Genomic DNA, 144179 nt, shown 5'->3' with positions numbered 1-144179 from the left:
TTTTTCTTTTTTGTATCTGTGCTTATGCTTTTCCTTTTGTACTTAAAACCAATAAAAATTATATAACCCCCCCCCCAAAAAATGTTTTTTTTTCCTGTTCTGAATAGTGGGATAACGTTCCAACCCCCCCTCCGATCCTGTGTTGATCGAAGAAGCAAAAGCATCACCTCAGATTCCTGGATGATCTGACAATGCGCATGTCTGCTGGGGCTTTTTTTTTAAAAAAAAAGGTGGGAGGGGTGGTAAACATTCCAAGGGGCAGTATCGCACATGAGCTGTCCAAACAGGAAAAAAACGATCGTGTGCCGCTTCTGTGAAAAAGGGCTGGACTTTCTGCGCTATCAAATTAATGCAGCATTGATCTGGAGCAAGCCGGGATGACCCCAGATGACACTCGATTGCCAGATGTGGATCTCTGGACAAACATATTTAATCCGTCAGCAAGACGGAGCTGTGTCACCACTAATGGTACGTCTGAACGCACCCATGGTAAACCTTTTTTAAAAAACTGTTTGCCTTCAAAAGCCAAAGTGGGTTTTAAAAGCCCTTAAGAAAGGATCTTAATGTCTTTGTTGTATCGTTTTCTTACATGCACTCAAGAAGAGCCGTCTGGGAGAAGACAGTCTTCTAAAGTAGATGGCAAAAGCTGCCATATCTAGAAACAGAACTTTGGCCTACCAGCTCAGTTATGTCTACTTTGATAGGACCTCCAAGGTCTCAGGGCAGAAGTCTGGTGATCTGAGATTCTTAACTAGCCAGGAACTGAACTTGTGAATTTGTATGCAAGGCATGTACGGCCGCACAATTTTCTAATGCACAATTGCAGATCTTGTATCAGATGACCAGAGTGCTTTGCCTTCAATCAAACACAGGTCTCTCCCACTCTCTACTTCTGTTTATCTTTAAATTCAGAGTTCAAAAACTCCTTCGGGCTGCTCTGATATTATTTTATTCCAAAAATCTTCAAAGAGAATATGTTTCTTTTGTTGAACTGATAAGCCATCAGGCAACTCTTGAAAGGAAAACTATGGTGATGGGTAAATTCATGCTAATGAGGACAACAAAACTCCTCACATCTGATGTAGTGAACTCTGATTCATGAAAACTTGTGCCATAGTAAATTTATTAGACTTTTTGGCTGTATCAGTCTGACCTCTCTGAAACACAGGAATAGTATGTTTCTTTCCTAGATTTGAATTTACCAACTTTAGATAAGATTTTCTGGGCAGGGGAAAAGGACATGGTCAGGAGAACTAGGGAGAACATGGTGAGCTTAGAATCTTTATTATTCACCCATCCATTATAATTGTTTAAAGTGGTTCACAAGATTAAAGTCCAATAACACAAAGTTAAAACCATGAGCAATGATCAAAGCAGCAGCATAACAATATTTTTGAAGCAGTATAAAAGCAGGAATAAATGGAACACTGAAAAGGCATAAGATTGTAAAAGCAATAGAAGGAAACCCTGAAAACATCACCATATAACTTAAATACATGGACAAACAGAGAATGGCATGAATGCTACCACTCCACTGAGCCAAGTCTGAAACCTTCCTGCAAGTTAAGTGGCTCTTCCTCCAGCAGAAAAGCCATTTAAGTTGGAGGAAGTTTTCTTAGGCTGGAGGAAGTTCCTCCAGCCTAAGGTTAGAAACATGCCCAGGGCCTTTCTGGTAGAAACAGCCCAGCAGGACCTCATTTACATATTAGGCCACACCCCCTGATGTCACCATTGTTTCACATAGCGCTTTTTGTAGGAAAAGCCCAGCAGGAATTTATTTGCATATTATGCCACACACGCTGACACCAAGCCAGCTGGAACTGTGTTCCTGTGTGTTTCTGTTCAAAATAGCCCTGAGCATGCCAATGTTCATTTGATATCTAAATTTGACAAGCTAGGCTCCAAACAAACCTCTATGGGCAACCCATTTTATAAATGACACACTTCAATGGAGAAAGTCCAAATCATGAACTTTACAAACTCCAAATGCTGGGCAGCCCTATACATTGTATTCTAACTTTTTGAGTTGTTAGGTGATTGTTTGGGCCAGGAAATCCTTTTAGGGGGAAGGCTTGTAGCTCTAGCTAGAGTTCAACAGGGCAGCCCACTGCCTGATGATGGAGGGTATCCAAATGACATCCATGCTCAGTAGAGGACTCTCTTTCTGTTCTACTGAATCCACTTCACCCATGACCACCTTGACTGGTCACTTGTGTTCTTGCTGGGAGAAAACATTTCTAGAGATTTTGTCCTGTTGGCTGGCAAACAAAGCTCAAGGATAAGTGGGAGGCAGAATCGCTTGCTCCACAGCAGAGAGAGTTGCTTTGATGTGGGGAGGGAAGTAGAAAAGCAGCCTCTTATCACAATGTATGTGAGGAGTGTGATGGTGCCTCATCCCAGCTCCCTGCAACTATATTGCTGAATTCCAGCAGCCAGCTCCACGGTAGGCAACACAGGCAGCAGGTGGCACTGATTCCACAGCCCATGGAAAATAAGCTGTACTGCCAGCATTAATTTCCACCTGTGGGATGGAGTAGAATCCACCTTGATCAAGCAGTCTCACTCTATGGGTGTGCATATGCACACATGCATGCACCTGCATGCACACACTGGAGCAGTCAGCTGTAGTTTCCCTCATAAAAATCAGGAGCTGGGGGTGAAGGTGTCAGATCCCTAGCACGTAAAAGATACAGAACCACTAGACCTTTAGGTGCAAAATCAAAAGAAAGGGAGAATGAGGAGATGCTTAATTAATCTGAGCATAATGAAGGGTGGGGTGAGGAGATTTTTAGACACATGAATGTTGTTAGCTGCCCTGAGTCCACTTGCAGAGAGGGCGGGATAGAAATTTAAAGTAATAAATAAAGTAATAAAGTAATAAATGGAATTGCAAATGCTTGCAAGTTGTGGGACATTCATTTGAACAAAACTCTGTATAATATAGTGGGTTCAATGCACAGAAGACACGCAGTTGCAGTGATCATAGCTCTCTTCATTCGATTACAGCATGAACTAGAAGACTGCTTTACTGGGCCAATGGGGCCAACTATATACAGTCCTGGGTTCCCGCGCTGGAACGCCATTGGATCGTTTGAACCAGCAGGGGGCTTCTGATTGTGCCAGGACAGCAGGAATTTGGATCCTACTGCCCATTGTTCTAGACTCCTCAAGCTCAGTCCTCAAGACTCCAATGACCCAGAAGGGAACACTTGTGAGGAACATACATATGAGTCCACATACACAACACTCTCACACCCTTTCTGGCCAAGCTTTCCCCATTGAAACCCTCCTTTTAACAATCCTTTTTTCATGTCCATGAGAAACTTGAGAGATTTCCTGTCTGATGGGGCTGTAAATTAAACAATTGTAAATGGATGATTGTATCACCACCTCTCCTCTGGAGATCTGCCTGCACTTTGAAAGGCAATTGGTGATGCACTTTGAGGGGTAGTTTCCCATTCCCACTTCTGGAGAGGTCAACCAACTGCAAGGAATGCATTTGGGAAGAAGAAGCTAGGTAAAGATTCACACCTTCTTGAAAAGTTGTATGTTTTCAGTGATTTTGTGAAAGTACAGAAGAAATGTGCGATTTGACACTGTGGCCACAGAATTCTGCATCCCAGGTTTCAGCTTAGTTTTTAAAAAGTAAGTTTCTAGGCCCTGTGGCTGTGAAGGTAGGCATAAGATTCTGCAAGAACACTGGCTGTATGAGGTTTACAGCAATATCCTTCTAGTCCCCCAAAATTCATACCAGCTTCTTCTGCCAGCTGCCTTCCTGACCTTGCCTGCTTTCAACCAAATTCAAACCATCAGCTTGCATAGACCTGTTCTTCCTTTGTGGAAGAGGTTCCTCCTGACTCAAGTATTCTTAGCATTCAACCTTCATTGAAATAGACATAGGAAAAGAGACAGACAAGCAAACAGTTAAGGAGCTTGCAAGTCTAGACGAATGGCTTAGGTAGACCAGGATTTATTAGCAGAGTGACATTCTAATCAAACTGAGTTGTAAAATGGAGTTCTAGATGATCCAATATTTATATCCAGGCAGAGAGCCATTACTCCCCTGCTGTTACAGCTTTGCTGTCGGCAGCATAAGTCAGAAAGAAGTAACGTCATTGGCATGTCATCTTTTTTTACTTTCACAATTAAACCTGCTGCTTTCTTAGGGGAACAGAGCTCATTAAAAGAACCACCTCTCCAAGAGGCTAAAGAGTTTATGTGTGTAACTTTTGATTAACTGAAAAAAAATTTTTTTTGCATATTTTTCATGACAGCAGCTGAAGGACTGCAGCTCTGAAACATACTCAGAGCTGCCTTCCTGTAACAGCCAATTTTACTAAATCACTGGTTCCATTTTGCTGAAACTCATGACCTGCAGTTTTGTTGAGACGTTTCAGTCACACCTTCTTTGGAATTTAATTAATATTGCAAAACAATAGCCAGCTGTTCTGGAACCTGTCCCCCCACCCCCTTGGCAAGACTGGAAGGCAGTCTGAATCACATTCTTTGTGCAGCTCTTCTTGCTGCTGCAAATGCAGAGGAGCATCCACAGAGAATTTTTCACTGTACTTTCCTTGCTGGTGCTGTCGTTTCCCTCCCTGCCACTGGAGGGCTTGATTCAGGTTTAAAAAAAAAAACCAGCAACAGCTGGATCACTTTAGCATTCTAACGATTTGTTGCAATAATATATTGTTTCCCTACTTTTAACAAACGTAGGCCTCCAGTCCTTTGGTGTAGTGGTTAAATGTGCGGACTCTTATCTGGGAGAACCAGGTTTGATACCCCACTCCTCCACCTGCACCTGCTGGAATGGCCTTGGGTTAGCCATAGCTATCACAGGAGATGTCCTTGAAAGTGCAATTGTTGTGAGAGCCCTCTCAGCCCCACCCACCTCACAGGGTGTCTGTTGTGGGGGGAGAAGATATAGGAGATTGTGAGCCACTCTGAGTCTCTGATTCAGAGAAGGTTGGGGTATAAATCTGAGGTCTTCTTTTGTTTTGGAGTTATAAGGGTCAAGGTACTGGCTGCACATTTTTCTGTATAATTCCTCAATGAAAAGGACTTTTATTTTATATTTAAGTTGGGAAACAGCACATTGTTGTGATATATTGCTACTATATTGCCATTGATATATTGCCATTATCAGGGGTTTTTTAAATCTCCCCCAGAAACTTTCCAGGGAGGTAGCCATAAGAAGTACAGTACAAAAAATGGCATTAATGTAAGCAAGGCCTTCAAAAATGTGCATCTTCCCACAGATGGTGTTCAAAGGTACTTTGACTGCAGTCTTTCAAAAAATGGCTTGCCAAGTGACACCTTTGTTTGTTTGTTTGTTTGTTTGTTTATGTATTTATCTATCTATCTATCTATCTATCTATCTATCTATCTATCTATCTATCTATCTATCTATCTATCTATCTATCTATCTATCTATCTATCTATCTATCTGGGATTTATATCCCGCCCTTCCCACCGAGTGGCTCAGGGTGGCTTACAACATATATAAAACTAACATAAAAATATAAAATTACACTTTAAAATTAACATTTCATAATATATAAGTAAAATCAAACATTTGTTATAAATGTACATCATTAAAACAGACAGCGGTCGTGGAGCTACACTCTATTCAGATTCAGATACAAATTCAGTATACAGTATACAGTATTCAGTAGTCGGTATACAGGGCCGTTAGTTGTGGGCCAGCCGGAAGAGGACTGTCTTACAGGCCCTGCGGAATTGGGTGAGATCCCGCAGGGCCCTTACCTCCTCCGGCAGCTGGTTCCACCAAAATGGAGCCATTACAGAGAAGGCCCGGTCCCTTGTGATCTTCAAGCGGGCTTCCTTTGGCCCGGGGACAACCAAAAGATTTTGAGATCCCGATCTCAGTGCTCTCTGGGGAACATGCGGGGAGAGACGGTCCCTCAGGTAGGCAGGTCCTAGACCATATAGGGCTTTAAAGGTAATAACCAGCACCTTGTACCGAACTCGGTAGGATATTGGCAGCCAGTGCAGAGCCCGAAGTCCCGGCTGAATGTGCTCCCACCTTGGGAGCCCCAATAACAACCGGGCGGCGGCATTCTGCACCAGCTGCAATTTCCGGGTTCGACACAGGGGCAGCCCCATGTAGAGGGCATTGCAGTAGTCCAGCCTCGAGGTGACCGTAGCATGGATCACCGTTGCTAGATCGTCGCGTTTCAGGAAGGGAGCCAGCTGTCTAGCCCGCCTAAGATGGAAGAATGCGGACTTGGCAGTGGCTGCTATATGGGCCTCCATAGTTAAGGAAGGCTCCAGAAGTACCCCCAGGCTCCTGACCCTGTGCGCCGCCATCAGCGGCGCACCGTCAAAAACCGGAAGGGGTATTTCCCCCCCCCGGGCCATGACGGCCCAAGCAAAGGACCTCTGTCTTCGCTGGGTTTAGCCTCAGCCCGCTCTGTTTGAGCCACCCAGCCACAGCCTGTAACGCCCGGTCCAGATTTTGTGGGGCGGAGACCGGCCGGCCGTCCATAAGCAGATAAAGCTGGGTGTCATCAGCATACTGGTGACAACCCAGCCCGTACCTTCGGGCAATCTGGGCGAGGGGACACATATAGATGTTAAATAACATCGGGGAAAGAATCGCACCCTGAGGCACCCCGCAATCAAGCGAGTGCCTCCGGGACAGCTCATCCCCAATCCGACCCTCTGTCCCCGACCTTCAAGGAAAGAGGAAAGCCATTGCAAGGCCAACCCCTGAATCCCCGCGTCGGCGAGGCGGCGGGCAAGTAACTGATGGTCGACCGTATCGAACGCTGCCGATAGGTCCAACAACATCAGTACCGCCGAGCCGCCCCGATCCAGATGCCGTTGTTAGCCAAGATAAAAGAATATGGAGAGATAGCAGGATTATGTATAAACAAAGAGAAGTCAAAATTTCTATGTAAAAATATGCAACCAAACAGACAGAAAGAATTGCAGACTTTGACGGGATTTGAAGTTACTTCTAAAGTTAAATATCTTGGCCTAGAAATAACTATGAAAAATATTGACTTGTTCAAAAATAATTACGAAAAGCTATGGTGCAAGATGGACAAAGATTTGATGAAATGGAATAGACTTAACTTGTCCTTGCTGGACAGGATTGCCGCAATTAAGATGAATATTTTGCCAAGAATAATGTATTTGTTCCAAACTATCCCCATTGTGAAAGATAGCAAACAATTCAATAAATGGCAAAGGAAGATCTCTGATTTTGTATGGGCTGGGAAGAAACCAAGGATTAAGATGAAGATTTTAACAGATGCTAAGAGAGAGGAGGTTTTCAGCTTCCGGACTTTAGACTTTATCGTGATGCAGTTTGCTTGACATGGATTAAAGATTGGATAATGCTGTTAGATAAAAAAACTTCTACGGTTAGACGCTCATGGGAATAAATTCGGCTGGCACACTTATTTGTATTATGGGAAAAATAAGATGGATGGTCTTTTTTTTCACCACTATATTGGAAATAGCTTATTAAACACTTGGATAAAATATAAGAAATATGGCAATGAGAGAAAGCTGCTTTGGATACTGCCAGCAGAAGTAATAAAAATAACAGCTGAATCTGATGAAGAAAGAGTGATGTCATATAATCAACTGCTCAAGATTCAAGGTGATAAAGTTGAATTAAAATCTGCAGATGAGTTAAACAACAAGTATGATTGGTTTCAAATGCAACAAATAAAAAGCTTGATGGAAAATGATATTAAATCTGATGGAATTAGATGTGAGCAAACAGAATTGGAAAGGGTTCTGCTTGGAGATAATGAAAAATTAATATCGAAAGTTGTTAGCACCAGGCACTTTAAGGTAAAAACTGCTGATGCAACATTATGTAACTCCAACATACTAGCTAATGAGAGGCATGTGAAGCTAGTTAAGTGGGGTGGAACATGATAGGCCAGCTCTACCATAAGAACCAGCAACCTAGTCCTTAGACTTTGCCTTGGGTGGATGAGGAGGAAGGAGTGTTGGAGACGTGGAGAGCTATTTGATAACAGAGACCGTTACTCTGTCCGTTTGGCTGATGATGGCAATGACCCTGGTATGTGTAGACTAAGCTTTGGATTTGTGACTTTGTACTTCTGACCTGGATGGACTGACTAACTGTGCATTGACTGCTTTGGACTGCCTTTAACCACTCTTATGCTGTAACCCCAATACAACTGTTTTCAACCGGCTTACTGAAGTTGTGTCTTTGTAGACTTTTTACTCGAGGCTGCTCTTATCAGCACACTCATACTGCGGGACTTCCACGCACTACTGACATCGGTTATGGGCCCAGCGTGGTCTGCAGGAGAGTAAGCACTGTCTGCAGCAGCACTCGCCAGAAGTTCTACTCGTGAGTAAGCGCACAGTTTGGGGCGTGGCACTCTGTTTGTGTTAACAGGCAACTATGGAGTCCAGTGTGCATATCTCTGGCTTCTTGATAAAGAGGCTTAATGGAGATAATTTCGCAACATGGTCAGAGAAGGTCACTTTACTGTTGAAGTTCCAGGGGCTGTGGGAGTACGTGGCACACCCCCCGGACATAGCTACACTACATGCCGTGGATGATGCTGAGGTGATTGCAAAGCATAAGAGCAATGACGAGAAGGCGTTTGCATTGCTAGGCTTGACCTTGGAGGATTCACAGCTCATTCATATTAAAGGGGCCGACACAGCCAAGTCGTGCTGGGATGCACTGAAGGCGATATATGAGAGAGAAAGTGTTGGGTCACACATTTTCTTAATGAAAAAGCTCTTATCCACACGTCTGGAGGCAGGTGGAGACATGATGACTCATCTGGAGCACATGACTCGTATGTTACACCAGCTGCAGGACAAGAAGGTAATTTTTACTCCCCTGCAGCAAGCCTACATAATTCTATGTTCTCTGGACAGTACATATGACCAATTTGTGGCTAATCTTGACATTATTCCACAAGCTGATATTAACGTGTCCAGTATCACCCAACGCCTGTTGAATGAGGCTATGAGACGGAAGGACGCAGCTCACTTTCATTCAACAATGAATATTCCTGCCCGGGAGGTCCTTAAAGGGGCAGAGTGCAAGGCAGTAGTAGCTAAAACAAAAGCTGTGCGTAAGTGCTACTTATGTGGAAGCACACAACACCTGCAACGCCAGTGTTCTTTGTACAAGAAGAAACATTCTCCAGCAGTTACCAAAGGAGGTGGGTGCAATGTAATCATTAATAATTCCTCCAGCAGCAGCCAGCAATTCATGATTGACAGTGGTGCTACGGAGCACATTGCCAAGGACAGGAGGCTCTTTGAGACTTTTACTCCTACGCAAGGTCAGAGCGTGAAGCTTGCAAATGGGCTGACTGCCAATGTAGCTGGGAATGGGCTTGTCAACATCCCGAGCCTGGGGAGGAAATTCCTAATGCTCAATGTTCCAAGTCTGAATTATAATTTGTTATCAGTGTCTGCTTTAACTGAACAACAATATAAAGTTTGTTTTACAGCTACTAACTGCAATATATGTACAGGTGAAGTTACTGCAAAGGCTAAAAGGAAAGGCGACCTCTATTTCCTGGAAAAGGAGCAAATAGTACAACATGTGAGTACTAATGAACCCCTGCATGATAACTGCATTCATCTTTGGCACCGCAGGCTGGGGCACCTTAATTTCCAGGCAGTAAAGAAGACGCTTCAAGCAGCTGGAATTAAGACCAAGCCATGTGGGTGTTATATTGAATGTGAGGTGTGCAAGGCTGTTAAATCCAAAACGACAGCTACCATATCTCCAAGCAAGTTTCAGTCCGATGACATACTCGACCTGGTGTTCCTCGACCTGATAGGTCCCTTCCCAACAAAGAGTCTGGGCGGAGCAAAATTTGCATTATGTATCGAAGACCACTTTTCAAGGTATGGATTCTGCTACCTACTTAGGTCTAAGTCAGAAACATTCCAAGCATTTCATAATTGGCTTCGGTTTGTGCACCGCAAGACAGGGAAATACCCTAAGACTATTCTGAGTGACAACGGTATCGAATTCTGTAATGAGCGGATGATTGCTCTGTGCAGGAGGTACGGCATTGAAAGGAAATGCACAGCTCCTTACCGCCCCCAGCATAACGCTTTCTGCGAACGCAGAAATCAGACCCTGACCAATATGTGTATGTGCATGTTACAGGACAGTAATTTACCTATGAGTTACTGGGGCGAAGGCATGATGTGTGCGTCGCATGTATTAAACTTGTCTTGGTCGTCAGCTACAGGTATGAGTCCTGCAGAGGCGTGGTACGGCAAGAAACCTTCCTTAGAGCATGTCAGGATATTTGGGATTCCAGCGTACGTCCATATCCCTAAGGAGCTCAGGCAGAAAGGAAAAAATAAGGCTGTAAGATTGCTGTTTGTTGGCTATACTAACAACCATCGAGCTTTCAGGTTTTGCCGTGATGGGGAGAAGAAAATAACGACTAGCGCATCGGCTAGCTTTCTTGAAAAAACTGTTGGCTGGCAACGAACGTCCTCAACTCTAATCATTCCGGCAGGAGTGAAACAAGAGCCGCTACCCGTTTCTAGGAGGGGGAGGAGGAGCCCGTCGCCCAGCAACGGAGACATCAAGGATGAACCGTTAACTCCTACATCGCCAGGAGCCGGTGTTTCTCTGCAACCTGAGATGGCAACACAACAGACTGTGTCTGATGAAGCTGAAGAACCAATTCTTCGGCGGTCCACTCGAGAAATGAGGCCACCTGACCGCTACAGTCCAGGACAGACATGCGCAGTGATTGCTGAGCCTTCGAGTTATGAAAGCTTACAGCACCTATCAACAGACGAGCAGGCTGGATGGCGCGCTGCAATGAAGTCTGAACTAGAATCCCTGCAAAACCAGCACGTCTATGAGGAAACGACTCTACCTATCGGTCAGAGACTCATAGGGTGTAAATGGGTGTTTAAGCTGAAGGCTGGCACAGATGGTACTACTCAGTACAAGGCCAGACTTGTAGCCCAAGGGTTTTTACAGGGGGGGCAAGACTATGACGAAACCTTTGCGCCCACACTAAAGGCTACATCACTGTATTGTGCTCTCACAATTGCTGCCAAACAGAAATGTTTAGTTAGGCATCTTGATGTGAAAACAGCATACTTACATGCACCACTGAGGCACAGTATATATATGAGAAAACCACCTGGTGTCTCAGATGATGGTGATAATGCTAACACTTGTTGGTTGCTTAAGAAATCCCTGTATGGATTAAAGCAATCCGGGTTCGAATGGAACCAACATTTGGTGGATAACCTTAAAATGATGGGTTATAAACAAGGAGTTGCAGATCCCTGTGTGTTCATGAAGGGAACAGGGGAGCAACGTTCCATCATCTTAATATTTGTTGATGATCTGGCACTGATATGCAAAACTGCCAAAATAATGAGTGATACAATAGATGCTCTGAAAGCAAAATTTACTGTAAGAGATCTAGGAGAGATCAGGCAATATGTTGGATTAGAAATTGCTAAAGTACATGATGGGTACAGGGTATCACAGAGGGCAAAGATATCCCAATTACTAAAACAGTTCAAGATGGAACAGTGTAAAGGGGTACAAAATCCTATGCTACCATGTAATGAATCTGAATGTGAACAGAGCCCACTGTTTGACCAAGGAATATATCAATCCCTGATTGGAAGTCTGTCATATCTCGCAAATTGGTCCAGACCGGATATAGCCATGGCCACTAATGTTTTGGCTAGAGCTGTTAAAGATCCTAGGCAAATGCATTGGCTAGCAGCCAAACACATATTAAGATATTTAAAGCAAACCATAGACTTGAGTTTATTCTTAACACCTACTGGTGATCTTGATATGTACGCCTATGCGGATGCTAGTTTCGCTAATGATCCTAAAACTAGACAGTCCACAACTGGAATGGCTATCTTTCTGGGTGGCGCCCTAATTGGGTGGAGATCACTGAAACAAAAACACGTGTCTCTGTCCACCTGCGAGGCAGAATACGCAGCATTAAGCGCAGTGTGTACAGAAATCATTTGGTTCAAACAACTGTTGTTGGATTTTGGCATATGTCACATGAATCCCATTGTTGTAAGGGAAGACAATCAGGCAGCTATCCAGTTAGCAACCTCTCATGGAGTTAAGAATCGGTCTAAACATACAGATGTACGCTTTCATAATGTGAAGCAATGTTTAGAGGACAAACTGATAGCACTGGAGTACTGTGAAACGAATGCCAATATCGCAGACTTGTTTACCAAGCTTCAAACCCATGTAAAGCACAAAGAAAGTTGTATAGCTTTAGGTCTTAGAAAATGAGACAGTAATGTCATGCTGTATGAATGAATGAATGTTAAAGACAAATGAAAAAATGTTTTATGATGAAAATGTATAGTACATGTCGTTACATAAGGGGAGGGTGTTAGCACCAGGCACTTTAAGGTAAAAACTGCTGATGCAACATTATGTAACTCCAACATACTAGCTAATGAGAGGCATGTGAAGCTAGTTAAGTGGGGTGGAACATGATAGGCCAGCTCTACCATAAGAACCAGCAACCTAGTCCTTAGACTTTGCCTTGGGTGGATGAGGAGGAAGGAGTGTTGGAGACGTGGAGAGCTATTTGATAACAGAGACCGTTACTCTGTCCGTTTGGCTGATGATGGCAATGACCCTGGTATGTGTAGACTAAGCTTTGGATTTGTGACTTTGTACTTCTGACCTGGATGGACTGACTAACTGTGCATTGACTGCTTTGGACTGCCTTTAACCACTCTTATGCTGTAACCCCAATACAACTGTTTTCAACCGGCTTACTGAAGTTGTGTCTTTGTAGACTTTTTACTCGAGGCTGCTCTTATCAGCACACTCATACTGCGGGACTTCCACGCACTACTGACAAAAGTATATAAATTACTATTGAAATGGTCTACAGAAGAAGAAGTAGTAAAATCTCAAATGGTTAAATGGGCAATTAATGTGAATAGAGAAATACAAATGGATACATGGGAATACCTTTGGAAGAACTCGATGAAGATATCAAATGTCAGAATATTAAAGAGAATTGTTTTAAGATGATGTATAGATGGCATATGACTCCGAAAAAACTGGCAAAGATGAGTAAAAAGATGTCGGATAGATGTTGGAAATGTAAAAACCATGAGGGTTCTTTTTTCATATGTGGTGGACTTGTGAAAAAGTGAAAAAGTTTTGGCAGATGATGCAACAAGAAATCTCTAAAATTTTGGGATATGACTTTAAGAAAGTTGCAGAGACTTTTCTGCTAGGACTACAAATAGAAAAATTTCCAAAAGAAGACAGGACTTTAATTTGGTATTTGTTCTCAGCTGCTAGGACATTGCATGCGCAGTTGTGGAAGCAAGAAAAAATACCAGAGAAATGGGACTAGATTGTGAAAGTTTTATCGTGGAGTGAGATGGACAAGCTAACAAGAACTTTAAGAGACTATGATTTGGATCTGTTTAAAAAGGAGTGGAAGAAATTTAGAGAATACATAGAGCAAGAGTGGAATGTAAAAAGACATTGGACAATTTTTTAATATGAATGGGAGAAAAAAAAAGACATTGACTTTTGATTGGTTAGGGGTGCCTTTATAATTGAACTTAAGTATATAACTTTGGCGGAAGTCTAGTAATGGGGGGGGGGTTTGAAAATATCATATGAGTTAGAGATAGCAAGGATATAATTAAATATTGTAACCATATGTTATTAATAAAATTGTTTAAAACCGAAAAAATGGCTTGCCAAGCCAGGTTTGGTAAAGATCACAGCAAAGTGGAGGAATACACTGAAGTTAGATGAATTAAGGACAATGTGTGTGGATGCTACCTAAACCAGCTTTGCAGCAAGGAAGCCTCAGAACAGCAAAATGTCCCTATGGAAACAGCCGAAAACTTGCCAAGTCTAGGGAGGTTTTGCATAATCATAAGGACAGCTTAGTTCAAATAACACGTTAATTTATTTTCACTGCAGATTAATCTAAAATTTCTGCTGAGCTTTTGTGGACTTTCAGTTTTCACTGTTCCATTGAAGTATATGCTCTTTAATATGCATCTTTCATTAAAATGGAGCTCACATAAAATCTCAAAGGACTGCTAATGCATTATATCCCTTTTTTAGATAATTAAAGTTCTAAAATACAAGCACTTTTCTGAGGGCTGAAAGCACTTCACAGGCATCATCTCAGTAATCCATACAATAGCTCTGTATGGTAGACTATTGCTGTTATCTTCATATAGCATGGATAGGAGCTGAGAAAAAGCATATATCGCTTAATAATAATTGTATAGTATGGACTCAATTAAACACTATAGGACGCCATCTTGGACTTTGGTTTCAATTTGTATCATATTGTACTGCATTTTAAATGTTTTGTATGTTCTGTTTTTATGTCATCATGCCCCTGTACATCTCCCAGAGTCTGACACGAGCTGGGATGGGGAGATCTACAAATTGAATAAATAAATCGCACTCAGAGTTTCAGTAGTTGTTCCAAACTTTTGTTCGGAGTTTCATCCTCCACATTGTCCATAAATCACTTGGTTGCCAGTTGTATTGATCATTGTCCAGACTGGACGAAGTCCTTTAAACTGGATGTAAAACCTAAGCCAGTATTTCTATAAAAGTGTTAGAGGAAAAACTATTTTCTTCCTTTGTCTCAGGCTACCCTAGAGTGAATCTGGGGCACAACTGGAAAGCTGGCCCATTCCTACAGGCCTGGTGGGTCTAAGTCACCCACATCCTCTGATGAGGGTTGCCAACTGCAGCTAGCACCTGGGCAGGGACAATCTCATTGGTGTTGTGCTGTCGTGTGATGTCACTTCCAGTTTTGTGCCAAAAGTGACACCTTACACCAGCACAATGCTCAAGAGTCCCTTCCGCTCAGTTTTCCCTTACCATCCTGTGAAGTGGCAGCTGGGAATGGGGAGCAGCAATGCTTAGAAGAAACCATACCCCAGTTCTGACTACACATGGTCACACTACTTATTATAAAACTTCCTCCTCTCTTCTTCCAAGGAGCTCAGCATAGGGTACACAGATACCGTACCTGGCTATCCCTGTTAGCATGAGAGGCAGTAACTAGCCCAAGGATCCTTTCCGAGCTCTATGACTGAGTGAGGATTTGAACATGCTTCTCCCCTGTCCAACCTTGGCCCTCACTCTGCCACATTACACTGAGTTTCATCTCTCACGTAATATTTTGGCAAAACGTTTGTTTATAAGTGAGTGCAACTGAGGCTGGGAAAAGATAGCTATTATGTAGTACAAGTTGGTTCTCTTGCAGTAGCAGAGCTTTGGAAATTACATCTCGCTTCTGCAGCTTGTTTGATAAATTATGTATGCACAAAACTTTGTTAGTTTTCTCCAGATCTTTAGCTAGGGAAATGTGCTTTCTATGCATTATAGATTTGTCAACTATAGAAGCAGGGAGGCAGATATCAAAAGTGTTCTGCCGGGAGGGGCAGGACAGGAGAGAACAGCAAAAATGCATTCTTCTTCTGAACACCTAAGGGAGAACCTTTGATATTTTCCCCTGAAATGTTAGCAGCAGAACCTGGAAGTTTGAAAAGTAGTGGGTCAGACGCTATAGTGATTCCAGCATAGCTCTTTTATTAGCAAAAACTGAACTGAAAACACACACGGCCAGATGCAACTATATACGCAGAAACTCCACCCAAAACACACCTCCAGCAATAAACAACCCAATAGAAAAACAGGCACTCAGAACCCTCATTTGCATGGGCTTCATTCAAATTGATATTATCTAATTGGCTGACTCAGCAAGGGCGGCCACTCTGAGTGTAGCTGCAAGGAGCCTCTCAAACAATGGGCTTTATTCAAATGGATATTACCTGATTGGCTGGCTCAGCAAGGGTGACCAAACTGAATGCAACTGCAAGGAGCCTTTCCAACAAAGGGTCTTCATTTGAAACTCCCAGTACACTACACCCAGTACACTACAAAGTTTAAAGCTGCAATTGGACTGAGGGCCAAAACAGGCATGGTGCTGAAAAGCCAATCATGAGCAGTTCCCATGCTGTCACACAAGACCCCAGTTTGGATCAAGAGTACAGGACAGGTAAGTAAAGAAGAGATTTAATCATTCAACCTCCATACAATTTCACTATTCAAAACTATTTTCCTGCATCAGGATTTTAGTTTCGAGAAGAAGAAGAATATGATATTGGATTTATATCCCGCCCTATACTCAGTCTCAGAATCTCAGAGCAGTCACAATCTCCTTTACCTCCACACACACCCCACAACAGACACCCTGTGAGGTAGGTGGGGTTGAGATAGCTCTTACAGCAGCTGCCCTTTCAAGGACAACTCCTATGAGAACTATGGCTGACCCAAGGCCATTCCAGCAGCTGCAAGTGGAGGAGCAGGGAATCAAACCTGGTTCTCCCAGATAAGAGTCCATGCACTTAACCACTACACCAAACTGGCTCTCCTTCTTTCCAAGGGAAAAAGAGGGGCCAAAAGAGAACACTTCTTCTTTTTTCCTTTCAAAGACTAGCAGTATTGTGGAGAGTGGAGCTTGGTTAGTGAAACTGTGCAGAGGCAGAAGGGTTAAATCTCTGTTCTCTCTAGAGTCAGACAATAGCTTCAATTGGGAAAGTGCCGTATGCCATATATTAATCTTTTATAATGCTGAGGATAGGGCTCTCTTTTTTAGAAAAAGCCCAGTGGGAACTCATTTGCATATTAGGCCACACCTCTTGATCTTTCACACAGGGCTTTTTGTGGAAAGGCCCAACATGAATTTATTTGCGTATTAGGCCACACCCCTAACACAAAGTCACCCGTAACTGAGTTCCTGTGCATTCCTGCTCAAAAAAGCCCTGGCTGAGGAGATCCTGTGTGTTACCCAAACTGGACCCAGAGAAGAGAAAATTAGCCTTAGAAAGGGGTCCAGAAAGGAATAACTTTGGGAAGCTCCTAGAGATTTAAGGATGGATTCTGGGGAGGACAGGGACTTCAGTAGGTACAATGTCATATAATCCATCTTCCAAAGTAGCCATTTTGTCCAGGAGAACTGATCTTTGTAGTGTGGAGATTTGCTATAATTATGGGGGATTCCTTTGCTGTAATTATGGGGGATTCCTAGAGGCTGGCATGCTGATAATAGGAATGGAATGAGATGTAGAGCTTAGTTCTGCCATGTTGAAGGCACACACCCCTCCCCCATTGGATGCATCCATTGTGCAGTTTTTCCTTCTCTTTCAGAGAAAAGAAAGTTTAAATGATTGAAGTGGGGGAGTCAAGTGAGTCACACAGCCACATTGGGCATGGAATCACCCAAATGCTTCCCTTTATCATGAGGGCTTTTTCTTTCCGCAGTTTGGTGTAATGGTTAGGAGTTTGGTGTAGTGCTAAATTTTGTGTAGTGGTTAGAAGTGAGGACTCTAATCTGGGAGAACCAGGTCTGATTCTCCACTCCTTCACATGCACCTGCTGGTGTGATCTTGGGTCAGTCACAGCTCTCTCAGAGCTTTTCTCTCAAGAGCAACTCTCTCAAGAGCTCTCTCAGCCCCACCTACCTCACAAGGTATCTGTTGTGGAGAAAGGAAGGGAAAGGAGACTGTAAGATGCTCTAAGGCTCCAAGTGAAGGAGTATATCCAGTCTCCTCCTCCTCCCTCTTCTTCTTCATGTGGAAAGAACCCATAGCTGCCATTGTACCACACTTAAGAGAGAAAATGCAAATTACCAAAGAGTGATTGCCACCTTGCTCAAAGATGGTGCTCGAGACTCAAGTGGCAGTTGAGGGTTAGGATAAAACAGAACACTGAGAAGTCTCGGTTTGCTGTCAAGTGCTACAAGTTGATTTATGAATGGCGATGCGCTTGTCATAAGCGATGCTGGGCTTTATTGTTCTTTTGTTTATTAACAGGCACATCTGAGATGCTGGACAGACATGATGCTGTGGAAGGCAAATAATAAAATGTGTGCTTCTTGCTCTTGTGTTCCTTCCTGTGCGGCTTCTGAGAGCTCCAAAGGAAAGGAACTCTGTGTTATGATACTGAAAGCCTATTTTGTTGATCGGCAGCAGCAGCATCTTGAAGTGTGTTTTCAGATCATGGAAGTCACGCAGCTCAGCTCCCTGCTTGCCTCTTTGATCTTTTTTGGGGGGAGGGGGTTTGAGAGGTGGGACTTTGATCATACAAACACATGAAACATCATTGAAGTGCACCTTGGAGGGCTGGAGTGCAGGCGTTGGCCTTAGGATAAGAGGAGCCTGCCTGGCTCTCATGTTGGAAGTTTTTGCACCTGAGTGCCTGCTAGGCAGGTGTTCCTTTTCCTGAATAAGCTGAATCTGCGACATGGCAGACAAAATGATGGATCAATTATTAATTTAGCTCTTTCATCACCAAATGCCAATTGCCAATGCAATTTCTATTTGTTCATTGCTTTTAGAATGAAATTAGATGCTGCAGAGTGTTGGGAGCATTTTATTAAATAGTTTCATCCCTCCCCCTCCCCCCCCCCATTTAATTGCTAATAAGCTGAAAGGGCTTAAGCTAATCATAGGACAGGAAGAAGGAGCAGCATTGCATAGACTCCTTAAAAGAGGGGTATCAAACATTTATTTTATTTGATGGATTTATATTCCGCCCTTTCCCAAGTGGGCTCAGGGTGGATTACAGCATAACAAAACCAGTCAAAATACAGCAATAAATTAATAAAATACAATTAAACAACACAACTCAGTAAATATAGCAAAGGCAGGGTGGGCTTATATTGCAGAGCACAATATAGTTATTGGCCTGAATATAATAGTTCACATAAGGACCGGGGGCTGGAACCAGCCTCTCCAGGGTTCTTATCCATGTCCCAGGAGCCACTGGTGCAATGGAGGGACTAAGAGGCTGCTTGGGGAGGGGAGTGGGTAGAGCCACTTTGATTGTTGCTTAAGCACAGCAGAACAATCTCATCTTCATTGAGCAGAATCCCCCCACATTGGAGTGGAAACCCCAGTGGTAAGTTGGCAGCTGCCACAGCCACATTCAAGCCAACTCAGGGTTCCAAGGCAAGATTGCATGCCTCTCTGCTCACCCTGCAACTCCAGGGATACTGTCTTGGATGGCCATGAGAACTGGTGTTGGCACGTGGGGAGGGCACAGATGATCCTCTACTTCTGGTGACCAGTGCCACTGCTCTCGTGGGCATTCGATGAAATTGCTGAGCAGACAGGTTAAAACGGATAAAAGAAAGTACTTCTTCACCCAAAGGGTGATTAACATGTGAAATTCACTGCCACAGGAGGTGGTGGTGGCCACAAGCATAGCCACCTTCAAGAGGGGTTTAGATAAAAAATATGGAGCAGAGGTCCATCAGTGGCTATTAGCCACAGTGTGTGTGTGTGTGTGTGTGTGTGTGTATTTGGCCACTGTGTGACACAGAGTGTTGGACTGGATGGGCCATTGGCCTGATCTAACATGGCTTCTCTTATGTTCTTATGTTCTCTTTGTACTCCTAGAAAGCCAGTTTGGTATAGTAGTTAAGTGTGTGGACTCTTATCTGGAAGAACCAGGTTTGATTCCCACTCCTCCACTTGCACCTGCCGGAATGGCCTTGGGTCAGCCATAGCTCTGGCAGAGTTGTCCTTGAAAGGGTAGCTTCTGTGAGAGCTCTCTCAGACCCACCCAACTCACAGGGTGCTTGTTATGGGGGAGGGAGATAAAGGAAATTGTAAGCCGCTCTGAGACTCTGATTCAGAGAAAAGGGCGGGGTATAAATCTACAGTCTTCTCATCATCATCATCATTATGCAGCAGCTGTGCTTTGACCCAAGGGGGAGGGTGTTGTTCTTTGGCAGTTTCTTCCACACACCAGGGGCCTAGTCCTGCCCCTGCTCATGCAACTCAGCAGCTGGGCCTCCTTCCCCCATAGAACACCAGGTGGCCTTCAGCTGTAGGCAGCTGCTGCCTTGCGAGAGGGTGGTGCTGACAGTTTCCAGCTATACTGGTCACTGTGTGGCCTTGTGCACAGTCTGCACACTTCTCCATCAGACAATTCGGGAACCTTCAGTGTCAATTCAGAATTTGCTAGAAAGCACAAGCTACCAAGGGATGTGGTAGTAAAATTTACTACAAAAGACATGGTGGGAAGGACTGTAAGTCAACAATTTGAGAACCCAATGGTTGTGAAGGAAAGCAGAGTACGGATAATAAAGGAGCTGCCAAGGAAGATTATCAGTGACAAAAGACAATTCAAGAAATTGACTGACAAGTTAAGAGAGAAGGGAATAAGATACAGATGCTAAAGATTCATGGAGGCAAAGTAGAAATGAAATCGGCCGAAGAGTTGCAGGACAAGTTTAGTTGGGTTTCAATTGCAATAAATTAAAAGCTTGGTAGAGAAGGATATCAGAAGTACAGGTATAAGACATGAATAAACAGAAATAGTAAAAATGCTGTTGGGTGAAAGTGAAAAACTGATTTCAAGGAATTACAAACTGTTACTGAAATGGTCTACAGAAGAGAGGTGGTGAAACCTCAAATGATTAAATGGGCAATAAACTTTAATAAGGAAATATAAATGGAGACGTGGGAACATCTATGGAAGAACTCTGAAAATATCGACATGCTATAATATAAAAGAGAACTGTTTTAAAATGCTGTATAAGTGGTATATAACACCTAAAAATTAGCAAAAATGAACAATCAAGCTTCAGATAGGTGTTGGAAATGTAAAAACATGAAGCTTCCTTCTACCATATGTGGTGGACTTCAGAAAAGGCGAAACAATTTTGGCTTATGATTCAATAAGAGATTTCGAAAATCTTGGGATATAATATTAAGAAAACACCGGATGTCTTTCTGGTGGGATTAGAAATGGAAAGCTTTCCGAAGCGAGATAGGACATTGTTGTGGTATTTGATTTTGGCTGCGAGAACATTGTATGCGCAAATGTGGAAGCAAGACAAAATACCTGAAAACTGGGACTGGGTCTTAAAAGTACTAAACCAGAGTGAAATGGATAAACTTACTAGAATCTTAAAAGATAGTAATTTGGAGAAATTCAAAGAAGATTGGGAGAAGTTTCAAAACTATGTGGAGATACAATGGAAAGTGAAGAGACATTTAGTGGTTTTTGATAACATTAACTGAACTTTTAAAGAGAAAAGAAGAACTGTGATTATTGATATTTGATTTAATATGTAAGTTAGATGAATAAGAATTAAGTAGAGGAGAAAGCATAGTAACTATATTTGAGTTATGATAATGGTAATTATTAGTGAAGATTCTATAATTATGAATTTTACTTTTAGAATGCTTTTAATTTGTTTTAGATACCAGCGGAGGTCATCAATTAGAGGTGGGGGGGTAATGTATTGGCTGATTATCTTTGGGTTTTAATAGAATTATATTTTTCAATATATTGCAAAAATAAAAAATTTGGTTCACAAAAAAAGACAATCCGGGAACTTTCAGCCTGGGCTGGCTGCTGCCACTATAGGATGGCAAATCATTTCCCCCAAATGACATCATTTCCCCCAAATGACAGCAGCCTGTCACTAATAACACAGGTCGAGATGCAGGACAGGAACCCGGAAGTGACCGACAGGCTGCTTCAGCGGGCCGCTGCGCCGGCCCCCTGGGTCCCACAACGATGGGACCGATGCCACAGGGACAGGCTCGAAACACTCTATAACCCCTCAAAAGAACAGCAGTCTAGCTCGCTTCCCCCGAGCCCTGCCGCCATAAGCCTCAAGGGGGCTCATTTTGCGGCATCTCCCGGCGGGAGGGTGGCACCCGCACGGGACACATATCAAATGAAAGAGGGGGCGCAGGGCTATCAGAAACAGCCGGCGGAGGGAGTCGGGAGCCCACCCCACTGGGGGATCCACACCCCGAAAGTGATGAAGGTGGCGCAGATAGAGCCAACAGAGCAAACAGGACAAAATAAATAGGCTGCATTATGCAGCACAGTTGAGAAAGTGCCTTATCCCATATACTGATGAAGTAAATACAGGATTTGAGAACAAAATTGCACCAGAAGACACAAACACAAAGCTCCCTTACACTGAATCAGTGCTTGGGTCCACCAAAGTCAGTATTGTCTACTCCAGGGGTGGCCAGAGTTGCTTAACAAAAGAGCAACACAGAATAAAGGTCAGATGTTTGAGAGCCGCAAGACATGAACATCGGATATTTGAGAGCCACGGAAGGAAGGAAGGAAGGAAGGAAGGAAGGAAGGAAGGAAGGAAGGAAGGAAGGAAGGAAGGAAGGAAGGAAGGAAGGAAGGAGGAAGGAAGAAAGGGAGGAAGGAAGGAGGGAGGGAGGGAAGGAAGGAAGGGAGGAGGGAGGGAGGGAAGGAGGGAAGGAAGGAAGGAGGGAGGAAGGAAGAAAGGCAGGAAGGAAGGAAGGAGGGAGGGAAGGGAGGGAGGGAAGGGAGGAAGGAGGGAAGGAGGGAGGAAGGAAGGGAGGGAGGAAGGAAGGAGGGAGGGAGGGAAGGAAGGGAGGAGGGAAGGGAGGGAGGGAAGGAGGGAGGGAGGGAAGGAGGGAGGGAGGAAGGAAGGTAGGAAGGAAGGAGGAAGGAAGGAAGGAGGGAGGGAGGGAAGGAAGGAGGGAGGAAGGAAGGAAGGAAAAAAGGAAGGAGGGAGGGAGGGAAGGAAGAAAGGAAGGGAGGAGGGAGGGAGGGAAGGAAGGAAGGAGGGAAGGAGGGAGAAAGGAAGAAAGGGAGGAAGGAAGGAAGGAAGGAGGGAGGGAAGGGAGGGAGGGAGGGAGGGAGGGAAGGAAGGAGGGAGGAAGGAAGGAAGGGAGGAAGGAAGGAAGGAAGGAGGGAGGGAGGGAAGGGAGGAGGGAGAGAGGGAAGGGAGGGAGGGAAGGAGGGAGGGAGGAAGAAAGGAAGGAAGGAAGGAGGAAGGAGGGAGGGAAGAAGGAGGGAGGGAAGGAGGGAGGGAGGAAGAAAGGGAGGAAGAAAGGAGGGAGGGAGGGAAGGAAGGGAGGAGGGAGGGAAGGAAGGGAGGGAGGGAAGGAGGGAGGAAGGAAGGAAGGAAGGAAGGAGGAAGGAAGGAAGGAGGGAGGAAGGAAGAAAGGAAAAAAGGAGGAAGGAAAGAGGGAGGGAGGGAGGAAAGGAGGGAGGGAGGGAAGGAAGGAGGAAGGAAGGAAGGAAGAAAGAAAGGAAGGAAGGAAGGAGGGAAGAGGGAGGGAGGGAAGGGAGGAGGGAGGGAAGGAAGGAAGGCCGGCCGCCCCTCCCGCCACCCCCCCAGCTTTCGGCCCCCTCCCTCCCGCCCTGCCGGCTTACCTTCTCCCAGGACGCGGCCTCCCCTCCGGGCGGGCGGGCTGGCCAGGAGGCGCAGCGGCGGCTGGTGCTGCTGGCGGCGCTGCTGGCGGCGGCTGAGGAGGCGGCGGCCGAGCCCACCGACCCGCCTCCCACTCCGGCCACGGCCGCCGCCGCCTTCCCCTCTGCTGCCGCCAGCGAGAGGAGCCGGCGGGCCGCGGTCGGGGAAGGCGCCGAGTGAGGGACCGAGCGTCCCTGCGCGTGCGCACGGCAGTGTGGCGGGCCCTACGCCGCCCACTCTCCTGGCCCCGCGCATGCACAGAGCCCGCCATACCGCCATGCGCACGCGCAGGGATGCTCAGTCCCTCACTCGCCGCCTTCTCCGACGGCGCGCGCAGCCCGCCGGCTCCCCGCTGGCTAAACCGGGACCTCTAATGGTCCCGGTATAGCCAGCCCAGGAGGCGGGAATTGGGGGCCAGAATCGGGACTTTCCTGGGCAACCGGGACGATCTGGCCACCCTAATTGACAGCTTAGTTGAACAAGACAAATTCAGTGGGAGTCTGGGCTAGCTCTGCACCCAAAGAATAGCTTGGAATGCCAGGTTGGTCAAGCCTCTTGCACCTGTGCCACCTGGCTCGGCTTCAAAGAAGGTGGGTATCCCCATGCCTCTGCCATGGCCACTTTGCTGAGCTTCAAGGTGGGCTATGGCACTTCTTCTTCTACAGCCCTCCTTGCACTCAAAAGGGGCAGCATGGGAGGAGGGTTCTTGGGGCAGTAAAATGCCTGAGTTGCCCCTCCCAGTGATGGTACCAGGTAAATTTCCCTGGAGAAGGAGTTCCCAAAGCTGGAGTATAGGAAAAGTCCCTCTCCATCTGGTTTGCTGCTTTCCTGTCTTTATTACTGTGACGGAACCGGCCCGATTCTGCCTTCAGACCCGGTCCCGTCAGTTCCCTATTGAGTCGCCAACTCCTGGGGGGAGCTATTTCTCCTCCTGCCCCTTGGGCTCGCTGCCATCACCTGCTCAGTCTAGGGGTTCAGATTGAGAGGAACAGGACTCCCAATCCCCCTCTCCAGCTATGAGGCCAGGCCTCAAGGTCCTCTGCCACCCTGTACTTGGGTTTCACAGAGACCTCAGCACTTCTTTGGGGCACCCCTGGAGAATTGGCACCTTATCCAACTGCATGCCTTCCCCCTTGCCCGGGGCCCCCTTTATAAAACAGCGTGGTCTAAAGCGGTTGGGGATCTATGTGGTACAGAGTTTGACTGCCAGCATTTAAAACAGAAAAAAAATATTTATTTACAAGAGAAAAAGAAAGGGAAAGAAAAACAAAACAAAAACAGTTGCATTTAAAAAGTTAGCACAGCACCCGCACAGCACACAGCATAACAAAGAAAAGTTGATTATAAACACATCCTGCTGGCCCTGATCTAAACATGCCCTGCCCTTTTGGATGACTTACTTTGTCTTACTGCCTGGAGGCCTCATTCTCTTTTGAATAGGCCGCATGCACAGGCAGGAGCTCCCCCACTGGCAACCTCTTCCTTCGAGCTGCAGCTGAGAACTAGACTCTTCCTGCTTAACTCACATGCAAAGAACAAAAGCACTTCCTGCCTCTCTAGGAGACTTTCCCCCTAGAGTTGTTGGTTTGGCTCTGGAAGGGAGGGGGGGAGTGAGGGGAAGGCTAGGACGAAGCCTGCTTGGCAGTTTAGCGATCCCTCCCAATGAAGCACCAACATGGATTAAAATGGCGTTTCTCCACAATTATGATTTGTCCAGCCTCAAAGCCTGTTAGTTAAATTTAAGAACAAAATTTGAGTCCAGTGGCACCTTGAAGACCAACAAAGCTTTATTCTACGTACAAGCTTTTGTGTGCACACACACTTCTTCAGATACATTGAAAAAGAATTCACCAGCCATTACATATAGGTAGTGGGTGAGGGGGATGTTGCCAGGAAGGCCAATTGGAGCTAAAATTGGATTAAGGCAATTGGTAACACTTGTGAATAGCAGCAAATGTAGGTAAAACAGGATTAAGACAATTGATAAGACCTGTGACTAGCAGCAAATTTAGCAAAAAAACTGGATTAATAATAATAATAATAATAATAATAATAATAATAATAATAATAATAATAACTTTATTTTTATATCCCGCCCTCCCCCGCCGAGGCAATTATCATTTAGTTCTCACACCTGTTTGTAAGACCTGTGAATAGCAGCAGATCATACAGCATCAAATCATACAGCAAAATACTTTACAAACAGATGCAAGAGTTGAATGACATTCACATCTAGTCCAACCCCCTGCACAATGTTTAGATATTCGTGTTCATCATCTGGCATTTTTGTATTAGTTTAATCAATTCATTTTGGCTGGCGGGGGGAGGAGTCCTGTCCCTTTCATAAAGATTTGATGCACAGAATTGGGTAGTTGAAGGTGACATCACCTGATGACTGCTGCAAACTAAACTGATGTTAAAGGGAACAGTTGGAATGTGGGCAGCTCAAACCATGGAGCCACAGTTACCTTCTCATGCATGTTTTTAGTTTCTAAATCCAGTTTTTCTAGGGTAATGCAAAAGCTCTGCCTAAATCACATAAGACTCCAATTCCTTGCATGTGACAAAGAGAGCTTTGACTCCTGAAAGTTTGTACCCCCAAAATCTTGTTGATCTGTAAGGTGCTCCTGAACTCCAATCTAGCTCTCCATCTCCTATGCTCCTGAACTCCAATCTAGCTCTCCATCTCTTTGGTTCCAGTCAAGGATCCACTTTCCATACCAAGCAAGGGCCTTTAATTTAAAATATGTGCCCTGCATTTTAAATGCAGAAGGAGCCATTTTACTTTGAAGGATGAGGTTGTTCTTACTTTGCAGCCACAACAATTAAGTTTGCATTTCATAAGCCCCACAATTTCCAAAAGGAGACAAGAACATAACTCTTGGAAATCCACATTGCCCTCATATTTCTTTATGACGCCTCTGAAGTAATTAGCCTTAACAGTTCCACTAGTGTGAGTTTGTCTGTTTTTCAAATAAGATTCTGCTAATTAGAAGTCTTATCAGTGCTACAAGGCACATAACAGTGGCAGGCGATTTCAGCACCACACATGACTTGCTGTGCTTTACCCTCTCATATAGCAGTTAATAGGATTTAAATGTGCTTAATTTGGGCTGAAGCACACCCCATGTTCCCATTGTACAGCTTATAGATACAATTCATTTGGAAGCTGACAACTTGATTGATGCCATTCCACATTTTCATGTATTAAATGGTGCAGCTAGGTGGTTGCATACTATTGCAGATGTGCCAAGGCAAGGGATGGCCTTTTGCCTTCACTCTTGTATGGCTAATAGAGGGAAAGATTTCTTGATAGGACTTGGGTAGCTAGAAGGTGCCTTTCAACGAGCCATGATGGCTGGTGGCTCTTAGTTAATGGAACACATTAGCTGCTGGTGTGGAAAGAAACAGTTTAGGATCCAGGCGAAAAAAGAAAGAAATCTGTTTGACAAGAAACAATCTATGAGAACAGAAAAAGGTTTGCTTTTGAGAAACCAAGGTTCCTTTGAAGACTTGTTTTGCCTCTCTGGGGGCCTGTCTGCTGCCTTGTGCCCAATATATATCTATTACAAAAATGCTATATGTTTCCTATAATTTCACAAGAGAACAGGCCCTGTGGCAATTGCCCCAGTGTCTTCCTACTGTCATTTATCTCGCCATTCATTTGAAATGACACCAAAAATCATTGAACAGAGTTCCACATGTCTTATCTTATACATTTCCATAGACTTAATGGTGCAGCAATTCCGTTGCATATGTTGCTTCATGTATAAAACATCTTTTCAGTGCTACGAAGGCTGGTAGGGGAAAGAGAGCCTTCTCTGGGGAAATATTATCTGTTCCTACTTAAAGGTAGTCTTTACTAGGCCAGAGTGTTTTCTAGATGCCCTCTCCTGTTTTAAACAGTCCGTCACAGCTGAAATAGGGGGCTTTAAAGGCTGTCACTCTGCACTTGACTTCAGTACCAGCAAGTAAAGAAAACGCTGTTTTTTATTAAAAAAAACCCAACCAGACACTTTAATATACTTTTCTTTCTGCATCAGCTGTGTGGTTGCCAAGTTGTTAGGAAAAATGCCATTGCCTCCTCCTGAACTGAGACCTGAACTGGCTGAGGCTGAAATAGATCTTCGGAGCATAGTAGAAATTTGATGAAAATGTCAACTAAGTGTGTAGAAAAAGAAGGGTAGCTTCCATGCTGAAGATTATTAAGGAAGAGATTGAAAATAAAATGACCAATATTGTAATGCCCTTGTGTAGAGCTGTGGTGCTGCCTCATCTTGAATATTGTCAGGGCTTTTTTTTTTTAAGTAGGAACCCATAGGAACACAGTTCCAGCTGGCTTGGTGCCAGGGGTGTGGCCTAATATGCAAAAGAGTTCCTGCTGGGCTTGTTCTACAAAAAAGCCCCGTGTGAAACAATGGTGATATCAGGGTGTGTGTCCTAATATGCAAATAAGTTCCTGCTGGGCTTTTTTTTCCTACAAAAAAGTCCTGCATATTGTATATAGTTCTAGTCACTGTGTCTCAACAAACAGCTGGAAAATTATCAGAATATGGCCTCCAAGAAGGTCAAGGGTTTGGAGCACCATTACTATAAGAAAAGGCTTAAAGAGACTAGGACTTTTCAGCCTAGAAAGAAGGCATGATACAGATTTACAAAATTATGAATGGGTTGAAGCAAATGGATTGAAAGAGCCTTTTATCCTTCCATAATACTGGAACTCAGGGGCACCCAATAAAGTTGATGGTCAGTGGACTCAGGACAGACAAGAGGAAATACAAAAGGAGGTCCATCAATAGCTATTAGCTGTAGTGACTGAAGAGAGCCTCCATATACAGAAGGAGCATACCTCTAAATAATGGTTCCGGGTGTCAGCATCAGAGGAAGGTCTTGTCTTCTATGCTCAATTTGTTGCCCCTTCAGGGCAGCTGGTTGGCCAGTGTGTGAAACAGGATGCTGGACTAGATGGACCATGGGTCTGATCCATGGGTCTTCTTGTGTTCTGTTCTTATATGTTTTAAATAACAGCTGGAGTTGCAGCTATGAACTGCTGAACTTTTTCACAACGTTAGAGTCGCCAACAAGCCTAGGGAAAAAAAATGTTCTTTCCTAATTGAGACTTAATGGATGTTCTTTACTTGGTGATGTTATTTTCTTCCATGCCATAAAACATTTCAACTGCCCATTTCCATAGATTAAGTCTCTAAGGATCTGTCTAAGGACATTTTGCTCCTGGCTTATGGGCAACCCTACACCTCTTGTGACTGCACATCAATCTTCTGTCAAAAGACACAGAACCAGAGACTAGTAAAACACTTGACAACTTTTGCCTTTACCTGGAGCAAGAGCTGTGATTCTTTAGGTACTACAATTAAGGCTGCCATCCAAGGGGGGGGGGGGGGGGACAAATTCCAGATGGAGAGCCATACTAACAGTGCTGTAGCAGAAACAAAGAGAAACATGTGCTCTCTAGGGCAAGCTTTTGTGGATGAGCTGTGGGTTCTCAGACGTGAAAGCTGATAGAAGACAAAAATCTTCTTAGCCTTAATGTGCCACCAAACTCCTACTGAATTTTTTTTTCTTTACCTAGCCCTGTTCCTGTGCCTTGCAGATGCAGATGCAGAAATTAACTGACTGAAGCAATTCTCCTAATTTATCCCTGTTCCATTCAGTTGTGCCTGCTTATTTTCTGCCTGTCAAACTGCTGTTCAAAGCACAGGGTTTAGCTGGAGTGAGGACTAAGACCATTTCTCTTGAATAGAGACGCTATCTGGACAGAGAGAAGACATTACATTCTCCATACAGGCTACAATGGGGAGGAAGAGGCAGAGGCAATGTTGATTTTTTTTTTTAAAAGGTATTGGTACAACCCCCTTGAACTTTATAAGAACATGAGATCTCCAGTCTGATCCAGCAGGTCTATCTAAGTCAACAGGGTCCAGCTGGATTCCTCTGGGCTTGAAACCAAACACCCTGCCCTGCTGGGATTGTATGCAGAGGCATGCTCCTTCTGCACATGGCTGTTCCACTGAGTGTTCATGCCCAACAGCCACAGATAGAGCTATCCTCCATCCCTGTGCAACCTTGCAGATTGCAGGTGGAATAAACCCTGAAGAAACAATAAAGAGAGAAGCAGTTAATCAGTCATCAAGTCTGCCTCCGAGTTTCTTGTTTTCTTGCTCTTCCTTCCTGCTGGCTTCAGCTGACAGTTTCCTGGCTCAAGTTGGAAAAGGAGCAGCAGTCCTCGCTGTTGGTTATGTAGCCAACCAAGGAAGCATTGACTATATTCATTAGTGTAGGAATCTGCTTGCTGGGCCAAGAGTGTCAAACACATGGCCCACGGGCTGGAACTGACCTGTCCAGGGCTCTTATCAGGCCACACTTTCATGCCAGATGGCAGAGGCTGTGCATTATATCCCTATATACTGTCCCAGGTGGTAGAAATGGGAGGGTGGGCATCAGGAAGATGCTTTAAGGGAATACTGTAAGAGTGTTAATGTTTTAGCTTGTTTGCATTTTGAGTAAAAAAATAATATCATTAATTGGGTTTTTCTGAGTTTATATCTCCCATTCCTGGCATTACATTTTATGGCACACATGGCCCAGCTGACAAAGTGACATTTATGTCAGATCTGGCCCTCATAATAAATCAGTTTGACACCTTTGTGCTAAGCAATAAAGCTTTTGTGCTGTGTGCTGCTGGCACCAATCAGACACCTAGATAAACTTTTAGGACAAGAGAGACAGATGAACAGAATGAGAAAAAACAATCAGTACTTTAAAAGCTATAACTACCCTGCACACTGCTCATGTTTCTGCATTCCACACTAACTGCAGGGTTGGGGTGGGAGGGAGACAGAAACAGAAGTGATGGGGGGTTGTGGAATCATAGTTAAGCCCCCCACAAAGAATGACACATATTTAAAATTTTCTTCTGCAGTCGTGAGGACTAGAACATTGCAAGCAGGGGCGCACAAGACCTATTGCCCCACCTATGTTTCCTTCCCTCTCCCCTCATCTTCCCCTTTCTTTCTCTCCCCAAGAAGATCTCCCTTTCTTTTTCTTTCCAACCCTCCATCAAGCCAATCTCTATCTCTCCCCCCCTCCAAGCCAATCCCTCTTCTTTCTCTCTCCCCTCACGTCAATATCTCCATCTTTCCCTTTCTGTCTCCCCACTCAAGCCAATCCACCCTTCTTTCTCCTCCACCCTTGCTGGTAGCTAGGGCAAATTTAGACAAGATGAGAAAACATACAGGGTTCCTATCTACATAACAGTGGCATGTACCCTTCCCTCAGATACCTTAATTATGTGGATTGGGACCACACTGATGCTAAAAAGATTTTTCTGCAAACTTGGGGAGGAGCAGTAAATATATTGGGGTGGGGTTAAATCCCCTCCAAATATAATTGTGTTGTTTGTGCATGTGCAGACAATGCAGTTGGGGGGGATGTTGCTAGCTGCTGCAGACCTGCACCTGGTGGTGGAGGATGTTGGCAAATGGGCTCAGTGATAGGTGGTGGGGCCTGGAACTGTGGGATTTCTCCCCCTCCACAAGTCTTGCAGGACTCCCACTTGTCTCCTTCTAATGCTAATGCTAATGTAGTGAGTGAGGGGCTGTTTTCAAGGGACCAGAAGTAAAAAGAATCTGTGATAGAATTTTAAGCATTGTGATTGAAATCCACATAGCTGAGGTTGGGGGTATATTCAGATTTCCTCCATGTGTGTTTGTTTTTGCCAAATGGTCAGATCCAACTGGAGTATGTTGTAAGAAAAAAAGAGTACAATAAATGAGGAACTCCACCATCACTGCTGGCTGTTGAATTCTAGGATGTTTTTACACTGGCAGTTTGCGACTCTCTATCTCCACATTGTAAACTCACCTTTTACATTACATAACGTTCCCATAATTGTTTCACATCATTGCTTCCCAAGGCATTTACATTTGTTTCAGTGAGATGGGTTTCGACAACGCCACAAAAGCATTTTTCTTGAGACTAGTTTTGGTCTAGTCTTTTCTCTATGGGCGTTTCAAACTTTTATTGTAAAAGTTTTTCTGTGTTTTAAAAGACTCCTCCAAAAGCCACCACAAGGTGCAGTAATTTGCATGAGAACTGACAGCACTTGAAATTTTTACATATCATTGCTTGCCTCATCTAGTGATTTAAATTTGTGTTGTTTTTGCAGTGTTGACACAATTTCCAAGCAATCGTATACCTTTAACTAAGCACTGGTATTCTGGCTGCCCTCTGATCAGAGACACCGCCCCCCCCCCCAATTGAATGTAAAAGAAAAATAATTAAAGCGGAACAGTGGCAGGCAATTTGAAGACTCTAAAACTCTGGATCAAACTGAATGTAAAAACACCCCTAGTGAGTCCCATGTGTGGTGGCTGCTCAGCCTGTCATTAGATGAACCCCTTCAGACAATCTCCACCACCTAATGGGCTGAAAAATCAGTGTTCATCGGGGGCAGGGGGGAATCTAAATGTCTGTTTGCCATTTGTGGCAATTGTGAGGAGGGGATGTTGAGGGGCAAGTATTCCCCCACATACAACTTCACATCCCTTTTATTTTGTATCAGTTCACCTGTTTCTGAGTTTACAGCCTCTGCTTGGAATCTACATTCCACAAACATTGGGAGGGGGGGATGTTTCCTCTCTTTTACCATAGTATGAACATGCCTTTCGCAGATTGAGGCCATTGGTGAAAGCTCTCCAAAGTTCCTTAATCTTCTTCCTGAGATCCCTCATTAACTGGACATGCTAAGGATTGAACTAGAACATTTTACCTACAAAGCATGTGCTCTGCCACAGAGCTACAACCCCTCTCCATGATAATAGTATCTATGTCATGCTTTATAGTGGTTGAAGCACGTCACACACGTTAACTGATCTGCAAGTGCTGCTACATCAGCACTGCAAGCCAGGTCATTATTATTATCACAGTATACTAGAGGGGGAGGCATCAGGCTTAGAGAGAGAAGCCTGCCTACAATGCTTGTGGCTGAGATAAGATCTGAGCTTCTGGGACTTCCTTGACTCATAGCCTAGCTTCTTCACCACTATACTACACTACACTACACAAGGGGTTTTTTGTGATTTTTTTGGGGGGGGAGATGAATTAGTAGTTGATGTGTATTAAATCGTGGTCACTAGGGTTGCACCCTGACTTGGATAGCCCAGAATAGAATGATTCCTTAATATCATGGAAGCTAAGCAGGTTAGTAGTTGGAGAGGAGACCAGCAAGAAGACCAGGGTTGCCAAATGCAGGTAAGCAATGACAAATCACTTCTGAATGTCTCTTGCCTTGAAAACTGTGTCGGGCTACAATAAATTGACTGCAACTTGATGGCAAAAAATAGTAGTGCCAACAAGCTTGGAGAAAAATATGTTCTGCCCTTTTGATAGTAGTTTAATATGTGCAAATGGGCTACAGAAGCTTTTCATGGTGCAGAGGTAAATAACACCCCATTAAGGGACAAGGGCATTTTTCTCCAGTCTAGTTGACGACTCTTGTAACCCATGAGTGAGAAAACATGTTTTCCTTTTTCTATCTAGCAAAATTTTTTGCTCCTTGATATCCTAAGATCCCAGTGCTGTTTCTTCTAAAAGATCATTTAAAGCTGTGGGATGTAGTTGTTAGCTGGTTGATTAATCAATGAAACTTTGAGTTGATTAATCTGTAGGAAACTTGTAATCATAGTATGTGCCCAAATGCCACACACTGAATTTTTAAAAATAATTTTGATTTAGGTGTATTACTAAAATGCTGTTACCTAGCCCAAATGGAAATATCTTAGGCTGGAATTGTATGTTACACTCAGGGCCAGCCCTAGGGTACATGGTGCCCCAGGCAGACTTACTGCCCATGGGTCCCCAGGCTGTCCCCCTCCCCTCTTCTCTGCGGTGCCACAATGCGGCACCAGGCTCCACTCTGCCCTCCCTCCAGCGCACTCAGAGGAGCGACGCCAGCCTTGTGCTTACCTGCTTCAGCGAGCATCAGTAGAGCTCTCTCTCTTAATAAAGAGCAGAATGAGGCTTCACTCCCCCCTCCCTTCCTGTTCCAGAAGGGAGGGGTTAGCGAAGCCTCTTCCTGCTCTCTATTAAGAAAAGGGTCTATTGCAATGCCCGCCAAAGTAGGTAAGGATGAGACTAGTGTCACTCCTCTGAGTGCGCTGGAGGGAGGGCAGAAATTAGACATTTGTCTTGGGTGCTGGGGGGGGGGGGAGAGCCTAATTTGCCTAGTGGGCGGACCAGCCCAGGTTACACCAGCCCTGATAAGGGGATTTTACTCTTAGGACCAAAACTGGAAGGTGCATATTTGCAATATTATTATTTGCTGTATATGTAATTGCTGCTTACATAAGGTCAGATACATTTGTGGCTTTCCAAAAACTGTCATTCATTTCCATATTGTAACATTCCTTTTTGGGTCCTATCAGGGCTTTTTTAATAGGAAAAGCCCAGCAGGAGCTCATTTGCATATTAGGCCACACCCCCTGACATCACCATTGTTTCATACAGGACCTTTTTTGTAGAAAAAGCCCAGCAGGAACTCATTTGCATATCAAGCCGCACCCCTGACACCAAGTCAGCTGGAACAGCATTCCTGCTCAAAAAAAGCCCTGGGTCCTATATTGTGTTATAAGTGTAACTGGGATTTTGTTGTAGCTGACCTCTGATGAAGGCCTCTACAGACTGAAATGCATCAGGTTATATATGTATCTTTTATGTACATTTATCACTTCCATTATTTTATGAGGCTTTATTTGAGCCCCTACAGGGTTTTTATATGTTTTTGTAATAAACATGCACTTTTGTCTATAGCTATTGATGTTTATAACTTGGTTGATTTAGTTTCTCTTCCCTCTCTTTGTGGTAGAATTGTATGTTATCCATGACACAGCATGGAGCTAGTGTCATGAATGGCCTTATAATATTTCTGAAAGATGTTGAGGTCCTGGCTTTGATGGCCTTTTATAGGAAAGCAGTTCCACACTTGTGTAACAGCTGCCAAAAATGCCTCACTGCTACATGCTCTTGCTTGCCCAAATGAAAGTGTGCTTCATTAATCTTCCCAATCACAAGGATGCTCCAGAAGAGCACATGTGCAGCTCACAAAGTTATATCACAGTCCTTCTGTATCAGCAAGAACTGCTGATTAGGGAGGAAAAAAATGTGGAAATTTCTGAAAAATAATACCTCACTGTGCTAGAAGCAATTCCTGTTCTTAGCCAGTTATGAAGACAGCAAGTTGCAATTTGAGGGTTCACTGGGGCACTGCTGATAAGGAAATCCTGCAAGCACCTTTGGTGCACTGCGCATGGGTTCCTCTGAGTGCATATTGAGGCAGGAACTGTGGGGGGGGGGGAGTATATTGCTAAGAGGCAAATGGATTTTTCCCATTGAGGGATTCAGAAGCAATAAACACACAAGTAATGAAGGAAAACAGAAAGTTTTATTGAACTATTTCTGATAATGTACAGGAAAGAAATCAACCAGTCATTAAAAAACAGGGAATATATCCTTATGCCCCTTCTGCTGATTGAGAACCCCAGAAACAGCAGCAGGCAAACTCCCACAGATGTACCCTGTGCTGCCCCACAGTCCAGCCTGAGTAGACGCTCAATAATAGAGTGGTTACCAGGGACATATATACTATTTAGGATTGCATGATTTTCACCTGTGCACTTGTTTTTTTTTTCCCATATCAGACCTTGGAGAAGAGTAATACACCCAAGGCCAACTGATAATCAGTGTGGGGCAGTAAGTGTCCAATACAGATATTCCCTGCTTTTCAATATCAGATGCAACAGCTTAACATTAAAAAACCCATTCCAAAAAGCATAATAGCAAGAGATAAATGAACATTAGGAAATAAAAGTATATTTTAAGAGAGAACATCTCAAGTATCAGTAACCTCTTCAGGCCTAGCCCTCAGAGTATCTCGGGTACAGATGGAGGAACTGTGGTTGACCACTAATTTCTTGAATTTACAATAGTCTTCCGCAAATGCTACCACAAGAAGCAGCAGTCTCTTGGGATGTTCTAAAGCACTCTGTTCTTGTGCCTGTCTATCAAAATAGTGGGCTGGATTCACAGTTAAGATCATGCAAGGACCACAAACAGTCCCATCTTCTCCATCTCCCCATAGCAGTTCTTTCCAGTCCCAGGAAACTTCATTTCTGGGGTCACAGGACCATCACAGAGTAACAACCTTGTAGTTAGGAGGGAGGTGAGGACAAAGTGATCACTTCCTTCTTCTGACAATGCAGTTCCACTCATAGAACAGACAGGAGAGAGTGATTTCATCCCCTTCCCTCTCCCCATTGCTGCCTCCCAACCTATGTGGCTGGACCTGCAGCTCTGGAAATAAAATTTTCCCAGGGTCAGAAACACTGCAAGTGTGTGTGTGGAACAGTTGGGAAATAGGAAAATCAGCCACAATCAGCACCTTTGTTGAAGGACTGTGGAATCCATTCCAATGTTTAAAAAAGGTAAAGGTAGTCCCCTGTGCAAGCACCAGTCATTTCCGACTCTGGGGTGACATTGCTTTCACAACGTTTTCACGGCAGACTTTTTACGGGGTGGCTTGCCATTGCCTTCCCCAGTCATCTACAAATCCATTGTTACAAAGGGTCTAATAAAAGTCTCTCTGTCAAGTGAAGTGTTAATATACCATTTTTAAAAGAACCTCAAACCTAATTTTATTTCTTTAGATGCATGTCTTGTTCTGCAATAGGACTCCCTTTCAGACAGGCAGCTTAGTTAAATATTAGATGAGTGCATCTTCTTTCTTTTGCATCCATGTTTCTCCAAACAACCAAGCTAACACTATTAATTATTCTATTAGAAAAATAATTGCTTTCACCAACCCAGACCTCCTTTAATAATAAAAAAAAAAGGCCAGTGCAGCACACACAGGAAACTGAGCTTCTGTTGTGCTCATATTTGATCTCCAGTTAAAGCATGTTTAAATAATAAGATGACTGATTAAAGAGGCAAAAAGAACTGAGCGCCACATGATTAGCGAAAAATACAACCCTGTTAATTCTACATTATCTTGGGCTGTGCACCTCATTTAGCAAAACAGTCAGAAGAAACCACCAAAACATTTAATTACTCATTCCCCAAACTTGTTTATACCATCATTCCCTCTGAGATAAGCTGTCTATTGCCTTGCCAACCCAAGATTTGCCTGCATTTGAAGTAAATTAAAAGGGAAGAGAAGAACCTCCAGATAATCAGGGTCCCCTTTCACCTTGAGACAACTAAGCACACAAGCAGTTATGACTGTGAATACCTTGAAAAGTAGGAGAAGGTGGGTAGAGTTCACATTTCACAGCTGATCCCCAAACTGATCCCCAAATGACCCAGCTGGTAGACAAGGGCCTTGGCTAGCATCTCCTATTGATGGGATTGATTGTGGGGGGGGGGGGTCTGTTTCATGTTGTTTAATAACCTCCACATTTATACATGCCACTTGAAATGCCTTTCAGCGCCCTTCTCATTGTAGGTGTGCTCATGTGCAAAGCAGAAAGATAGTTTTAGAAGTGCTTGCATCAGTTTTCCGCAGCCATGCAGAGATGTTGATTTACCATCACATTTCAACATTCCTGTGCTGTATGGTGCATGGGTGGTTTTTTTTCTCCATTTTTAAGTTTGTTTTCTTGATTGTATACAAACTGAAATGTTCATTATTGTTTTGCAAAGGGCTATAGCAGGATGAGCCAGCTCTGACTAGAATGAAAATATGCTATGGAGAGCCAGTTTGGTGTAGTGGTTAAGTGTGCGGACTCTTATCTGGGAGAACCGGGTTTGATTCCCCACTCCTCCACTTGCACCTGCTGGAAGGGCCTTGGGTCAGCCATAGCCCTGGCAGAGGTTGTCCTTGAAAGAGCAGCTGCTGGGAGAGCCCTCACAGGGTGTCTGTAGTGGGGGAGGAAGGTAAAGGAGATTGTGAGCCGCTCTGAGACTCTTCGGAGTGGAGGGCGGGATATAAATCCAATATCTTCTTCTTCTTCTTCTTATACTGTGCTGGAACCTTGGACTATTGCTTAGTTAGACAAGAGAAGATTGGAAAAGAGAAGACCTACAGTTCAGTACTAAGCAGAGTTGATGCCCTTGAAGTTAATGGGCTTAGAGGGGTTTAATTCTACCTAGAATTTCCCTGTTAGTAACTGTTTGCCGTATCCCATCCCTTTTTGCATTGCCAGCTATACTTTCCCCCCACCACCTAGCTCAACTCTCACATGGCAATCAGGTCCTCCAAACTGCATTGCTTTGATTTCAATCTCTCTGCAGACATGAGGATCCTCCAGGGCTGTACTGTGCAGCAATTATATCATTATATCATGCTCAGTGAAGTAAAAAGAGGCGATTCCAGTGCTGTTCTCAGTTCTTCTTTTAAGTCATGTCTGGTGCCAGAAGCTGGCAAGGCAAGGCAGATCCATGGACTTTCCAAGGACCGCAGAGCCAAGTTCCTGATATGGAGTAGTCCCCCTTCTACTGTCTCAATATACCACAAGTCAGCAGTGGGGGTTAGAGGAGCATGTGTGTTGTATGTTCTCTCCAAGGTTATCTTTTATGGTGAGAGAGAGTTATCCAGGATCCTCAGTTATCTGAGCTTAGCTTTCACTCCACTTTTCTCTTTTATCACAGGAAGGTCTTCTTCACCATATGAGTCCATGAAAGTTCAGCATGCTTCCTGCCTCATCCTTTCATACTGTGACTTTTATTCCCTCCCCCCAACTTTTCTGCAGAACAGTTTTAATAACAGTTTTTTTATTTATTTACATCTCTATCCCACCTTCTCAAGTGGGCTCATTGTGGATAACAACAATCAGACATTAAAAATCAGTTATAGCAATTCTAAAATTTAAAACAGTTAAATAATTTAAAATGTTAGCCAATTAAACAAATTAAAACAATTAAAACAAAAGCATTTCAGATGGCAAAATTTCACAATAAAAGGCCCTGAATTGAGCAAGTAAAATGGAAACAGTATTACAATACTCCATATGAATGGGCAATCAAATGGGCTATATTTGACAGGGCCGTATTTGGCAGGGAGGCCCAGATGATCAGATGTTCGCTGCCTCAACTTAAAACCTGTCACAACAGCTCCATTTTGCAGGCCCTGCAAAATTGCAACAAGCTCCAGTGGGAGCATGTTCTAGATAGGGACCAAGACAGAAAAGGCCCTGGTCCTAGTTGAGGCTATGTGGACATCTCTTGTGCCAGGGATGACCAGAAAAATTTGCTCAGCATTGGTGCAAAAAGAACTTGAGGATAGTGGAGTGGATCCAACCATCCTCCAAGTAGCTTTCCTCTAACCTGAGCCTTCCTCCAACAAGTGTTTTTCCCTCCCACAGAAGAGTGACTTAATTTGGAGGAAGTTCCCCTTAGAATGGAGGAAGTCTTCAAAACTTGACTCAGTGAAGTGAGAAAAAAGTGGTGGGATCCATTGCATTGATATCATTTCTGAATTCTCCTTAGACAATATCTATAACAATTTTGCAGAGAAGAAATTTGGCAATTCCATATTAACCCATCATTAAGATACAATGGCAAGAGAAGCCACATAAGGCACACTTCCTCCTAGTGTACAGCTGTTCAAGCACACAAGGACCCTTCAAGGAGCTTCTGATTTTACAAAATGTACTGCCCTACTCTCCACCTCCTTGAAACATCAGACCTTTTCCAAACAGTTGCAAACTAGCAAGGGGAAGGCATGGGTTGAAAAGGAGAAGTACTGGTGAATGGGCAAGCAAGTGCTTAACCCTTCCCTTCTGCTTCTTTTCCCTTCAACTTCACTCTCACCGCTGCATTTATTCTAGCTAGGAATCCAGATATATATTTGGTAACAAAAAAGATTTGGTAACAAAAAAGATGCAGAAACCAATTGCAACATTGTACACATTAGTAAAGGCACTGTTTTGCAGATCAGGCTCATGATTAAAACCAGCTTGTTTGGAATCAATTAAGACCTTGCACATACACTGAGACTACATAGATCAACCACCTTCACACTTATTTGCCCACCTAGACATTTCCCTGAGAAAGCAAGAAAAAATAGTCAAGCATCTTGTGATTGAGATGCAATATTTTAAAGAGAGATGGAAGGAGTATGATGGAAAGGCATTAATGCCCTTGCTGGGGGTAAAGTGTAAATGACTGGGGAAGACAATGGCAAACCACCCCATAAAAAGTCTGCCATGAAAATGTTGTGAACGCGACATCACCCCAGAAAATGTGAAAGCGGCGTTACCTTTATCTTTATATACACACATATTTCTTTTGCTCCGCTATTGCCTTTCATTAAACATGTTTTAGTAAAGGTAGTCCCCTGTGCAAGCACTAATCATTTCTGACTCTGGGGTGAGGTCGCATGACGACATTTTCACGGCAGACTTTTTTTATGGGGTGATTTGCCATTGCCTTCCCCAGTCATCTACACTTTCCCCCCAGCAAGCTGGGTACTCATTTTACTGATCTCGGAAGGATGGAAGTCAACATGTTTTCAAAACTACAGAAACCTGCAAAACTTGTTTACCCCAGTAGACAGGGCATACGCTGCAGCCGAATGATGCCTTTTTCAGCTTACCAAAAATAACTACTGCCTGTCTGCAGCCCTAGCAGGAAAGTGGGTTGATGGGGGGTGATGAAGTGGGTCTTTTTATTTATTGGAGAAAATGTGATACATTGGCTTTTGTATTTGATATATTTCCCCCCTCCCAGTAAATCTATACATCTGCAAGCAAAGTCATCTGTCAAAATATGTCTGTGAGACACATAGCTATTGATTAGGTAAAATAAAGGCACTCCAAATCAACGAGACGAATTAGAACTGTCCTGGACTTTATATGCAGAGAAAGTGATGCTTTTTGTTCCCGTTTCGCACGATTGAAAACACAGTCCCTTTCCAGCGCCAAGTGTTTTGCTGCTGGTCTTCTCACTGTTGCTTCTGGAAACAATCTACCGCGGACCATCCTTCTCTTCTCGGCCCCCACCCCAGAAAACCACGGTCAGCAATAACATCGGAAGACGCCTCTCCTCTAGCACAAACAGCAACAGAACAAGAAGGGCGGGGAGGGGGAACGACACCTCCCGGTTCTTGGGCAGGGCGGGCACAACCACCATTTTCCCATTTGCTTCGGATTGGGCGCTCTGCGTGCTTTTCAGTCAACAGATCTGCCGCGAAATAAATGAGGAGGACGCGACCATTGATCCACTCGCAGCGCTGGAGCCGGAACAGCCCCGCAGCCCCCTCAGCTCAACTACAGGCGGGGACAGACGGGAGTCGCGGGCGCACGCGGAGCTGCAGTGCGCTATCCGTGGTGCTGAACAGCCGCACTCCCTTCACCAGCTACCGCCACCACCTCAACCACCACCGGCAGCCAACGCGCTCCAGAGATGAAAGAGACCCTTGACGAGAAACTGCTTCAGTAACGTCTGAGACTTAAAACTGCATCTTCCGGGGGTTCAGATGTACTTTGAGAAAGAACATGGTGTGTGTTTGCTCACGGTTAGATGCAAGGAAAGTCTGTTGTCAGAGGCTGGGAATAGGGGGTCGGAAAGGGAGCAGTGAATTGCCAAACCAGTGCTTTGGAGTAGAGGTGCAAAGAGATTTAGAAGGGAGAGCTGTGACTGAATTAAAAGAATGTACTGGGTGGGGAGAGAATACTCACTGGTAAAGTACATTTTTTCCACTTCTGTTCTTTGCTTTTGGCACTACCTGATTTGTGTAGTCTAGAGGGATTCTGTGTGCAGGGCAGTGAGTTGGCGCTGGTAAAGGGAAGGGGATGGACTGGATGACCTTCTGATTTGTTCTAGTCTGTTTTCTGCTTTAAATCTTCTCCGTGTAAAAGTCCATGGCCAGTTCATCATTTGGTTTTGTTTTGGAAGGGTATTTATTCTTCTCTCCTTGCAACTCCGCCCCCTCCCCCAGCATGATTTATGTTGGAGTGATACTTGCAGGCAAGTAAGAAGAAAGTCAATACAGAGACTTGGGGGTGTTCTTTTGTATATGCCAAACCCAGAACAAGGGTCAACATTGTGTGTATAGATCTATGTAAATACTTAGTAAAGTATGTACTAAGACCTAAATGAATTTCTATTAATATGCCAGGTTTTTCCAAGTCAAGGAGATGGCTGCAGAACCAAAGGAAATAAGAAACACAGGAGCTGGTTGGATGAACTGGTGCAACATAACTATTGGTTGGCTGTTTCTCAATAACAGTTTGACACATCTGTACTCCTACATTCTCAAAAGATTGTCTTGCATGCAACTGGCATCTGTTTTCCTACCCTTATTTCAAGTGTTTTTCCAGGAACATCTGGTGCATAAGAAGGCAACTTGCATAGTCAACCCAATGGAGGAAAAAGATGTACTTTTCCTATGCTTAACTGAAGGAGTTTGCTTTCCAACTGTATTCAGCTAAAAGGGATGGGGGAATGGCTGGGAGCTCTTTACACAGAGATGACTGAATTCACTGGAAATGTTTTAGGAGAAAAGCACAGCAGATTCTGATGGCCTTGTCTGCCATACCCCAGCACTACAGAAATAATTGATTGGACACATTTTCTGCTAGGTAGTAGGTGGCAAAAGAAACAAGATCCATATGCTTTTCATTTGGATAAAGGCGGGAATACAAGAAATATGGTTCTCTGGAGCAATCTGGGACTGGAGAGTAAAGCCATGTTTTACAAGCAAATGACCTCTGCACTCCAGAGCTCAGTGATGGGCTGGGAGGATCAAGGAACTCCCAATGTGGATTTAAACAAGTCTCTGTCCCTAGGCTGATGTGGGAGACTCCTATGGGATACAGACTAGTGGACTTCTGCAATGTCATTAAGCATTACAAACCAAGATCAATGACTCAGAGAAGAAACCTTTCTGGTGAACTTGGAACAAAGTTTTCCTCTTGGACTCTTTAACTAGACGGTAGCTCCATGCCAGTGTCTCCAATGAGGTGTTGGTTGCTGCCCGTCACCTCTGTGGTGCTGAAATTTGGATGATGTCTATCAGGAGATCAAAGGGCTGCTGCTGCGTGTCGCACTTCAATGAGGACAATGGCAGGTTCATCCTTTTAGCAGTACTCATTGTGGCATACCTGACCGCTGGAGCCACTATTTTCTCAGCCATTGAGAGCCCATCTGAAGCAGAAGCTCAGCATCGCTGGAATTGGACCCTTCAGAACTTCAGCCAGATCTTCAACATTAGCCTCCCTGAGCTAAGAGCCTTCTTACGAAATTATGAAGCAGCCATGGCAGCAGGCATCAGGGCAGATGCCCTCCGTCCAAGATGGGACTTTACAGGGGCTTTCTATTTTGTAGGCACAGTGGTGTCAACAATAGGTAAGTCATTTTCTTTTCCACACTCAAAGCCTACCCATTCTAGTACATAATGGTACATAGTGTCAGTAATGATCTTCAGGAAGTCTTTCCATCCATCTAGACAAACAGCATGTGTGTAAAGCATTTGGGGAGCCAATGAGAGTAGGACAATGGGGTTGAATGCTTTTCAAACTGATGCCCTTCAATGAACAATGTTGTATGCAATATTTAAAAGAACTATATACCTCTCTGTTTCAGCATCTGTGATTTCCTTTCCCTCTTTCTCTTGCCTTTTCCTTATCTCATCTTTCTGCCTGTCATCTCTGTTTCTTGGCTTAGCTAAGACAGCAATATTGCTAATGTGAATTTTAAAAAGAAAGAGTAAATTCAACATGCATTCATATATAAGGATGAAATTGGTTTGCGCTTAAAGCAACCTACGAGAAAATAAAACTATAAGGAATATTCCATTTCATTTCCTTAACAACACTCATGTGAGATGCAAATATTGCCTGAGATACTCAGATGCCCTTTTGGGCATCATGTGTGAAAATGCTGTTAATGAAAGCAATGCAGTACGCATGCATAGAAAAGGAGAATCCAGGAGCCAAAATGATTCCGTAGGGTGCAGTGAGATTTGGGACAATCATATATATGCTGTTCTGCTGACTTCACTTTTTTAAAAGGGGAAAAGAAAACCATGGATTGAGTAATGTGCAAGTACCTCCTCTTTAAAAAAAATCCAAACAAAAAATAAACAGCTGCTACACTTTGATGAAGTAAGTTGGGTGAGGTTCTCAAGTGTGGAATGTTGTTTTTCTTTCTAGAAAGCTTTCTTAAGTTGCTATAGCAACTGGAGTTTGGAAAGTAGTTTGAAAGTAAGGATGCCTGAGAGAGAGAGAGAGAGAGAGAGAGAGAGCAGAGATGGTGTTCCCCTACTCTGAGGAACTGACTACAGTTTAGATTCAGGGAGATTTGGGTTGGGGAAAATGCTAAAATTCCTGTATGTTTCTACTTTTATGAATCTGCCTTGTCAGTTCAATGGTCTAGTTCTCACGGAAGTGCTAAATTTGTGGCTGAGCCATACAATTTCAAATTACAAGAGGCTTACATGATGGAATTCTCTACCCACAAAAGAAGAATTTCTACCTGCAGGGAGATTATTTCAACCAATTCAACATTTTATCTAACACTGTCCCAGCATGAATCAGAATGTGAAATTTTTATTTCCAAACAAGAAATAAATAAATAGCTCACCCTGCAGAAGTGAGATTCGGTCAGATTTTGTATGTCTTTGCAATGTTAATATCAACTGGATACAACAGTTTTCCTTGTAGATATAAGATTTTCAACACCAATGGCACATAAAATAGCCACATAAAATGTGTGGTCCATTCCATAGTGCAATTTAGTGGCAAAAATTAAATTTAAGTCAGGGTCTCAGATTTTTTTCAGCCTTAACCCTGGAGAAAAATGGAATTCTGTTGGGTCAAGTGAAGAAATAATCATCTTTAGGCTTTTGTATAACTAATACAAAAAGATTATTCCTTGACCCTTTGATGGCTGGTGGCTACTGGTCATTCCTGTCTGGGGAGAAGTTGGTGAGAAATCATTTAGTAGAGCTGGAATATGTTCGCTGTAGGATATATTGTTTTGAGGGGGGCATTGCTGATGTTTGAATAACATATATGAGGAAAAAATGATACTACATTAAAGACTAACAGTATCTGTGCTAATGCCTGTCTGTATCCCAATGCATAACTTGTATACAACCTGGGCTTTTTTTGTAGCAGGAACTCCTTTGCATATTAGGCCACACACCCCTGATGTAGCCAATCCTCCAAGAGCTTACAGTAGGCCCTGTAATAAGAGCCCTGTAAGCTCTTGGAGGATTGGCTACATCAGGGGTGTGCAGTCTAATATGCAAAGGAGTTCCTGCTACAAAAAGGGCCCTATATACTACTTTTTTAAAAAGGCACTACAAGACCATCACTCCTCAGTCGTCATACTGAAGCTATTTTTTAATATAATAGCTAGGCCCTTTCTGTTCTGAAACTTCCTTTTGCCCTGAGAATCTGGTAGCATTTCAGCCTGTAAGAAATTGTTACCTAACTGCACATTGCACTAGAGTTAGGCCTGGTCACATGTGCAAGAAAATGAGAACAAGCCCAGATAGGAAGGTATAACTTTTCTCTCTACTATGCTGGTTTTCCATTTGCTGTGTTTTTTTTTAACATGGAGGAGGATGCAAAACTGGAATTTGTGCCTGCAATCTGAAGTGGCACTGTGGCCAATCTACCACCTCAGGTCTCTGTCATCTCATGCTCCTTCATGTACAAATCAGGCCTTGCTCTGTACTTCTTCCCCTCTGATTATTTAACTTTAGTGGTTGCTTGCTCAGCAGTAGTTGTATAACTGCATAGAGGTGAACATGGCATAAAATCATAAGAATTGACACACTGGGTCATCCTGATGATCTATCCAGCTGAGCATTCTGTCTGCTGGTAGCTAGCCGGCTGCCTCGGGGAGGGTCACAAGGAGGCCAAAATGGTAATATTCATCCTTCGTTATTATTTCCCAGCAGTTACCTTTTGGTAATGTTGACATGTATTTAGGGCAGGATGAGTGTGTGCCTCTATTGTCCCCAGTGGGACTAAAGGACACAATTATGAAACATTTCTTTCTAACCCTTTCTACAGCAACTGAGGGTTTGAAAGGAGTGCCTTCTAATTGCATCCTTTTATCCCACTGAAGACTGTGAGATGCATGCTGATCCTGACCCAAATAATGTATGCTGGTGTTGAATGTCACCTTAAACTTCTGCACATTAGAAGCTCACAATCTGCAAAATCTTTCATATTTCTCAACTTCACTGACATCTCTCTAAGTAACCTGGACAAAAGGCTGATTAAAAATGTAACAAATAGACTGAAAGCGTTAATCAGTCTGATCAACCATCATTCTAAAGTTTTAGTTGGCTAATCAGGCTGTGGACAATTTTAATCCAGAAGGCTGTAGGTAAAAAAATAGGATTGTTTGGTTTGGGGGTTGCTGCAGTTTTGGTGTCTATAATGGTGTGTGTGGAGGGGGGTGGGGAGAGATGGCATTTCTCTTATCAGTTGACCCCTTTTCTTTATCAGATTGCAAGCTATCTCACACTTCCCTCAGTTTCTCAGAAAGACTTCTATTCTGAAGTTGGGGTAAGCTAACAAAACTCTTTAACCAACTTCAGCCCAAATAACAAATAATTTTTCTTTGATTTTATTGGCACCTGCTGTCACATAAGTGTCATGCTGTTTACTGAGAAGCAGGCCTCAGAGCATTCAGGACAGCAGCCCTGGAATTCCAAATTAGATTTATCAATTTCAATAAATGGAGATGGATCCTCTGAAGATGCAGTGGAAGGTGCTGGCAGGGATGAATCCTTCCTGCCTCTTCCCTTTGCAGATCATCAGGGACTGGGACACCCATGTGGACTAAAATAGATGTAAAATGGGTGACTGCAATTGAGAAATTATTACAAAATTATGCATGGGATAGAGAAGGTAAAGAAAGAAGTACTTTTCTCTCTTTCTCACAATACAAGAACTCGTGGGCATACAATGAAATTAATGAGCAGTCAGTTTAGAACAGATAAAAGGAAGTACCTCTTCAGCCAAAGAGTAATTAACACAAGGAATTCACTGCCGCTAGAAGTGGTGGTGGTGGCTACAAGTATAGACAGCTTCAAGAGAGGATTGGTAAAACATATGGTGCAAAGGTCCACCAGTGGCTATTAGCCACGGTATAGATGGAAAACTATGAGGCAGTGATGCTCTATATTCGTGCTGCTTGGGGGGCAACAGTGGGAGGACTTCTGGTGTTCTAGTCTGCTGGTGGACCTCCTGAGGCATCTGGGCTTTGGTCACTGTGTTACACAAAGTATTGAATTGAATGGGCTGTTGGTCTATCCAACATGGCTTCTTTTATGTTCTTAAAAGGTAATGGTTGAATTTGCCCCTCCTGTGTCAGCAGAGCCTTTTCTTGCCAGTGAAAGGCTGGAGGCCTTGCATCCTAATCCTTTGCCTTTACTAGGTTATGGCTAACTGAAGACAGGGAAACGTTTTCTAGCACCAAAATGACCAGACAATGTTTTGGCTCACATCAAAATGATTGCTCCGGTTACTTCGCAGTGCTTAAATTGTGCCATGCACTGTGCAGAAACACAGTAACATTGTCCCTGCCTCCAAAGGCTTGGGATCTAGGGATAATATGGGAAACTGAAGGTTAGAGACTGCATTTTTACAGTGAAGAGCATGGGTGGCAACTGGCCTGGAGAAAAGTGTCCTGTCTCTTTAACAGACATTTTTATGGCAAAGGTAAATAATATCACCTGGTAAATAACAACCCATTGAGCCTCAATTAAAGGGACAGAGTGGTTTTTCTCACTAACAAACTGAGTTGTGGAGATACATCTATATTGAGGTTAAGGTGCTTTAGTTAAAGAAGTGGCTCTTGGGAAATATTTGAAGCAGATGGTGCTATTCCAGAAAAAAGCTAGAATCCACAAAAAGTATACACACAAGCAAGAAAGAATTGTGTCCACAGTTGGAGATACCTTTTGGTTTTTTTGGTGCAACACCCACAATGCACACATGAAGCTGCCTTATACTGAATCAAACCATTGGTCCATTAATGAGAGATTGTCTACTCAGACTGGCAATGGCTCTCCAAGGTCTCAGGCCAAGTTTTTCACATCACCGACTGTCTGGTCCTTTTAACTGGGAATGTCAGGAACTGAACCTGGGACCTTCTGCATGCCAAGCAGAGGCTCTTTCCTTGAGTCACGCTCCTCCCTTGAGAGTTCAGTAGCACCGTGAAGAAAAACAAGATTCCCAGGGTTTAGGTTTTCATTGGAGCTTATACCCTGGAAAACTTGCTGGTCTTTAAGGGATTACTGGGCTCAAATCTTGCCCTTTTTCTGCAGACCAACATGGCTACAGTCCTGAGACAAAAATGCTTTGAGGCAACATGAAGACATTTTTCAGTTTGCATGCCCTACCTCTTCCAAGTTGAGGAGAGTTATGGAGGCTGAGGGCCCCCATGATCAGTTAGCACTGACCATGCCAAAATCAGCCACAACAGTTCACTCATACAAATCCTTTTAAAAATGTATAGTCCACTTTTTCTCACCAATGGAGATGCAAGCAATTGACAAGGTTGTTCTCCCCTCCTCCACTTTATCCTCACAACAATAGCCCTGTGAGGTAGTTTATGCTGAAAGTAAGGTCACCCATGACACAGTAGGGATTCAGATCCAGCTGTCCCACAGTTTAGTCAGATACTTTAACCACCACCTCATGGTGGCTTTCCTCCACTTGTCTGCTCAGTAGCTGCTGATCTAGAGCTGAATGAGTGAGCTGACACCATGAAAAATACCATGCTGAGATTGATAAGAAATTGTATGAAAGTTTTATTTTTGATTTTTGACCTGGGGTTGCTCATTCACACACATACATGCACAAGGGGATACCACAGTTATGATTGTCTGAACCAGCCTACCAGTACCCATCCCATGTAGAAAAGTGGGCCTGTGAATAAGATCTGCAAGTTGTCCTCCTTTTGCTATGCATTTGTATTCCAAGCACATACACAATTTGTATGCAATTACATATGTAACTTAAGACTCTGCAGTCATTCACTTCAAGCAACTGACAGTTAGCTCCTGGGAGAACCATGGAAAATATACCTGAGAAATGTCCTATAATTCTACCATAGAGCCAATAATACTAATAGAATACAAGAAAGGATCATCTGACTAAAGAGTTCTTGCAGGCAGACAATTTGTAATGGGCCTCCTTCTTTCCACATCTGATTTTAAAATGCACAAAGAAACAAGATGGACTTAATTGAAGCTTCTCTCCAAATATTAGTGCTGTCTGTGGTTTTAAAAAGGAATGCAAAGCTCAAGATATGCTCTGATAAAATCAAAAAGCACTTCATTCCAGCAAATGCTGTGCTCACTCAATAGATCATGGATCAAAGTTAAATGAGTTTTGTTCACTTTTTCATTCAAGCAGCAATATGAACAGAACAGCAGTTCTGACTGGGGGGAGAGAGATATATTAGAAAATAGCACCACTTGAGAAAAAAGTGAGAAATAATGAAGATATATCAGTGGCTATTGTATACAGTTTCATTCCATTTTTAATATTGTTTCATGCTTCCTTCCTTTCCTGACAGTAGGTGAATAAAAATACAAAATTGCCTTGCTGAATCAGACCTAGTTTCCACCTAGTTCAGCATTTTGTTTCTAGCACTGGACTGCAAAATGTTTCTCCAAATTCACAAAAGGGGCACAATGGTGATGGCTCTCCCTTGTTCTTTGTCTCTAGTATCAGATATTCAGAGGTATACTTCTTCTAATCATGAAGAGTCCATTAAACTCTTGTGGTTATGAGTTTGTCCAATTCTTTTGAAAGCTCAGCTGAGCTAAGGAATTTCCTTTGGTCAGTCCCATATTTAATTATCCCAAATTCTACTGTTACGAGAGAGGAAGTAAATGTCCTCCCCCCCAGCTCATGTATAATTTGATAAACCTCATCACACCCTCTTCCTCCATCATCTGTATCTTCTATAAATGCTTTAGCTTTTCCTTGTAGGGAGGGTGTTCCCTACCATCTCCTCAAAGGAAATAGGAAAACATTCTAGGCTGCTGAGGATCAGGAGCTCTGTGAGAAGAGAGTACTGGAGCCAGAGGGTCATACTTGCCAGGCCCTTGGAAAATTCAGGAGTTGCTCATTCACATTGGCAAGTCATCTCTGAATGATGCAGTTAGGGAGCTCCAGATTTTGTGAATGTGTGTGTGCGTGCTGTACATAGTAACTGTGGGAAATTCCAGTTTGAATCAAGACCATGGCACAGGAGAGGGAAATTCACTTTTTCCTGCTCCCCCCCCCCCCGCACCCCATAAATACATACTGATCTTCCTGAGTCTTGTCTGTGCCATGGGGAGGGTCCATGATCAATATTTCCTGTGTAGGAGGTGGTAGAAGACAGAGATCTGGATCAGAACTGTGATACCATAGAGAGCTTTTAATTTTTTTTACTTCATTTATACTTCACGTTCCTCCTCAGTGGGGACCCAAAACAGCTGACTTCATTCTTCTCTCCTCCATCTTATCCTCAACAACCACCCTGTGGTGCAGGTTAGCCTAGAAAGAACAAATTTTGAGTCCAGTGCCACCTTTAAGACCAACAAAAGAGAAACAGTATGACTGCTCCAAGATCACCCAGCAAGCATTCATGGTAGAGTGAGGATTCAAACCTAGGTCTGACCATCTCATCATCACACTTCTGCCCAAGAAGTACAATTTGCACCATACAGAAAAATGCACAAAGACCTCTTTGGTGCTAGCTTCACAATACATTTTATTTTTCCCTGCAGAGCAATGAGCAACTTGGAAAGGGGTGGTGGTGGCTATATGGCATAGGAGGAAATCTGAAACTCTCCCCCCTCTCCACCTTTTCCATGCCACAGTCTTGATCCCTCATCCTTGACAGCTGCTTTTAGCATTTTAGAAAAAATAGGAAATTGAATTGTAGCTCTCTCCATCACTTCTAGTTTGCAGTCATATCAAATTAGATTCTTTATAATCTGTTCATTGGAAAATACATAAGCCAAGCAGAAGGGAAGCAGTCAAGCAAACATGCAAACAGTGCTAGCTCCCCAAAAGCAACAATCCCCCAAAATAAATGTATCTTCTTAGCCAGCAACAAAAAATTCACACTTCTTTTGTGGTCAAATGCTAGTTGTAAAAGGCTTTCCTTCTGCCCCATCCAGACAGATGGGGTGTGACGTCAATTCCAGTGTCATGGCTCAGCCCCCTCACCATCATGGGCCATGAACTGAGTGCTTTCAGCAATCAAGCTACACAAATGTCTAAAAAGAAGGTCATTTTAGTACCTGAACAGCACATGCTTACAGCAGTTCTTAAGGAATCTCACCAGATTTTTCAGCTAACGTTACTCTCAAATCCAGATCATGTCTCTAAGTTGCAAGATTATGTTTTGACAATTCTGTGAGAAAAATAGTAGCTATTTGCTGCACATAGGAGCTTCTGGGAGTGTTTTTTATCAGTCAAGCAGTTAATCACTGAGAAACAAAAGAAAATTATGAGTGTAGCTGTATTAATATTGTAATGTTTTTAACACTGAATTATGTATTAATGCTTTCAAATGAGACACATTTGTACATTCTGGCAGTCTGATGGCAGCAACTAGAAGGCCATCTGGGCAGGGTGCAACATCTTTGGCAAATGGATATTAAAGGTCCACATAGAGACCCATCTGCCAAGGCCACTGTCTGGCAAAAGAACCACCACCAACTGGAACCACTCTGATTATCTGCTGCTACCAGGAACAGCAGGTCACAGGGACCTCTGGACAGTTTCCTGTTTCATGAAGAGAACAGTGACTGGAGGGGTGCCAAGCATGAGTCCTGTCAAGCTCCTTTAGCTTTCCCTGGACCAAAGCCATGAAAGAGTCATGCTCCACATCCATCTTCAAGCCCATCCTTTGATCACCTCCTGGCACTGGGACTGAGAGGTTTACTGCCTCCAAATATGGAGGTTCCCTTTAGCCACTATGGCTAGCAGACACTGATAGACCTATCCTCCATGAATCTGTCTGATTCCCTTTTAGAGTCTTCTGTGCCTGTGGTCATTGCTACAACCTCCAGCAGTAAATTGCATATTTTCATCATTTGTTCAAATTTTTAAAAGTATTTCTTTTTGTCTGTCCTGCCCATTCAACTTTGTTGGATGTCCTCAAGTTGTAATATTTTGGGAGACAAAGTTCTCTCATCTCCTTTCTAAACTGAAAAGTCCCAGGCTCTTCAGGCTCTCTTCACAGGAAAGATGCTCTAACGCTAACCCCTTAATCATCTTGTATCTGATGAAGGGAGCTTTGACTATTGGCAGCTGTACCCTGGAAATCTTGTTGGTCTGTAAGGTCCTACTATTCTAGTTCTTAATCATCTTGGTTGCCTTCTTCTGTACTCTTTCCAGCTCTGTAATGTCCTTTTGAAAATATGGTGACCAGAACTGTACATAGTATTACAAATGAGGCTGCACCACAGATCTATAGAAGGGCATAATAATGTTGGCTGTTGTTTTTTTTCAATTCCTTTCCTAATAATCTAGCATAGAATTTATCTTTTTCACTGCTGTGACAAACTGGGTTGACATTTTTGTTTATCTATATACTATGTCTGCAAGATCTCTCTCCTCCTCATTCTCAGCAATTTCAGACCCCATTAGCATAGGAAGGAAGTTGGGAGTTGAGTTGGGAGTGAGCAGTGAAGTGGCCAAGTTTGCAGATGACACTAAATTGTTCAGGGTGGTGAGAACCAGAGAGGATTGTGAGGAACTCCAAAGGGATCTGTTGAGGCTGGGTGAGTGGGCGTCAACGTGGCAGATGCAGTTCAATGTGGCCAAGTGCAAAGTTATGCACATTGGGGTCAAGAATCCCAGCTACAAATACAAGTTGATGGGGTGTGAACTGGCAGAGACTGACCAAGAGAGAGATCTTGGGGTCATGGTAGATAACTCACTGAAAATGTCAAGACAGTGTGTGTTTGCAATAAAAAAGGCCAACGCCATGCTGGGAATTATTAGGAAGGGAATTGAAAACAAATCAGCCAGTATCAAAATGCCCCTGTATAAATTGATGGTGCGGTCTCATTTGGAGTACTGTGTGCAGTTCTGGTCGCCGCACCTCAAAAAGGATATTATAGCATTGGAGAAAGTCCAGAAAAGGGCAAGTAGAATGATTAAAGGGCTGGAGCACTTTCCCTATGAAGAAAGGTTGAAACGCTTGGGGCTCTTTAGCTTGGAGAAACGTCGACTGCGGGGTGACATGATAGAGGTTTACAAGATAATGCATGGGATGGAGAAAGTAGAGAAAGAAGTACTTTTCTCCCTTTCTCACAATACAAGAACTCGTGGGCATTCAATGAAATTGCTGAGCAGTCAGGTTAAAACGGATAAAAGGAAGTACTTCTTCACCCAAAGGGTGATTAACATGTGGAATTCACTGCCACAGGAGGTGGTGGCGGCCACAAGTATAGCCACCTTCAAGAGGGGTTTAGATAAAAATATGGAGCACAGGTCCATCAGTGGCTATTAGCCACAGTGTGTTTGTATATATATAATTTTTTGCCACTGTGTGACACAGAGTGTTGGACTGGATGGGCCGTTGGCCTGATCCAACATGGCTTCTCTTATGTTCTTAAGGAAGGAAGGAAGGAAGGGAAGGAAGGAAGGAAGGAAGGAAGGAAGGAAGGAAGGAAGGAAGGAAGGAAGGAAGGAAGGAAGGAAGGAAGGAAGGAAGGAAGGAAATACATGGGTGCGGGGGGGGGAGGAGAGGTGGAAAGAAAGCAAGTTTAACTTTAAATGCATTCTCCAAGCTGCCAGCCAACAGGGCAGTGGGGGCTTCAAGAGCAACACAATATGTGTGAAGGACCAGTTTGGCAACCCCTGGGATATACTTAAGGTGGGGAGGGGGTTGTTGCAATGTGCATCATCTTACACTTACCAACACAGTCCTTCGTTTGGCACATTGTTGCCCACTTACTCAATTTGTGGAGATCTTCTTGGAGATCTTAACTGTCAGCCTTTGTTTTCCCCATCCTGAATAATTCTGTAGCATCCACAAATGCAGCATTCACTATTCACCCCCAGTTCCAAATCATTATGTACAAATTAAACAGATTCAGCCCCAGTACCTATCCTTGTGGCGCTGCTTACTTCCCTCCATTGTGAGAACTGTCAATTTATTCTTATTTTCTGCTTCCTTTCATTTGTTGTTGTTCAGTCACACAGTTGAGTCTGACTCTTTGCAACCCCATGGACAAAGTCATGCCAGGCCCTCCTGTCTTCCACCATCCTCCGAAGTCTGCTCACATTCGTGTTTGTTACATCAGTAACGCTGTCCAGCCATCTCATCTTTTGCCGTCCCCTTCTTCTTTTGCCTTCTGTTTTTCCCAGCATCAGGATCTTATCCAGTGAGTGTTCCCTTCTCACTTGGTGGCCACAGTATTTGAGCTTCAGCTTCAGCATCTGACCTTCCAGGGAACAGTCTGGGTTGATTTCCTTTAGGACTGACTGATTTGATCTTCTTGCAGTCCAAGGCACTCTCAAGATTCTTCTCCGGCACCACAGCTCAAAAGCATCTATTCTTCTGCGCTCGGCCTTCCTTATGGTCCAGCTCTCACAGCCATACATTACTACTGGAAATACCACCACTTTGACTATATGGACTTTTGTTGGCAGGGTGATGTCTCTATTTTTTATTATACTGCCCAGGTTTGCCATATCTGTCCTCCCAAGGAGCAAATGTCTTTTAATGTAATGGCTACAGTCACCATCTGCAGTGATCTTGGATCCCAGAAATGTGAAGTCTGTCACTACTTCCATGTCTTCCCCTTCTATTTGCCAAGGTGTGATGGGGCTGGATGCCATGATCTTAGTTTTTCTGATTTTGAGTTCCAAGCCTACTTTTGTGATCTCCTCTTTCACCTTCAACAAGAGGTTCTTTAGGTCTTCTCACTTTCTGCCATTAGAGTGATATCATCTGCATATCTGAGGTTGTTGATGTTTTTCCCAGCAATCTTGGTTTCAGTTTGTGCTTCATCCAGGCCAGCATTCCGCATGATGTACTCTGCATATAGCTTAAATTAAATAAGCAGGGTGACAATATGCATCCTTTCATTTAGCCATTTTTTAATCCATGAAAGGCCCCATTCTCTTTTTTCCCATGATTGCTAAGTTTACTCAGGAGTCTTTGGTGAAGTACCTTGCCAAGTCCAAGTATATAATACCTATTGGGTCACCATCACCTAAATGTTTGTTCATTTCCTCAAAAAACAAAAACTTAAAGAGGTTAATTAGGCAGGACTTTCCATTGTAGAAGCTATGCTTATTTTCACGTGAGCCAGTTTGGCTGAGTGCACGGACTCTTATCTGGGCAAACCAGGTTTGATTCCCCACTCCTCCACCACAGGACTGACTTTGGGTCAGTCATAACTCTCAAAGCTGTTCTGTCAAGAGCAGTTCTCGGAGAGTTCTCTCAGCCCCACCTATCTCACAGGTTGTCTGTTGTAGGAAGGGGAAGGGGAAGAGGATTGTAAGCCGCTCTAAGACGCCAAGTGAAGGGCAGGGTATAAATCCATCCCCTCCTCCTCTTCTTTTTCCTTGTCGCTCTATGTGTCTAATAATTCTGTCTTTAATTACAGTTTCTACTAATCAGGCTGGGACAGACCTTAGGGTAACTGACCTGCAATTTCCTGGTTCCCTTCTGAACCCTTTTATAATAATCAGTGTTATGTTTGCTACAGCCCTCTGGCACAATGGTTTTAATGACAACTTACATATGCTGGTTAGCAGATCAACAGTTTCATATCTGAGCTCCTTAAGAACTCTCAGGTATATGCCATCAGGACCTGGAGACTTAATGGCTTCACTTTCGTCTGTAGGTCTAGAACTTCATTATCTTCTAACCTCAATTTAACTCCATTCTTTAGACTCTGTTTTGAAAAAAGTTGCTGCTCTGACCTGGGTACACACTTTCCACAGTGAAGGCAGATGCAAAGAATTCATTGGGCTTCTCTGCCATCTCCCTTTCTTCCCGTAGGAATCTTATTTTCTTTGGTCATCCAGAGTCCCAGCTGCCTCTCTGGCCAGTTTCCTGTCCCAAATATATTTAAAGAAATGCTTATTTTTTTATCAGTCTGCTCATGCTTATTTGGCAGACTGTTCTCCCTTCTATTTGCTTCATTCATCACTTCCACTTTTTAAAAGAAACCTTTTTACCTTTCATGGCCTCTTTAACTTGGGTCATTAACAACACAGGCATCTTTTTAAACTTGGCAGGACCTTTCCTAATCTGGGAAATGCCTTCTATCTGGGCTTCAATTAGTGTGGTTTTAAATCGCTTCTCAACATCCTCTAGGGATCTGACACTCTTGAGTTACCATTTCAGCTTCCTTCTAACTAGTCCCCTCATTTTTGTAAATTCTCTCTTTTAAAATCAAATGTTACTGTTTTGGACTTTAGGGATAACTTGCCATTGATAGGAATTCTGAGCTTAATGGCATTGTGGTCACTGTTCCCAACTAGTGCAACTACATCTATAACTTGTATTAGGTCTTGAGCTCCACTCAGAATCAAGCCAAAGATCTCTACCCCTCTAGTTGGTTCTGTGGCCAGTGCACAGTCATTTGTGATGTCTAGGAACTTCACTTCTACAGCACAATTCCAGCATGTTTACCCAGTTATTTTGAGGGTAGTTGAAATTACCAGCGAGCACCATATTATCTGCTTTAGTCACCTCCCTTATGTTCCACTTCATCTCGAGATCAGCCTCAGGGATTTGACCTGGTGGACAATAGAATTCTTCTACCTTTAAGTAAGCCTCAGGGCCTTGTATCTCCACCCATACGGCTTTTGTCATGGAGTTTGTGTGCCTAATGTTTTCTGGCTTATTTATCTAGCACTGCAGAGTACATACAGGCCGTTTTCCCACTGAGCTTACCTCAGAGCGACGTCCCTCTTCACCACTCAGTGTCTGCGTGGATTTCCCACCAACTGCTCCGAGGCTGCTCCGAGGAACCAGGAAGTTCCCGACCTTTTGCGTCGCAAATGTAAACCGCCAAAAACCAGTTTACATACAAATATCTGGGGGTTGTTTTTCATCATACAGGATCTTGCCAAGGGCACATTGACAACGTACACTGTAACGCCCAACGCACGGCGCTTGCTCTGCAGGAGTTTTACACTTCCAAGGGCGCCTATAACGCCTTAGCGGCGATTAAGGTTTACAACGCTAAGGTTATACCCCAATTAATGTACGGAGCTGAGATTTTCTTGTATAATAAAATAACTAAATTGGAGATGGTTCAATCGAAGTTTGTACGATGTATCCTTCAGGTGCCAAAATATGCCTCATCTATTGCAAATAGGCTGGAAACGGGGCTTCCAAGCCTCTCCACAGTAATGTGGAATAGAGGTTTGAGTCTCCTTCTAAGGGTGCTGGCGAATCCAGATGATATTGTACATCAAATCTTCTATGACTCATTTGTTAGCAATTGGTTGAGGAAATTAAATTCCAAACTAGAGGAATGTGATCTGAATATTGATTCCCTAGCCCTCATGTTCAAGAACGGGGCAAAAGTAATTATCAGAGGCCGATTACTGGAATTGGAGTTAAAACAATCTCTGGCCAAAGTTGGGGGGACGTATATCCCAACCTTTTTTACAAGTGATCTTAAATGTGCCAGGTATCTTGAAAAGATACAGCCAATCAAGATCAGGCGGATGCTGTCCTTGGCACGCCTGAACATTCTTGACACAGCAGTACTGAGGGGCCGTTTCCACAAGATCCCGTTAGAAGACAGGATCTGTCCGTGCGGCCTGGAGGAGGTCGATACGGTTCCCCATCTCATTCTGAACTGTCTTTTCCACACAGAGGCAAGGTACAGACTTCTGCGGAACCATCTAATGCTAGCTAAATCTTTGAATCAGGCCCAAGTCATTTACTTCCTCTTAGGGGATGGGAGTGATCAACTTTCTCTGGATCTTGCTAAGTTTCTATATGTTGCCGACCTTGACAGGAAGAAACTTAATGCTGTTTGTATTTGAAAGAAGGTGCCCTTAGTTAAGTGTTGCCTACGTCAGATAATTTTATTACTATTTTGATGGTTGTACATAGTTTTATATTGTTGTGTTATATTTTGGCTTGGTGTTGTGTTGTACTGTTATTGATGAGTTGTTGTTGTTGATTGGCCTAGAGCCGCAATAAACTGACTGACTGACTGACTGACAGTTTACATTTGCGACACAAAAGCCGCGGGACTTTGCGGCTCTTCCGGGTTCTGCAGAGCAGTTGGTGCGAAATCCGCGCAGACGCTGCGCGGTGAAGAGGGACGTCGCTCCGGAGTAAGGTCAGTGGGAAAACGCCCACAGTCTCTCTACAGAATTTTAAAGGGTTTGGGTCCCTTCACAATTCAGGAGCTTGGCTCAGGAAACCTGATGACAACCCTGTAAGGAAATTCAGTATTATTATAATCATGAAAAAGGCTACATGGGAATATTTCTCCATCTCTTTTGATACCAGAGTTCAGGATTGTCCACTGAACATAATAGTTGGTTCAAGGCAAACTTATTTCTCTTGATGATTTTATGCAATTTACTTTTCTAGGCTTGGAGCAGAGTTCAGCCAAAGCTTTGTATGTTCTTTTTCTACCTCAAAGGAAAGAGGAATAGTGGAGAGATAATTCTGAAGGCATTTTGGAATGGCTAGAGGCAGCCTTGATTCTATTTCAATAAAGCACAGGTACTTGGGAAGTCAAAGAAGTCTCATTTTAGATGTCTCCCTAAAAACCATGTCTCACTAAGACTGTTTTCACACAGGACACTTCACCATTAAGATCCTGCTGGATCAGACCAGTAGTTCAGTCTCACAGAGTGGCCAACAAGTTCCTCTGGAGGGTGAACAACAGGGCATAGAGACCAAGACCTCCCTCTAACATTGCCTTCAGAGATTCACTGCTTCTGAACTTGGAGACACACATTGTCACTAGACATGCAGAAGTATTCACAGTAGTAACACAAGGAGATACTCAGTGTTCCTCTCCTTATTGCCTCACACCTGCCCGTTTGCTCCTGGAGGGCTTTAAAAAAAAAGATAGTAGGTGTATTCACTTAATGTTTCTTACATAATAGCAATATAGCAAAGCCCTGACTTGGATAGCCCAATCTCATCAAAAGCTAAGCAGTGTCAGTCATGGTCGACAGGGCTTTTTTGAGCAGAAACACACAGGAACACAGTTCCACCTGGCTTGAAATCAAATGAGGGTGTGGCCTAATATGCAAATGAGTTTGTACTGGGCTTTTTCTACAAAAATCCCTGCTGGTCAGTATTTGGAAGGGCAACCACCAAAGACTACCAGGCTAGCAACACAGAGGTAGGCAATGGCAAATCACTTGTGGCTGTCTCTTGCCTTGAAACCCCTATTGGGTCTCCACAAGTCAGCTGTGACAACAGCATTTTCACTCTGTCTCTCTCTTACCAATTCCTCACTAGCAGTCACTCCACCCCTGGGCTTCTGCTTTCCTCAGAGCAAATGACCAGTTCCCCACTAATCACTGCACAGCTGCATTTTAATTCATGGCTCCCTCCAATTTCCCCCACGGTGACTTGGTCTTGTTTTTTGGAGATCCAGAAGCTGCGAACGAAATTAAAGGGAGCCACAAGTCAAAATGTGGCTGTGTGGCAACTAGTGCAGAATTGGTTGCTTGGTCCAAGGAAAGCAGAAGCTTGGGGGTAGAGCAGCTGCTAGTGAGGAATTGGTATCTCTGTCTGTCTGTCTGCCTCTCTGGTAAAATTAGTAAAAAGCCCACCAGTGGCAGAGAGGGGAATGGCAGACATGAGGGCATATGGATCAGAAAGGTCTGAAAATCCACACCTTCCCTTCCACATGGGGACCAAACCTGACTGGACCATGAACTTCCCAGAGAGGTCACACCAAAGAATGCTGTGAGGTAGGCGATTGCATGACAGTGTCATATGGAAGCTCAAACAAAAACCACTGCTGTTCAGGGGGAGAATTCGGAGGTAAATGTCCATGTGGATGCAGCTTAAACTGCCCACTAAAGTAGAATTACCACAGCATGTCCATCATGTCTCCATGCCTCTATTCCAGCTATGCCCATATATGTATATTTGTGTGTGTGTGAGAGAGAGAGAGAATGCATGCACAGCTATTATGTATTTCTCATTTTATAAGCTCTTCCACTTTTACTGACTGCATGTGATATACAGGATGACAATGTCTCAAAAGTGGTTTGGGTTATCTTTTTGTTCTTTCCCTGACTGACAGCTAAACCATGGAGTGTAATTGACTCTGGCAAGTAAAATCAGTTTATACTCTTTCCAAGTTCCCAGCAAGAATGTTCCTCATTTAACAATTTGTGAATATTCAGGCAGGTGCAACCCTGCTTAGAGGCACAGCTATATTCTTTATGTTATTGAGTTCAACAAACAAGTGAAATCTTCCTTCTGTCACAGGCCTTGAATCTTGAGAAAGCTCGTTTCCATTCTTAAAAAGGAGGGAAAGGGTTATCTTTCCAGTCCTCAGTTTCAGATAACAGCTTAAAAATATTAGTGAATACTACCTCAGACACTCTGACTTAGATAGCCCAGGCTAGTTTGATCTTGTCAGATTTTGGAAGCTAAGCAGGATTGGCCTTGATTAGTATTTGGATGGGCGACCTCCAGTGAATTCCAGGGTCATGACACTGAGGCAAGCAATAGCAAACCACCTCTAAAATATCTCTTGCCTTAAAAAAAAAGTCTAGCCCTCCACTCAGTGGTGCATAATATTAAAAGAGCTAGAACTTCTGGCTGCTGGACAGTCTTAGGATCCATATGACAAATGCCATATGACAATTATAATTAATTAATTATTAAATGTACCTGAGACCTTAAGAGGACTGGTATTGGCATCTAGACATCCATGAGCTAAACGGTGGACTCCCAATATCATATACACCTCTCTACTTCCTACATAAGGTTATTCCCAAGTTCTCTTGTCTATATTCAAAGACTTAGAAACTACACCCTCTAACATAGAAGCCCTTCCCTTAACTTAACTCTAGGTACATGGAAGCTGATTTTGCTTACTCCATGGAGAGAGAAGCAGTCTGCATATGTTTAGAAGTACTCTTTTCTCAATTAGCTGAAGCCTTGTCCAAATTAAGCCATATGTCTATATTGCTCTCCTGTCAGTCTTATCCTATTTTCCTTCTAGCACCTTCCCTGTACAAGTGACTAAAATGTAGGCACAGTCAATATCTGGAAGGGGTAGAAATGGGATGTGTGGGTGAGGGGAGCTAAAGCCTGCTCTTCCCACCTCCTGGCCTCTCGAGGTTTCTTTCAGTGTTTTCTCCCAGCCCATCTGATTTCTTGCTTGGTATCCTGATCAGGATAAATCAAAAAAGTTTCAGACAGTGGCATAGAGTAAAGAAAGGGTGAGGGAGTTAGCTCCCCTCACCCACACACTGCAGTTCTGGTTTAAAAGAGATCCCTTCCTTGCTTTTCACTGCCTGACTCACGTATATCAGAAGCTCCATACAGCTGCTGTAGCTTTAAATACAATAAGGATGTGTCTCAGACCCAAACCAGTAGCTTTCCTTTGCACAGAGAGATGGTCTCACTGTCATCAGTGATTTCTCTTATGTGTTCTGTGCTTGCTCTTCACTATCATGAGGAGAGAGCCTCTTTTGCTACCTCCTTCCTGTCCTGTCCTGAGGTGCTGACCATCCGCTTATTGTCCGAGGGGGCAAAGCCAAGTTCTCTGCCTCTGTTTTGCCCCTTTGTCTCTGCAACCCCGTCTGCTTACCAGCATTTACAAAGCTGTTATCTCTTTCCCAAGTTACAGGAGGAGTTTGTTCCTCTCAAAAGAATAGAAGGCAAATGTCAACCTCCCACCACCACTCCGTCCTGCTTTACAGAATGTGCAAGTGCAAGCAGGCTACAGAGAATGCACATCTTTCACAAAAACAGAACCCCTGCATATATAGAATTGGAAAACCTTACCAAAGACACTGAGATGCTAGTAAACATCATCCAAGCAGAACAGTGAGTTAATCTCTCTACTGAACAAGATGGTTCTGACTGGTATTTCTGCATATCAGGACTCCATTTTTTGCCAGTCATAGCATTGCAGAAATACCAGTCTCAGAACCATCCTGTTTGGTGGGGAAATTAACTCACTGTTCTGTCTGGATGATGTCCTTATCAGGCACATATCTGCTGAGCCAGTCTCTCCCTTTGGTGGCACAATGCTGGAAAACTGGAACCAGAAAGCCAGGCATCAAAATAGCTGTCAGATCAGAATGGTTTACAAATGTCAGAAACAATTCTGTTCAGATTCAGGCCCTATGCTTCTATATTTACAAATGGGCATTGTTCAGATTGGCTCTCAATTAGTAAATGTACAACCCTAATGAAAAAGTCACTGCAGAGTGTAGTATCACAGAAATAAATGTGATAGCTTGGATGGGGAAGGGGCAAAATTAGTGCAGTAAATCAAGAATGAGCATTGCAAAATGCTCGTATCACTTGATATTTAGGAGGAGGAAAATCATTGCAATTATCCAGTCTCATTTGATGGTATTCATCTTCTCATACTAGAGAACTTGAGTCTATTAAGAATTCTGTTTCCCTCCATAACAGAACTAAAGCTGTCTGAAATGCAGGTGTGAAAAGGGCCAGCTGCCCACTAAAAAAGCAACTGGCCCAGAAAAATCACTGGTTCATTTGTAATGAGTGTGTCTGTACCATCCTTGGACAAGTATCTGCATGCAGGTTCTCCTCCTTTAAGGAGGAATGAAGGTGTATTATGAAAAGCTAAGGGGAGGGGGGTGCTATCACACTGGGAAATTGACACAGTATTATCTCGGCTTCAAAAAAGCCACTTGAGTTTGGTCCATTTCCAGGCTATCAGATAGCAGCTGTTGAAGTGGCAAGATCCCGGCAACAGTCCGCGGTTGCCCATTCAGACAGCTAGTGTGCCTCAACCACAGACCCATTGCAGAAAGGGTTGGGTTTTTAAAGATAATCAAAAAGTCCCCCAGTGTGTGTGCTCAAGCAGAAAAGCACACAAGCACTCCTCGGAGAGAGGTTGTGGGGGGGAACCAAATGTGCCGGAAGCAGCTTGGCATGATCACACTGCTCTTCTGTTTAGGAGTCACGCTCAGCCGTTCAAACAACCAGTGAATATGTGACCTAAATGTGATTCAGGGGGAAACTCCTGGGAAGAACCAGGTGGCTTTTTAATCTGGATAGAAGGTGTCTGAAGACAGGGTGACAATGGGTGAGGCTCATGTGAATAGGAGGTGGGACTAGGTTGGGCCAAATCTCATGTGAAAGCACAGAGAGAGCACTCTATCTGTGCAAAAGCCCTCATTTGTTTTAATTGCAGCTGAACATATGACTTGCACCCCTGGATCAACTGAACAGTTCATCTGATCCAGCATTCTGTTTCCAGCCAAATGTTAGTTGTTCACAAGCAGGGTATGAAGTTGTTGATGTTTTCCACAGCATCAAGGTATACTGCCTTTTTATATAGAGGGTCCATTTAGCTATGATGGGCTAGTAGTTGCGATTGACAGTCTAATCCTAGTTTGTCTAATCCATTTCTTCAGCAACTCAACATGTGAATCTGCCATATTAATAATGCTTGCACAGTGCAAAGATCATGCAGGATAAGACAGAATGGAGAGGATGGAATCTTAACATAAATATTGTGGATCATTCTGCTGATTCTTAGGTCTGAATTACATTTGCAATGTGTTCCCTTCCCTCACAAAGAGATGTGGGTTCAATGTTCCAGGACATTGTCTGAAGGTTCACCTTGTGTCATTGAACGGGCTGCTTTTGGGGGTTTGGCATGCATTTTTGGAACAGTCTGTACAACAGCTTTATTTCAAAGAGCCTTGATCAATGGTCAGTTGGCTCTAGTGGTTTTGATGAATTGATTTTTGTATGGATTTGTTTTGGTTTCAGAATCTGGTTATTAGTTTTTGTTGTTCATCACTTTGAAATGGTAATAATGGAGTTCTAATTATCTCATACAGTTAGGAATTTGGGGAAGGGGCAGCTGTGTTAGTCTGCTTGTACCAAAACCAACAGAGTCTCTATTGGGATAGCTGGTTAATATAGCAGAATTTGCCCAGTCACAGAAGCATGTTACTGAGTGCAATAAATAAATCTCCCAAGAAGTATATTGTGAAAAAAGGTATTTACATTTATTCAAGTAGATCCATTTTGCATTCAGGTTGCAGTCAAAAGAAAAGAGAGATACCTAATCTAAAGAGTACTTTCCCTATCACAAATGGCCAGCTTGTCTGGCATCATGTGTGTGGGAGGACATTGTATCTGCAGAAGAGACCTGCAGAGACATGTGCCTCCATGGAAGGCCATATATGAAGAGGGCAAAGGCAGGGGAGGGGGGGTGTCAGAAGGCAGTTTCCAGGTTAAGGCAAAGAGAGGCATCCCATTCAAGGAGAGAAAAGAGCAAGAGTTCAGTAACACCTTAAAGACTAACAGAAATTGGTGGTAGGGTATGAGATTTCATGAGTCACTGCTCACTTCTTCAGATACCATTCAAGGAGAGAACACCTATGCACACTTAGAGTGATGTAGTGCCCATCCCCCAATGTCCTTGCATGCTGAATTGCTCATTCCGACAGTCCAGTAGCACCTTAAAGACTAACCCATATCTGGTTGCATATGCTTTCATGGATTAGAGCCCATCCACATGTGTGTAGAGAGGGCATGAGGGCAGAGGGGAAAAGAGGGGGCAGGGTTGAGGATTGTGTTGTTGATTTTTGTAAAAGGAAACCAAAGAAGTCAAACACTAGAAGAAAGGAGCTGTAATTGTGTCACAGAGTTATGCAGTAAATACAGAATCCAACCAAATCTATTCAGTAAAGGTGACTGTCCGTGACTTAGCAGCCTCTGAAGATGAATAGGTATAGCAAGTTCAGCGGTGAAAACAGAACACCCAAAGAGGAGAATGATTAAACCCTTTCCCGCTCTGTGTTCCTATAACTTTAAGCACTTTCCTTCCTGTCTGGCTTAGGTTCATACTAGGATATGGTCAGTGGCAGAAACAGGGTTTGCCCCTTACCCACACACTGAATTTTCTTTATTAATAGATTCCATCTCCTGCATTTCATGTGAACTAGGAATATACAATAATGAAAGCATATGAATCCACTTAGGCCCTAAATTAGTGTTTTGCTTCCAGAAACTCCAGATTTTGCTCCCAGAAAAATTGGATTCTGAACCTTCAATAAATTATGCAAACAGCATATTTGCATAATCGTTCCCATTGTGTATCGTTTTGTATGCATATTTCCTGCTTTGCCTCATTTATTTTTCTTAATCATTAAAAGTAGAGAGAAATCAGTTTTGTGGGACACTAAACTCCTTCTTCCAGTGCCTAATCTATCACAGCCACCTTTCTGGCTTCTGAATTTCAACACCCATCAGTCATGTACTTTCAAATGTAAGCATGAAGGCTAAAAACATGCTTTTAAAAAAAAATCGTAGATTCTCTAGAAGCTGTCAACTGAACACCATTGAGTCTCAGAAGTGACCCTCCAGCTAGCATTTTAGTCTTTCCCAACCACATGACCTCCATCTTGGATGGATTCAATTTCAGCTTCCCTCTTAACCACTGGACTACAGCATCTAGGCACTGGGATAGTACCAAGATCCTTGCCATTAGCTGCTTATTCAGCAGGAAGAAGAGCTGAGTGTCATCAGTATATTGACGGCACCCAGCTCCAAACCTCCTGACAATCTTGGCAAGAGGGTGCATATATATGTTAAATAATATCAGAGAGAAAATCAAAACTTGTGGGACCCCAGAATTCAGGTTTTGTTGGAAAGACCCAGTAACCCCCTGAGGGCATCCCTGGAAGAATGAGGAGAACTAACTAAGGGCAGTGCCCCTTGCCCACAGGCGATCAGTCGGGACCAAATGGTCAACTGTATTGAAGGCCACTGATAGATCCCAAAGGACCAACAGGGCCAGCATGCTTTTACCCAGATGTAAACAAAGATCAACAACCCACACAACCAGTGCTGTTTCAGTCCCAAAACCAGGCCTGAAGCCCAACTGAGAAGGGTCCAGGGCAGATGTCTCATCCAGGAAAACCAGGAGTTGCTCAGCCACTGCTCATTCAGTTATCTTCCCCAGAGATTGGTGGTAATTGGCCAGCTCCTTTTTTTGGGAGAGTTTCTTTAACAATTGTCTAACCATTGCCTCTTTAAGGAAGCTGGGGAAACAGCCATCTGAGAGAGACAAATTAATAATCTGTCTCAAAGGGCCACTTACCAGTTTGTGGTATGATTTCACCAGCCATGAAGGACAAGGATCCAAGGAGCAGGTCATTGGCTTCACAGCTGTCAAGATCCTGTCAACAACCATAACGGTGAGCTCCCCTGGTAGTGGCGAGGCAGGAGGAGGAGGTGGGCAGGAGCTGGCAGCCCTACAGCAGGACTAGCTGGGGTAGGGAAGTAGGCAGGCTCGTGCAATCCACAAGTCAATTGATCACTCCCACTCACCCACCCACCACTAACCCAGCAGCCCTGACCCAGCAGAGAGATGGATGGAGCCCCCTCCCACCACACCCCTCCTGAGCTGCAGGAGCCCTCATAGACCACCCTGGTCAGGTACATTGCTGCCACTATGGCCCCCAGATGTCAGGCGGGCAGGGGACCCCCCACTGAAAATTTTATCTCCTCCCCCCCCCACATAAAATTTTCTGGCTACTGTCCTGTGTGCACTATTCATTTCCCCCTTTACTTTGCAGAACATATAAACCTAATTTCCTCCAAAGTAAAGTGGATGCAGATGAAGCATCAGCCCTGTAGTCATGACAGGGGGCAGAGCTAACTTTCACATTTGCCCCTCCCCTTTCCCCACTGAGGTGTCTTGTAGTATTGCAGTGTAGTTCAATAGGGAAAGGGAAAAGAGGGAGGGTTTTCTGGATTGTGAAGGGTCCCAATAAAATATCTATTGGGTTTGCACTTTCATTTTGCAGGAACAACAGGGAAAGGGAGGAGGAGCAGGGGTCGGGGCAGCAGCAAACTGCTCAAAACTGGGGGGGGGCACCATTCCCACCTCTTCCCATGCCACTTGTTGCTGCTATTGTTGGGGGGGCACATTTCTGCAGCCCCAAGTGGATGTAGCCTAGGGATGCCATCTGGCATCGCTGGATGCTTTAGGGGTGGGTCCAGAGATGGAAATGACATTGCATAATGTTTGCCATCATCTCCTGCCCCAAACCCAGATGTAACATACTTACCATAGAGTTTTCAGCACCAGCCAGAGCATTGTCCAATACATTTATGTCACACCCAGGTCTTCAGTTGGACATGACATTATGTGTCATACAACATAATTTCCATCTCCAACCCCAATGCTGCCTCAGTTAGCTTGCCAGAGGTCCATAGCCCAGGCAGGTATTGGACTGGTGTGTTATTTGTGAATATTGCCAAGATGCACTGGGCAGCAACTGATCCTGTAACCTATGGGTGCATTGTGTCATCTGCAAGCTCTTCTGCTTCACCATCAGCACAACCTTTAAACCAGTTCACTGCATGCACGGTGAGTGAAGTTGCTGCCACACACTTAATTTGATTTCTAAGATTCTGGCAACTATCCAGAGGGAGAAAAAAATCAAACAGCTGGGCTGTTAATTGGCTGACAAATTTGCAATGGATCAGTGCTCCTTGTTTGCTTTTTGAAGTGCAATTAGATACAGTTGTTAATGTTACCTGGGCATGCATGTAGGGCCTATGTGGTTAGACTCAGACTGGGGTAACCTGGGTTCAGATTCCCACTTAAACATGAAGCTCACTGCATGACCTTGGACCAACCTTGCAGGGTTTATGTGAGGATAATAAGCAGCACTGTGTGCACTGCCTTTAGAGCAAGGGTGAGCTAATAACATCTACTGCTACCCTCACTTATGTTCTAGTCTGCCTTGACCTTCCAACCTGGTGCTACAGAACCATTATTGGGTAGTCCTTAATTAATTTGTATCGGGAATCAAACATTATGCACTTTCTTATCGAAAGAACAGTACAGCCCGTCTTACACAATTACCATTGAATAGTCTCAAAGAGTGCATGGAAAAGCCATGTTCTCAGACAACATGATCATGTGCTTTGTAGACAGCGGATCCAGACCAAAGAGCAATAGCCAATCCCAAAATTAATTCCGTTTGCTAATTATCAATACTGGTTTCTTGGCGTGCTGGCTGCGAAGCTTGGCATCACTTGACAAAAGGGCCAGTCTGCCAGATGCTATTAGTCACGGATAATTTTGAAGCTAAATCAAAACAAGAAGCAGTTCACATCTGAGGACAAATTCGGCTGCTATACTGAATGTGGCCCTGGTCCAGCTCCTGTTTGTGCTCATCTAGGTCACCCACAGCACCTCTTGACTCTAGATGAAAATATGCAGTGCCATCTGCATCAAAAGGCACCTTAAGATATTTCAGTGGGATCTAGATTAATACTTCAAATCATAGAGTTGGAAGGATCCTCCAAGGTAATCTAGTCCAACCCCCCGCACAATGCAGGAAACTCACAAATGCCACCCCCTTAATTCACAGGATCAGCATTGCTGTCAGATGGCCATCTAGCCTCTGTTTAAAATCCTCCAAGGAAGGATTGCCCACCACCTCCCAAGGAAGCCTATTCCACTGAGGAATCACTCTAATGGTCAGGAAGTTCTTCCTAATGTTGAGCCAGAAACTCTTTTGATTTAATTTCAACGCATTGGTTCTGGTCCTACCTTCTGAGGCCACAGAAAACAATTCCACACCATCCTCTGTATGACAGCCCTTCAAGTACTTGAAGATGGTGATGGTGAATACTTCCATTAGATCTCCAGAGCACATAGACTTTTCATGCACATAGAATTTTCATGCATAACATACTAGAATGACCAGTGATCATCACCATGTTTGTGGATCTTTCTATCACCAAAGAACTATTGCCCAATGTGGCTTTGGTCTCTGGATGTCGCCAACCCAATGAGCAATCCAACCAGCTGGCTCCCTTCCTGGAACGCGACGATCTAGCAACGGTAATCCATGCTACGGTCACCTCGAGGCTGGACTACTGCAATGCCCTCTACATGGGGCTGCCCCTGTGTCGAACCCGGAGATTGCAGCTGGTGCAGAACGCCGCCACCCGGTTGTTATTGGGGCTCCCAAGGTGGGAGCACATTCAGCCGGGACTTCAGGCTCTGCACTGGCTGCCAATATCCTACCGAGTTCGGTACAAGGTGCTGGTTATTACCTTTAAAGCCCTATATGGTCTAGGACCTGCCTACCTGAGGGACCGTCTCTCCCCGCATGTTCCCCAGAGAGCACTGAGATTGGGATCTCGAAATCTTTTGGTTGTCCCCGGGCCAAAGGAAGCCCGCTTGAAGATCACAAGGGACCGGGCCTTCTCTGTAATGGCTCCATTTTGGTGGAACCAGCTGCCGGAGGAGGTAAGGGCCCTGCGGGATCTCACCCAATTCCGCAGGGCCTGTAAGACAGTCCTCTTCCGGCTGGCCCACAACTAACGGCCCTGTATACCGACTACTGAATATTGCATACTGAATTTGTATCTGAATCTGAATAGAGTGTAGCTCCACGACCGCTGTCTGTTTTAATGATGTACATTTATAACAAATGTTTGATTTTACTTATATATTATGAAATGTTAATTTTAAAGTGTAATTTTATATTTTTATGTTAGTTTTATATATGTTGTAAGCTGCCCTGAGCCACTCGGTGGGAAGGGCGGGATATAAATCCCAGATAAATAAATAAAAAATAAATAACCATACTTGGTCAGAAGCTACTCTCTCTGAATTAACAGAACAAATATTAGTCAGACCCATCCCAGAATTGTCTTCTCTGACTGGAGGAAGCATTCTGGGGTCTTGGTAGCGGAAATTTTTCCCAGTATCTTTTAAGTGAAGCTGCTAGGAACTGACCCTGTACCTTGTATACTACCTCTGACCTAGGGTTACCAACCTCCAGGTAGTGGCTGGAGATCTCCTGGGATTACAACTGATATCCAGGTGATACAGATCAGTTCACCTTGAGAAAATGGCCACTCTGGAAGGTTGACTATATGGCATTATAGCCATCAAAGTCCTTCCCCTCACCAAACCCAACCCTTCCCAGGCACCACCCCCAAAATCTCCAGGTATTTCCTAACCTGGAGGTGGCAGTCCTACTCTGACCTAAGGCAACTCCCTTAGTCTAGAGGTGCCTGCTCTAGGCTTCCCAACCCTCCCGCTCTGGCGGGAGTCCCCTGGGTTTGCAGCCTCATCTCCCGGTCTTCAAGAAGTGGGAAGCGGGGGGTGGGGGTGGAGGGGGGGGAGAACATACCTGTAGGCTTCATTATAGAGCTCCTGAGCCGTTTGTAAAATGTCTGCCCCTTTAAGGCTGGGCAGGGAGCAGAAAGGGCTTGGGAGAACAGCCCCGCCCTTTCTTTTGCTTTCACTTTCACAGCAAGAGTTCTCCGGAAGAAGATCTGGTAAGAGTGTGTGTGTGTGAGAGAGAGAGGGAGGGGGCAGGGGATTCCCTGGTTTGGAGGCCCTCCCCCCTTTTAGAAAGCGTGGGGGGGAGGGAAATGTCTACTGGGCATTCTATTATTCCCTATGGAGAATGATTCCCATAGGGAATAATAGGGAATTCATCCATTGGTATTGGGGGCTCTGGGGGGGGCTATTTTTTGAGGTAGAGGCACCAAATTTTTAGTATAACATCTAGTGCCTCTCCCCAAAATACCCCCCAAGTTTCAAAACGATTGGACCAGAGGGTCCAATTCTATGAGCCCCAAAAGATGGTGCCCCTATACTTCATTATTTCCTATGGAAGAAAGGAATTTTAAAAGGTGTGCTGTCCCTTTAAATGTGATGGCCAGAACTCCCTTGGAGTTCAATTATGCTTGTCACATCCTTGTTCTTGGCTCCACCCCCAATGTCTCCTGGCTCCACCCCCAAAGTCTCCTGGCTCCACCCCCAAAGTCCCCAGATTTTTCTTTAATTGGACTTGGCAACCCTAGCCTGCTCTCAAGGGAGTATACAAGGGACTTCATCTTTCAAACCACATCTCAGCCACAAGTGTCTGCCTGATAACAACCTAAGGAAAACAGGATCTCAGTCAGTCTACATCATTCTCTGATGACTGAGCTTGAACATTGCTGTCTGCTTTATTTCAGAGAAATTAAAAAAAATACACTGCAAAAGCACAGGTAGGATGTTGAAGCTACTGGGTTAATTTCCTAGTCAGGAACTGCCATCACTCATTTTTAAAGATTTCCCATTACTGCTTTTCAGTTGCAGATGCAGAAAACAGTGATCATATAAATCCAGACAATAAACAGCTACCTCTCCGTGGCCTTAGAACGAGCCACAGTAAACTTCAGCGACACTTTGACTCACATCCTGCTGTAAGCTTTTCGACAGAAGGCTCTCCCACTGAAATTACTGCAAACATGTCTTACTTCAATACAAACGGAGCAAGAATCTTCACATTTGTCCTCACACATAATGAAAGTTGGATAGCATCTCTCCAATTATTAATTCTAGGAAGGCGTTCCAATTCGATAAGCCTTTGTATTCTAGGCCAGACACCCTTCTCCTACTCAATAGTTTAATGACAGGGCTACAAATCCCAAGGCTGTAATTGCCTTGTGCTGCAAATGCAGCGGCAGGTGGAAACACTGACAGGAGAATCAGCAGGTGGCAAGGCTGTTTCACCCACCCCCCACCCACAAATTCTTCCCAGTAGCCCCCTTCCCTCTCGCTGGTTTTACCTCCCCCCCCAAAATCCATCAATAAGCCCCATGGTTGGGAAGAGAGATGTTGTGGGCAGGTGTGGAAGTGGAGAGAAATGGCAAGCATGGAAAGGGTTAAGCATCCCATGAGGCCCACTGATTCACCTCTGCAAATGCCTTCTCCAGCCCCACAACTTTCTGAAATGTGTATTAGCTAAAAAAAATGTGCATCTTTTGCTCTCTACATTGTTAATATGCAATCCCCACTTCCATGAGCGATGAAAAGGGTTCCAAACTCTTCTCATTGGGAGAAGAGTATGATTTGCTTTCTGTTTCCAGATATAAAAACAGAGCACAGAAAGGCAAATAGGTACACCTATAAGTCAATAGATCTGCTATTCCACATCAGGCCGAGAGAGAGAGAGGAATCCTGTACCTTAAATTTAGCCAACTCATGTGACTCTTCCAAGATTAAAGCTGTGGCTGTCACAGAGCAACTCCAGCTGGGCATAAATGTTACTGTAAAATCTAGGGACACTGTGCAACAGTGGGATGCCATTTAGTGAGTGTGGTCCATTGTACTCCCCCACCTTCAGATTTCAGTGCATTTGTGATTTTTTTTCCCAGCAGCACTTATATTTCTAGACTGATCAGTGACTTTATACACACATACCTGAAAGAAACCATTACTGAACTGAGTCAAATTTATTTCTAAGATGTGCATAGAAGTGTTCTTGTTATACACAGCTAAAGAGGTTTTTTGCTCAAGGCATACAGCAAAGGCACAAAATTCTGCTTGAAAGAGATTTTTTTATCAGTGTTGGAGGATATAACATTGCTTTTAAAAGGAGAGGGGAGATAACAAATGTTCTTCAAAGCTACTGTTTTGATACAATTTAATCTGGAATATAAGAACACACCTTTAAACCTTGCTGAGCATTTTGCCTCAAAATGTAATCTTTTTATTTCTCTGCATACTTTTCTTTAATTGCCAAAGAACCAACAACCACCCCCCTCAAAGAAAAAAAAACCAGGACCTTCTCTTTTTCCTTATAATAGCAGATCCCTAGGTATGGAGGCAAATGTTTGTTTGCATGTTTGTTTATTAAAGGATTTATACCTCGCCTTTCTTTGTGGTTCAAGGCAGTTTACAACAATAGTTCAAAGCATTTCCACTTAGAACCAGAATAAAATGTTAGTACCTGCTAATGTTTACAGATTATCCTTATGTAAATTTGTGCCAGGGTCTTGGAGTTTCAAATTACCGATCTTATTTCTAAAGTGAGCCCCGTGCAGCAGGAATCTTCTGCTGTTCCGTTTTTTATTTTCCATTGCTGTACACAGTGCTCTGCATTCACAGTTTATCAAAGCTCCCAATTCATTGGTATCTCCCCTCCTTTCTACATTATGCCCATGCATATCAATAAAACACTGCAAGATACATAAATTGTATCAAGGTTATTTTCATACAGTGCTTTTCCAGCTTTTAGAGTACATCAATAAACACTACACGGAAGAATTTTTATATAATAATCAGTGCATTTGCAACAACGCATGCATGAGCGGCAGCATCGATACACATGCACACATCAGTAATGTAGCAGGGGAAAGACAAAAATGATCTGAAGGGATTGAAAGTCATGGCAGACTGGGTATGGTCCGATTACAGAATTCATTGTAGTAAATCTTCAGTTAACTGAAATAAAGTAGTGACATGCAGTACAGAGTGAAATTCCAGAATAATAAAGGATTGAAATGGAAAACCCCCACTTATCTCTAGCTTAAAGGCACAATTTAAGGGTTGACTCAAAAGTAAGCAACCTGATTTCCCTTTTCCCAGTTGATATTTTCAAAGTCCTGACAGAAGTGTGTGTGTGTGTGTTGAAGGAGACACCCTGTGTTGCACTGGAATGTCTTTGAATCCTCCCAGAAATTAAGTATGATTGTCGAGCTCAGGGGACCCATCCTCAGAATATAGCTTCAGCTTGTTCACAATGCATATCAGTAACCCAAAGAAATAGTCTGGTCTCTTCTTTTTTCATCCAGCCAGCAATCAGCTGCTGTGAGTCAGTGTCTCCCATTGGCAAGCCTCTCAGACCAATCAGTGCAAAGCATACAGCTCTGTAAAATTCCGCAAAGGTGGCTATGATTTGCCAGTCTTCGAGCTGACACAGAGCAAGTGCTGGGAAGTTATGAATTACAGGGCTATAAAACTATCATGAAGAATTATCGGAAAGGGTCTGTAACATTGCCAAAATGCTAATGTGGAATGATAGCTTCATCAGGAACTCACTTTTTCTTCTCAGGAGCATCTTCTCGGTCAGAGCCAAGCAGTAAAACCAGGTGGGTGAGGGTAGTTGGAATTGGAACACAGAAATCAAATGCATTTCTTTGGTGTATCCCTCTTCTCATGCATACTAATTTTGTAATAATGTAATAGAACTTTGTGGGTCACAAGTGTTTCCTTGCTAGACTGCCCTGTTGGAAAGTTCCTGCTTCTCCAAGGCTGGGTCCAGACTGGCAGTTTGAGGTGACAAAGGGACAACCCCCAGATGGATTAAAAAATCAAGTCCAGGCGCAAACATCTGGAGACTGTCCTGCTCTCGTATTTACCCTGTCCTCCAGCATCATAGAAGCGTCTGAAAAAGCTACCACTTCCTAAGTGGTAGCAAATTGCCAGGTGCTTCCCTGCCACCTTTCCCAGCCGTCTGCATGGCCAGGGAGTGCCTGGGAAGTGCCGCTTGAGCACTTGAATGGTCTGACAGCTCCTCCAGTGCATACATGACCCATCCCTGTCCCCACAGTGGGCCACACACAGTCTGACCATCCCCAGGGAGCTTCTCTTTATGCCAGCTTACTTTGGGATGGGAGGCTGCCACCCCAAGCTGCTGGTCTGAGCCCAGTCCAATAGTGGTACAAATGAACAACTTTTGTCAGGAGCAGTTTGCACTGGAACGTCTACATGTCCATTGTTTAGAAACACTAGCAACCTCTTCATATAGATATCTTCAACATGGGCCAGGACTGAGGGCACCTGTACCCAAATCCTTCCCTCCTGAATCTATACCCACAATGTAGATTTTTCAGCCTGGGTTCTGGCTGTATGGGGACTTGAGCTGAAGCTGGAATCCACTTATGAAGCTGCCTAGTACTGAGTTCTACCAAGGTCAGTCTTGGCAAGTCAGAGTGGCATGCTCTCACCACAGCCTCAGGCAGGGGTCTTTTACATCACCTACTGCTTGATCCTTTTAACTGGAGGTGCCAGGGATTGAACCATGGACTTTCTGCATGCAAAGCAGATGCTTTACCACTGGAGCACAGTCCCTGGAAAAGAGTTGCCAACTGATCTAGAAGCTTTATATGTGGAAATGATAGGTGAAGCTTTTCATGACATGGAGATAAATCACAAACCCTGGTAAATATCCTATCAAACTTCTGTTAGTGGCCAGGACATTTTTCTCCAGGTAACTGGCAACCCTACCCCTGAAAGGCAGGGCTGTTAATTGGGGAGAGGGGGCTGAGGGTACAAAATTCCTAAGGCCCAAGCAATCTTGAGGGTCCATCAAAGCTGGAATTACTTTTAGTGCAGTTCTACACTGCAGCCACTAGGGGCACAAGCAAGGCAAAGCAGAGCAAGCCAGCAGGCATTCTTTTTATTCAGTGCTGTTTGCAGCTTTTTCTGACCAGCGATTTTTTTTTTTTAAAGAAAGCTCTCGGAGGCTGCAAACTTTTAAACTACAAGGCTGATAAAAACATCTTCCTAACATTGTTCTTAAGTGCATCAACCAACCTTGTGTGTCTTCATTTCTCTCTCCCCCACTATCTAATTCTTCTGTGTTTGTCCCAATCCCTCCAGCCGCTTTGCTTCTCATTCCTTCCCTAGCTGCGGAGTTAAAACATACTTAATAGTAGGATAGAAAAGCTATGTGTCATGTTAATATTCCCAATAACCCATCAAAGTAGTGAAAGGATACTCCCCCACACACTTTACATGCACTGTGATCTGTATATAAACGAGGAATGGTGGAAGCCGTAGTTTCCATTTATGTCTCATGCTGCATAATTAATTCATTGAATAAACTACTACGAGGTGACATCCACTGGTTCAGAAGACTTTAAAAGGGGATTAGACATATTCATGGAGGTGGAAAGGTCCTAGAGTGGCCATTAGCTGTAATGACCAAATAGAACATCCATGTTCAGGGGCATTTATACTCTTGAATATCAGTGTTGGGGGCAACTGTTTGCGGTGGCTTGTTGCCTTTATACCCTACTGATGGGATTCCCAGAAGCATTAGACTACAGAAACCTCTAGTGTGATCCAATAAGCTTCTTATTTCATTATTATTAAAGGTACAGGGCTTGTAGTTATCCTATCCTTTTTACAAAAGGGCTCAAATATTATTCCATGATCTTACTGCTTCTTCTGCATATTTAATTATGCTACTGAATTATTAAAGTATGTAGGAAGAAAGAAGACTGCAGGGTTTTTTTAATGCTGAGGAAAAGGTATTCTGTGTATGTCCAGAAGTGTTTTTCTTCCAGAACTCAACCCATGCTGCTGAAAACAAATGCTTAAGCTAAGTCCTAATGAGATCTTTGCACAAAGCAAGTAACTGGAAAAGACAAATTTTAAAGGATAAGCCATGTTAGTCTGTTGTGGCAAATCCAGAAAGGTTAGCCCAGCCTCCCAATACTGTTGTTTTCCTTTACTAACTTTGGACAGTGATCCTAGTCCCCAGATTCTGAAATCCAACTAGTTCCCACTCTCTCTTCCTGTTCCCATTCCTTCCATCCCCTCCTTTCTTGCTTCTGTCTTCTTAAAGAGAACAAATGAACACAGGAGAGCAGGGACAGATTGGGCAACTGAAAATACCCAGGATATAATTTCCCAAGTGGTCCAATCCATGCTTCCGATCAGGTTGAAGGTGCTGAGTCTTAGTAGATAAAAGGGTACAGAATTGACTAGATCTTTGGGGGGTAACACTCACTAAACAGGTATTCTTGGGGGAAATCCCATCTGATTCATTGGGACTCTGTTACCTTTGCATATGAGCTTTTAAATTTTTTACATATAATATGAAGGTATGATAGCTCCGTATCATACATTCTTATGGGAATTACAACTGCTTTTCTTCTGTACTAACATTTGCCCATACGTGTATAGCAATTATCTGCAGACCAAGAGCATACTACATGCATCTGATTAAATAGATTCTAACCATGAAAGATGGAACTACAGTACATGTTATTTCCCCCACACTGATCATCTTGTGAATTTGCCTTTTTATTTGTCTGTTGAGAGCTAGCCAAAATATTTTTATAGTCTTTTCGTTGTTTAGTACTGTTTGAGAGATACTGATGTCACACTTAATTCAATGGGTCAAACAGAAAACAGTTATTGTTGAATTCACAGTAACAGAAAGCCAAATAATATTTTTCTTAGGATATTTATTTTGGATCAGGGTCATGAGGGGGACCCAGATGGATTTTTTTCTAAGACCCCATGGTGATTCTCAGTAGCCATACTGAAAGGTGCCAGCCTGTCATCTAAAAATATGTAATCTTTCATTAAAATCTTTCTCCATTTCTGAGGACTGGAAGGTAGCTAATGTCACCCCTGTTTTTAAAAAAGGTTCCAGAGGAGATCCAGGAAATTACAGGCCAATCAGTCAGACTTCAATACCAGGAAAGTTGGTGGAAACCATTATTAAAGAGAGAATTAGTAGGCACATTGATGAACAAAAGTTATTGAGGAAGACTCAGCATGGGTTCTGTAAGGGAAGATCTTGTCTCACTAACCTGTTAGAGTTCTTTGAGGGGGTGAACAAACATGTGGGCAAAGGGGACCCAATAGATGTTGTTTACCTTGACTTCCACAAAGCTTTTGATAGATCCCTAACGGAAGGGCACTTTCCAACGCCACTTAAAGAGGCTGTGGTCCGACCCCTCTTAAAAAAGCCATCTTTAGATCCGGCCCAATTGACACACTATCGGCCGGTTTCGAATTTGCCCTTTCTGGGTAAACTTATTGAGAGGGCAGTGGCGAAGCAGTTACAGACCTTCCTGGATGACACTTCCGTCCTCGACCCATTTCAGTCCGGCTTTCGCCCGGGACACGGGACAGAGACAGTGTTGGTTGCCTTAGTGGATGACCTTCAACGGCATCTGGATCGGGGTGGCTCGGCGGTGCTGATGTTGTTAGACCTGTCGGCGGCGTTCGACACGGTCGACCATCGGCTACTGACGTGCCGCCTCGCCGACGCAGGGATTCAGGGGTTGGCCTTACAGTGGCTTTCCTCTTTCCTAGAAGGTCGGGGACAAAGGGTCGCAATTGGGGGGGAGCTGTCTCGGAGGCGCTCACTTGATTGTGGCGTGCCCCAAGGGGCGGTTCTCTCCCCGATGTTATTTAATATCTACATGCGGCCTCTTGCCCAGATTGCCCGAAGGTATGGGTTGGGGTGTCACCAGTATGCTGATGACACCCAGCTCTATCTACTGATGGATGGCCAGCCTGTCTGCGCCCCGGAAAATCTTGACCAGGCACTACGGGCCGTGGCTGAGTGGCTCAGACTGAGTGGGCTGAAGCTAAATCCTACGAAGACAGAGGTCCTTTGCTTGGGCCGCCGCAGCCCGGGGAGGGGGATCCCCCTGCCGGCTTTTGATGGTGCGCCCCTCATGGCGGCGGACAGGGTCAGGAGCTTGGGGGTGCTGTTGGAGCCTTCTTTAAAGATGGAGGCTCAGATAGCAGCCGCTGCCAAGTCCGCATTTTTTCATCTTAGACGGGCAAGGCAGCTGGCCCCCTTTCTGGAGCGCGACGACCTAGCAACAGTGATCCATGCTACGGTCACCTCAAGGTTGGACTACTGCAACGCCCTCTACATGGGGCTGCCCTTGTCTCGGACCCGGAAACTGCAGCTGGTGCAGAATGCCGCGGCCCGGCTGTTATTGGGTCTCCCAAAGTGGGAACACATCCAGCCGGGTCTCCGGACTCTGCACTGGCTTCCAGTGATATACCGAGTCCGGTACAAGGTGCTGGTTATTACCTTTAAAGCCCTATATGGCCTGGGACCTGCCTACCTGAAGGACCGTCTCTCCCCACATGTTCCCCAGAGAGCACTGAGGTCAGGAACACAAAACCTCCTCACTATCCCCGGGCCAAAAGAAGCCCGTCTGAAAGCCACCAGGGAAAGGGCTTTCTCCGTTATGGCCCCCGTATGGTGGAATCAGCTGCCGGAAGAGGTGAGGGCCCTGCGGGACTTGGCGCAGTTCCGCAGGGCCTGTAAGACGACCCTCTTCCGGCTAGCCTATACCTAGCCTACATCTAGCTAGGATAACAACTTGAGGTAACTGGCCAGCCATCTGTTTACAGGAAACTGAATTACTCTGTTTTAATGTTTTTAACTGTTTAATTATTTAACTGTTTTATATTTGAAATTGTTTAATTTTAAGTTTGATTAATTGTTGGAAGCCGCCCTGAGCCATTCGTGGGAAGGGCGGGATATAAATCCCAAATAAATAAATAGACTTCCTCATCAAAGGCTCCTTATTAAGCTCAAGAGTCATAGAGTAAAAGGACAAATCCTCTTGTGGATCAAAAACTGGCTAATTAATAGGAAACAGAGAGTGGGTATAAATGGGCAATTTTCTCGGTGGAGGATGGTAAGCAGTGGGGTCAGTACTGGGTCCAATGCTTTTTAACTTGTTCATTAATGATTTGTAGTTGGGAGTAAGCAGTGATGTGGCTAAGTCTGCAGATGACACTAAATTGTTCAGTGTGGTGAGAACCAGAGATGATTGTGAGGCACTCCAAAGGAATCTGTCGAGGCTGGCGAGTGGGCATCAACGTGGCAAATGAGGTTCACCATGGCCAAGTGCAAAGTAATGCACATTGGGGCCAAAAATCCTAAATAAAAGTTGATGGGGTGTGAACTGGTAAAGATGGACCAAGAGAGAGATCTTGGGGTTGCAGTGGATAACTCACTGAAAATGTTGAGACAGTGTGCGACTGCAATAAAAAAAAGACAATGTTATGCTGGGAATTATTAGGAAGGGAATTGAAAACAAATCAGTCAGTATCATAATGTCCCTGTATAAATCGATGGTGCGGCCTCATTTGGAGTACTGTGTACAATTCTAGTCACCACACCTCAAAAAAGATATGGCATAGGAAAAGATGCAGAAAAGGGCAACTAGAATGGTTAAAGGGTTGGAACACTTCCCCTATGAGGAAAGGTTAAAAAGCTTGTGGCTCTTTAGCTCAGAGAAACATCAACTAAGGGGTGATATGATAGAGGTTAACAAGATTATGCAGGGGATAGAGAAGGTAGAGAAAGAAGTACTTTTCTCTCTTTCTCACAATACAAGAACTCATGGGCACTCAATGAAATTGCTGAGCAGTTGGTATAGAACGAATAAAAGGAAGCACTTCTTCACCCAAAGGCTGATTAACACATGGAATTCACAGGAGGTGGTGGCAGCTACAAGCATAGACAGCTTCAAGAGGGGATTGGATAAACATATGGAGCAAAGGTCCATCAGTGGCTATTAGCCACTGTGTATTGTTGGAACTCTGTCTGAGGCAGTGATGCTCTGTATTCTTGGTGCTTGGAAGGGGCCAACAGTGTTCTAGCCCCACTGGTGGACCTCCTGATGGCACCTGGTCTTTTTGGCCACTATGTGGCACAGAGTGTTGGACTGGATGGACCATTGGCCTGATCCAACATGGCTTCTCTTATGTTCTTAAGCAAGGGCCAGAAGCTCAGCTCCTATTTAGAGAGCCAGTTTGGTGCAGTGGTTAAGCACGTGGACTCTTATCTGAGAGAACTGGGTTTGATTCCCCACTCCTTCACATGCACCTGCTGATGTGACCTTGAGTAAGTCACAAGGTCTCTCACAGAGCTGTTCCTCTCAAGAGCACTTTCTGTTAGAGCTCTCGCAGCTCCACCTACTTCACAGAGGCCGTTTTCGCACTCACGTTTTACTGGCGCCAGGACCCTCCTGACGCCGGCGAATCTGCATGGATTTCGCACCAGAAGCGCCGGTGCACCCAGAAGCGCCGGCTACTTCCGTCGCTAAGCCAGCGCAAACGGAAATCGCAAAGATGCAGGAAAACGTTTGCGCTGGCTTAGCGACGGAAGTAGCCGGCGCTTCTGGGTGCGCCGGCGCTTCTGGTGCGAAATCCATGCAGATTCGCCGGCGTCAGGAGGGTCGTGGCGCCAGTAAAACGTGAGTGCGAAAACACCCAGAGTGTCTGTTGTGGGGAGGGGAAGGGAAAGGAAAGGAGATTGTAAACCACTCTGAGTAAAAGGCAGGGTATAAATCCAATCTCTTCTGTTCTGCTTCATGCTGCTTGCTAATTTCTGGGTCTGACGCAGTCTGAAGAGGAGGAGTCCTGAGCCAGGATGTTCCCTGCTGAAGACCCACATTACCTGATCAGAAGCATCTATCTGGAAGACATAAAAGGCCTGGACATGATTTTATTGCATTGTGCTGCATTTTTATTTCCTCTCCATGCCTCATACTGGAAGGACCTGTTTTGTTTTTTGCTTTTTTTGTTTTTTGCTTGCTGGTTTTAAATTTGTTCCACAGATCTGCTGTTTTACATGCCTAAACATTCAGAGATCCTGAGATCCACTAGAAACATTCTCCTCAGCCCCACCCCCTTGGTTGTACTCTATGAAGACATTTCATTGGCTGACCTTCAGATTTTTCAAATAACATCTTTTAGAGCCGTATGCTGGAACATTTCAGTATCACACAGGGCTGTTACTGACGTAAACCACGGTGGTTTCTTCCCCCGTCCCCACAGAAAGTGGCAGTAAAAGCAGAGTGTGATTTTGCATATGTTTAGAGACTCTTTGTTGGAGCTCCTTCCTTACCAGGGCTGAAAATGAGTCATTGAGCTAAGTAAAAGTGCAACAGACCCACAGAAAATGTTCACAGTTTGTGTACAGGCATGCATCCAAGTGAGCATCCCAGAGCTGGTATTCTATCTACACAGTGTGTTGCTTACAACTGAATGCATACTCCGATGCAAAGCAAGGCAAGACAATGCATAGAGACCATTTGGATGTGCATCCAAGTACAAATGACGTCTGTCTGCACTAGACTTTCATTGGAATGCAAGCTCAGGTGTGTATCCAAAAGTGCAGTCAGTTGACGATGCAGCACAGCTATAGAGAACATCTGTGCACACATGCAAAGTAGTGCAGACAGATGTGGCTGTGGCTGAATGTTGATGGTCAATCTGCATGGCATTGCATTAAGAGGAATGTGCACTTGAACACACATCCAGTGCATACTGACAGAATCCATACCATGATGACCATCCAAATGGTTTTTCTGCATTATATTGCATTGTGTTTAAGTGTATGTTCCACTGAAAGCCACATCATGTGCATTCATTATCCTTGCTGAGAATCACATTTGGGATTCACATAATGAGCCCAATTCTATTGGAAAAAGAAAGAGGACTCTGGGCTCTGAGAATAAATGCATGAGGGCACACACCCTCCAAGACCAATATCCTTCCTCCACCACCACCTTTTAAGGAAAGGATTGTCTTCTCTCAAGCTCAATGGAACTAGTGGGCAGGGACACCTGGGTAGTAGTCACACCTTATGAGCTCCAGACACAGTTGCTGCCTCAAAGCAACTCTCCATCCCCACCCTTGCCCTTTTTTCCCAGACAGCAGTTTGATGGATGTAAGCCCAAAGGTGTGAATCTTCCATGGCCAGTTTCTTCCTCCATTTTTCAACAACCTGAATGGAAGCAAACAAGAGGCTATTTGCCACCTTCATTCTAGTTGCTGCAGGTTTATGCCTGCAAATTTATTATGTAGAGGGGAATCTTGGGGCCCCACCCCCTTAATTTACAGCCATGCCTCACAAAATTCTCCCTTTAAAAAGTTTTAAAGTGATTATGTCAGCTGCTCCATGCTAAACTGTGCCCTGCCTCCAACCAGCCGTTCCTGTACCACCTTTTCCAGCCAGCTGCAATGTTCCTGCACCTTTGTTTTCAAGCAAACAGAATTGTTGGTTATGTAATGTGTAAGGCCCAAGGAAGAATAAAGGGGGAGCTACTTCAGTGTTCTCTGGGATGTGCAGTTTTTCCAACTAGCATGACTTTCCACAATATTCTTTCTTGAGCTGGGCTGCGTGCGCTCCTTTCTATGGGAGATCAAGTCCTTTCGAGGATCTATTTCTCCATACAGTCCATTCACAGGACTACACCTCCCAAGATACATTGCAGATGGGGGAAGAGTTACAATTCATGTTTGAAGAACTGCTGCAAATAATTAATGATTTTTTAAAAAGCAAAAAGAGATTGGTGGGGTGGGGTGGTTGAGGGGAGATGAACCACAATTCATGTTTGAAGAGCTGCTGTAAATAATTCATTATTTTTTTAAAAAAAAGCAAAAAGTCCAATTCTCATATGATGTTGGGTCAAAAAGGGGGGAGGACTTAAAATACAATCCATGTTTGAAAAGCTGCTGCAAGTAATTCATTATTTTTTAAAGCAACCCAAAAGCCCAGTTCTCTCTTGATGCTGTACTATAAGTATAGTAAAAAAGGTAGTTCCCTGTGCAAGCACCAGTCGTTTTCACATCTGGGGTGACGTTGCTTTCACAACGTTTTCATGGGGTGGTTTGCCATTGCCTTCCCCAGTCATCTACACTTTCCCCCCTGCAAGCTGGGTACTCATTTTGCCGACCTCGGAAGGATGAAAGGCTGAGTCAACCTGGAGCCGGCTACCTGAACCAGCTTCTACTTGGATCAAACTCAGGTCGTGAGCAGAGGGCTCTGACTGAAGTACTGTAGCTTTACTACTCTGCGCCACGGGACTCATTTTATAAGTATAAGCATTACAGTTTTGTATAGTTGTGTATGGACAGGCATATAATGGTTGTCCCACAAGAAAAAAAACATGCCCCACAAAACAAAAATACTGCTCTGGGAATTGCCATCGAGTTTCTGGTAATTCCTAAAGTGACAGAACATCACTTCTGTGTTTTCCCTGGAAGTGACATTGTGCTGCATCACACTAGTGATTTTTTTTTTTTACTGCCCCTCCTGCACTGAGCAAGAAATTGCCAGCAGGAGATCTCCTACCATATATGTGGGGAGAAGAACCACAAATCACTTGTACTTTTCCCCCTTTTGAATGGCAAAATAACCAAAAAGACCTACAAGAACTCCACCCTCACTTTTTAGCACTACTACATAAAGCACACAACATTTTTGTTGTGTCCTAGGCTCAAATGGGAGAACTGTTACTTTTGGAGGGAACTGTTACTTTTGGAGGGAAGCTGAACAAGCCAAAGCTTGTACTCCACACCAGGGTTCCAGAGAAGGCCTAAGCGTGCCCAATCAGGGGAAGGATTGAAACATAAGTAGCCAATCAACATCTAGGCTCATACAGTACCCTGATAGGCCCTTAGGCCCCTGTAAATAGCCAATCCATGTACATAGTTAAGGACCAATCAGAAGGGGGCAAGAATTGTATAAAGGAGCGGGAGGTTTGAATAGAGCTCAGTCTGTGTTTGTGTTCCTGAAGTAAAGCTTGCTGAAATCACTCTCCGACTCTGGTCTCTTACTGCGTTGACCCCAGTACTTTACAATTTTCATGCACATGGCATGTTCTTAATTTTCTTTCCAAACATCAACCCATTCTAGCCTGCTTCAAAAGCTACTTTTTAAATGTGTAGAAAGTTTTAAAAAGCAGCTTGCAGACCATTGTCAGGGAGACTGAAGACTGAGAAACCCAAGGCTTGCTATCCAGATCTTCTCGAATGCTTCTCTGGAATGGAGCTGTTGCTCTGTAGGAAATTACAAGTCTCCAAACAAGACAAGCGTTTCATTTTGAAAGATATTCTAACTGTTTAGTAGCAGAAAATGTTGATGTGATATTTTTTTAAAATACTCTTGACATTTTGAAGTGCTCAATTTTTTTTCACCCATATGAAATTAAACATTTTGCTTTATGGTATCCTGTCGAGAAGAGAGATTAAAGATATGGAATTTTCTGTGGATGATAAATTCTAATTGCAGGAAAGCCCTGTTTTCACAGTGGGACAGGCAGGAATACATCTGCTAACTCGATGAAGTGCCATTTGTATTGTCATTAATTCTTACTGTTTTCCATTCAGTAAAGCTTCAAAATATTAGCCCCAACAGTGTTTGCAAGAGGTAATCCTATTGTCTAATGCCTCTCTCTGGTGGCTGTTTTGTGCCTATTGGGGAAGGGTGAATGGGTATCTCCTAGATCTTTCAGTGAACCTGAACATGCACTGGAGATACTTTTCTTGGAGTTCAGTTGTTCTCCCAAGTGGTCAAACCATGCAAAAGGATGGAAGATCTATGATCAAATCTTCACAGCATTTTGAACTCAGAAATAGAAACCATGACAGGCCTCAGTTCAGCAGGGGATGGGGTGGGTTTCCTGGTCTCTCCTGGCTGCCAGCAGGGGACTCTCCTTGTGTGCACAAAGCAATGACATCACCTGGACACGTCGTGTGGCATAATTGCGTCAGGCACTTTGCATGGGGATGCTCTAGCATTTTAGTTTTGTTTTGTTTTTTTAAATACCATGTATGGTGTCACAGAGGTTTTTACCCAAATGCTTATAGCATCCCTGTGTGACATGCCTGGCACAATTACAGCACTTCCGGGTGATGACATAGCACTGGGTACATCAGATGTTAATGAAGCTTTTAGGGGGCAGGGCTACCCCTGCCAGCTAATCCTGTGCTGGTGGGCTGGAATCCCTGAAATCAGGGGAAACTCCCCTCAACTCCAGTGGGAGGCTGGGAACCCTAGGATGGGGGTAATGCCAGAACTATTTCTCCCCTCTCCCTCTCACTGTCCCCTTGGGGAGGAACTGTGGCTCAGTGATAAGAGTATTGGCTTTACATGTACAGTTCAATTCCTGAATAGTAGCTCTTCCTAGGTCAACACTCTATTTAGTGAAGCATTTTACCATACTTTTCTCTCCCAACATATCAAATACAATGTAAATAAATGAGCACACTTGACTGAACCATATCCTGGGTTATGGAAGGCCAGGGCTGAACGCCAATGGCTAAGAGTCCTTTGGCTGAGACCTCTGGTCCTGCTCTGGCTTAAATACCCACAAACACCTTTAACCACTAGGTCATATTGGCTTGATGAGGGAGGAGATTAGGATGGTACCAGGCTGGAGAAAAAAATGCCCTGTCCCTTTAGTAGAGGCTTATTGGGATGTTGTTGACCAAGCAATATTATTTACCTCCATGCCACAGGAAGCTTGTGCTGCCCATTTCCACACATTTCTATTAAGGACATTTTTCTCCAGGCACATTGGCAACCCCTAGGTAGCATAATTAATTGCATCAAAACTACATAGTGTATTGGGTGTGACTAAAACCCAATAGGGAGGGCAACAAAAAGTTGAAATGCAGTACATATCATATATCAAGCTCTCTTACCCCTTTTGAAAACATGTTCATAAATCTTCTTAGTCTGCTTCTGTCTGCTATAAACATCCCTATAAATCTTTCTTTCTGATCCCTCACTACCTCATGAAGGCCCCTATAAATCTCACAATGTCTTTGCTTCCACTTGTGAGATGACGACTCTGTGGCTTTAGCTGGGAGGATGTTCATTTCTCACACTAAGCAATAGGCATCCGTTTTACAAGGAGAACTTTATCAAATAGCAATACAAAAAGCCATTCAAAAATGGATTTTAGTACCAAGATAAATCTCCACCTTTGGGGTCTGATCAGAGTTTGCTTTCAGAGAGCCACAAAAGAATGAGCTTGACCTTATCTACTGAAGACTCAAATAGAACTCCCAACAGACGGCACAACCTGCTGCTAGAACACACTGAGGAGAGTGCAATTCAGTGTGTGGAGGTCAAAGTGAGCTGGTTTGGCCAGTGGGGCCGGTGTCATGGGTTTTTGCTCTCTGTCACAGTGTGATTTAGGTATGACACATCTAAAAAATAAAATGTGTGAAACAGTCCTCATAGGCTACTCTGCTTCCCAGAGTGGAACAAAATGGAGTAACACTGAGTTCCAAGAAAGAAGAGTGGGATGTAAATGTGATAAATAAATTAGGAAAAATAGCAATAACAATATTACTTTAATATTATTTATTTGCTTTATAAATCACCCCATCCCTGCTACTGCAGGACCCTGGGCAATGTACAGAGGCAATAAAAACAATTGCAAGATTAAAAAAGAAACAAAATTAGAAGTACATTATAAAAATAGATGGTGAATAATACATTAACTATCCAGGTTTGCAGACTGCTGGCTGCTTCACAGGCAGTGGGGGAGGGGGCAAAGCAAGCCCAAAGAACAGAAGAGGGTGCCAGCCAAGATGGAAACTATTGCTGTCCACAACCAGAAGCCTGGCAGAACAACTCTGCCTTGCAGGCTCTGTGGAATTGTATAAGGCCTTCAGGGCCCTGATGGAATTTGGCAGAGAGTTCCACCAAGTTGGGGCCAGGACCAAGAAAGCCCTAGCCCTAGCTGAGGACAGCCAGATGTTTTTGAGGCTGAGGCCCACCAACAAGTTACTGTCCGAAGAGCATAATGCACTCCCAGGGACATAAAAGAGGAGGCAGTCCCACAGTGGATGTTCAGTTTTTCTGGCCTCCCCTGTTTCAGGCCCCTTCCCCAGTGCCTGGCTGGATATGAACTGGACACTGGAGCTTTGTGGAGTATCCATCTTTGACTGACAGTTTTTTGTTACTGTTTTATTGTGCCATCTATTGCTTTATTGTTTTTACTGCTTTTATTCTTTGATAGGATTTGCTGTAAGCTGCCCTGATCCCACTTGTGGGATAGGGCGGGGTATAAATTAAATAAATCATAACAAAATACATTGGTCCCTGACTGCTCAAGGCCTTATAGGTCAATACCAAAAGCTTGAATTTGACTTGAAATTCCACTGGGAGCCAGCTTAGCTGGTGCAGCACTGGATGTATATGTGATATTCGTGACGTGCCTGTCAGGACTTGCACCGCCACGTTCTGAACCAGTTGGAGTTTCTGGATCAATCTCAAGGGCAGGCCAGCATAAAGCAAGTTACAGTAGTCTAGTCTGGAGGTGACCATTGCATGGATTACAGTGGCTAAATTCAGGCATGCCAGGAAAGGGGCCAATTGCTGGGCCTGGTGCAGATGGAAGAATGCCAGTCTGGCAATGTGTGTGATTTGGGCCTTCAGATTCAGGGAGGCATCCAAAATCACTCCCAAGCTCTTAATGTATTGCAACAGAGTCAGTGACACCCCAACAGGAGTGGGTAATCTATACTCCAGTCCTGAAACCCCACCCCCAGTCACAGAACCTCAGTCTTAGTTTGGATTCAGTTTCAGCCTGCTCTGTTTCAACCTCCCAGCCACAGCCTCCAAGCCCATGGCTAGATTATGTGGAGTGGAGTCTGCATGGTCATCCAATAACAGATGCAACTGGGTGTCATCAGTGGATAGATGACACCCCAACTTGAAACTCCATACCAGCTGGGTGAGTGGGTGCATATAGGTGTTAAACAACATCAGGGAGAGAACACCCCCTGAGGAACCCACATGTTAAGGTGTATCTAGAGGAAACATTCTCACCCAGCCCAACCCTCTATCCCCAACCATGGAGAAAAGAGGTAAGCCATTGAAGGGTCAACCCCCAAGCCCCTAAGTCAGCAAAGAAAGAGGTCAACAGGTCATAACAGACCATGTCAAACAGGTCATAACAGACCATGTCAAAATATATTTTAAAATATTTTAAAATATATTTTAAAATATTTTAAAATATATTTTAAAATATATTCACTCTTCTATGTGAATGGAACAGTTTTCAGTGAAGCGCCCTTTTTTCCATGTGGCAACATGGAAAAAATATTCTTAACCGACACTGATTAGATTTTCTGGAAAAATAAAAAGCCCATATTTATGTCAATATTTATTTTCAACATTTACTTCCTTTTTTGTTTGAAGTTTGTAATTATTAAAAAATAAAAATATGAACCTTTGTCAGTCACAGCTTGCTTTCCAAGATATGATTTTTCTGAATCATTCACAGTACTGAGACAAGAGGGTTCATTCACAGGGGGAAGGGGGGAGTTGCAGTATCTAATTTGCAAGAACCATGAAAATGTCATGATGCGACGTCACCCCAGAGTCAGAAACAACTGGTGGTTGCACAGGGGACCTTTCCTTTCCTTTTTTCTTGCCCATTGAAGTGCTCTAAGAGCAGCTATTTGAAGCAAGACAATCTTGTCTCACAGTAGGGCAAAGGGGCCATTCAGAAAGCAGGTATCACAGTTATTATTTGGCAGGTCAACTGTTATGTATGTGGACTAAAGAGAAGACTTTGGATATTCCCGCCAGGCTCATTGGAGCCAGGCAGTCTGAGCTTGGGGACTTGGGAACAAAGGGCTGCAGGATCCAAATCCTTGCAGCCCTAGACCAATCACAGGCTTCCAGCGGTTTGAATGACCCAATGATGTGCTAGCGCGGGAATCCAGAGATTTATATGTTGGGCTGGTAGGCCCCATCCTCAGTCTTGTATTGTAACCTTTTACTATGTGATTCCTATTAAAGAGCTTGTTATCACTCACTCTGAGACTCTGCCATGCATAGAACCCACTATATTATATCAACACTACTAGGGAGGGACAGCTTTGAGCTCAAAAATTATGCTTTTACAGGATCTTAGGCTGTTGCAATCAAATAACAAAACTCTTACCTTATTCCAGCTCCCCCCCTCCCGGGAGCCTTTACATAAAAGCAGCATCCAGCTGCTACCTAAAGCATACTGCTGAATCATAGTACTGCAAAAAAAAAAAAGCTGTAATGCTACTAGGAGTTAAAACTGCTGATGTTGACATGAAGAATTCTGCCATGAAGCACACTGCTGGAGGGGGGGAACAAATCAGTAAACCACAACAGTTTTCCCTGCCACATGCTTCAGGTCACATATGACAGATTATTCTTCAGGAACACTGATATCCTAGTCAACTTACTGGTTTCTACACCATGACTGACAGTAGCTATAAACACTTACATGAGTCTCATGTATGAACTATCTATGGCAGGACACAAATCTCTTTGCTTAAAAAAGCCCTCTTTGACCTATGTTGATAAAGCTGTTGTAGAAGGAAGAAAAGAAAACAGCCACAACATACATTCTTAAAATACACTGGGTTTGCAGTATAAACCTGAACATAGGTAAGAGCGAGTGAGATTTGCTCACCCTGGTTCTTAATCTGAAATGGATCCTTTAGCAAAAGTCTGTAATTGCACTTCTATGAATGGGTTATAGTAAAACTCTCATTCACACATTGTGTAGCCTAGACTCCAGTTTGCTATTTGATAGGGGGACACAGTAAGTTCTAGTTTGATACATGTTTGTATGAAATAATGTAGTAGTAGTAGTAGTAGCAGCAGCAGCAGGCTACTGCAGCCACTGTGGCCGGACCTGCCTGTCCCGCATTGGTCTTGTCAGCCACCAGCGAGCCTGCAGCAGACGTGGACTATTGCACCCTTCTTAAATCTTCGTTCGCGAAGCCGAGAGAGAGCAGCAGCAAAATGTATTGTGTAAAGCCATTAGCCATTACAATTACAGCAACTTACAGTATGAAATAACGTGTTTGCAAATACAAGTTTGTACCCCACTCATTAACATCTTTATTTTAAATTTTAGCGTACATATGTGGCACAGAGTGATAAAGCTGCAGTACTGCAGTCGGAGCCCTCTGCTCATGACCTGAGTTCGATTCCAGCAGAAGCTGGTTCAGGTAGCTGGCTCAGATTGACTCAGCCTTCCATCCTTCCGAGGTTGGTAAAATGAGTACCCAGCTTGCTGGGGGAGAAGTGTAGATGACTGGGGAAGGCAATGGCAAACCACTCCATAAGAAGTCTGCCGTGAAAACGTTGTGAAAGCAACGTCACCCCAGAGTTGAAAACGACTGGTGTTTGCACAAGGGACTACTTTTAAATATGTGAATCTTCTCACTCTGCAAGCCCTTTGAGCTGCTTTTTCAGCAAAAACAACTGAAGTATTATGCACATTCTTCCTTCTCCTTTTCCTCCCAGACTTTCAATCAACACTATGGCAGGGAGACTAGCCAGGAAAAGTCTCGAGATAAATCAGTGCCACTGCAAATTGTCTTATTCTCAAGTAAATCCAAGATCTTGTGTAACATCACTTTCCAACTTTTAAAGAATGTAAGCATGGGTCTTATGTCCTACATTTTTCATATGGGTCCAGAGAAGATGAAAAAATTCTTGAGATGCTTAGCTGAGCAGCAAAGCTATTCTATCAAAGGTGCTATAAACTAGGACTCATGCCTAACAGGCTAATAGCAGTGTAAAATAAAATTCAACCCTAAAATACCCATAATATGCACCTTAGGACTTATAAAATGTTGCATGGCCTGCCTGGTCCTCCTTTCACGCCCTAAATCTGGCTCCCAGGTAGCTCTTATAATGCTACTGATTATACTTTTCACCCTTGAGCATGGATTTAGCAGTCAGATATACAATATGGCATTTGCCAAGATCCAAGCAGTAATAAAATGGTACAATGATTTCGGCATCATAGCATTCTTAATTACAGTCATAGCCTGAAACACTGCTTACTTTATACCTGTATCATACCAGGCCAGCACTGAAGAGAAAAAGGAAAGAGTCTGAGGGGGAAAGAAACTGGTTATATGCTATTCTGAGAGCTCATTACACTTTGTCAGAAAGGCATGTAAAATATACTTAACATTGGACTCAAAGCCATTGGACTACAGTATTACTGTCTTATGTCTTGGCCCCAACTGATAACTGCATTCATTTTTCCAGGTCACAAGTTTTTCAAGCCTTGCTATCTTTATCAATTTGCTGTGTCTAGTTGTTTTTGTCACCTGCTACCATAGCTGCCTTCTTTGAGTTGGATTCCCCCTAAGCGCCATCAAATCATAGAATCATAGAGTCATAAGAGTTGGAAGAAGCCTTACAGGCCATCTAGTCCAGCCCCCTGCTCAATGCAAGATCAGCCTAGGAGCATCCCTGACAAGTGTTCATCCAGCCACTGCTTAAAAATTGCCAGTGAAGGGGAGCTCACCACCTCCTTTGGTAGCTGATTCCACTGTCAAACAATTCTTACTGCAAAAAAGTTTTTCCTAATATCCAGTCGATCCTTTCCCATCCTTAATTTCAACTCATTATTACAAGTCCTTTCCTCTGCTACCAACAGGAACAGCTCCCTGCCCTCCTCTAAGTGACAGTCCTTCAAATACTTAAAGAGAGCAATCATGTTCCCCCTCAACCTCCTCTTCTCCAGAATGAATATTCTCAAGTCCCTCAGCCTTTCCTCATAGGGCTTCATCTCCAGGCCCCTGATCATCCTTGTCGCTCTCCTCTGCACCTGCTCCATTCTGTCCACATTCTTCTTGAAGTGAGGCCTCCAGAACTTCACACAATACTCCAGGTGTGGCCTGAACAAAGCAGTGTACAGCAGAACTATGACATCTTGCAACTGGTAGTGATGCCTCTGTTGATACATTCCAAGATTGCATTTGCCTTTTTTGTCATATTTAACTTATGGTCCACTGGTACCCCAAGATCTTGTTCATAAACACTGCTACCCAGAAGTGTATCCTCCATCCAGTATGTGTGTTTCTCATTGTTACCAAAATTTAGAACTCAGCACTTATCCTTGTTAAATTGCATCTTGTTCATGTCCACCCACTTTTCTAGCATGTTCAGATCTCGTTGAATTCTAACTAAAAAGTATTATAACTCTTATCTTTTGGTGTATTTGCTGCTCCTCCCAGTTTGGTGTAATCTGAAAATTTAATGAGTAGCTCCTCCACACCCTCATCCAGATCATTGATAAAAAAATATTGAAAAGTACAGGGCAAAAACTAAGCCCTGTGGGACCCCTCTGGATGCCTCCCTGGATCCAATGATGTAATGCCATTGACAACTACTCTTTGAGAATGGTTCTCCAACCAGCTCCCTATCCACCTAACTATCCTAGAGTCCAGTCCATAGTCCTCTAGAACATAATGGAAAACCCTGTCAAAACCCTGGCCAGCTTTAGCTCACCATGAGCTTTGGCCTCTCTGATGGTCAACCTACAGTACCTAGCAACCTGCAGATATTCTTCTTTAGAGGTAAGTCCCTGCTCCATTTCTTGAACATTTCCTTTTTCTACCTTATTAGATATCAGAGTTCTCTGTTCATCCACATTGGCTTTTTGGATCCCCTTCCATGTTTCCTTCATGTTGGAATAGTGATGGCTTGAGCTTGCAAGAGCTCTGACTTTAGGAGAGCCCACCCCTCATTTGCTCCTTTCCCTTCCAGCAGTCTTTCCCATGGAATAATTCTCATCATGCCTCTGAGTTTATTAAAGTCTGCCCTGCTGAAATCTAATATACATGTGTGGCTACAAACTATCTCAGTCCTCCACAGCAAAAGAAATTCGAGCAGGACATGGTCACTTCCCCCTAAGGTCCCCACCACCTTCACCCCATCTACCATCTCTTGCCTGTTGGTCAATATTAAGTCAAGTATGGCCAAGCCCCTTGTAGCTTCCTCCACCATTTGATGAAGGAAGTTGTCAGCCAGACAGGTCAGGAATGTGTGTGATTGTGGACGCTTTGCAGAGTTTGTCTCCCAGCACACATCAGGGAAGTTGAAGTCACCTATAACCACCAGGTCATGTTGTTTGGATACTCTGTCAAGCTGTTCAAGGAGAACAGCATCCACCTCCTCATTCTGGTCAGGAGCTCTGTAGCAGATGCCAACTACAATATTTTTTGTCCTTCCTCCCTGGCCAGCTTTAGCTCAAGCAACACTTGATTCTCTTGAGAGCCAGTGCCAGCGTCTAGAAAACTTAGATATGGTGCTACCTTGTCAGCTCATCTGTCTTTTAGAGAAAATCTTTTAAATGCAATAGAAAATAGACCCTTGCAAATTAGGACAACCAGGAAGAAAGAACACGATTGGGAAATAGGTACACCTTTTAAGAAAAGAATGGTTGGTAACAATCCCCAAAGAGGTAATGTTGATGTATATGGTTGTTATGGAGATATTGTGTTTACTTTGGTGTTATTGTAGAAAGAGCATGAAAGAGAGAACAGTGTTTCTTTATAATCCGGGAACTAGACATTGGGTGAAGTTCTGCAGATGGGAACTGAAGGCAAACAGCATATTTACTGCTACGATCCATCTGTTAACTGGGGGCAGTTGTAATTTAATAGTTGGAGGAGTTTACACAACTTCAGGCCAATATTTCTTTTCACGAGATCCTGCCTGTAGCACGATGCAGTCTTCCACTGCTAGATTGAGGGGAAATTTCAATTGTAAATAACATTAACAGATATAAAACTTTTAACATACAAACTTTTTTATCCAATCCCCTCTTGAAGCTGGCTATGCTTGTAGCTGCCACCACCTCCTGTGGCAGTGAATTCCACATGTTATCACCCTTTGGGTGAAGAAGCACTTCCTTTTATTTAACCTGACTGCTCATCAATTTCATTGAATGCCCACGAGTTCTTGTATTGTGAGAAAGGGAGAAAAGTACTTCTTTCTCTACTTTCTCCATCCCATGCATAATCTTGTAAACCTCTATCATGTCACCCCGCAGTCGACGTTTCTCCAAGCTAAAGAGCCCCAAGCGCTTTAACCTTTCTTCATAGGGAAAGTGTTCCAAACCTTTAATCATTCTAGTTGCCCTTTTCTGGACTTTCTCCAATGCTATAATATCCTTTTTGAGGTGCGGTGACCAGAAATGCACACAGTACTCCAAATGAGACCGCACCATCGATTTATACAGGGGCATTATGATACTGGCTGATTTGTTTTCATTTCCCTTCCTAATAATTCCCAGCATGGCGTTGGCCTTTTTAATTGCAATCTCACACTGTCTTGACATTTTCAGTGAGTTATCTACCATGATCCCAAGATCTCTCTCTTGGTCAGTCTCTGCCAGTTCACACCCCATCAACTTGTATTTGTAGCTGGGATTCTTGGTCCCAATGTGCATTACTTTGCACTTGTCCACACTGAACCTCATCTGCCACGTTGACTCCCACTCACCCAGCCTCAACAGATCCCTTTGGAGTGCCTCACAATCCTCTCTGGTTCTGACCACACTGAACAATTTAGTGTCATCTGAAAACTTGGCCACTTGACTGCTTACTCCCAACTCCAGATCATTAATGAACAAGTTGAAGAGCATGGGACCCAGTACTGAGCCCTGCGGCACACCGCTGCTTACCGTCTTCCACTGCGAAGACTGTCATAAGAACATAACATAAGAGAAGCCATGTTGGATCAGGCCAACGGCCCATCCAGTCCAACACTCTGTGTCACACAGTGGCAAAAAAGTTTATATACACACATACACTGTGGCTAATAGCCACTGATGGACCTGTGCTCCATATATTTATCTAAACCCTTCTTGAAGGTGGCTATACTTGTGGCCGCCACCACCTCCTGTGGCAGTGAATTCCACATGTTAATCACCCTTTGGGTGAAGAAGTACTTCCTTTTATCCGTTTTAACCTGTCTGCTCAGCAATTTCATCGAATGCCCACGAGTTCTTGTATTGTGAGAAAGGGAGAAAAGTACTTCTTTCTCTACTTTCTCCATCCCATGCATTATCTTGTAAACCTCTATCATGTCACCCCGCAGTCGACGTTTCTCCAAGCTAAAGAGTCCCAAGCGTTTCAACCTTTCTTCATAGGGAAAGTGCTCCAGCCCTTTAATCATTCTAGTTGCCCTTCTCTGGACTTTCTCCAATGCTATAATATCCTTTTTGAGGTGCGGCGACCAGAACTGCACACAGTACTCCAAATGAGACCAAATGTCCATTTATACTCACTCTCTGCTTCCTATTAATTAGCCAGTTTTTGATCCACAAGAGGACCTGTCCTTTTACTCCATGATTCTCGAACTTACTAAAGAGCCTTTGATGAGGAACTTTATCAAAAGCTTTCTGGAAGTCAAGGTAAACAACATCTATTGGGTCTCCTTTGTCCACATATTTGTTCACACCCTCAAAGAACTGTAACAGGTTAGTGAGGCAAGATCTTCCCTTGCAGAACCCATGCTGAGTCTTCCTCAATAACTTGTGTTCATCAATGTGCCTACTTATTCTGTCCTTGATAATGGTTTCTACCAACTTTCCCAGTATTGAAGTCAGACTGACTGGCCTATAATTACCCGGACCTCCTCTGGAACCCTTTTTAAAGATGGGGGCAACATTTGCTACCTTCCAGTCCTCAGGAATGGAGGCAGATTTCAATGAAAGATTACATATTTTTGTTAGGAGATCCACAAGTTCAACTTTTAGTTCTTTCAGAACTCTTGGATGTATGCCATCCGGACCTGGTGACTTATTAGTTTTTAATTCGTCAATCAGTTGTAGGACCTCCTCTCGTCACCTCAATCTGACTTAGGTCTTTCAACACCCCTTCCAAAATTAGTGGTTCTAGAGCGGGCAAATACTTCTCATCTTCCACAGTGAAGACGGAGGCAAAAAATGCATTCAGCTTCTCAGCCATTTCCCTATCCTCCTTCTGTAATCCTTTGACCCCTTGGTCATCCAAGGGCCCCACTGCCTCCCTGACTGGTTTCCTGCTTCTAATATATTTGAAGAAATTTTCAGATTCATAATGGCCATCATTCCCTAGATTTGTAGTGCTTAAAAAACCTGATCTGTAAACTTCAACAGTTGGTGGTTACACTGGAACAGGTTACAGATCTATTTCTACTTGAGCCACATGATGATGATGATAATATTGGATTTCTATCCCGCCCTCCACTCCGAAGAGTCTCAGAGCGGCTCACAATCTCCTTTATCTTCCTCCCCCACAACAGACACCCTGTGAGGTGGGTGGGGCTGGAGAGGGCTCTCACAGCAGCTGCCCTTTCAAGGACAACCTCTGCCAGAGCTATGGCTGACCCAAGGCCATTCCAGCAGGTGCAAGTGGAGGAGTGGGGAATCAAACCCGGTTCTCCCAGATAAGAGTCCACACACTTAACCACTACACCAAACTGGCTTTATAAACTTCTGTAGCATCCCATGGAGGAGGTTACTACAGCTCCATAACAGCTGCCAGTTACATGAACAGTAATCTTCCAGTTGCCATGGGACTGAATAAAACTATTAGACTATCATTGTATGGGCGGAGAGCCTATTTTGGCTCGCCCCCGGGGCCTGATGGACCCGGAACGGTTCCAAACGGCCCTGGGGGATCCTTGGCCCACTAGCAATTCCCTCGATGGCCTTGTGGAAATCTGGCAAGACCGACTAACCAGGGCCATCGACGAAATAGCACCCCGGCGCCCTCTGCGCCCTCGTACGAGACTGGCGCCATGGTACACCTCAGAACTGCGCCAGCTCAAACAAGGGCTCAGACGACTAGAGAGGCAGTGGAGACATACTCGGGACGAAGCAGTGAGAACATCCTACAGAACGTTTATGAAGTCTTATGAGATGGCAGTCAAGGTTGCAAAGAAAAATTACTTTGCAACCAAGATTGCATCCGCAGATTCGCGCCCAGCACAATTGTTTAGAATAATTGGGGATCTTATAACATTGCCACAAGGCAAACCAAACATTAGGGAATTGGAGATCGGCTGTGAGGCATTTGCGAAATATTTTGCGGATAAAATCTCACTGCTCCGCCAAGACCTGCCTACCACCTTGGAAACAGTGAGTGAAATTGAGGCTCCGTGCCTGTCTTCGGGCTTGGCCCTGGATCACTTCGATCCGCTCAACCTGGAGGAAGTCGATGGGATCCTCTCCGCTGCTCGCCCAACAACATGCGATTTGGATCCTTGCCCCTCTTGGCTGATTAAATCTTGCCAGAGGGAGCTTAGATGTCCTTTACGGGACATCATAAATAGATCCCTCGTAGAGGGGCACTTCCCAACGCCTTTGAAAGAGGCGTTGGTTCGCCCTCTCCTAAAAAAAAGTACAGCAGACCCGGCCGAATTGGGAAACTACCGTCCGGTGTCTAACTTACCATTTTTAGGTAAAATTATCGAGAGGGCAGTGGCGTTGCAGCTACAGAGGTTCCTAGATGACGCTTCCGTTCTTGACCCGTGCCAGTCTGGGTTCCGACCGGGCCATGGGACGGAGACAGTGCTGGTCGCCTTGGTAGATGACCTCCAGCGGCATCTGGATCGGGGCGGCGCCGCGGTACTGATGTTATTAGACCTGTCGGCGGCATTTGATACAGTCGACCACCAGTTGCTAAAGCGTCGCCTCGCCGACATAGGGGTTGGGGGGTTGGCCCTACAATGGCTTTCCTCCTTCCTCTCTGATCGGGGACAAAGGGTGGCCATTGGGGGTGAGCGATCCCAGAGGCGCACGCTTGACTGTGGGGTGCCTCAGGGAGCAGTTCTCTCCCCAATGTTGTTCAACATCTATATGCGCCCCCTTGCCCAGATTGTCCGGAGGTTTGGGCTGGGTTGCCATCAATATGCGGATGACACCCAGCTCTATCTGCTAATGGATGGCCAGCCTGGCTCCGCCCCGGGGAACCTGGATCGGGCCTTACAGGCTGTGGCGACGTGGCTCAGATTGAGTGGATTGAAGTTGAATCCAGCGAAGACAGAGGTCCTTTGTGTGGGTCGTGGCGCTCGGGGAGGGGAAATAGCTCTCCCAACTTTCGATGGCGCACCATTGGAACCAGCGCGCCAGGTAAAAAGTTTGGGTGTTTTACTGGAGCCTTCATTATCAATGGAGGCCCAGATAGCAGCCACTGCCAAGTCAGCATTCTTCCATCTGAAGCGGGCAAGGCAGTTGGCCCCCTTCCTGGAGCGCCGGGACCTCGCAACAGTGATCCATGCAACGGTCACCTCAAGATTGGACTACTGTAATGCCCTCTACTTGGGGCTACCTCTGTGCCGGACTCGGAAGCTACAGCTGGTGCAGAACGCGTCGGCCAGGCTACTGTTAGGGCTCTCGAAATGGGAGCACATACGGCCGGGGCTGCGCGGACTGCACTGGCTACCAATTATCTACCGAGTCCAGTACAAAGTGTTGGTTATCACCTTTAAAGCCCTATATGGCCGAGGACCAGCCTACCTAAGGGACCGTCTCTCCCCATATGAACCCCAGAGGGCACTGAGGTCAGTGGGTAAAAACAAAATGACCATCCCTGGGCCGAGAGAGGTCAAACTCCAACATACTAGAGTACGGGCCTTTTCAGCGGCTGCACCGGCATTGTGGAACCAGCTTCCGGAGGAGGTGCGGGCCCTGCGGGACCTCGGCCAGTTCCGCAGGGCCTGCAAGACCGCCCTTTTTAGGCAAGCTTATAACGACACTGACTGCTGAGTTGCCTGGTGTAAGAACCGCCATCTATAAGACTACCTAAACTGGCAGAACCAGCGCCATAACAGCTCAATCGCTGCCAGATACACTCATATATATCTAGGCTAACGAAAATCATGTATTTTAACTTAACTGACTGGTTTTTATGCTTAATTTTAATTGTTAAATTTAAAGTTTTATCATTTATGTTAATGTCTAAGTTGTTGTTAGCCGCCCTGAGCCGCCTAGGCGGGGAGGGCGGGATAGAAATAAAAGTTATTATTATATATTATTATTATTATTGTTCTTCCTCTTCTTCTGCTAAGAAAGGATGAGAAAGAGTACAGTTCCCAGGAAGTAAAGTATTCCATCAGGCGGATTTGGAAATTTAATTCCCTATTAATACTGACATTTCAAATTGAACAATCGTAGAATCTACTTTATCCTTTTATTAATTGACTAGTAATAGAAAGCAAACAATTGCATGCTGATGTTTACAATAATGGCTGCAAACTTAGAATGGAGATTAGGGAAGCTTCTGAAATTTGCCTTTTCTTCTATGGCAGGCCAATTCTGCTATCCAGCCAAATCTTTCAGATACACAGGAAGCCCTGCATTAATTAAGCCTTGGTCCTGGTAGATATAAGAACATGGACCAGTGGTCCATCTCGTCCAGTATCCTGTCTAACACAGTGGCCAGCTAATACTTCCGGCCGGCCAACAAGGCATAGAGGATGACATTGCCTCCTGGGTCTGGGATTCAGAGGTTTAGTACCTCTGAATGTGGAGGTTCCCCTCAGTTATCACCATGGCTAGTAGCCACTGATAGACCTATCCTCCATGAATCTAACTAAACCCCTTTTGAAGCTGTTTATTTCTGTGGCCCTCACTACATCCTCTGGCAGTAAATTCCATATTTTAATTACTCTTTGTGTAAAGTAGTATTTCCTTTGGTCTGTCTTGAACCAACTGCCCATCAGTTTCATTGGATGACCTCAAGTTCTAGTATTTTGGGAGAGGGAGAAAAAGTTGTCTTTGTCTCCACCCTATCAATCATGTTATAAACCTTTATCATGCCCCCACCCCTTAGTTATTTCTTTTCTAAATGGAAAGTTCCAGACGTTTAGCCTTTCCTCATAGGGAAGGTGCTCCAACCCACTAATCATCTTGGGCTGTGATCACACACACTAAATAATACACTTTCAATCCACTTTTCAACTGGATTTTACTGTGTGAATTGACAAAATCCAGTTGGAAAGTTGATTGAAAGTGCATTATTTAGTATGATCACAGCCTTAGTTGCCCTCCTCTGTACTTTTTCTAGCTCTCAATGTCCTTTTTGAGATATAGGGACAGAACTGTACACAATATTTTAAATGAGGCCATGTAAGGAAATGCCCCTAATTTCCAGAACATCGTAGTCACCTGTCTGGTTGCCAGAGTGCCTGGAGACAGAGCTCTCACACATCTGCCAGAAGGATGTGGGTTTGTCTACCAGAACGAAAAGGACTTATAAGTACTAACAGCCACAACGCTAAAGCAACGCTCCGTGTTCCAGGAGGAGCACTAGCAAGGAGAACGGATGGTTTCCAGTCACTTCGGGCAAACACCATCTCTATCTTGGAGCGGAAGAAAGTGCGCCGTTAGGAGCTATCCAGGCCATGCGGTTTTCAGCCTTGACCATAGAATCCACTTTGGGAGGCTAACACCAGCTATCTTCCAGCAGTGCCAAGACTCCATTTCAGCACAGCAGGAGGCACACATACGCAACAGATGTTACCCACCCATGGGGCCATCAAGCTTATCCAGGCGTGGACCCTGCCGGACCACCTAAGCCTTTGTCTAATGGAACTCAAGACAAAGCCTGGTGCCAAGACAAAGACTGAAGAAGAGGAAGACCATCTTCAGCCAGAGCCAAGTTTCTTTGTATAAACCGGGTGGTACCTTAGGCAATAATCTGGCCATCTATTGTCACCTTTTTAGATAAATTTAATAATCCTAAGCACTCCTCCACCCAGTAATTTCTCCTATTATTCTCCCCAACTGTCAGTCTGGAGCCTCCCCCATGGTTACCTGTACAGCCAATCAGGTAACCCGGGCCCAAGCTTGTTCATTGGTCAATTATGGGCACCCAATTAGGTGCCACCAATTAACATGCTATTGGCTACTGCAGAAGTCCAGCCCTTATGGTCACTGCAGAGCCTCCCCCTTTCTCCTCCCTCGTACCTCCCATTCCCTGAGGGTCCAAGGTAGTCTATTTAACCTCTGACCCAACTCCACTCATGTGTGAATCTATCAGTACCCTATCTCCGCTGTCTAGATCCATCCCTGATTCTTGGCCAGCTGATGGTCCCATTTCCCCCGTCCTCTTTCGTCGCCATTGGAGCCTTCCTTGAAGACTACGATCGGTAATTATCACCCTGTTTGTCTACCCATGTGTTGTCTCTATATCTCTCTCTACTTTTCTTAGGACTGTATGAATGATTTTATAAGTATTTTATCTTGTATGTAAGCCTATATTTTTCTGGAATAAATTTTAATTGTTTTATTTAATTAGAGTCCCTAATATTTTTAAGCATTAATTTCTGGACATGGAATCCTGTATACACAGGTAAAAGATCCTGATTAAGCCAGGTGCCCACCTGACAATTCCCCAACCTCAGTTTTGAGGGCATTTCGGCTTACAGCCACACCAAAAACCGATACGGGTTATTACAATATTGGCCATTTTATTCTCAATCTTTTTCCTAATAATCCCTATCATAGAGTTTGCCTTTTTCACCACTGTGGTACACTGGGTTGACACTTTCCTTGAGCTATCCAAACAGATTAGACCCAATAACATTTTAGAATATGCCTAACTTCAGAGCAATCATGTAATTTCTTTAATAGTTTAGTGGTGGTACAACCAGTTTAAGCTTCTCCTTAATTCCCAATGTGGACCCTTGCAAATTAAGGTTCTGTAGTAAAGTATGCCTCATTTGTTAAACTAATTGAGAACATTGATATCCTTCTCAAACTTGCAATAAAAGCATAGAAGCATTATTGACTAGATTCAACATAGACAAATGCGAATCACAGTGAGAAAATTAATGGACAATATCAGTCTCTGTCTGTTTTGCTAGCCATCAAATAATCTATGCTAGATGTTGGATTATGGCTAATTCAGCAAAAATACTCTAGAGAGGTTATTAGACCTCATGCAGAATGTAGCTAACATTTATTTATGCAAATACATTTCAAAAAGGCATACAAGTTTGGGGTGGCAGTAGGAGAGGCCCCATTCCTAACAGAGGACATTGCTGCCTTCTCAGAGCCAACAGAGGACATTGCTGCCTTCTCAGAGCCAATACCCCCAGCAAAGGAAAAGAAAACACCTGTCCAGGCTCAAGTGTTATGTAGGAAGGGTCTCTGCAGGGGAGGGGATCCCACCTGAATTGCAGCAAAGATCAGGGCTGTATGAAAGAGAAGGACCCAGTCACAGCAAATGGATCCAGTCTGGGGGGTTGGCGTTGAAAGCGGTGCCTTCCCCCCCCCCCACCCGCTCCGGTTATTTTGCGTGTGCTTAGAATTGCATCCTTAAAGGCATGTGGGAACTCATACAACAAAATGGCGCCGCATGCAAGAGCCTGAATGCTGAGGCTCTGAGAAAACAACATAAAACCTGCTCTGAACCTTACTTGCCAGTTTTTTGGAAGAGCAGAGGACTTGTTTGGAGGTGCACTGGTAATGGGGCATGAGGAAGAAGTTGGGGAAGGAGCCCCAGAGACTGGCTGAACGGAGCATTCAGTGGGGCGATGCTGGCCTGCACTTAGGGCGGGAAGCTGCAGCCGCCATGAGTGAGAAATTGACCAGGCGGTGGGGGCAGAGAGTCGGCGAGGCTAGCAGGGAGCTGGCAGTGCATGGCGGCGGATCATTTGTTGGTGTGGCGCCAGCCTGGACCCGTGGTGGGGAGCTGCCAACATGGTCAGAGCTCGGAATCGTTGGGGCGGTAGGAGCGGCAAGTCGGCAGAGTGCAACGACAGAGTATGGCGGTGCAGAGAAGCAAAGACTTTGCGCCTTCAGGTGGGAAGAGCAAGGAGATGGTGAAAAACCAGTGAAAAGTTCGAGGGGGTGCGTGATGAGAGCCAGGGGGGGCACCCCGGCCCCCGGTGGGGGACAGGGGCTAGCCTGACCCGGCAGCTAGTGTTACATGGACGAAGACGTATCATCAGAGCGTCCAGGAGCCTAAGGGGGAGTCTCTACCCCTCTGGTCATTGCAACGTCCAACAAGGTGCGTTGTTGGCCAGAAGAGAGAGGGGAAACCTGCTGGCTCGTGAGAGCTACTGGCCTTTGGGAACTGTTACCCTGGCATCTTGCACTAGGACTTTACAAAAGGATTACTACCATTGTACCTTATACCAGCACTTTAAAAGAATTGCTGCTTTTGCACCCCAGCACTTTGATAGAACTGCTACCTTTGCACTCTGCTACCTCTGCACTTTGCACCAGCACTTTAAAGACACTTCAAGATGCTCTAACTTTCAAGACCTACCAGCACTTTAAGAACACTAGCACTTTAAAACTTGTCCTCCAGTTAGTGAATCATCTGCTGTGGCATACCGCAGTGCCTCTAAACTGATGACCCTACCCATTTATTATTGCTTATCCTGAGGTTTTTTCTTCTTTTTCTTTGGAAAATTGATTGTATTTGGACCTAATTGAATATTTTATCTGCTAAATTGAATTGATATATAAATTTTGCCAATTAATAAGATAGATTGTGGGGGGGAGAGGGTTTTTTAAATTAATTGACTAGGATAAAATTATTAGTGGTAGGAATAAGTTTTAGTTAGGTCATAGGAAATATTAGTGGATAGAGTATTAGGTTAAGTGAGTGGGTGGGAGGAGCAGGGTACGTTGATGTGCACACTGCTGAAACTGAGATCTGAGACTCTGTGACTCTGTGAAGACCATTAGTAAGAGATGTCTGGTCAGGGGATTCCAGTGCTCCTGGGGAGGGGAAAGTACAGCGGTGGGAGCAAGCAAAGTTGGAATGGAAGGAGACTGAGACACAAGAGGGCTCACTCCCCTTCCAGCCTGTGTCCCATTTCAAGGATAGCGGGTATGGGGGCCAAGTGGAAACACTCACCTTCGTCCCTGGTATTGTGCAATGCCAGGTCCATAAATAATAAAACCTCAGTCCTGCAGGATTTTTTTTATCAGGCAGGACATGGACCTGGCTTGCATGATGCAGACCTGGGAGCAGGACGGGGAGACGGTTGCTTTCTCCCAAGTAGCCCAAGTAGCCCCGCCTGGGTTCTCCATTCTTCACCAGGCTCGGACTAGCGGGCGGGGGGGAGGGGTGGCCTTTTTCATACAGGAGGATTGCTCCTTCAGTGCCTTACCATCCCAGATGGAGGCTGTAGCAGGCTGTGCATTGGAGCATTCTCAGCTTATAGTCCTGGGTGACTTCAATGTCCATGCCGAGGACGCAGCTTCCACTCGGGGATGGACCTAGTGTCTTATGGCAGCACTGGGACTCTCCCAATATATAACAGCGCCCACGCATTGGGCCAGACACACGTTAGACCTGATCTTTGCGGTGGGAGTTATAGTAGATCAGATTTCTGCTGAGGTAGTGCCATGGTCTGACCACTATGCCCTGAGGGCCCATGTGGATATTCCCCCCCTACCCTGTTTAGGCGGTGAGCAAGTTTTAGCTTGCCCACAAAACCAGATGGACCCTTTGTAGCTTCAAATGGCTTTATGGGATCCCTGGGGCACCAAGCACATCTTCTGGTCCAATTCTAGATTTCTTCAATCCACTCAGCCTGTGTGCTGTATGCCCTATGACCTGTGGGTTGGACCCATGCCCATCCTGGCTTATAAAAGCTAGCCAGGCATTGCTACGTGAGCCACTACAAGGTATTGTCAACAGATCCCTGGTAGAAAGGATCTTTCCCACACCTCTTAAAGAGGCTGTGGTCCATCCCCTCTTGAAAAAACCATCTGCAGATTCGGCCATATTGGCGAACTATCGGCCGGTATAAAAACCTTCTGTGTGGGGGTAAGGTTTTAGAGTGGGAGGTGGCAACTCAGCTGCAGGAATTCCTGGATGACACTTCTGCACTGGATCCATTCCAGTCCGGCTTTCAACAAAGTCATGGGAGGGAGACGGTTCTGGTCGCCCTCATAGATGACCTCATGCGACATTTGGATCGGGGCGGCTCAGCTGTGCTGTTATTATTAGATCTGTCAGCTGCATTTCATACAGCTGACCATCAGCTACTGACTAGCTGCCTTGCCGATGTGGGGATTCAGGGGTCCGCCTTACAGTGGTTGGCCTCCTTTCTCCAAGATCAGGGACAAAGGGTGATGACAGGGGAGGAATCATCCCAAAGTCACCCATTTATATGCAGTGTGCCGCAGGATGCGCTTCTGTCCCCGATGTTATTTAACATCTTTATGCGCGCCCTTGCCCAGATTGTCAGGAGGCATGGCTGGGATGTCACCAATATGCAGACGACACCCAGCTCTATCTATTGATGGGTGGTCAGTCCGACTGTACCCCAGAAAATCTAGACCTGGCTCTTCAAGCCGTAGCATCTTGGCTCAGGCTGAGTCGGCTGAAGCTGAATCCGACGAAGACAGAGGTTCTCTACCTGAGCCGGGGTGGTCGGGGGGGGGGACGGAGATCCTTCTGCCGGCACTTGACGGTGTGTCACTAATACCAACCCCTAAGGTCAAGAGCTTGGGTGTGCTCCTTGAGTCCTCTGTTACAATTGAGGCCCAGGTAGCAGCCACTACTAGATCTGCCCTTTTTCATCTTCGGCGGGTGCGGCAGTTGGTCCCTTTCCTGGAGCATAATGACTTAGCAATGGTGATCCATGCCACGGTCACCTCAAGAATAGATCACTGTAATGCTCTCTACATGGGGCTGCCCTTGACGCTGACTCAGAAACTACAGCTAGTGCAGAACGCTGCGGCACAGCTGTTAATGAGGCTCCCCCGATCGGAGCACATTCAGCCAGTGCTGAAGGAGCTGCACTGGCTACCTATTGTGTACCGAGTCTGTTTCAAGGTGTTGGTATTGACCTTTAAAGCCCTTTATGGTCAGCGGCCTGTCTATCTGTGGGACCACCTTTCTCCACATGTTCCTCAGAGAGCACTGCATTCAGGGACAAAAAATCTATTGTCCATCCCTAGACCAAAAGAGGCTAGGTTGCATTCGACACGAGCTAGGGCCTTCTCGGTGGCAACACTAGAATTGTGGAATGCTCTCCCGGAGGCCCTGAATGCTCTCCCTGAAGGATCTTTCCACTTTCCGCAGGGCCTGTAAGACCGAACTGTTCCGACAGACCTTTGATATCTAACCAGGAGAGAACTGCCACATGGCATCATATAGAGTACTAGGTGATCACCGTCAGAAAAGAACTTACTTAGATTGTAGTGATACAGCACCACAAAATGGTTTTAAAATCTTAAATTGTAATTATGTTTTATTGGTTTTAACTTGTGAATATGAATGTTGTCAGCCGCCCTGAGTCCGCTTGCGGAGAGGGCGGGATAGAAATTTAAAGTAATAAATAAATAATTCAAAAGCTCTACATGACTCAAGCTCCAGTGACATATTACAAAGACCTGGTTTTTCTAGGGGAACTATATGATTTTGCTTCACACATGCAATGGGAGTTCTGTACCTTTTTTCTTAAGCCTCAGGGAGCCACTATTGGCTGTTCTTGTGAAACTTCTGTGTAGCCACGTAAGTAATGTGATTTTGACAGTGATAATAATAGCAACTGTATAGGGCTGTTTGAGCATGCTAAAGCAGTGGAGGGGGGGGAGTTAAAGCAGCTTCCTGTTTGCACAAACAAAAAACACCTGGTAAGCATCTGAGAGGCACAAAATTCCCATTGCACATGTGTGATGCAAAGTCTTTGTGTTGTTCCCCAGTAAACAGGAAGTGGACCAGATCTATGAAGATCTACAACACCTTCTAGAATTAACATCAAAAAAAGATGTTGTCCTCATCATAGGGGACTGGAATGCCAAAGCAGGAAGTCAAAAGGTAACCAGAGCAACTGACAAGTTTGTCCTTTGAGAACAAAATGAAGCTGGGCAAAGGCTAATAGAGTTTTTTCAAGAGAACAAACTGGTCATAGTGAACACCCTCTTCCAACAACCTAAAAGGCGACTCTACACATGGACATCACCTGATAGGCAACACAGAAATCAGATTGATTATATACTCTGCAGTCAAAGATGGAGAAGCTCCTTACAGTTCACAAAAAAAAGACCTGGAGCTGACTGCGGCTCAGATCAGGAGCTACTCATTGCAAAATTCAGGCTTAAACTGAAGAAAACTGGGGAAGCCATTAGGCCATTCAGGTTTGACCTTGATCACATCCCTTATGAATATACAGTGGAGGTGAAGAATAGGTTTAAGGAACCAGAGTTGATAGAGTGCCTGAAGAACTATGGATGGAGGTTCATGACATTGTACAGAAGGCAGCAATCAGCACCATCCCAAAGAAAAAGAAATGCAAGAAAGCAAAAGTGGCTGTCTGATGAGGCTTTACAAATAGCGGAGGAAAGAAGGGAAGTGAAAGGCAAAGGTGAAAAGGAAAAATTCACCCAACTGAATGCAGATTTCCAGAGAACAGCAAGGAGAGATTAGGAGGCCTTCCTGAGGGAACAATGCAAAGCAATAGAGGAAAATAATAGAATTGGAAGGACAAGAGATCTCTTCAAGAAAATTGGAGAAATCAAGGGAACGTTTCATGCAAAGATGGCCATGATAAAGGACAAAAATGGTAGGGACCTAACAGAAGCAGAAGAGATCAGGAAGAGGTGTCAAGAATACATTGAAGAATTATGCAAGAAGGATCTCAATGTCCTTGACAACCATGACAGTGAAATCGCTGACCTTGAACCAGACATCCTGGAGTGTGAAGTCAAATGGGCCTTAGACAGCATTACTAAGGGGGCTTGAGCCTTTAATTTGCAAGGTTCCTCCTTGCCAGAGGCACAAGCCTTTGGCGTGAGTTGAAGGGCAAGAGCCAAAGGGCTCTTGGCCTGGGGGTCTTGCCTGGGGGTTCTGTAGAAAGGTGGGTACTTATTCACAAGTAGTTTCAAGTGGCAGCTGGTAGTAGGATTTAAAGAGAAGTCAAGATACAGAAAATTTTGAAATGGATTGCAGAAGCATGGCTGGTGAGGGAGCAGAGGCAGTGATGTGTAATGACTGTGGGATGTTTGTATTTCTACCTGAGAGTAGCAGCAATTACACTTGCAGCAAGTGTAAGTTAGTGGCCCTGCTGGAGGAGAAAACACAGGGACTGGAGGCACGATTGTCCACACTGCAGTGTATAAAGGAAGGTGAAGATTTTCATGACAGAACACATGAGGCGCTCTTGAAAGAACAAGAGAAGGGAGAGGAAGTGGTATCTAAGCAATTAGAAGAAAACCCAACACAGGAGGAGGGTTCCTGGAAAAATGTAACCCGAAGGAGAAAGAAAATCAGGAAATGTTCTGAGCCTCTGCTGTTCAGCAATAGGTTCCAGGATCTCCCCACAGTAACTGATTCTGGACCATGGGGAAAAGGGCTACTTCCCCAGCCTCCACGAAGCTTGAATAAAGTTTCTCAGGTTCCTGTGGATAAGAAGCCTGGAGCTTCTGCTCCACAATATAGGAAAAGGAAGGTGGTGGTGATTGGAGACTCCTTGCTCAGAGAGGTGGAGCCCAAAGTGTGCTGACCAGACTTGTCATCCCGAGAGGTCTGCTGTCTGCCAGGTGCATGCATCCATCATGTGACAGAAAGGATTGGAAGACTTATTAAACCCATGGATTACTATCCCTTCTTGCTGATCCATGTGGGAATTAACAATAGCCCTGAAAGTATTAGAAAAGACTATGTGGCTTTGGGTCAGAAGGTGAAGGAGCTGGGTGCACAGGTTGTGTTCTCATCAGTTCTTCCTGTGAAGGCCATTGCTTAGGACGAGAAAGAAGAATACTTAAAACAAATGACTGGCTACGTCAATGGTGTCGTCAGGAAAGATTCGGATTTCTGGACCATGGCTTACGCTTTCGAGAAGGTGGTCTTTAATTAGGAGATGGTTTGCATCTTATGGTGGTAGGGGAAAGGGTGTTTGGTAACAGCCTTGCTAACCTAATAAGGAGGGCTTTAAACTAATTAGCTAACCTAATAAGGAGGGCTTTAAATTGTATGGGGGAGTGAGACAATAATTCAAAGACTCGTATGATGCCAGAAACTGAGGATAAGAACGTTAAAAATTTGCAGAGAATGGTGTATACACTAGGTAATGTGAACTTGCAGGCTTGTACAGAAACTAAACCCTCGGGATGCATAAAACGTGGATTCCGATGTCTCTACACTAATGCGTAGAGTATGAGAAACAAACAGGAGGAACTGGAAGTCCTAGTACAGGGAGGAGACTATGACATAATAGGCCTTACTGCAACTTGGTGGGATGACACTCACAACTGGAATATTAGGATTCAGGGGTACAACTTATTTAAAAGGGACAGGCAAATAAGAAAGGGCGGAGGCGTAACAGTATACGTGAAGGAGGTATATACTTGTGAGGAAATATGTGAATCTGAACATGGCAGCTCAGTTGAGAGTCTCTGGGTAAAAATAAAAGGAGTAAGAAAAAACAGTGATATCATTGTGGGGGTCTGCTATAGACCACCAAGCCAGGCAGAGGATGGATAAGATACTTCTACAACAGATTGCAAAGTTTTCCAAGAGAAGGGATACAGTGATCATGGGAGATTTCAAGTACCCGGACATCTGTTGGAAGTCCAACTCTGCTAAAAATGAAAAGTCAAATAGATTCCTGACTTATCTTGCTGACAACTTCCTTTTCCAGAAAGTGAAGAAGGAAACAAGGAGATCTGCTATCTTGGATTTGATTCTCACCATCAAGGAAGAATTGATTGAAGAAGTCGAAATAGTGGGCACTCTGGGAAGCAGTGACCATGTGATTTTGGAATTTACCGTCTTAGGGAAAGAGAAAGCTATACGTAGTCAGACTTATAGGCTGGACTTTAGAAAGGCAAACTTTGATCAACTTAGAACTATGCTGGGTAAAATCCCATGGTCAGAAATACTTAGGAAGAAGGGGGTTCAGGGGGGGTGGCAGTTTCTTAAAAGTGAAATACTGAAAGCGCAATCAGAGACGATTCCTATGAGAAGAAAAAATGGAAAAGTCTAAAGAAGCCGAGTTGGCTCCACAAACAGCTTTCTAAAGACTTGAGAAATAAAAAAGACTCCTTTAGGAATTGGAAGGAGGGCCTTATAACCCTCTTCTGAGGGAAGCGGTGCTCAATATGGCAAAAACAGAACATATAAGGAGGGTATGAAGTTCCAACCTAGGATCAGCATAGGGGTAGTACATAGACATCTAGTTTCTTTAAATGAAACTATGTCCTCAGGGCCAGATGAACTACATCCAAGGGTTCTAAAAGAGTTTGTGGATATAATTTCTGAGCCTCTGGCTATTATTTTTGAGAATGCTTAGAGAACAGGAGAGGTGCCGGAAGATTGGAGGTGGGCAAATGTTGTTCCCATCTTCAAAAAGGGGTAAAAAGAGTGTCCAGGTAACTACCGACCTGTCACCTTGACGACTATACCAGGAAAAGTTTTAGAACAAATCATCAAACAGTCGGTCCTGAAACATTTAGAAAGAATGGATGTGATTACTAAGAGCCAGCATGATTTTCTCAAGAACAAGTCATGTCAGACTAACCTGATCTCTTTTTTTGAGAAAGTGACTACCTTGCTGGATCAGGGGAATGTTGTTGACATAGTTTATCATGATTTCAGTAAGGCTTTTGATAAGGTTCCACATACTATCCTTGTTGACAAATTGGTAAAATGTGGTTTGGATCCTGTTACCATTAGGTGGATTTGTAACTGGTTGACAGATCACACCCAAAGAGCGTTTGTGAATGGTTCCTCATCCTCTTGGAGAAGAATGACAAGTGGAGTGCTTCAAGGATCTGTCCTGGGACCTGTTTTGTTCAACATGTTTATCAATTATTTGGATGAAGGAATAGAGGGAATGCTTATTGAATTTGCCGATGATACTAAATTGGGAGGGGTTGCAAATACAGTAGAAGACAGAAACAGGATACAGGATGACCTTGACGGGCTGGAAAACTGGGCTAAAACCAATAACATGAATTTTAAAGGGAAAAATGCAAAGTTCTGCATTTCAGTAGGAAAAATTCCATGCAAAGTTATAGGATGGGGAAGACTTGTCATAGCAGCAGTATGTGCAAAAAGGATCTAGGGGTCTTAGTGGATCATATGCTGAACATGAGTCAACAGTGTGATGTGGTGGCTAAAAAGGCAAATGTAATTTTGGGCTGTATCAACAGAAGTATAGTGTCCAGATCACGTGATGTGATAGTATGGCTTTACTCTGCTCTGGTAAGACCTCACCTGGAATATTGTGTTCAGTTTTGGGCACCACATTTTAAAGATAGAGACTAGCTGGAATGGGTCCCGAGGAGGACAACAAAGATGGTGAGGGGTCTGGAGACCAAGTCCTATGAGGAAAGGTTGAAGGAGCTGGGGATACTTAGCCTGGAGAGGAGGCAGTTGAGAGGTGATATGATCACCAAGTACTTGAAGGGCTGTCATATAGAGGATGGTATGGAATTGTTTTCTGTGGCCCCGGAAGGTAGGACCAGAACTAATGGGTTGAAATTAAATCAAAAGAGTTTCTGGCTCAACATTAGGAAGAACTTCCTAACTGTTAGAATGATTCCTCAGTGGAATAGGCTTCCTCGGGAGGTGATGGGCTCTCCTTCCTTGGAGGTTTTTAAACAGCGGCTAGATGGCCATCTGACAGCAATGAAGATCTTGTGAATTTGGGGTAGGTATTTGTGAGTTTCCTGCACTGTGCAGGGGGTTGGACTAGATGACCCTGGAGATCCCTTCCAACTCTATGATTCTATGATTCTACTAACAACAAAGCGAGTGGAGATGACGGTATCCCAATTCAGCTACTCAAAGTCCTAAAACATGATGCTGTTAAAGTGATGCACACATTATGTCAATTAATTTGGAAAATGCAACAGTGACCACAGGGTTGGAAAAGGTCAGTTATATTCCAATCCCAAAGAAGGGTAATGCCAAAGAACGTTGAAACTTTTGCACCATTGCACTCATTTCACATGCCAGCAAGATCATGTTAAAGATCCTACAAGCTAAGCTTCAGCAGTATGTAGATCGGGAACTACCAGAAGTTCAAGCTGCATTTCGGAGAGGTAGAGGAACTAGAGATTAAATTGCCAACATTCACTGGATTATGGAGAAAGCACGGGAGTATCAGAAAAACGTCTATTTCTGTTTCATTGACTATGCTAAAGCCTTTGATTGTGTGGATCACAACAAACTGTGGCAAGTCCTTAAAGAGATGGGAGTACCAGACTACCTCACATGTCTTCTGAGAAACCTGTATAAGGGTCAAGCAGCAACTATCAGCACAGGATATTGAACAACTGATTAGTTTAGAATAGGAAAAGGAGTTCGATGAGGATGTATATTGACACCCTGCTTATTTAATTTATACGCACAGTACATCATACAGAATGCTGGCCTGGATGAAGCAGAAGCAGGAATTAAGATCGCTGAGAAAAGCATCAACAACCTCAGATATGCAAATGATACCACTCTAATGGCAGAAAGTGAGGAAGACCTAAAGAACCTCTTGTTGAGGGTGAAAGAGGAGAGCACAAAAGTAGGCTTGAAACTCAACATCAAAAAAACTAAGATCATGGCATCCGGTTCCGTCACACTTTGGCAAATAGAAGGGGAAGACATGAAAGTGTTGACAGACTTCACATTTCTGGGATCCAAGATCACTGCAGATGGTGACTGTAGCCTGAAATTAAAGACGTTTGCTCCTTGGGAGGACAGCTATGGAGAACCTAGGCAGTATAATAAAAAGTAGAGACATCACCCTGCCAACAAAAGTCTGTATAGTCAAAGCGATAGTATTCACAGTAGTAATGTATGGCTGTGAGAGCTGGACCATAAGGAAAGCCGAGCGCAGAAGAATAGATGCTTTTGAGATGTGGTGCTGGAGAAGAATCTTGAGAGTCCCTTGGACTGCAAGAAGATCCAATCAGTCAGTCCTAAGGGAAATTAACCCAGACTGTTCCCTGGAAGGTCAGATGCTGAAGTTGAAGCTGAAGCTCAAATACTTTGACCACCAAATAAGAAGGGAGCACTCACTGGAGAAGATCCTGACGCTGGGAAAGACAGAAGGCAAAAGAAGAAGGGGACGGCAAAAGATGAGATGGCTGGACAGTGTTACTGATGTAACAAACACGAATTTGAGCAGACTTCGGAGGATGGTGGAAGACAGGAGGGCCTAGCTTGACTTTGTCTATGTGGTCGCAAAGAGTCAGACTTGACTGTGTGAATGAACAACAACAGCCAGGAAGCCTGTGTAATGTGTAGATGGAACCTCAGTGAAGAGCTCCTACAAGAGGGCTGCACAAAGGTTGGGTGTGCTAAGAGTAAGCCAGTATTTTTTGGTTGTCACAAGTTTGGCTTAAGGCAAGGAACATGTTCAGTGCCTTCTGCCACAGCATCCATCCATTTCCCAGGACTGGACCCATGGGAGCCATAGTGTCTTGCCTCCGTGCACTGGAGTGGGAAGTCTGCTTCATTGGAGGTACCAAGCACTTCCTCATGTGTGGTACAGGGAGGCAGGGAGGGTCCATGCTGGTATGGCATAAGGGAGGAACAGACCCCAGAACTACCACATGGTGCTTTCTCTTCCTCATGGGGGTCCAAGAATGTATTTGCAAACTGTTAGCAATAAAATATATTGCTGGGGTAGTCATACTCATTTTCTAGGTCTAATTGTTCACTCTCAGCTTCCAAATTCTCTCATTATTTCTTCTGCTCCTGGAGGCTATGTAGCAATTAAGGTTAATCTACTGTGCTATTGTTCTAACAACTGGGTCTGTTAATGGGTCGGCTTTTTTCATGCTTATAAATTGCTTATGTTGTCAACAGTGTGCTTGCAGTTTCTAAAATTAGTCAATGGGCTGTGCCTAGTTCTGAAGTGGAGGGCATATAGAAGAGCATCCAGGGGAGATCCGCTGCATCTTTGATATCTCTAGCTTGCACAGGATCCAGTCTACACACTTATGAACCAGCACCTGACAAAATGACAGCTGACAGTCATTTTGACAGGCACAGGTTTAGGATGTTCAGGGGTGTATAGAACAGATCCTGTCCAAGCTAGAGACATCAAACTCACCACACACCTCTGGCTCATTCTTCTCTAGCTGCCCTCCAAATTTGGTGAGGACTGGATTTATGGGGTCTGAGTTACACATCCTGAAAGACGGTGCCCTCAGGAAAGTGCTTTCTGGGGAAATGACTGCCTGTGTAACTCAGACCCTGTAAATTCAGTCCTCACCAAATTTGGAAGGCAGGTAGAGGAATGTCAGGTAGAGAGTTCCTGTGAATTTGGTGTCCTTAAGATGCCAGATGGGGTTTTCTACCACTTCATGAATTGGTTCGCAAGTTGACTAAAACTTTGTGATGGTCTGTGGTTCATGAAAAGGGCACACCATGAACTGAATCACATTTTTCTGGTTCATGCCCATCCCTACTTGCTAACCAGAGGACTCCATTTGCAGAACACCTTTCCACTTGCTCTTCAGAAGCTCTTCTACCTGATAACCACATCCCACCATTAGTCTCTGTTTTGTTGATCCTTCCCACCAATCTCTAAAAGGAACTTGGGGAGGGACGGTGGCTCAGTGGTAGAGCATCTGCTTGGTAAGCAGAAGGTCCCAGGTTCAATCCCTAGCATCTCCAACTAAAAAGGGTTCAGGCAAAGAGGTGTGAAAAACCTTAGCTTGAGACCCTGGAAAGCTGCTGCCAGTCTGAGAATACCGACCAAGGGTCTGATTCAGTATAAGGCAGCTTCATGTGTTCCTATGTTCAACCTTATCCACACAAATTCCAAGGTACTCTTCTGCTCAGAGCAGGGTGTTTTTACACCTTGGAGTGCATAGGGTTGACTGCCATGGCCCAGCAACCAGTGGAAGATGGGGGGAGGTATAAACTCACTTAAAGGATGGTGTGACTGTTATCCCTGCATGAGTGGTTACTCTCTAGCAAAAACTGAGTTGTGAGCTGGAAGTAACAACATCACACCAGAAGTTATGTCATTGTAGGGGCGGCAACACCAGGTGAGTATTGGCAGGCAGTGGTCACAATTACCTGGAAGTCTCCTATCACATCATGGGTACCAAATGGCTATGATTTTACTTTGATGCCTTAGCTAGGGTGTTGTTTTATAGATTGTAATTTTATTATTTTGTAAGTATTTTTAATCCTTCCTATCACTTTAATAATAAATAACATAAACAGGCAAATGGGAACCCTAGCACTACAGCATGTCAAAAAATAAACAAAATTCAAAGCTGCTCTTCCCTTTGATGCATGAGAACAACTAGAAGAACCTAGCAGTTACAGCACTGCATAAACACAAGTGTTTGAATAACAGCAAAATGATTCTTTAGATCCAACCTACCAGCATGTTGGAACAGTAGAACAAGCATCTGTTTGCTATTTCATATTATCTGTGCCTCTAAGCTCTTATGTTTCAGGGGAAACAAATTACTAGAACCCAATTTAGTTGTTATTGTACCAGCATGAGAGTCTGCCTGTAGTTTTTGCAATGCAAAAGGAGAATATTTGTGTGAGGTGCCTGTTTTGATGACAACATACATATAGGGTTGCCAGATCCAATGATCACGCTGGTGGGGGAGGGACTTTCCAGGTGTGGGGGCAGAACACTGTGATGCTCTATTTTGGGGGCTAAACTCAAGGGTAATGTCACCCTCAACCATAAAGTTTTTCCCCAAAAAAGAGCATCATCATGTGACATAGCCAATATGATGTCAGTTCTGCATGACACATTTGAGGTGGGATTTCCCAGATGTTAGCCTACACATTGACAAATATATGTGCATCAGTAATGTAAGATCACAAACAATCTGAAAGAACAAACAGCAGCATATGCACCGCTTCCAGAATTCATTTCAGAAATTCTCCTGGTTAAAGAGGAGTGGAAGCCACCACAGAAAACCCCACAGAACAAATAAGAAACGGCAAGGGGAAAATGTGTTCATCATCCCTAGTAGGAAATACACATATTTATTACATACATTCTGTGTAGTTGTTGGTTTCATCTATAATAACCCAACCATAGGGCTAAGTCATAAGAAGTAGTTCCATTGTGACTAAGGCAGCATCTGAAATGGTCCCTTGGAAACACAGCATATCCACCTATAACATGGTTTCTGAGAGTGGGACCGATTTCCCACACACCTTATACTGCTCTCACATTCATCTTCTCAGAGCAGCTTCCTTCCAATTTCACACTATCTGCCCCAGGCTGCAACAAACGGCGTTTTCGCACAGCAAACAGAAACTGGTTTTTAGCGGTTTCTGTTTGTTGTGTAAAAACATCGATGCTTGCTGCAGCTCTGGGGCAGATCGTGTGAAATCGGAAGGAAGCAGCACTAAGAAGGCGAATGTGAGAGCGGCATAAGGTGAGTACGAAATCAGCCTGGGTGTGGTAAAGTGATTGGTTCTCAGACTAGGATTAGGGAGACTTGGGTTTGGATTTCCACACTGCCATGCAGCTTGTTGGCTGACCTTGAACCAGTCACTGTCTCTCAGATTTCTCTACGTCACAAGATTGTTTTGACGATAAAATAGAGTACAGGAAAACAATGAGTTCCTTGGAGGAAGGGTGTAATAAAATATATTCAATAAATATCAATAACCATAAATCCAGCCTTGCTGCTCACTCCCTCCAGTTCCCCAGATGAAGAGAAACTCTTGTCTTCTTCTCATGTGGTCCAAGGCAAGTCTCCTGTCATTCATCTTGTGCTTTCTTCAGCTGCCCTGTGGTAAGCTTTTAAGCAGCAGTTATGTAGTTCATGGTTGTCGGTTTCCATTCCTTGTATGCCAGCTTTGGGGATAAGGCCTGCTTTTGAAAACCCACCCTGTGATTTAGTGGTGAATGATCTGAAAGTATAATTGGCAACATCCTATTTTTTGAAATGTCCTTGAGTTGTTTAGATGCCACTGAAAAGAATTTGATTGGTGTGGAGGTCAAACAAGGGTGTAATTTCCACCACCACCCTGGAAGAGCACTAAATCTTTACAGCTGTCTAGCTCCCTGGTAGTATATTATCATACTTTAGCCTCCTGCACTTTTTGATCCATCCATCAACAGTGTTCTATTTAAGATTTCCCACTCCTCTCCCTCACAACCATACTCTAGTAAATAAGCTCTTGAATTAAGCCCTTGGTTTGTCACTAAGTATGAGCAAGGTTGTCAGATAACAATTTCAATTGAAAGGGAGACTGCCAACGGGCTTGATTATTCCCAGGCCTTTTTTTTGTAGTAAAAGCCCAGCAAGAACTCATTTGCCTCTTAGGCCACTTCCCCTGATGTCACCATTGTTCCACACAGGGCTTTTTTGTAGAAAAAGCCCAGCATGGACCAATTTGCATATTAAGCCACACTCCCTAACACCAAGCCAGCCAGAACTGCGTTCCTGTGCATTCCTGCTCAAAAAAAGCCCTGATTATTCCACAGATTTCCAAAGGGGGGACATGAAATTCTGAAGCAATGGGCAGATCTTTGCTATATAACCCTGTGATGGTGCAAAGAACTCCTTGTGTTAAGAGTTCACAGTTCTTCCTGCTAGCTCAGAAGAGGAGCTGTTCACATACCTAGAAAGTTCGGTTCCTTCAGCAAACTGTATGGAACTGGCCAGCAGGAAAAAAATGTAAAGGGAGGGCTTCTTTGGGGCACTTTCCAGACTGCAGCTGCTTTCTGAGTTTTTGTCAGTGTTGTGATGGCTCCGATTAGCATGCCATCAGTGCAATCAATATACACACATATTTGCTTTGCCCCCCCGCCCCGGTAGTGTTCCATCTGTTCACATTCATATTGTGGATCAGTTTTCAGGGAGTTGGGTGGGTTGTGCATGTGCTGAAGCACTGCAGCACTTCAGGAGCCTCAAAGGGCTAATAAATCCTCTTATGAGTACATTCCCTGCCCACCACACCTGAGAGTTGTACCTGTCTCACCCCTTTTTGCTTGCCTCTTTCCTCATGGTTGAGCATTCTTTCTCAATGGCTCCCCCCAAACATTTTGAATTCTTTCCCTTACTGTATCAGTACAAAGTTCACAACAGCTTGTTTCCTTGGGGAGGGATGGTGGCTCAGCAGTAAAGCATCTGCTTTAAGTTCAATCCCCGGCATCTCCAACTATAAAGAATCCAGGCAGGTAGGCATGAAAAACCTCAGCTTGAGACCCTGGGGAGCCGCTGCCAGTCTGAGTAGACAATACTGACTTTGATGGACCAAGGGTCTGATTCAGTTTAAGGCAGCTTCATATATATATATATATATATATATATATATATATATATATATATATATATATATATATATATATATATGTTTCTTCAGTTGTATTTTTTGTAGGGTAGCTGCATGCACTGTAAAATATATTTGAAAATGGCACCTAGGGGCATGATAGAATCTGCTCTTGCATGTGAATGAAGGAATGATCAGGAAGGCCATGATTGGCTGCTGGTGTATGGCCTTCCAATGAGACTGAACTTTTGTTTTAGCACATTCAGGTGCTTTCCAATGCCGAAATGCTGACATGCAAATAGAAAAAAACATCGCTGCCCAAACCTGCTCTTTCTGGGAGGGTTTAAGACAGCAATTCAAGAGACAGGAAAAACTGTTTACATTTTGACCAAGAGGCTATCTTGGGAATTCATTCTACAATGGAAAAAAAGTATGGGAAAAAATAGTTTAGGAAAGAACAGGGGAAAACAAGGAAAAAACAGAGCAACACAGGGATGTTAAAGTTTTCTGGATACAAGGTAGAAAAAATGGTAAAAATAAAGGAATGAAAATGGAACATTAGGGCAAACTGGTAAATGCCTTGGAAATTTTGGAAAACCTCTCCAAAAGAGCTAAGAAACTTAAGTGCTTTAGGTCAGAATAACCCCATTCCAGTATTGCCCTGCCTCTAATGGTCTCCATTTGCCCTTAGTGACATCGGCACATGGCTAAATCTGATAGGCTATGTGACACTGTGATGTCATATCAAGTAAGTGATTCCCTGATTGACTGGGATCATCTGTCACAGAAAAATTAAACAAAGAGAAAAAATGTCCACTGAAGCAGCAGCAGAGGAAGAAAACAATGACAGTAAACACCTATGAACAGTTAAGAAAAAGTTAGATTAAAGGCTTTTTCATGCCTCCCCTTCCAAAAATCACAACTTTTAGTACTCAGCATGGCCACACATCATTAGTTATTGTACTTATTTACCTGTTTATTTGGAATTTGCAATCTTCTACCAGGATATATATGAGGAAGGGCAAATTTTGCTTATTTGTTTCTCTGTGCAAAATCAGATTGAAATGGCACAGAAGATACTGGTGCTTTTGTGTAATGTAGGGAGGGATCCAACTGACTGATCACACTGCTTGATTCAGCAGCACTCCTGATTAAAAGGCATCAGAATTTTTTAAAACAATATTTTTAATATGAATATTTTCAGGCGCATGGGCAGTAAGCATTTTCGTAGAGGAAGTATCCCTCCTTCTGTAACACACAGGAAGGAATGCCTTATCTGCGAGGGTGTCTGCTGTATGACATATGCATACTTCATATAAAAGCAAAAATGATGTGAATTTTTCCCCTCGAGGATTTATTCATATGTAAATGTATGCAGATTTTGTCAATTAATTAATATGTACATTTAAAGGGTACGGATCACTTTAATTAAGGAACAGGCCTGTGAGATAAGATATATCTTCAGAAACAACTCTTTTGCTGTAAAAACCAGGGCTGGTGCTATCATTAGGCTGAGTGAGGTGGTCCACCCAAGCCAGAAGAATTGGGGGAACAATTAAAGAACAACATTGCTTCGTTTATGCTCTCCCCACCCCAAGCTGTGTGGCATTTGAATATTTTAGTTCAGGCAGCAAAAATTCTCATTAGAATTGCTGGTTCTAATGGTTTTCCTCTTCTCTTTTGCCCTTCCAGGTTTTGGGATGTCCACCCCAGCAACAGTAGCTGGAAAAGCCTTCCTTATTGTTTATGGTCTCTTTGGGTGTGCCGGAACTATTCTCTTCTTCAATCTCTTCCTGGAACGGATCATCTCACTTCTGGCTTTGGTCATGAAGGCTTGCCATGAGAGGCAGCTGCGGAGAAGCGGTCTTCTACCTCCAACCTGCCGAAGGGGCTCGGCCATCTCTGACGCAGACAGCCTGATTGGGTGGAAGCCATCAGTCTATCATGTGATGTTGATTCTGGGAATCTTTGCCATTATTCTCTCTTGCTGTGCCTCAGCCATGTACACAGCCGTGGAAGGGTGGAATTACATCGACTCCTTGTACTACTGCTTTGTCACCTTCAGCACCATTGGATTTGGCGATCTGGTGAGCAGTCAAAACGCTGTGTACCGAAATCAGGGATTGTACAGATTTGGGAACTTCATGTTTATATTAATGGGGGTATGTTGCATATACTCCCTTTTTAATGTCATATCGATTGTAATCAAGCAGGTTTTAAACTGGATGCTGAGAAAGTTTCGATGCAGGTGTTGCCCTGATTGCCATAAGCCAACTGCTCGCCTTGGGCGGCGCAATGCCATCACACCAGGATCCCGTTTCCGCCGGCACAACATCTCTATGGAAACCGACGGACAGTATGACAGTGACACAGAGGGGAGAAGGCTCTCGGGGGAAATGATCTCCATGAGGGATCTCACTGCCTCCAACAAAGTCTCTCTGGCACTCCTGCAAAAGCAATTATCTGAGACAGCCAATGGCTATCCTAGGAATGTATGTATAAACACTAGACAAAATGGCTTTTCAGGAGGAGTAGGTGCTCTAGCCATCATGAATAACAGACTGGCAGAGACAAGTGATTCTAGGTAGAAATTTTGAAATAATCTTCTATAGGACAAAGACACTTTCTTATTCTTTAATAAAACAATATAAAAATATTTCAGCTGATCTCAAGGGCAAGTTTATGGAAAGGTTTGTGGGATTTTTTAAAAAAAATACATGCAATTTGTTTGAGAGGTTTTTTAAAAAATAATCCCCAAAATGCATCAGTATTTCTCCCCCTCTTTTGATCCTTACACAGAAAATCATGCTCAATGTTTATAACAATGAGGTACATTAACAATGAGGTCATTGAGTAATGACAGAGGCTCAGTTCAGACATCATGACTAACCGTGGTTTAATTAACCGTTAATAGAAGGGTGATTGCCCAAATTTAGGCTACTCCAGTAGCTATAGTTTGTGTCAGTACATCAAACCAAGATCTGAAACTGTGGCTTAGAATTTGTTTATTCACCATAGTTATTGCTTACCTATGACTTCAAGTGACAAACAAATATGGATCTTCTGGCTCAATCCTGATTTGTTCCCTGGCACTATTGTCACACTGGTGCACACTGGGACACCAAACAACTCTCCACAGGTGAGTTAGGGGAAACAGCAAAAAAAGTGAAAACAACTGTATTTGCCTGGGAAACCAGGATCTGAAGGAGCATCTGCAAGTTGAGTCCTAGTTTCACCAATTAACATAATTAAACTATGATTTTTCCATCATGTCTAAACTGAAAGAGCATGGCTGTTCACCATAATTTTAATTTCAAAAATATTTTGGTATTTTAAACGATTAAATGCCACAACAATGGTTCAAAACACTCTAGAACTGCTTACTTCTATAAAGAACTGATAAAAATAATTAACTTGCTTTCTTTTCTCCCTATGTTGTTAATTACATTTATGTCCCACCTTTCTTCTGTGGAATGGATGGCAGCATACATGGGATTTCCAGGTGGTCTCCAATCTAAGCACTGGCCAGACCCCACACCTGCATAGCATCAGCAGGATTGCAGCAGCATGTGCCTTTGAATCATGACTGAAGACCGTCTATTTATGAGTGTTATGAATATGCATTCAGATGTCAGATGAAGCTTTAGTGCTGCTTTTCACACTTTTAAAATATGCTGTTTCATTCCCAGAAGGCATATCCAACTCTGATAAAAGTCTACAAACACCTAACGAAGAGAATGATAATGCTACTATCAGTTATGTAATATTTTTAACTTTGCAAAAATGCTTTCTAATTCTGTACAAGGCAGGTTATCGATATCCTTCCCTCTTTATGGATGGGGAATTGCAAGCTGAGAGAGAGTGATTTGCCCAATGCCACCAAATAATTCCACAGCAAAGGTAGCACTACAACTCAGGAATTCAAGTTCACTAGACCCCACCCCCGCATACACACACACACACAGTCTGCAACCCTGAACAGTGTTACTTCAAGGGATTTAGAAAGATTGTTTAAACTGCAACAGTCTCTGACATATAGATCTCATTCAAGTTGGGCTGAGCCAGAATTACTTGTCTAGTTTTTCTGCTTGTTTCTGTACATGTCATCAAATGCCATTTTCAGCAATTATCTTAATGTTTCTGTGTGGTTCAGAACTCTTTCATTCTTCTGGCTGCCGCTTCTTTCCAACACCATTTTTCCTTCTTTGCCCTCATTTAACTTCACTTGCCCTCCATACCATATAAATTAATTGGCTGTGGAAACTCACATGGTTTTGTCCATCATATCAGAAGACTAAGGACGTAAAGCACACCATCAATTCACAACCAACTCATGGCAACACCACAAAGTTCTACCTCAATGGATGCTCAAGGCAAGAGATTAGCAGAGTTGGTTTGCCATGGCTTTCCTCTGTATAGCACCCCCAGTCTTCAGAACACTACATCTGACATAAGACCTTCATGAAAGTGCACAAATGAAATCACATGGGTCATCATCCACCAATCAGATTAAAGGCAGTGATATCAAAGAGAATTAAGAATTGCTATTGGCACCAAGAAGATGCAGCAGCACCTAAGGAAACCAAAGGGTGCTGAACCCCATAGAAAGAAGGGAACTGCTATTTATTATTATTTTTGTGGTAATTAGTTTGGCGGCATCAAATATGCTCATATCAAAGGAAACATTGAAATTAGCAAACATTTGGTGCAGCCTGCATTTCAAGCAATGTCTCCACCGAATGTTTTAGAGGGTGTCAGATACACACTTGACCTCCACAAATCACACATTTTGAGGTCTTCAGTTTGCACTGATTGTCTGCCTATCCCTTCTGGCAGCTGAATACTCTTGTTGAGGCTTTGTGTATTTCATGCTTTAGAGTTCCAAAATAAACAAATACAACCCACATTTTCTTAATTTATTCAAGAGTTAGCTTTTGCTGGCATAAGATTTAAGATTCTGCCTTATACTGCATCAGTCCACCAACCCCCACTCATGGGCTCCCTGGCAGAGGTTGTTCCGGAGAGAAGAGGGCATGGCTCAGGGATAGAAACTTGCATGCAGATGGTCCCAGGTTCAATCCCCAAACTCTCCATTAAAAAAGGATCAGATGGTTGAGGATGTGACAGTCTCCTAATTGAGATGCTGCCATTTAGAACAGAAATTACTGACCTTACAGGAACTTCTCATATCTGTTTGGTGAGAGGTGTGGAAAGCATTTTCCTGACCTTACCTATTTCAGTAAGGTTGCCAAGTTTCAGGGCATTAGGGTTCTTTTTAGCCTCTCCAGAGGGAGGAGTAACATCTTAGGAGAAGGGGCCAGAATCAAGAAGGCAGGATATTTTCTGTTTTGCTCAAATTCAGATTCTGTTTTGCCTATTCAATCTATGCCCTCCTCATCCATCAAGTGGTGCTCTGAAGCACCAAATACTTCCCCCAGGTGCATCGAGGGCCCTCAAGTTCCATCCTTGTCCCACCAAGTTCCACCCCATGTCATTCACTGCCCATACTCATACAAATGGAGCTGCCTTAAATCAGACCATTGGGTCAGTATTGTGTGCTTGGACTGGCAGTGGCTTTCCAGGGTCTCAGGCAAAGGTCTTTCACATCATCTATTGTTCATTTCTTTCAAATGGAATGCTGGAGCTTGAACCTGGGACTTTCTACATTCAAACCAGAGGCTCTTCTACTGAGCCACAAACTCTCCAGGCTCCACCTCAGGTCTGAGCCTCAGAGGGACTAGGCAACAAAATTATTTGAAGGAGGCTTTCATCATGCAAAATTCTGCAAAAATGTTAAGGGGGAAACAGGAGGGCAAGAGATTTCTCCCTCTCTCCTCCCCAGAATGATTGATTTAAGGAGGGATGTTGCTACATATAGCAATGTAAGTCTACAAGGAAAGGTAGAGTTCTCCCTGTGCTGATTTTCTGTATGCAATGAATCATGGATTGTTTCCCTTTAGAGGCATTCAAACATATGATTCTCCCACCTGCATTCAAAAACAACCCAGTCTAGTCCAAAGAACGTGGTGTTCTGTGATGCAACTGTGTAAATAGATAAGAAAGATCAGATCTTAAGTTTGTATTTAACTCTCAACAATAGTTGGCAAGAAGCTGACCATAACCCAAATGCACACTTTAATGAGGACAAAAAATAATGGAATGGAATCCTGCTGTCTCTCATCAGCACTTGGAGAACAAAGATAGCTGTGATTTTTATGGGATGCAGAAGTCACTGAGACAAACCATTCACAGCGTTAGGAAAGTCACAGTTGTTCATCAAATCTGACATATCTCTCAGATCAAACTAGATGAGAATCAGAATATTCATTGCAGTACCCATGTGGGCAGGCACAGTCTTAGTGATTTTGGGTCCCTGAGCAAAAGTCCATGAGGAGGCCCTGGAATCACTGTCAGCTGCCCCACTGGAGTCAACCCCCCAGCTGCCCCACTGGAGTCAACCCCCCACCTCGGTCACTTTAGACTTAAGCAAGGGACAACCCTCACCCCATGCAAGACAGGTGAGCAGGTGGGATGGGAGGACATGGCACTGCCAAGGAAGACACCCAAGAGGCAGGAGGATCAAGCACAAGTGGTGGCAGCAGGTGTCTGTCTGCTCTTCCTTTTCTTTGCCCTCTATTAAGCAGAAAGCAGGGCCTTGGCTATTCACACACATCCAGCCTGATCCCCATAGCTAAGACTGATTCTGTGTGTGTGTGTGTGTGTACACATACATGTTTAACCCCTCAAGTTATATTTTTGATCAAAACTGGTCCATCCTAGATCCTTTCCAACTTGTTCAGGGAAAGTAACCGGGTCCCCATATCTTTTCCCTGTGTAGGGAAAGGCATTTTTCAAAAGGCATTTGAGGAAACAATTTTGAGCACACACAAAAGGAAAAGGGTAAGCATCGCATTCCTCCAAGCCACTGTTGCAAGCAGCTTCACAGCTGCCCCATTGGCTGTGTGTCAGTTTAAAAAAAATCTCCCTGCCCTGCATCTTGTTTGCCTGCTAAATATATTTCTGTCTCTGGTGTCTACAGATTTTCCAGACAGAGTGTCCCACTTGCAACCCAAAATCAAATTGTCAAATATCTTGCCAAGCTGCTGGAATGGATTAATTTGAAATATTAGAAGACAATATTCTCATACACACCCATTATCTCCCTGCTGGTCACATAATTTTCTTTCTCATCCCATTTCCACTCCATTCATACCACAATATTGATACTTTTATTTCATTATGTTTTCAATGTCTGCTGTTCCACTTGCAATCCAGAGGCTTTGTTACATGCAGATTTATGCCAGGGTTTCCATTGCCATTGGTAGCAGCCTCTCCATTGCCAGATTTGCTCTGAGAAGTCTCACTGGTTTTCTCTTCATTGAATGAATCTACACAGCATCTCTCTGCACATGACACTGAGGGAGAAATGGCCATAAGTGCACTGAGCACAGTGTTCGTGCACATAAGAAGTCTACAGCTTGTAGGGAATAGAGCCTATGTATGTCTACTTCCTGTCCCGTGGCACAGAGTGGTAAGCTGCAGTACTGCAGTCCAAGCTCTGCTCACTATCAGAGTTTTATCCCCATGGAAGCTGGGTTCAGGTATCCAGCTCAAGATTGACTCAGCCTTCCATCCTTCTAAGGTTTTCAGGGACCCTAAACAGAAGCCATCTATTACAAGGGTGTCAAACATGAGGCCCAGGGGTCTAATCAGGCCCCCAGAGGGCTCCTATCAGGCCCCTGATCAATTGACTCTTCTCTGCTTCCTTCTCCCTCTCTCTTGCTTCCTTCTGCACCTCAACTTACTTTGCAAGGCTTGCTGAATTGCACAGGAGCTACAAAGCAAAACCTCAGTTTTCTCCATTGGTTGAGCCTCCTCCCCCTCCTGGTCCTCTGCGGAGGGAGGGAAAGAGCCTGAGCTTCCTTTACCCAGCTCCCTTGATCCCACGGGAGAAATACAAAGAAAGCACCTTTAAGACCATCAAGTGCTAATGTTTTAAGCATGTTTTGATGTTTTTTTTAAAAAAAAAAATCTCGAGTCGTGTTTGTCTGTGTCCTTATAAAAGTTTATATTTCTGCTACCTAATCTTAAATAGGTACACACATGGCCCAGCCTGGCAGGGCCCAACCCCACATGGTCTCATTTATATCAGATCTGGCCCTCATAACAAGTGAGTTCAACACCCTTTATCTAGTACATCTCTTTGCAGGTGCTGCAGCCATGATAGAGAAGATAAGGCTGGCAAGGGGATGGCAGCTGAAGCTGTTACTGTTGCTTCTGGCTCACCTACCCAGGTGAACAAATAGCTACCACATTTAGCTCCCGGACCTCCCTCTACCACATGGCTGCTGCTCTCAGATAGAAGCATGCCAGAGGCACTGACTCCACCACTGGAGTGGTGATGTGATGTCAAAGACAGAGGAGGGATGGATCCAAAGCCCCCACTGCCACCACTTAGAGAAAGAACTCAGGTTGCGATATCTGTGCTGTACAATGGCAGGCCTTCCCGAGGCCTTGGTAGATACCCCATAATGCCTGTCTCTCTTACAAGAGCACTTCCTCTGGTGAGTTCAGGCCTGTAGCCACAAGGGGGCCTGTGGGGGCACTGCCCCCTGACTGGAGCCAGGAGAGCACAGTGCACTGCAACAGCAAAAGCAGCAGGTAGAGAGGAGGAAGGCAGAGGAGCAGGAGGCAGAGGAAGCCACATGGAAAGGGCTTGCGGGGGGATGGATAGAGCTGCTGGCTGCAAGGTGCCAGGATGGGGGAGAGGGAGGTGGAAGGAAACCCCCCTGCTTGCATGCAACATGCAGTCCCTTCTTGTCTCCAAAGTTTTAGAGTTGTCTGCCTCAGCCACTTTCAGAGTCTCCAGCTTTTGCCCTTACCCAGCAGTGGATGTGAAAGGGTGCCCCCTAACTTTTTAAAAAGCCCCCCAACTTTTAAAATCCTGGCTACAGCCCTGGGTGAGTTGGCATTCACACATGCCAACCATTATCTAATGCTGGAGTCACAATCAGGTGGTTATCAGCTAGCATTCAGTTGTTCCCAGTGTGGCATGAGCTACGAGTAAGCAAATTTCCCTGAGTTAAATTCAACTTCTTTACCAGTAAGACTGTGGGCAGAGCTTTTTCTAATTCTTTAGTCTGCATGGAGCCAGACTAAAGTGTCAGGCTAGGACTGGAGAGACCAGACATCAAACACCTAAGGGGAGGGCTGTGACTACTTGTAAAGCATCTGAAAAGCATGTGAAAGACCGTTGTCTGAGACAATGGGGAGCTGGTGCCAGTCAGAATTGATGGTGCTGATGGACCAAGAGTCTGACTCAGTATAAGGCAGCCTCATATGTTTAAAAAAGGGTACTCTTGGGGGGATGGGCTGTGGCTCAGTGGAAGAGCATCTGCTTTGCACGCAAAGGTTCCAGCTTCAGTCTCCGGCATCTCCAATTAAAAAGGACCAGACAGAAGGTGACAGGAAAGATCTCTACCCTGGAGAGCTGCTCCCAGTCTAAGTAGACAATACTGTCCATTGACTGATGGGCTGATTCAGTATAAAGCTGCTTCATGTGTGTTTGCCTACTCATCCATGAGCCGCACTGGGTAACTTTGGGCCAATCACTGTCTCTCTATCAACCTAACCTACCTCATTGGGGTTGTTGTAAGGATAAAATAGGCAACCTCTGTATGCTGTCCTAAGTTCCTTGAAGAAATGGTGAGATACTAATGTAATAGATATCTATCAATAATAATAAAGCAGAATTTGAGCACCACTCTCTTCAAAGAAACCAACTATGCATATTTACTTGAAAGTAAGGCTAAGGAGCAAACCCTTACCCAGATTTCAAATCACATGTGATTATGGTTCTGGATAGAATACCTGTCTTTCTGGTTAACACAGTAGCTACATTTACTGAATGGTTGTTTTTACAAGAAATTACAAAACATGTCAATGGGCCTATATACCAGGCACGCATGCCAAAGAGAGAAACTCCTTTGCTTCAAGAGAATGAAAAAGGTGATTGTTTGTTTGTAACATTTTTATAGTTATCATGAAATACTTTTTAAAAATTCACAACAAACGCTCATGAAATGCTCTGCTTTTTCACAACTGAATCTTAAATATATCCAGAAACAGGCCTTTGAATCATTCTTGGTGTGATTCTTGTCTCCCCTCTACCTGAAATCCAAAATGGCTCTGGGACTTGCAATCTCAATAGAAATGGTCAAAGTGGACATAGAGCAAGAACCACTGTCAACATGATCTCAGTGCACCTTTAATTTTACCTCCACTTGTCTTTGCTTAGCTGTCTCATGCTGCCTTCCCATAAAATAATGAGCTTTTGAAAATGCCTTGGAGATTAACTTGCAAGAAGCCTTCCTCCCTTGATATGCTTTGGTCCTGTGGATTTTGAATTGCTAGCTAAAACGACAGATCAATCCCCCATTGGCTTAATTAAGTGGCCCTATTGGTGATATTGATTGTGATGGTTTTTGGCTTTGACAGCCATGGAAAGTCCAGCGCCTGAGGAACATTTCACACTTGGTATAAAGAACAAGGCAAATAAAAAGAGCAAGTTTGCAGTGACAGAATTGGGAAGTAAAATTCACTTCATCAAACTGCATTTTCTTTTCATATAGCCAGCCCCCAAATTGCTTCCAGAATAGCTGGGGGCTCTGGTTTATTTAATTATTTGTTGGAAATGTTTCTTTCATCCAATTTGCCCTCAGAGGTGCTTCCAGTTTCTACAAAAATGACCAAACATATTACGCAACTATTAAAGTGACCCAGAGAAAAAAACATTACAAAGTTAGAACTATATGCAGCAATATCGTAAAGGTTACTAGCAGCAAAAAACAGAGTTAAAAAACCAATTTACAGGGGTCCCAATTTTGTTGAACCTGTGGATACTCTGGAAATTTTGAGAACAGGAAATGTGGTCACAACCACAAAATGGCTGCCACAGGGAAGGAAACATCGGAATCCAGGCATCCTCCTGCAGACCCAAAGGTCTCCCTTGGACTCTGCTGAAGAACCTCCTACTTTAATGAGATGATAGAAAAACAGAAATAGAAAAAATCTTTCTTGACAAGATTTGGGGAAGAAGGAAGTAGGCATCTGGAGACATATTGGTGGGTGCCATGGCATCCATGGGTTCCACACTAGGGATCATTGGGCCAATTGAATCCAATCAGAAAAAATCATAAGAGACTCGAGTTAAAAGAAACATCTTTACCCAGTTGCAAACACTTAATTGGAATGCCACTCAGCAAGTGGTTGTAAGGAAAAAATTCCAAACTAAACGTGTCACAACAAAAAACACCCCATACTACTGCTTCTGAAAATGGGGATGCATGAAGCCAAACCTCTGTCAAAGTTGTCAGATTCACAAGGGAACAGGGCTGTCCTTTAAATATGCTGTTCCCATGCCACTTAGTACTTTAAAATAATAACCAGTGGTTTGAATGGAGTCCCAAAGTGAACTGGCAGTCAGCATCATTCTTGTTAGATCAACAAATTATTCCAAGTGACTCTGGGTTTTGGCACCTTCTTAGTAGAATGGGCTAGGGCAGGGTTGTCAAGCATGCAGTCTCAGGTACATTGTTTAAAAAAATATTTTGGCCTATTCTGAAAAGTTGTTGTTGTTATAAAAGAGATTTAATTTTTCTGTTCCTATTTGGATTTCTTCAAAAAGACCCTGATTAGGAATTAGAACACTTAGAATGGTCCTTATATCTTGGAGAGTAGAGTGATCTTAGATGCCAAATGACATTGGTAATGAGACAGGAAAATAGCTCTCAATTCAGTCCAGGAGGATGCAGACTTTTTAGCTTCAGTATCAGCTGCAATTCAGTAGTATCTCTAGTCTCCCTTTGAAATTCCTTTGTAAGAGCACTGCCACTCTTAGGTCAGCAACTGAATGTTGTGGTTTCTAGTGTCAGAAAGTACCTACTTATTCTTTGCATTGTCCTGGAATGAACTGAAACCTATCTTGTCTCATTCCAATGCTGGTAGTTCCATGACTACTACTCCTCTATATATCACACCTAATCCAATCAAGCCTGCTACTGTCATTCACCTGCTATTGCCACTCAGCATCTGAAATCACCTTTATAAAGTTTATGTTTCTGGCACCTCATGTTACATTTTATGGCACTCATGGTCTGGCCAAACAAAGTGATATTTATGTCAGATCCAACCCTTATAACAAATGAGTTTGACACCTCTCATTCCCATCTAGGTTATTGGCTAGAATATTTTCACCCTTTAAAATTATACAAAAGTTAATAGATTGATTCTCTGCCCACTCACTGCTAGTTCCTACTGGTGGGAGGATAGATGAGCTAGTTAGCTGTGGACATGTTATTACTAAATGTTCATGGATGAAAAGAGATCCTAAAAGACAATTATGCAGTTACTGTTGGAGTCTTTCAGCTTGCTGGGCATAAATTGCGTGTTCTGTTCAATTCTCTGTGGATAAATTGCACTGATCATTTCAGAATCCATAATTTCCTCAATAAAATGTGACACACAATTAGACTCTGCAAAGTCAGGGCAGCAGCCAGAGGTAGCATACAGCTGATGGGGGAGGAAGAGGATGGGGCTGGAAGTGGCATGCTGGGAATGTGGAGGCCAGCTGGCCAGCAGGGAAGTTTAAAGACTGACTGTGAGGAAAGCAAGGGGGAAGCTGCTGAAGTCAAAGAAAGAAATGTGGCAGAAGAGCTGGCAAAGGGAACATTGGGCAGGAGCAACACAGAGATAGCAGCTGTGGAGAGCTCACCATCCTGAGGAGACCAAGCAGGATAAACAGGAATTGCCTAACAACACATGGGAGAGGCCTGTAGACATACAATGCAGGGAGTGAGAGGATTGAGAAGAAAGGACAGGACTGGTGTGGTTAAGGGAAATGGACTGAACAGAAGACAAGAAAATATTTGGGGGGTGGGGTGGACTGATAAGAATATTGGGAGAGAGAGACAAATGAAGCATGGGGCACAGAGCAGCTGAATGTACGTTATAAACAGAAGTGAAAAACAGAAGTGAAAGGGGGATGCACAGCAAAATGTTATACATGTCCTAGAGTGGCTGAGGAGGACCCTGGCAGAGTGGCCCTGCAAATTGGGCAGGCACCCTGGCTTGAAGCCCCTGTCAAGATCACAGTGCTTTTTTCCTATGTTGCCTTGATGCAAAGGGCACATTCTTGAAGCCCTTGACATAAACATGATTGGACATTGCTTTGCTGCTCACTCTTTCCAGCCTCCACTATGCCCTCTTCTTCACCCACACTTTATTTGTGCAGGGCTTTGCACAACAGCACTCACAGTGTTCCCAACTGCAGCACTACTATGATGCCTGAGATGTCTCCTGCATGAGTGTGTGATGCCAAGATTTGTGCAAGGGCGTGTTTCATTTTAGCCTTGCATGATAGATGTAAATCCTAACGCAGTGCTTGTGAAGTGCTACAGACAGACATAACTTGAATGGCAGGTCCAGTGCAGTCACTGCACTGGGTCAAATATCTGCTCTTCTTCCCTGCTCTAAGCTCAGGCAAAACCTATTATAGATGTCCATTAAAGAAGCCAGCTATGCAGTGTATTGGTTGACAGGAAACCAGTGATGTAACTAACCCAACATTCTCTTCAAAGTAGATTTCCAGTGCCTTAAAATTGATTTGGCTTTTTTTTTTTTTAAGGCTGAAGGGAAATAACTGTACATTCAGTTGAAGGAATAAGCCTGCTGCACTTTAAAATTAAACAGTACACCTAAAGCATGGGGAGAGTAGAGAAAACTGACTCATGAATGTTTAAAGAGACACCACCAGATGGCTTTGTTCCTTCCCTTTCTTGCAATGCATGAATATTGTGGACTAGAAGCAACTCATGCTAATAATAGAACAGTTTGCACCCATTGTTTGCATTTGGCATTTTGCCCAGGCCAAAAATACCTTAGCTTTACAAATAAGCACTATTGCTCACAGACTTCAATAAGCCCCACTGAATAACATGAGACTTACTTCTGATTAGACCTGCTTAGGATTGCTATCACATATCTGTGTTAGCTTGTTCTGGCCTAAGAAAAAAAGGAGTAGAAAAGGGGAAGGACAACATTTGGAATCCTTCTTTCCCTGGAAGCTAACTTCCCAGAAGCTAAGAGGCAAATAGAGATGTATGAGAGGAGCAGCACCTGTTTTGTAGCCATAGGCTGAGTACACATTGACAGCTTGGGCAGTAGCCTCCCGACTCAGAAAAAAAGCCGGCACCGTCTGCAGTGCCCCATGGTGGTCATACAGCACACGCCCCACTGCCAGAAGAGGGGTGGGCTGTGCATGCTCCGGAGGTGCGGTCAGACTGCTCAAGTGCATAGGAGACATATTGAATCTAATATTTAAGGATTGTGCCTTTTGGAAACTGAATATGTCTTAGTTTGACGTCATTGTTGTGAGTTTACAGGATGGCTCTTGGATGAAGCTTGTTTGCAAAACATGGTATATCAAGTCGACAAACATGTAAAGGAAGGAACTTTGTACCTTTGGAGCCTTTATTTTGGGAGACTGGATCAACCACATCTTGTGAAATTGGCTGTGATTGAATTTCCAGAGGAAGCCTTTTGAATAAACCTTTTGCATTCTCCGTGGAATCTCCTTGAAAATTATTGTGGAATCCATCCCCTCATGAAATATACTTCCTGTGTATTTGGGGTATCTTTATAAATTATTTGGACACTTTATTCTATTATTGTTGATTCATTTTGTGTTTGCACAGTGGTTTTGCTTTGAACCTCCAGGTGGTGGCTGGAGGTCTCCTGGGGGTACAGCTGATTTTCAGGCAATAGAGACCAGTTCATCTGGAGAAAATGTCTGCTTTAGAAGGTGGGCTGTATGGCATTATACCCTATTGAAGACGCTCCCCACGCCGCTCTCCTCAGACTTAACCCCCACACACACAAAAAAAATCTCCAGGTATTTGCCAATCTGGAGCTGGCAACCCTGCTCCTACCCCCAAATCTTCAGGAATTTCCCAACCTGGAGCAGGCAACCAGATTCTCATCAGGTCCACACCTGTCATTTTCTCCAGAGATATTGATCTCTGTAGTTTGCAGGTCAACTGTAATTTTGGAAGAATTCCAGCCCCCTCTTAGATGTGGCAACCCTTACTGGGATGGCACATCAGTGGGAACTCTATATAAACTCTTCTGAACTTCGCTAAGAAAGAGCAGGATAGTGCAACCCAATGTAAACATTTGATGTTGGGAATACTACCTTTATGCAAGGAATAAGAAAGCCAGGAGACCTAACGTTCTCTTCCTGGGGATCCCCATTTAGCCTCCAAATATCAGAAGCTGAGGACAAAAGTAAGCAATGGCCATCATCTCCACATGCTGTGTAATACCAGCAGGGGTATAATATGGACATAAGAATAAAACCTTGCGTTAAAAACCTGTTGTCTCCTTGCCTGCACCAAGCTACACATAGTTGTTTGAAACTGAAAACAAAACTTAATGCAAGTATTTATTTTAAAAAGGCTTTATCTAGTCATATTAAAGAACACTCAGACCTGATGTGATGCTGAAGTTCCATAAGCTCCATAATCAAGTCTCTTAAAGGGTAATTTCATCTCAAAAGAGAAGCCATGATAGTTCAGATATAGACTTGAGGTCTGTAGAATTGGGGGAGTCCCATGTCTTATCCCTTACTGAAATTGGAGCTCTTCAGTTACTTTGAGCCCTAACAGGGAAAAAGACAAGCACAATATGGGTACCTGTCTTTTTATCATACTTGAACTAAAAGCAGCCCAGCCCAGGGAGGCCAGCTTTGATCAGGGGAAGAGCACAAATACCTAACACCACATGCATGACCTTCAAAACAAATTCCTATAAGAGGGCACACCAGAAACAGAGACAGTTGCTGCTGACTCATTGCTAGAGTGATTTTTATCCTGCCTTTTGAAAAAATGGAGCAAGAAGGAGGATTTGCGTAGGATTTCTATGATTTGCGTAGGATTTCTATGATTCATATGGAAGGTGGTAAAAGTTAATGGGAATTTCACAGAAAACACAAATTTGAAATGCCCAGTCCACAGGGCTAGACCGTCTGGCACCCTAGCCAAAGCTAACTTCTGCCCCCCCCACACACACACACACTGATAACATCGCTGAGTCACATGCAGGCACCCAATTTGGCATCCCCAGAAGGCTAGCACCCTATACAAATGCCTAGTCTTCCTAGTGGCAGGGCTGACCCTGGCAGTCCATATGTATATAACTATAAACACACCCCTGGGTATCTGTCCTTCTTTCTCCTGCAGCCTCACACTGAAGAAAAGACAAAATTAAGTACCTGCTGAGACTACACAGATGCTTTGTGGATACTCATAAGCAAGCACTTCTACTTTTGGCAGTAGAAACTGGTCCACTAAAATGTCATTATTTGTTACAGAACAGTGCCAATCCAGTAGACTCAGTTGATCTCTCTCTCTCCTCCATCCATATCTGGGGTGACAGGTTACAGCATGAAGGCCAAGAATGACATAAAACTGAGTTTCCAGTGATCCCTAAATGTCACGTTCAGCTTCCACTATAGGTGGTAGGTGAGTCAGATCCCTGGTGTACAAACAGGGCATTTATCCTTGTTCTCTTGGAAGCATAAAGACCAACTGGTAAACCAGTAATCCACAATAAGGTCAGTCAGGTCTGTAATATTTAAAAAGGATGCCGCCCCTTATTTTAATACAGTGAAAGTAGAACTGACGCCAGGCTTTTTGGCACCTTAGGTGAGGCTACCTACTTGCACCCCAACCCCAGCATGGCCACCAAGTGCTCCTCAGCACACCTGCCCTCCTCCCACCCCCTGCTGTCCCTGGGTTAAAGTCCTGCAGAGTCCAACCTGCTGGGTCAGAAAGTGTTTCCAGGCCAATTTTCTGACAAATACCTATAAGAAAAATGTGCTATTTTAACCCACACTTGACCAATGGAGCATTACAACAGTCACTAAAGTTGTTACTCTCTCCAGTTAAGAAACCTAATAGCAGACATCAGTCTCCAAGTCTGACATACATATTGCCTTTGCTGTCCCCCCTCCCCAGTTGAACCCAGGCTTTAATCTGTCAAAAACATTTTCACTATTTTGCATACTAATTCACTGCCTACTCTCTATATGTAGGACTGCTAATTCAATTCCATACTATTGTCTGAAAAAGTGTGCTTGACACACAAAAGCTCACCCTTTGAATAAAACTTTGGTCTTGGCCTTAAAGGTGCCACTGGACTCAAACATTCACTAATACACAGTTGTGCAGGAAAAGGAAATAAACTGAAGATTCATCAACTAGTCATCTGAAGTGGCTTAAAAGCCTTAGTTTTGGGGATAAGCACAGAATGTTTCCTAAATCTTCTGCTTAACATGCTTAAGGGAATCCTCAGCTTTTGATTTTCAAGGTCTGCACTCCTGCATTAAATCAGTTTAGTCAGATTGCTCTCTAGTGTACTTAGAAAACACAAGGAAGTAGGAAAAAATTCACAATAGAGCTTGCAATGTTGGACAAAAGATGTTCCCTTGATGCTTTGTCAGCAAAGCACGCACCTTCTAGCCCCAAAAGGCTTGCTCAGTCCAGCAAAATTAAGCCACTTTGATAGTCTCCGCTTTATCCCAAAAACTCTGGGAAATGTAGCAATGTAAAGGCTTAGCGATCCCCAATAAAAGGACCTTTGTCTCCTTGTGATCCGCTGGATTCCATTGTCTTACACTAAACAAGTGCATCTGCTCTCTCTCTCAGGAAATCAAAACAGTCTATGGGAAACTTCAGCCTTTCCATCAGGCATTAAAAAAAATTACCCCCTCATTCAGGAACAAGAACAACTTTCTGAAAATTTACTTTAAAAAAACCTTTTTTCTTGAGCACCCAGTCTGTGGAAGAGTTCAGGCTAATTCCTATGTCTGTAGAGGAGGAAGTCTACAAATAGTCCTTCTCCTCCCCAGGCTATGGTTACCAGCCTCCTGGGATCAGGAGATTACCTGGGATTAAAATTCCCCAGTTTCATCCCACCCACCCCCCTTACATGTGTGAATTCTTCACCTGACATCTCCCTTCAGAAGGACTCATGGGTGATCTTGGTTTCCTGCAAGCAGACCACATCCACAACCAGCACCGCCAGGAGCCACCCTTCAGCCCCCCGTGAGGCAATATGAGGCAGCTTCATGTGTTCAAGACTTTGCTTTGGGAATTTTTCTGCAGACTTTCCTCTGTTGGCCATAACTTCCCCTTGCAGGGCCCTGGGCAATTGCCCAGGCTGCCCCACAGGTAAAACCATCTTTGTCTTTTACCGTTGGGTAAGATGGATGGATCCAACCCCCTGGGACTCTACGGACCATCCTTACTCGCAGCCTTGTCACTTTTAAAAGGAAATGCTGCACAGATTGCTACCTTAATCAGAGCCAGGATTGACACAGGAATTGGTTTTACAGTTTACTGAGCTACCATCCTGGGAAAGTCACACCTATTGGAATTCCCTCTTCTAACAACAAAGGTAACCAAAGCTGCACTTTCTCCTGAAACATAAAGACATCTAGAAGCCTCCTAATATAAATCACACTGTTTTCTGTAATGTACTGGATTGACGGAGAGGGGGAGGGGGGATGACATTAAACCAATGGTTAATAAGGAGTCCCACGGCGCAGAGTGTTAAAGCTGCGGTACTGCAGTCCTAAGCTCTGCTCATGACCTGAGTTCGATCCCAGTGGAAGCTGGTTGCAGCTAGCCGGCTCAGGTTGACTCAGCCTTCCAGCCTTCTGAGGTCAGTAAAATGAGTATGCAGCTTGCTGGGGGGAAAGTGTAGATGACTGGGGAAGGCAATGGCAAATCACCCTGTAAAAAGTCTTCCGTGAAAAGTTGTGAAAGCAACGTCACCTCAGAGTCGAAAATGACTGGTGCTTGCACAGGGGATCTTTCCTTTCCAAATAAACAGCAATAGTGGAGCCTAAGAAAACAAATCTTGTCTGAGTAAAGGCAAGCAGACAATTGATTTTTCTTTTATTAAAACGCTCATTGATTTTTGCACGTACAAAAAATACAGTGATAGAAATGTTTTTGTATGTCACTCAGGGCTTTTTTGGTAGAAAATGCCCAGCAGGAACTTATTTGCAAATCAGGTCACAACCCCTGGCTCCAAGTCAGCTGGAACTGCATTCCTGCTCAAAAAAAGCCTTCTGTGACTACTGTTACCATTGTTCCTGTGTTCCCTTTGTAATTTTTATCATTAATAACAAAACTGCAACTGTATTTTGCAAGAAAAAACAAAGTAACAAAGAAAGAAAGAAACTATTTTGCAAGAAAGAAAAGAGTAACCCACCTTCCTCAGTTAGATTTTCAGCTTGTTATACTCAATTCATACTACTTCTGAAAACCAGCTTTTGAAAGAATTAGGATTTTCACAAGCTAGGAGAATGGAAGGAGACCTCTCTATTTTCAAACATGACAAGGTTCACAAAGATCAGTATATCCCACACATCAGAAGGGTAAAAAAGATGGTTTACTGTCTTCTGTTCCAAACAACAAAAATTACACTTTTCAGAGCTAGGAAAATGTAATTTCCCTGCAATGGAAGTACTACTTAGAAGAAATGGAAGCTACTATTTCTAGAAGAAAAGTTGCATTCGTTGGGTATGTGCTAAAAACTAACAATTTGAAATTAGGGTTGCCAAATCCAACCCCAGAAATATCTGGGGACTTTGGGGGTGGAGCCAGGAGACACTGGGGTGGAGCTAGGGGGAGGGGGGGAAACGGCGCCGGGGAGCATGGTGAGCCGCCCCGCAGCTGCTGCCTCTTCTCCGCTCGCCGTGGCTGCTGAGATGGGCTCAGCCTGAGCCCATCTTGGAGGAGCAGCCACAGCGAGCAGAGTAGAGGCGGCAGCGGCATGGCGGCCTCTTCTCCGCTCGCCGTGGCTGCTCCTCCGAGATGGGCTCAGCCTGAGCCCATCTCGGAGGAGCAGCCACAGCGAGCGGAGAAGAGGCCGGCGCGCCGCTGACACCTCGCCCGCTCCGCCTCTGGGGTGGAAGCGGAGGGGGGGGGTGGAGGCGGGCCGGAAGCGTGGCGAGCCGCAAGTCCGGGTCCTAGAAGGGCCCGGATTCGCGGCTCGCCATGCTCCTGGCCTGCCTTACCCTCCTCTGCACTGCTGCCGCCTCTTGGCTGCTCCTCCGAGATGGGCTCAGCCTGGGCCCATCTCGGAGGAGAAACTGCATGGGCGGGGAGGGGGCGGCAGCAGCGCGGCGGCCTCGCCGGCTCCAGGATCTGGCGGCTTGGTGCCGTTTCCCCCCTCTCCCCCCGCTTCCATTTTGGGGGGGAGCGGGGGAAGAGGTTGGAAATCCTGGGGTCCCCCGCCAGGGCGGGAGGTTGGGAAGCCTATTTGAAATATATTTTTCTTTACAAAACCAACATTACAAGTATTCACTGAAACATTCTCTTTTGCTTGACGATGGTAGGTAGAAGGCATTAATGAAGAATCTTTTGTTTTAGATATTTAGATAAGCATATTAAACTAGCTAGAAAAGCAAGGTATACATATTTTTAACTAATAAACCTTAAAATAATAAATACTACACCCTTTTCCTTCACAAATGCTTCTGGGCTACAAAATATTGTTACTTACAATTTTTTCAGGAGCAACTATAACTCAGACATCTGCTATTGATTCTGAGCCAGCAAGATAAGTGGTCTCTGTACTTCACCCCCTACCCAATAAGTATCATTTCAATGTTCTCAGGGATTCCCAGGACTCCTTTCAAGTCCTAATAAGCTCATGAAGCCAATTAAACTCAAGTATTTAACATGTGCTACAGATCTCCATTAAGACACAGCAGGTTCCCATCAAGGCAGGTGAAAAGCAATGTTATTACCTCCCTCAAGTCTATTTCATTGGTTTTAGAAATTTCATTCTAAAGTATACCAGAGTTAATATGTTCAAGGTTGGTTTCAGAATGCAGTCATGCCAGGATAGCAGAAACTGCTTGGGTGTGATCATGCCAACAGAATGTGTGATACAGAATTCACTTGATTCTATGGGATTCTGAGGCTGTGTATAGAAAAACTGTTTCCATACAGTGATGTGAACAGCTTCCCACATCATGGTACTTTGGTATTGGCCCTGACCAGTATCAGTTGCTCAAGAATAGTAAAGATATTATCAAAGAGTGGAGTGGAAAGGGGAGACCAGTGATAGGAGAAGTGTGTCCTAATAGATTATCTGATGAAGTTGATAAGTCCTCAGCCTTTACCTTCTCAATCAAGTCTGCAAAAACTAAGAAAGTGAGCCCTGCTGGATCAGACCATGGGTTCATCTATTCCAGCATGTGACAAGGCTAAATGCTGCCCTCCAGCCCATCAGGGCCTTTGTGCTGCCTGACTGGTTGTCAAGCCACAACACATGACTGGTGAGTTGTCTTCAGCTTGGGTTATATGCCATTGGACTTTCTGAAATTTTATTGTTTTACTGTCATATTGCTGTTGCTTTTAATGTGTGTATTGTATCTAATGTAAATTGCCCAGAGCCTGGCTTGGTCCAGGATGGGGAGATTCAGATAACAACAACAACAAATGGCACCCTTAAAGTAAATGAAATTACAAAATGTAGAGCTTTGCCTGGATCATTCCCAAAGTGTTACTTGTTTGCAAAGGCCCAGCTGGATCTGAGCCTCAGATATCATACTCAGACATTTGAACATTCCATTTTCTGAGGAATTTGGACATAATGGACATAATGGCTTTCTCTGGCTAAACATAAAATGGACATAAGGAAACACAGTAATAATTAAAAACCTGTCAAGCACTTGCTTTTGCAGAGCGTGAATGTGGTTTTTAATTTTCCTTTGGCTTGTAGAATCTTGGGAGTAAGTGTCTTCAAGTAGTAATGAGCTCCACACACACAGAAAGAGAGCAATGTGAGTCCTAAGTAGATAAGTAAGTCAGTGTAAACACTTCAAGGACAACAATTCCTCAGAAGTTCCCAGGGCTTTTTTTGTTTAAAAAGTCCAGCAGGAACTCATTTGCATATTAGGCCATACCCCTGACATCACCATTGTTTCACACAATACTTTTTTTGTAGAAAAGCCCAGCAGGAACTCATTTGTTTGTTAGGCCACACTCCTGACACCAAGCCAACCAGAACTGAGTTCCTGTGAGTTCCTACTCAAAAAAAGCCCTGGAAGTTCCCTTCATGTAGCATTAATATTGATGGACTAGAGAAATAGCCAAGGGCAAGCCTAATCAGAGAATTGTCCATCTCTGTAAACACTGAGGACAGATGTGTGAAAGAAGTATTAAGGGTAGGGCCAAGAATCAGACCCAGTTCTGAGTCCATGTTCTCATGCAGTTTCTGGGTAGTGTTTACTTACTCAAAAGCTTCTTTTTAGCTTTGGTGTGGTTTTGTAGCTAATGCATCATCAAGAGGACCATTGCAACCCTCTGGATGGACAGCTTACATCTTCAGAAGAGGAAAAGACTGGCAGACTGGTTTGTCCATCCTGAACTTGAGATATGGGCCAAACTGTGTTTAGCCAGAGAGAGCCATTTAAAATGTTCAGAAGCCATGGACAGGAGTTGCAATAGTGCTGCTCTCCATTTGGGACAATGTACATGAATGACATTGCCTGATTCTGAGTCAGACCATTGGTCTGCCTACAATAGTGGTAAAAATTATAGCAACTCCCTAAGATTAAGTCAGAGGTCTTACCCAACTCTGCTACACAACAGGAATCCACTGCCAAAGAAAGTAGTGATAGCCATAGGCATAGACAGCTTTAAAAGGTGATCAGACAGATTCAGGGTATCAATTAGTATCAGCCATGGTGGCTATTGGAAACCTCCACATTCAGAGGCACTAAACCTCTGGATTCCAGAGCCAGACGGCAACATTAAGGGAAAGCCTCAGCCTCTAAGACCTGTTGTTGGTCCTCCAGAGGAACTGGATGTTCACTGTGTGAGACAAGATGCTGGACTAGATGGACCACTGGTCTGATCCAGTCAGGTTCTTTTGATACACTTCATCTGCTCAAAACGCATTCAAAATTACAAGCAGTTCTGCAATTTTGATTAGAGAGATGCACCAGCCAGTATGAATTCTCCCACCTCTTATTTTATTTATATATTATGATCTATGCCAGGGGTGACCAATGGTAGCTTTCCAGATGTTTTTTGCCTACAACTCCCATCAGCCTCAGCCATTGGCCATGCTGGCTGGGGCTGATGGGAGTTAGTTGTAGGCAAAAAACGTCTGGAGAGCTACCATTGGCCACCCCTGATCTATGCTGTTTTTCCATCCAATTCACAGTTCCAATGGTGGCAAACATTAAAACATTTCAAACATCAAAAGGCATTTAAAATACAAAAATATATCAAATATTTAAAACAAATAAAACATTTAAACACATAAAATACATAAACAGGGAGGGCTAATGAAAGTAAGTGAGGGATAACCAAGCAAAATGAAAAGACTTCATCTGCTGACAGAAAACCCACTAGAGGGAGACAGACAAATCTCCCTGAGGATGGAGTTCCAGTGTTTTGGTGCTACAGTTGGAAAGGCCTTTTCTTGGGTTACCACCATCAGAGCTAAGAAATGAAGCACACAAAGGGCCTCTGAAGATTAGGGTTGCCATTCTCCAGGTGGCAGCTCAAGATCTCCAGAATTACAATTGGTCTCCAAGTTACCAAGATCATTTCCCCTAGAGGAAATGGCTGCTTTGGAAGGAGGAGTCTCTGGTATTATACCCCACTGAGGTTTCTCCCTTCTCCAAACCTCAGTGTCCCCAAAAATCTCCAGAAATTTTCCAACCAGAACAGGCAACTCTACTGAACATGCCTGGAGTGGTCAGACAGGTTTATATGGAACAAGACTGGAGAGATATGGTCGCTATGACCCAATCCAGGCAGTGTTCTGGCTGCCTTTGCCATAAAGTTTATGTTTTGGGAATATTGTAAGCATCCAGCTTCAGCTGCACTCATTCATGAAGAATTTTTCATTTTAATATGACCTTTAAGAGAACATTTTGAAACCTGCAATACATGCTGAGCAAACAAAGGAATCCATTGCTGCCCCCCCCAGTCGGAATGAAGAGGCTGACACAATGTGTTGGCTAAACCGGGCCACTTTATTGAAACAACTTGAACGAACTAGAATGGCAAGGAGTATGGCCTAACAAGACAAGCCCTGGGGTCAGCCCTATGACCCCACCTTGTCCTGGGAGGGCGAGCCACCCTGCCCCCAGCATGAGCCCAATATATACTGGCTGGTGCTGAGCAGCCAGGCCCAAACTCCACCTCCACCTAAGCCAGCATCAATCCCTCTGGAAAGATCTGCTTCGGTGAGGCTTTGTCGTGATCTGCACTCCCAGCATTGAGCCATAAAGCCCATCTGCAGTTCATACAGACCACCTGCACCAACTGGTGCTGAGCCATAGGTGGTCCCCTGAAAACACTGTAGCCCATACCTCATCCTGCCACCGCCAATGCCAAGCCTCTGCTTAGGCATTAGCACCCACCTGACGGCCCAGAGCCGACCACAACCCCTGCCTTAGCTCGTCCAAAAAGGCCCGGTTGCCCAGCTCTGATAAATGAACCCCATCCGGCCTATACACGTCGGCATTCTCGACTCATATGGCTGGATGGGGAAGAAATATTCCTAAGCCCCCTTCCATGGCCTTCTGCAAGGCCCAGTTGGCCTTACTCCTGGCGCGTTCTATCCCCCCGGGGGACAGGGTGGACTGCCAGACCCTGCGTGGCAAAATTTCAGATCACACCAAAATAACTCCTGGCCATCTTCACTTAATGGCCTGAAGATCTTCCTGCACCTGCAATGAAAGGACCTTCCCCTTCATAAATCCCAGGTCATTACCACCCAGGTGGATGACCAGGATTTGCGAAGGAGGCACCCTCCTCCCACGGAACAACAGTGGTATGATCCCTGGCCAACACAGGCCATGGCGACCCAGCCACTCCACTGTTGCCCACTCACTGAGACCCAGCTGAGTGCCAACTGGCAATCTCCCGGCCTGGTGGGCCGCCCAGAACAGCATACACTATGCCCGCAGATGAGGATCCGACACCTCTCCCTACGAGCCACAGCACCTGAAAACAGGGGGGGAAATCACCCAGAAATATATGCCAACAGGAAACAAAACTACTAATCCATCCCCACGCACTCCTAAGTGACCAGAGGGAGCACATACGATTTGAAGGCTGCTGACCGCCACCGGCCAATCCGCTGTATAGCAAGGGGGGGTATAGCCCATTGCTGCTGCCGTGGATGCAGCACCAATCCGGAATGAATGTGTTCCAAATTTGCCCCCCCCAATCCCAACTCAGCCAACGCCCGACCTGTCACCACCCAAAATTGATATTTTGTAAGGGGGAACTCTCGCTATGGCGAAACAAGGGGCCATCATCCTCCCCCCTAAGTTGTAAATACTGCTCCAGGGCCTTGACTGGGCACAACTCTGGTGATACACATTGGCCAGTTGTAACAACCATGCCCCTCTGTGCTGGTCCATTTTGGACCGCCTTACTGTCAGCCGAACTTGCCCCCCTACAAATTTGACATCACTGGCACGCAGCACCCGGTCAGAATTGTCCTTCTTCGACTGCACCACCAACTGGCTGATCTGAACTGCACCGAAAAAGACAACCAAAGAGGCCACATGAAACAGAGAGGCCTCAAAGGAAGACGAACATAGGCCAGGCCAAACCTTATAAAGTCCCTTCAGCACTGAAGGGGATATTGGTTGCTGGGCATCTGCCTGCAGCCCACGTTCTCTTGCCCAACCCTCCAGCATCTTCCTGACTCTAAAATCACCTGTGCCCTCAGGAAGGTCCTGCGCTTTATTAATAAAGGAAAGTGCTGCCAATTGACCCTTAATTGACTTCAGCCCTAACCCTCTATCTTTCTGGTAAATGCAAAATTGTATGATGTGTGCCACAGGGACCAGCCAGCTATCTGGAAGCCCAGCAGCACTCCTAAAAACCCGAAACTGCAGGTCTGCCCTTTCATAGGCTTTTCAAGTACTCGGTGCCAATGCTAATCGAATTGCCCTACCGGCTTCAGCCTCCCAAGCTGCCAAAGTTCCTGAGGCATTCGCGCTGGCCGCGGGTCCGCTTCCGGAGCAAGTTGGCGAAAACGCTCGATCTGTTGGCGAGATAGAGTATCCACCACCCCATTGCACACTCCCGGAACATGCCTTGCCAGAAATAGAATTTTCAACCAGAGGCATCGCAATGTAAATGCACGCACCACATTCATAACCAATGCTGATTTGGATGACAAGGAGTTGATGACATGTACAACAGCCATGTTATCACACCAAAAATGGACCATATGACTGGCCAGCTGCTCCCCTCAAAGTTGAGATGCTCCAC

The 144179-nt window shown here is 44.2% G+C and overlaps 1 protein-coding gene across 1 annotated transcript; it reads left to right on the top strand.

Annotated features, from left to right (window-relative positions):
* The first annotated feature begins 41455 nt into the window (after positions 1–41455).
* On the top strand, positions 41456–120510 carry KCNK12 (potassium two pore domain channel subfamily K member 12). The gene is made up of 2 exons (XM_060248866.1): positions 41456–42653; positions 119485–120510. The coding sequence occupies exons 1-2, from the start codon at positions 42311–42313 to the stop codon at positions 120378–120380; spliced, it is 1239 nt and encodes a 412-aa protein (XP_060104849.1). The 5' UTR covers positions 41456–42310; the 3' UTR covers positions 120381–120510.
* Positions 120511–144179: the final 23669 nt, after the last annotated feature.

The sequence above is a fragment of the Heteronotia binoei genome, chromosome 1, assembly GCF_032191835.1.
Source record: "Heteronotia binoei isolate CCM8104 ecotype False Entrance Well chromosome 1, APGP_CSIRO_Hbin_v1, whole genome shotgun sequence".
In the NCBI taxonomy this organism is placed as follows: domain Eukaryota; kingdom Metazoa; phylum Chordata; class Lepidosauria; order Squamata; family Gekkonidae; genus Heteronotia; species Heteronotia binoei.
Note: the sequence above shows the minus strand (reverse complement) of the source record. Positions and strands in the feature narration are given on the sequence as shown.

Coding starts and splice junctions, on each gene's coding strand:
- KCNK12 (XM_060248866.1), top strand. CDS start 42,311: ATGATGTCTATCAGGAGATCAAAGGGCTGCTGCTGCGTGTCGCACTTC. Junction 42,654..119,484: donor CACAGTGGTGTCAACAATAG/GTAAGTCATTTT, acceptor TTGCCCTTCCAG/GTTTTGGGATGTCCACCCCA.